Source organism: Paroedura picta, chromosome 5 (genome assembly GCF_049243985.1).
Source record: "Paroedura picta isolate Pp20150507F chromosome 5, Ppicta_v3.0, whole genome shotgun sequence".
Classification (NCBI taxonomy): Eukaryota; Metazoa; Chordata; class Lepidosauria; order Squamata; family Gekkonidae; genus Paroedura; species Paroedura picta.
The window spans coordinates 98369501-98489243 of NC_135373.1; the positions used below are offsets into that span (position 1 = coordinate 98369501).

A 119743-nucleotide genomic window follows, 5' to 3' on the forward strand; every position below is an offset into this window, starting at 1 on the left:
AGCAGAGCTTTTGATTGGTCCCTGGAGATCTGCTAGGCTGTGCAGATTAAAATAACATTCGTTTCAGTTGCAGCAGCCACCGTAGTGCTGGTTTCATTGTCACTCTTCTTTCTCAGTGTATTTTGTTTAATTACCCTTCTTCACAGAATCACAGAATCATAGGGGCCATACAGGCCATCTAGTCCAACCCCCTGCTCAACGCAGGGTCAGCCCTAAGCATCCTAAAGCATCCAAGAAAAGTGTGTATCCAACCTTTGCTTGAAGACTGCCAGTGAGGGGGAGCTCACCACCTCCTTAGGCAGCCTATTCCACTGCTGAACTACTCTGACTGTGATTTTTTTCCCCTGATATCTAGCCTATGTAGTTTAAACCCATTCTTCTCATCTGCACTTGGACTTCCTCCATGTGCAAGGCTCCACCTCCTATGGAAGCCATTTTGTAGCTGCCCCCCCCCGTGTGAAAATCCCAAGGGTGGTCACAGGCTCAAAATGGTTGAGAACCCCTGAACTAGAGGAAATATGAACTGGCTAACATATAACGTAAGAATAATATGACTTTTGAATGGTGACATTCTGCCTTCAGAAGATTCTAAGGTCATAAGTAAAAACCTTTATAACATGTTTGACTTCAATTTTAGAATGGGTTTACCCCCTCAAGTTGGTACTAAACAACCGCAGAATTTCAAAGTATCTGAAAAGCAGCTGGCATATAATGAATGGCAGAGAGGCCTCAGCATTGGCCTGAACCTACCATGCATAACAGTCCCCCACTTCCTTGGCTCTCCTGAGATGTGAGATGAGGAATTATCTTTCTCTTTCTTCTACTCGTGTATTGAATGCACTTCCTGGACATTATTCAGTGTTTCTTAACAGCACTAGCTGTGGAAATTCACAGCAGTGTTTTAGCACATTCTGTAGAAACAGGTGGTATGTGTAAACAGTTCTTGCTCCTTGCTATTGTCTCACAAGTAAGGAAGTATGCTCAGATGAATACAATTTACTTTTGAACACAGCAGAGTGCTCCAGATTACCATCTGGCTCCTCATGCGATTGCACATGTCCCACAGCAAGCTTCAAGCAGCCACTGCATGGTGATAAAGAAGAAGTTGGTTCTAATATGCCACTTTTCTCTACCAGAAGGAGTCTCAAAGTGGCTTACAATCACCTTCCCCTTCCTCTCCCCACAACAGGTAGGTGACGCTAAGAGAGCCCTGATATTACTGCTCCATCACCCAGCTGGCTGCATGTGGAGGAGCATAGAATCAAACCCAGCTCGCCAGATTAGAAGCCGGCACTTGTAACCACTACACTGCACTACAATCCCGCCTAGGGATTATTGCTTTAAGGCAATCCCAAAATGGAGAGCCTTAAAGCAAAACAGATGGAGATCACATGGCTAGAGACTGGGGAAGAACTGTGAACCTTCTTGAGGCTTGTCATGTTTGTTTGATTCTACTGTTATCCTGCATCCCTGTTTCCTGGCCTGGTGCCAACTCAAGACGGAAGTCAAATTGACATTTGATGGGGGCCAATGAGGAGCAAAGAGCCCCACCCCGATGTCACTGTCATTCTCACATTGTACCTAAGGGATGAAGCCATCGTAGAACTCTCAGTTTGTGCCCCTCTGCAAATGAAAGGAGGCCACCCTGAGTGCAAGATCCAAAATCCTGAAACCAGCACTGAGAGGGAAGAGTACAATCCAATCCTTAGCAATGGCATAATTCAGTTCCAAGGAAATTGTAGCTGACTGGAGCTACCCAAAGACACTAGCCTGGTAGTACTATTTATACAGTCATATAGTATTTGGAGGTGGAAAATGCCATCAAGTCACAGCTGACCTATGGTGACCTGTAGGGTTTTCAAGGCAAGACACATTTTGAGGTGTTTTGCCATAGCCTGGCCTCCATATCCTGACCTTGGTATTCCTTGTAGATCCCCCATGTAAAGTCTAGCTAAGGCCAACGGTACTTAGCTTCTGAGATCTGATGAGATCAGGCTAGTCTAAACTATCTAGGTCTTTAGCCTTCCAAAATCTCTGTACTATTATTTATGCATGTTCCCATTTTACACATCAAGAATGGAGACTGATATCTTCTGGCATCCTCAGGAGAGGCTGAAACACCAGTTTTCAGAGTCAGGGACTGTGAGGCCTTTTGTAGTTGCTGTTCTGCTAGGGAGGTACTCATCAATGGGATGTATTCCTTACTGAAAACCCTCTCTATCTTACACCTGCAGAGTGGAATTCTCCTGCCCTGCCCCCATCATCCTTAACTCGTTCATCTTTTAGAGAAGCCATTTTTCCATTAAAAATAAAATCATGAAAATAAGCAATGTGGCATAAAACATCCTTCATAATAGCCCATGGAAATATTGGTCTTTCATATACATGAGCCAGAAGATTTGCACTATTCTCACTCCTTTAAACAGAAATGGGTTCCATTAATTAGGTGTAGTTACAGTTCAGTCTTTCCATCTCTACCTGTGCCTCTCTTCTCCCTACCCCACTCCCAAACATACTCAGCTGTCAAATACTCCAAAAAATCTTTTCCCATGGCTTTTCCCCAATGTTTCCAAAGTGACTTATTTTTCTAGAAAGACTGAGCAAAATCCATTCACCCGTTCAGCTAGATGTGACAGAAAATGCCTTCTGCCACCTGTACAGTACAATAAGAGCCAGCCCATCTGGGACTTGGATATCTTTCTACTGAACCAAGGAAAGTAGCATAAGGACATAGACAGACAAGGGGTTTTCCCCCCACTGGTGCAAATATGAAAGGACCCTACCAATTTGAGGAGGCGTTCGCCCTGGATTTTCATTGTCTGGCTCAGATCCTAGTTCAGTCAATTATCTTCTTGCTTGTCAGGCAAGAGACATCTTTGAGGAATTGGATATGGCTTTCTAATTCAATGTGGATTATGTCTTTGTGCCCCTCCCCACTGTACTCTGGTAAGCAGACTGCAAAGAGCCTTTGACTGACGCTTCTCTTTGTTATATAATTGAAATTACTAGATCCTCTACCTAAAATGATACGTGAACATGGAAGACAAGAGTTGAATAGTCAACTAGCAGATTGTTTTCTTTCAGGGATGGGAATCCAACAGCCGTTTCCTTCCCCCAGGCTACCAAACATGGTTGGCCTCTACTTGTTAGACCATGATGATTTTGAAGAAAATGTTGTTGGTGCTCTTTCTTAAGACAATCACTGTAACACTAGAACCCATTAAGTACTAAGGGGATTGGGCCCTTTCATTTTGCTCACTTTAGAGCACAAAAATATTTTTCCAGGGGACATGAGGAAAGAAAAAGATACATCTCTGCAATCCAGCCTTAGGTGCCGGTGTGCCTCCGCAGCACAAGCATAAAGGTCAATGCGCAAACTTATGAACCTATTTGCATTCCTCTCGCTCTCTTTCCAGTCCATGCCAACTCTGATTTACCTCGAGTGACTGGAAGGGGTTTACATGACACGTTGGCAATTGCTGGATTGTAAAACTGTCTTCCAGAGGCTTCCCCACCTTCAAGAGCTTTCCATTTTATTCTGGAGCAACCCTGCTCTTGTCGTGCATGTGGCACCTCTGGAGTATTTCAGATTCTGGACTACACCACTAAACATTAAGTCAAATGTGCAGCAATAAGCACAATAAATTCCAGCTGTGAAGCGGCAGAGATGTATCTGCAGGCGAGTGGTGGCCCTGCATTTCCAGCATTAGTTATGGCAGCTGCTGTTACAAGATTCTGATCTGATCCAGGGTGTTGTAATCCCAAAGCAAATCCCAGGATGCTTTTGGGGTTGTTCTAATGCTGCATGAAAGTAATTCAGATCTTACTTATTCCCCAAAAGAGTACTTCCTGATTTCTAACTCTTTAAAATAATAATTATTGCAATAACTGAAAATGAGACTTTCTGTAGAACAAAGTGAACCACATTTTACCACACACAAGGATGGCATTTTACACTACACCTAGCCTGGTAGCTAAGCATTCCCCCTGGAAGGTCATCTCTGTGGCTGCTATTTTGTCTATTCCCTGCACAGGACAAAAAAACAAAGCACACACTGATGTCGTGGTATGAGGGAGGAAAGAAAGAAAGAAAGAAAGAAAGAAAGAAAGAAAGAAAGAAAGAAAGAAAGAAAGAAAGAAAGAAAGAAAGAAAGAAAGAAAGAAAGAAAGAAATGTTAAGAGATGAATTTGGGTCTTAAAGAAGCCCTTTCTTTCCATTGTTTTAGAAGTCAATAGCAAAAACTAATTCTTATGAATCAGACAGCTTCAAGATGTCATTCTTGATCAGTCATGACCAGTTTGAATGCCAATGTAGAGTCTATATGAATTTAGGATTCAATGTGAAGCTAAGAGTCTTCCTTTTTGTCTCATTGTGAATCGCTTTACATTGACTGAACCTCCCTCTCTCTTTTCTTGGATGCGCCCAAAGTTTGGAGAGATCGTTCAGACAGTTCATCTTCCAAACATTTCTCCTGGAAAGTGAGACTTCAGACCAGTCATTCCCAGGAAGCCTCTTAGTAATTCAGCCACTCTACCAGGAAGGCTTACTATTTTTTTTTACCTTTTATTTTAGCCCGCCCTTCCCTGAAGGCTCAGGGTAGATTACACATTTTAAAATAATACAAATTTAAAACGAATAGACATTCCCCCTGACAGAAAACAAGTGGCAGCATTCACAGGACCATCAGGAAGAATGGGAACTGCAGGCAGAGCAGCTTAAGTAGAGCTCAGGGTCTGAAATGTAGCAGATGGACAGCTCCAAGCTGGACAGCTCCCTTGCTTAGGAAAACAGCCCATGTCTTAGTTTTGGGGGTCTGTTACACAACTTCTATTGCATTGCAGGTCATGGCCACTGGGTGAATTACAGTTGGTGAACCAATTGTACGCAATAAGCTGTCAGAATACATATAACTTATGGATTTTTCTGTCCCCTGCCACGGGCCACCTGAGAGCCACTTCCGGAAATGTCCCTGCCAGATGTGCTCTCCAGGCAGAGACATTTGCTCACCCTGTCACTTCAGTTCAGGCTCCTGTTCACTAACAGCCACTGGATTCTGTTACTGACTGGGTGGGCAAGGCTTTTGCTCTCAGTAAGGGGCGGTGTCTCGATCAAATCCTTTCAAGCGCCACATGTGGTATTATCCCCTCACTGGGTCTTTTGCAAGCAAGTTGTTCAATCTCTTGTTTTTCTCTTCCTTGAGAAACTGATTGTTTAGGGGCCATTTTCACAGTTAAGTTTCCTCCAAAATAAAAACATGTGAGGTTATTTCTTGCAGCATATTTTCATTCTAGTCAAGAGCTTGTCAGCATGGCAGGCCAGGAGTGTAATTGAACTTCCCTCCTGATGTTCCTGCACGCCTTTCCTAAAGCCATCACAACATCTTGTTGCAATTATTTTTGCAATTTAATTACTTGTTGTGCTTTCTTCTCATTTGCTCTAAGCCTTTGCTCCTAAATATAATTTGTCCGTCGTTTTGTGTGAAGGTCATGTTTCCCTCCTGAAATAAATACAGGGTCTTGCCAAAATGAGGAGGCCAGTACAAAGGATATTTCTCCTCAGGCCTGTTAATTGGGGAAGGGGGGGTTCCAGGTACGCTTATTTAACTTCTCAAGAGGCCTAGAGCCCGGGGGATGTAGTGGCTAGAATGTCAGCCTAGGACAGGAGAGACTTGAGTCCAGACCTTCATGTTGTTTGAAGTTCACTGGGCAATCTTCGATCCATCCATCTCTCTCAGCTGAGCCGATCTTACGGAGTTGATGCGAGGACAAAACGGAGGCAGAGAGGGTCCTGCATGTTGCCTTGTACTCCTTGAGTGAAGGGGAGGATACAAAACATGACTGATACAGAATGAGGGTGAATACTAATTTGACTAGAGAGCAATTTGACTAAAGAGAAGAAAAGTGTCAGTCTCTGAAATTTGCATAACAATTGGTGGTAAGACAGACTAACTTCAGTTATTGAAAACGCCCTCCATTAGCCCAATTCACACTGCTTATCTCCTTCCTGTGATACAATGAAACTACCTGTTTAAGTTTCACAACCTCAATACCTTTGAAATTACCCCACCACTGATGAAAGGCAAAGTCCAAAGAGATCTCTTGTAGCTTTATTAGCTGCTTGTATATCACTTTGAATGTTACAAAAGTAGCTTGTAAATGAATCGCTGGTAGGGAAGAATTGAGTAGACATACCCTTTAATGTCACTGTAACATTATGATTATGATTGGGGAAGGAACTGGCAAACCACCCCGTATTGAGTCTGCCATGAAAAAGCTAGAGGGTGTCACCCCAAGGGTCAGACATGACCCGGTGCTTGCACAGGGGATACCTTTACCTTTACCTTTAACATTATAATATAAGGAGGACCCCTCTCACTTGCTCCTCTTTCCATCCCTAAAGCTACAGGTATGAAGTGGAGAGATGGGTAAATGTCTGTTAACTCTGTTATTTATACACTGTGTCATCTTCCTTGTTTGATGTAGGGGTTAGGAGTGAGGACTTCTAATCTGGCGAGCCAGGTTTGATTCTGTGCTCCCCCACATGCAACCAGCGGAGTGACCTTGGGCTCACCATGGTGATGATAAAGCTTTTCTGAAAGAGCAGTGATATCAGGGCTCTCTCACACTCACCCACCTCACAGGGTATCTGTTGTGGGGAGAGGAAAGGGAAGGTGACTGTAAGCCGCTTTGTGACTCCTTTGAGTAGAAAAAAGTGGCATATAAGAACCAACTCTTCCATCTTCTTCTTCTTCTTCTTCTTCTTCTTCTTCTTCTTCTTCTTCTTCTTCTTCTTCTTCTTCTTCTTCTTCTTCTTCTTCTTCTTCTTCTTCTTCTTCTTCTTCTTCTTCTTCTGCCTCCGTAAGGAAGGCATACTATAAATAACAGAAAATAAATAAATTTGCAGATGGGAGGGGATGTATGCAGTGCCCCCATTCCCTTTTCACTCTCTCACATACTTCCCAGTTGACAAGGGCACTCTCTTTCTCTGACAGAATGCAACAAGCACTGTTCATGTAACTTTAAAAAGAGATATATAGATTGGTGACTCAAGGGGAAGGCTTCAAGTGCCACAACTTTACTATAAATCTTTCAGACACAACTCAGCAGTACTAATACTGCTAGGCTGACGTTATCATTGTTGTGTTTGTGTGTTTGTGTGATTTAACGGAAAAAGCAGCTGTTCCCCTCAGAAAGGACCACATGCATGTGAAACAGCAGAAGGGATTCTTGGGTCCTCCAGTGACATGTCTGCTTGTTCCTCCCTCTCCCAAGATGTGCCCCACCTCTGTTTACAGCCTCGCATAGGTCACTTGTGCCCGTGGGAGCAGTCGCCAAGGAGCGGCTGGTGTCCCCTTGCATCTACCCTGGCCTGATGACAACTTGGCTGTTAGCCAGGACTCTGCACAGAGGACACGGAGTGTACTGGCAGAGTTGGCAAAGGTTCCATCCCAGTTTGCTTTGGGGAACTGTCAGGCAATTGTGGGGCTGGCTTTCAGGAGGAGTAAGGGCTGATTCACTCCTCCTATTCTCTCTCTCTCCCTCCCTCCCTCCCCTCCCCTTTTCTTTCTTTCCCTCTTGATGATCCCTCCCTTTCTCACTGGTGCAAAGGATTTTTTTTCCAGAAAGCACAGTGTCTCTGAGGAAGGGGGAGAGAAAGAGAGAAAGAGAGAAAGAGACTGGCTGCCTCCAGGATTCCTTTCGAGCCAAAATGGAAATGTAGTCCATGGTATTTTCAGCTCAGCTTTTCAAATGAAATTAGAATTACTTTTTAAAAAAAGGGATTGTGCGTCTTCAGCCTCCTGGAACCACAGAGGAAATTCAGAGACGGTCTTTGGACTTAGATGGTGCTGCACAGTTTTGGAATTCTCTTGTTTTTTTCTTGTTTTTAACTAACAGCTCCCATCTCACATCTTTTCCTTGTTGAGAGGGCTGGCTTTAATTGTGAGATTTACTCAGGAGAAAACAGTTTAGTGAGGAGAGGCTGAACTCCGTCTTCTCCGCTGGAAGTGGCAGATGGAGACGTGCTGCGCGTCCCACATTTCAACTGGGAAATTTTGAATCCCTCTTTTGTTGCCTTGCTGGACAAAACAAGGTTTTTTTCTGTTGTAGAAGTTAATCTCTGAAACAGGAGACCGTTTCAATGGTGAGCCAGGGTGGAATACGGATGGAACGAGGTTATATTTTTGGATTCTGTTGCCTGGTTCTGTTGGATCCAGGACAGGTTTGGACCGGAGCTCCCAAGACCCAGAAACCTAGGTTGGAAATGCAGATGCAGCTGAATGGCAATACCAGCTCAGTTCCTACCTCGGAGGATGCTGCGACGAACCCCACTGAGGCCGTTCCTGGGGGCGATCAGTGCCGTGGTTACTATGATGTTATGGGCCAGTGGGACCCTCCATTTAATTGCAATTCAGGGATCTACAAGTTCTGCTGTGGGACCTGTGGGTACCGTTTCTGCTGCCAGTTCACAACTGGGCGACTGGACCAAAGTGGCTGTTCCAATTATGGCACTCCACAATGGATCAGCATAGACCAACCACCACATCGAGTGGATGAGACCCCTGAGAATCCCACCAGGGACAAGACCAACATGATTGTATACATTATATGTGGTGTGGTGGCCATCATGGTACTGGTGGGCATCTTCACCAGGCTGGGGCTGGAGAAATCACAGAGCCCTCAGGCTGAGATGACCATATCCAGGTAAAACACCAGAAATTTATCTCCATCCCTCACCCTTTACTCCTTCTGCCCCTCCCCAAACTCTTCTTTTTTGTTCTGCAATAGATAACTGATTTGTCTTAACTGCCTCTTGTAGTTCAATTTTTCCTTCCAGATCAAAGTCTATAAAGTATGCCTGCATCTTTCTCTCCACTCGCTAGCCTCAATACTCTCCTTGCCTTCTGGTCTCAGGAAGACAAGGCAAAGGAAAGGTGATTTTAAAATATCTGGAGTGGTGAATTAAAAAATTAGGTGAATGGCTGGAAGTGGAGGTTGAAGGAAATAAAGCTTAGCAATAAATTCTTCTTGCTAGTTTTCTATAAAAGGTAGATACAGTGGATGAAACAAGCCTGAATCAATCAGTTCTGGGGCGCAACTGCATCAGGCATGTACACCATTCCTGAAAGTAAGGTTGGCAACTTAACTAGATGTTCATAGGTAAGATATGCATGATGGATATATGGTTCAGAAAGTATTTGGGTTTTCTTTCTCCCTACAGCCTGTTTTTGCAAGGAGGCATAAGAAACTTCATGGAGGTTTTTACTTGGTGCTGGGTGTCAATGAGAGGTTGTGCACACTTATGCATAAAGACTTTTGTGTGTCTTTGTGTGCATTTCACAGGATGCCATCGCACCCTTTTGCCAGCCAGAAAGTGCTCAACCAGGCAGGCTGAAAACACTGTAAAAATCAGCCCACAGAGAGAAAAAAGTTCAGAAAGGGTGCCTTTCCCCACAGCTTTGCTGCACCCAGGTGGCAGTCCTGGATGGAGAAGGTGGTTATCAAGGTATGGGAGGAGAAGACAGTGAGGATGGAAGTCAGAAGTGGCACCTTTGGAATGGTGTCTCCTCTGGGTTTACTTTCTCTGAACCACAATAAGCTCTGCCGAGTTCACTTGCCCCCTAATTGTAGTCTGTCCTGTCGTTCCCATCTGCGTATCTTGCTGGTGCACTTGCATTCTACGTTTCCCACTATGCCACCATCCAGCTCGCCTTTTAAGTTTTACTGTGCTGCTCTCTGTATTCTTTTGGATGGCATTTTGAACATAGTGGTCTTCTCCCCCACCCTCATTCTATGGCTTTGCTTTGACCCTCCCATTGGCTCTTTCTGCCACGGGGCGACATCTCCCTCTGCGGCAATCAGAGAAGGATTATGCCTCTCCATCAGAGGCAAAGTTGTGCCACTCAAGGCTATGTAGCACTTGTAGGTCACGATCAGCGGCTCCCACAACATGCTTAGCAACATGCTCAATAGTTTCATCAGTTGTTGTGGGAAGGGAATGTGGGAGCTCAAGCGTGATTAAATGGAATATGGAAGAGTTGGGAGGGAGAGCTGGGGGAAGCGGGGAGGGAAGTACGCCAGCCAGCTCTTTGTAACGCTTGTGCTTCATCTGGTCCTGTGCCGGGGTTAGGGCACAGGAGGTTCACCTGATGTTTTGTGGCAACAGTAGAGAAGAAAACATGGCACAGCCTACAGAACTGCTTGCCTAGCTGAAGAGTCTCTGTTAGTCCTTTGGCATCCAGGAAGGTGTCGAGGTGACAGTGTGTCACCCGCTGATGGGCTGAAGAAGACTGCCAAGGCATCCAGTGCAGATGGCCCTGGGACATCTCACTCAGCCTGAATCCTCTGACCAGCTGCTCCACTGACTCCTACAGAGCAGCAAACAAGCAGAAGGCAGCTGAAGAGCTCCAGCTAGGTTATAACACCAGACCCAAGGCTGTTATGTAGGGTCTCACCCTCTGCATCTCAGAAATCGCAGTGGCAGTGACCTATTTAGCATTCCACCCGCAGAAAAGGTCTCCACCAAGGGCACCCAAGTGTCCACTTGAGACACATTGAGGAAATTAGCCTAATAGGCCATTCTGCCTGTTTAGCATATACCCTTGTGCTGCAAACTGCTTTTCTAACGAAGCGTGTATGTCTTTGGATGTAACATCCCTCATGTTATTGTAGCTGGTCAAAAGGTCTCATTCCAGAAAGATGGAATCAAGTATGTTGTGAAACTGACCTCTGCGTTTCATATTAGATGCAAGGGCCCTAATTCTAGCCTGCCAGAACACCAAGTAAGATTTTCCCAGGCTTCTGTTTGCTTCTCCTGGTGATGCTGGCAATGCATAATAGTGGAGCATTTTAATTCCAGGTGAGTGATTTTGTTGTGTATCATCACAACAACATAAAACATAGTATAAAAGTAATACAAAGTATATCCGATATAAAATACAACGTTCAGATTAAAACAAAGATACCAGAGTCTTGCAATAAAACAGTGTGAGACCAACAGGAAACCCGAGGTTCTGTGAGGCTGATATATACCTGCTACACGTTTGGTGTAAAAACTTTTGCTCTCTTGGATCACAGCTTCCTAACAGCCAGAGCAAAGAATGCGGCTACATTAGTTATGGCAGGTAACAGAAATGAGGGGTCTTTAGTATTTGAAGGAAAAGTTGCTCGAACTAGACAAGTTCTAGATCTTGTCTAGAAATCTGATTCTGGTTTCTTTAAAAAGAGGGCAGTATAATACACAACGTTGTATGTCCTCTGGAACTGGAGCATCACATAAACAGAGGCATAATTCTTTCAGAATCTGAGCAAACCTTCCTGTAAGAAAGGCTGGAATCACAGCAAGGTCTGGAATCGCAAAGTGGCAAAGGCCAATCTCAGATGTTCTGAAGTGATATTAACCTGATATGGAGCTCTTTCATGATTGGTCTTAATTAATTTAAACAAAGAGGAGAAGAGTGATTTAATTACACCCTTCATATAAGAATACAGAAAAGAGACCCGTTAGATCCAAGGGTTTATCTGGTCTAGCATCCTATGTCCTGCCAGGCAGATGTTTCTAGAGAGCCCATACTAGCAGCCTGTGGAAGTATTAGCTCAGTATCAAGCACCTGAACTGTCACAGCTAGCAGTCATTCACATACAGGCAGCATCAGCATTGCTGGTGGGTGTAGTAGCTGCCAGAGTCCTGGGCTCCTGTCAGAGTTCACCGCTGCCAAACCCTGGCCATCCATCTTCCTTGATGCCTGTGTGCCTACCCTTCCCTTGTCTACTTGTAAATAAATGCTCTGTCACCCACGTTCCTGGCTGCATATGCTGCCCCGCTGAGCCAGGTAAGGGCTTGTGGCTGGTACACATCAACAACACTCCTAGTGGCCACGGCAGCAGCACTTTGAGCCACAGGCACCACCCAGGGCCCATAGTTGGGGAAAGGGAGTGCTGGTTGCATGGGTGGTTGCGACCACAGAAGGTTGGGAGACCTTGCAAGCAATCAAGGGAAGGATACACCGGTAGGTGGGAACATGCAGTTGGGGGCAAGAAGGGGGTCTGATGCTAGGCACAGGGGTCTTGAGCTCTCTTGGTGCAGGGTCCCAGGGTAAGAATATCCTCCATAAATTGTCTTGTGGTAGCGAATTCCATGAGTGTACATTTACCATGACACAATATCACTATTGTGGTGGTCCCCATAAATTTACACATACACACCACCTCTCAAGATCCCCACAGGATCCCCACAACGTTTTATTATTGTAAACTGCTCCACGCCTGTTCATGGGGAGGGTCAGTATGAAAATCAAATTATAAAAAACTCCTTTTGCTCCAGAACAGACATTTGCCTCCAACAGCAGGTATGGGTCTAACAGGATCCTGAAGCCACAAACTAGCTCCTTCAGGAGGAAGGATAACCCATCCAGAACCAGCTGACTTCTTCACTTCTCATCAGCAATACTCTCAAGATGCAGTAAGCCTCAGTCTTGTCTCAACTGTACAATTTTTCTGAGCCAGGATTTAAGGACAGGATTAGCATTTGAAACCAAAAATGCGTATGCACTGAATAGCTGGTGAAGTCTTCCCTTCCTCACCGCTTCTAGCCATGTATTATGCCTGAAGGATGCTGGAAAGCAAAGAAGGAGAAACAGATATGGGCCAGGAGCAAGAATCAGTAATAGCAAAGATTTTATCGGACAACAGTGAAGGGATCATGAGATCCCTTCTGCCGTGAGGTAATTATGTTGGAGAATGAAGGAGCGAGAATGATATCGATGAGAGATTTATGCCCTGTTCATCTTGGATATGTAAAGATTTCAGTTTGTTGCTTGAAGGTTTAGAAATGCCAACCATCCCTGCTCTACACCCAAACGTACACTCCAACCTATCCGTGCTAATGCCATGTGCACTACTTCAGTTAGCTTTATATTTACCAGGGATGTATCTCACCAGGTAAATTCAGGGTTGCCTTGGGAGAAAACAGTGAAATAATATATTGTTGTTTCTTCAGTTGGCTGTGTTAATCAAGCTAATCCCAATGGCTTGGATTACGGTAAATATAATTACATTTCTACACCGGTCCTCCTCTCGACAAGTATATTTTGGCATATCTGTCACAGAACCACGTGTCTGAGGAGGCCTGCCCAACCCTTTTAGAGAGGGTTTCACCCACTCCATCTTTTTCATCGGGGCTGTGACAAGATTTCCTAAAATGACACCAACTTTTTACAGCTAGGTTATTTTTATATATTTTTTTTTATTTTCATAAAGATAAAAATATAGAAAAAGGACAGATAATATAAATTGTTAATACAAAGAAAAATAGATTATGCTCTTCATTTGTTATACTTAAATCCCCTCTGTTAAGTGTCCCCTTTTAGTTTATCTTCTTAAATAGTTCATATAAGGGCCCCATTGTTCTTGAAACATCTCTTCTGTTTTTCCATTAACTATCAGTGTCAGTTTGGCCATCCTTGCAAGTCCGCTAGTTTGTTCAACCAGTCTCCTATCGAAGGTAATTCTTGTGTTTTCCATTTCTTGGCCAAAACTAGTCTTGCTGCCACCGTCACATAGAAGAATAAACTTTGAGCTTGGGCAGGGAGGCACTGTGGAGATATACTTAATAATATAGATTCAGCTTTCATAGGAAATCTGAGACCCCACATTTTCTGCACAATGGTGTGAACTTTTTCACATTTCCACCACATATGAAAAAAAGAACCTACTTGGTCACCACATTTCCAACATTTGTTATCACAGTTTTTAGCAATTTTAGCAATCACTTTTGGTGTCACATACCACCTGTAAACGGTAATGACTGGAGAAGGCACTGGCAAACCACCCCGTACTGAGTCTGCCATGAAAATGCTGGAGGGCGTCACCCCAAGGGTCAGACATGACTCGGTGCTTGCACAGGGGATACCTTTACCTTTACTACCTGTAAAATATTTCATACCAGTTTTCTTTAAGTATTTGACTGTTAGTATACTTAGGGATTCTAGACCATGCTAGTTCCCATTATTCTATTGTCATATTTGTCTCAATATTTTGCAACCATTTAATCATACATGGCTTAACCCGTTCCATTTCCATCTCATACCTCAATAACAATTTATATATTTGTCCCTGCAAGAGAGGCTTATCTTGAATTACTAAATTTTCAAATTCTGGTATTGAAGCCCCTGGATTTAATGGTTGCTGAAACTCTGCTTTGAATCTAAATAGTAATTGGTTGTACTCTAACCATTGAATTTCTACTTCTTTTTTCTTTATTGTTTGCATATCCTTAAACTTGCAGGTTTTAGATAATCTTTGAACTGAAGACAGGTCAGCCTTTTCTGTTGAACTTTGCCAAAGTATGCTTCAGTTGGTGATTTCAATATTGATAGTCTTTTGTTATACCTTGACCATACATTCAAAAGTCCACTGATCCAAGTATTTACGGCTAGGTTATGATCCCTTCCAGAAGGAGGAGTTGCCCCTGCAAAGGAATTTGAGGTTGGCACATTCTCTGAGTAGAGCCACAGAGCCCCAATCTCACTTGGTGCTGGGTCCTTCTGCCTGTCCCGTAATCTCTTCTCCTAGTTTTAGAGTGGTTGGGCATGTGGGTGACTTTCAGCTTGCATCATCATAACCATCTAGGGCACTTAAATAAAGGATAGTGTTTTTATTGCTAACACATAATAGATAGCAAAGAGAACAATGAATTGGGCGGGGGAAGCCTCATTAAAACCTCTTAACTTTTCTGCCAGCTCCCCAATGGTGTTACTATGCTAGAATTACTAAGTTGGGATACAATTACTTACATCTCCACTGGTAGCTTGATAGACAGAGATTTCCCCTGACATTTTCATAGGCAAACCTTTCGTTCCTTGAGAGGAACCTGGGCAAAGGGGGGGGGGGTAAGCTTTTAGACACTTCCTGTTACAGATGCAGCTTGCAACTATAAATAACTTGACATATCAAAAATGGATCAAGAAATCCTTTTCTGCCTCATATAATCTTTGAGTATGCGAATGCGTGGAGAGGGAAACAAGACTGAAATTATGTGAAACGGTTTCAGCACTGGAAATATTGTCTATTACGTGACATATTTCATAATTATAAAAATAAGTTACTATAAAACTTGCTTTAAAAAAATCCCACTTGATCCCAAAATGCCAAAATTGCAGCAAAATTGGTCTTCATGTGCATATGTGTGCAGCCATACAATGCGTGCACCATTTAAAGCACTCTGTTCTCCAATAGAGGGAGGACATGCTACAATAGGGCAAGGCCAGCATATGAAGAAGAAGAAGAAGAAGAGTTGGTTCTTATATGCCGCTTTTCCCTACCCGAAGGAGGCTCAAAGCGGCTTACAATTGCCTTCCCTTTCCTTTTCCCACAACAGACACCCTGTGGGGTGGGTGAGGCTGAGAGAGCCCTGATATCACTGCTTGGTCAAAACAGCTTTATCAGAGCCATGGCGAGCCCAAGGTCAACCAGCTGGCTGCATGTGGGGGAGTGCAGAATTGAACCTGGCATGCCAGATTAGAAGTCCACGCTCCTAACCACTACACCAAACTGGCTCTTAATATGCTACCTTTATCAGCCAAAAGACCACCGTATCTCATTTCAGTTGGTGGGCAGCCTTCTGACTGCAGGATTGGTTCCATGTTAGCCAATGGGCCTTCCTTATGGCAGGGGCATTGTCTCCCCAGTCCTCCTACACCACACTGCTGCCATATCCAGCTCCGGTTTTATGATATGTGACAACTAGGTACGTTATTGGTATGCTACATGGGAGAATGCTGGATGTTCCTGGACCCAATTGCATGAATCCACTTGCTGGGCAGAGGGAACATCTGGAAGCAGTTTGCCCCTCGAGTGTCATGCCACCAATGGTGAGGCCACGGCAGCAGGGCAGCCCTTCCACCCAGCCCCATGCAGTTACTTGACAGCATTGACTCTTACAGGAGCAAGTCACGGGAAGCACACAGAAATCTGCAGTTATGAAATGCATCAGATACACATGGGTTGTGAGGGGAGAGGGGGGGGCACGATAAACCCATGCAGTGTTAAAATGTAACTGTCCAATGTAGAATTATACAACATATACCACCAAGAGATTCCAATTGGATATAGCCTTTTTTTGAAGTAAAAACACGCTGATTGCATGGCCTATGACCAGAACAGCTTCATTCGGCCACTTGGAATTGTGCAGTGTGACAGATCTGCATGGCTGCAATTTACATTGCATTGTAGCTGCTGGTATGATGAACATCCAACATTTATATTTATGGCAGAGTTATTGCACATTGGTGGAATTCGTCCAGTAAAAAGAATTGTTTTGAATTTAGCTTCCTCTGCTCCAAATGCACAAAAAGGTGGCTGTAAATTGGGATTTTTGCCAAGCAGACACCGCCACACAATTTCTGCTTGTTCAGCCGATAGATTCTTCACAGCATAACTTCGAAGAAGCAACCTGCTTGCTGGAGCAATTGTTCCGCTTACATTTCTCTCACATTGTTTCTCTGTGCGTCTAAGTTAGCTGGATGCAGGGGAAGACAGATCTCCTGAGCCTTTAACAGTTTGGCAAAAGTGTTTGGTAAGTGTGGCTTGTCAGGCAAAGGTGCGACAAGATTCACCTGCCCAAACTCCTGCAACCTACAATTCTTAAAGATACAGAAGCTGTGACTTTCCTTGCGTGTATTTATTTTGTTATTTAAAACACTCTATGCCACTTTCCCACACAATCAGGGTTCACAGGACAGTAAACATAAAAACATTAAAACGTTTAGACAATTACAAATACAGCCAAAATGATAAAATCCAGTTAGGTGTGTAAAATGCCATCAAGTCACAGCCAATCTCAGCAAGGAGCTTTTGAGCAGCAGAGTTAGGTTTTCTGTTTTTCACTGCTTTCCTCTGCAGTCTTCCTCCCTGGTGGTCAAAGGAACTAATCCATCTTTTGTCCTTTGCTAATATAATTTCTGATCCAGAATCCAAGAGGTCTCCTTTCCAAGGAGACTGCTTAGTTTCCAAGTTCTGAGGCAATCAGGCTTTACCTGGCCAGCTTTTTGTAGTGCTGACTTCGAATCTGGCAAGCTGGGTTTGATTCTGCACTCCCCCACATGCAACCAGCTGGGTGACCTTGGGCACTGATAGAGCTATTCTGACTGAGCAGTAATATCAGGGCTCTCTCAGCCTCACCCACCCCACAGGGTGTCTGTTGTGGGGAGAGGAATGGGAAGGCGACTGTAAGCCACTTTGAGCCTCCTTCGGGTAGGGAAAAGTGGCATATAAGAACCAACTCTTCTTTTTCTTCTTCTTCTTCTTCCTGTGAGAAAAAGAAACCTTGTGAGAGTTTCTTATAGGCCGCTTTTAGAGAAAAGCGGCCTATAAGAACCAACTCTTATTATTATTCCCTCCAGGAATAGAATTAATAACACATAAACAAACAACACTAGAAGGAGGGCCAGTAACTGCTTTGCAGGTATGCCAGATGTAACAAAAAAAATCTTCACCTGTTGGCAGAAGAAGAAGAGCTGTTTTTAATATCCTCTTTTCCTCTCCCAGAAGGCATCTCAAAGCAGCTTACCATCCCCTTCCCTTCCTCTTCCCTACAACAGACACCCTGTGAGGTAGGTGAGGCTAATCTTCTGACTGGACTGCTCAGTCAGAACAGCACTATCAGGGCTGTGATGAGCCCAAGTTCACCCAGCTGGCTGCATGTGGAGGAGTGGGGAATCAAACCTGGCTTGACAAAATAGAAGCCGCCGCTCTTAACCACTACACTCCCACTGATACAGGAAGAGAGAAGAATTTTCCTGGGGAGGGAATTCCAAAACTTTGGTGCCACGACAGAGAAGGCCTTTTTTCAGATTTCTACCCATCTATCATTGGACTGTCAGAACACTGAAACAAGGCCCAAGGGATGATTGAGTAGGTAAATTTGCATGGGAGAAGACAGTCCATTAGGTATGTTAGTCCCAATCCGTATGGGGTTTAAAGGTCAATACCAGCACTTTGAATTGAGACCACAAACAAATTGGAAGTCAGTGCAGGTGGAACAAAACTGGAGTGATAATAGCCCCAATAACCCACTCTGATCACAATATTTGTTACCTTATAGTCTTCAAGAGCAGCACATTTCAATATTCAAATGTAGATGTGACCATCACAGTGGCAAGTTCCTTTTTGCCTAGAAAGAGCTGCAGCTGGCTCACCCACTAAAGCTTCAGAAAGGCACCCCTGGCCAGAGCTGCCACCTGTTTATCCTGTACCCTGTGTGTAGTGATTAATTTATTCATTCCACATTTAACATTAAACTGGGAGATCACAAAAGGAGAAGAATCAGGCAACCCAGATATGTAGGAAAAAAATACATTTTGGTAAATTAGCCAAAAAAAAAAGAAACCACAAAAGCAGACAGATAAGGACCAAATATGCTTTAGAAGAGATGAGCTTAGAAAAAGAACATGTGGAGAGTAGAAATCAGTTCAAGCCCTAAGAGTCCAGAGGATGCTGGAAGGAGGATTCTGAGAGGCAGGATTTCTAACCCCATCCCTAAAAAAAACACACACACATACAAAAACACACAATTCTTTGTAGGTGACCAGCTTGTCCTTAGCAGTTATTTTTCCCAGTTAAAATTAGGGCAAATTCAGTTTAAACTATCTACCAAAGCTCCATCCAAACCTACCCTCCTCCATACACACACACCGAAAACTGTTACTCTTTGGTGGTGGTGAAAGGAAAGTGACATCAAGTGACAGCTGACACATGGCAACCCTCAAGGGGTTTTCAAGGCAAGAGATGTCCAGAGGTGGTTCGCCATTGCCAGCCTCTGCACCCATCCAAATACTAGCCAGGGCTGATGCTGCTTAGCTTCAGAGATCAGGCAAGATTGGGCTAGCCTGGGCTATCCAGGTCAGGGAATCCTTTCAAAGGTGAGTAATTGCATTCCTAAAACAATTCACTTTGGCATAATCCTGTTAGCTACACAGGAATTATCCTGAAATGCTTGATGTGTGAATCACAGTTTATTACACTTTTTAAATGCAGGGGAAAATGCAGTTAAAATCCATTCTTGCTGGTCAGATTCACACTTCTCCGGTTTCAGAAATGACTAATCATACTCTTCCCAGGGATTTACTTTATCCCACTCCATGCTGCAGGCTAGCCTTGTCTTGTGGTCAGTATATGAATGGGAGACCACCAAGGAAGTCTGGGGTCATTACGCAGGGGGAGGCAATGGCAAACCACCTCTGAATGTCTTTTGCCTTAAACTCTACAGAGTTGCCATAATTCAGCTGCGACTAGACAATAAAAATTAAAATGCTATAGCTCTACTCCCGAGATAAGTGATGTATTGGGGAGTAGTCCTGCAATCCCCTCCGGTGCCAGAGAAAGTGGGTTAAATGCATGCTTGTTTAAGCTTCAAGGAAAACAGGGAACCGGCCAACTGACTCTTGGAATACACAGTGGTTGAGCTGTAGATCATGACTAGGTGTGTTGGCAGAGCTGGGCAAGCCAAAAGACAAAGAAGGAGAGCCAGGATTTACTTGCTACTTGGGGCCATTTGTAGAAGCCATTTGTGGTAGCATGGTAGGAGAGAACTCGAGAGATATAGCAGCCTTACAATTGACACCTATGACTGATTTTGCAGATTATCTTGCTTAAATTAATGCCCTTCTTTTACTATTGCTTTTTATCTGCCCACAAAGGAATTCCAGTTCTTATTAATAAATGTATATATACCCTTTTCCTTCTAATCTTACCCCTTCTTCCCCTTGGGAATCATTAATTGTGTATTAAAAAATCCTTGTGGATATCTGTGATTGGCAGGCAATCCAAAGACTGGATCGACCAAGCCTGGTATAAACACAAATAAACAAAAGATCTCTGTGAGTTAGCAAATATATTCTGCAAGTTGGGACTGATCTCTTGACTTAAAGCTGTCAAGGGAAGTGCTGGAAAGGAAATCTGGAATTCTAAGTGAGCCTGCCTTTGTTAGTTTCTGGCCAGTAAAACACCAGTTCTAGTTGGGAGCCCTAGCTGTACTTTACGAATACATTGAACAGAATGATAAAACCCCAGTAGTGTTTGGGGAGCAGCCTTGATTACATCTTGAACAGCTTTGCCTTAGAAGAATGTCTTGGGCTTGTCATTTGTATAAATGCCCATGGCTTGCTGTCGAGCTCTGGGGCGAATGCAGATGCCATGTCTCATCAAGCCGCCGTATGTTCTTGTTGGCACTCTGTGCCTGTCTACTTGCACCACTGACGACAGCTTGCTGGTAAATTACACCACCAGTTTCCTAACAAAAATGTAGGCAGAATCACCTTGGGATAAGTGGATTTATGAACGCTGGCAAAAGCACCTATCAGGGTCATCTAACCCTTAATAAGTGTTTGCCAATGGTAAGTTACCATCCTTTTTCTTGCTTACTCAGCTGCTGATCTAAAGCAATCAGCTATGAGACTAGTTCAACAAGGGCACATATGTCCAGAATCTATTAGCCAGTGAACTAGAGAGGCATTACAGTTCTGGATAATCAGTAAAACAATTCTTAGCCTTTGTTTGCATCTGGACCAGTTTCGATTGGACATATTGGTGCACTCTTGTGTGATTTCAACATTAAGTAAACCAACAGATCTTTGGGGGTGATTTACATTTATGCACCAGATAACACTGTATGATATAGCACATGACTATTGCAGCACCAGAATGGCTGCGGGTTCTGTCATGAGGCACTGAAGGAATGAGTGGATGTTTTTCTCAGTGCTCAGCGACAGAATATGCTTATATAAATGTGGCAAGGATTTGTGTGAAAATCTGATAAAGGCCACTTCTTCGTTATGATTAAAATGTATTTGGAGGGAGCATGTTTCATGGCAGATATATCAGAAGAGATGGACAGAATTCTTCACTGGACAGCCTGGCAAGGATTCATGTGCTACTTTGAAACTTGCTACCTCCTCACATTTTTATTTATTGTGTTTATTTTAAAATATTCAAAAATGTCTTGTTTCCCAGTATGACCATTCAGCCCGGGCTAAAGTGTCCTTTCCTTAACGTTCCTGCTTTCTCTCCCCACATTGCATCTTCACTGTCTTCTTCTGTTCTCAGGTTTAATTTCTCTTCATTCTCTGATTCCGATTGTTCCCCTTGGAAGATCTTTTCCTCGTAAAACTATATTTGCTTATGAGATGGGTGGGTAGCAGAACAATGGCTGGAAGCATTTATGTTCTTGCCTGTGCTGAGACAGGAGAAAGAGTTTACTTTCCTCAGCAAATGCTACACTTATTGTGCTTGTTTTGGCTCCTGCTCCATTTGTTTTGCCAAGCCTAATGCCTTTCTGGAGCAGCAGATAGAAAAGTAGGTTTTGGTGGGATCACAGAGGAATGGAAGAAGTAAGCAAGGAGGTCCCACATGCAACCAGCTGGGTGACCTTGGGCTTGCCACGGCGCTGATAAAGCTGTTCTGACCGAGCAGTGACATCAGGGCTCTCTCAGCCTCACCCACCTCACAGGGTGTCTGTTCTGGGGAGAGGAAAGGGAAGGCCCTTTGAGTCTCCTTCGGGTAGGGAAAAGCGGCATATAAGAACCAACTCTTCTTCTTCTTCTTCTTCTTCTATGATAAAGGAGGTAGGACTAGGAAAGTATTTCAAATATCACATTTGTCAAAAGGGGCCACATGATGAGGAGACCAATTTTATATAAATATAAGCTCCAATGAATGTATAACATTTTTCTTCAATATTTATGTAATTTCTGGAGAGAGACCAGAAGCAGCAGTTCATTAGGAGGCTCATAAATTAGTTGAGCTTTTATTTAGCACTTCAGACTCAGCAGAAGTCTTGGCTCACAGAAATGTGTATTATGCCCAAGATGTCTGTTATAAAAACCCATTCCAATTTATGGTGAAAAGTTTCCATCCACACAGGGTTCTTCATAGCAAATATTCAAAATCATTAGTCTGGCTCTCATGTTGAACTACTGGGTGTGTTTTCAGAATTTGTAGTGTCTAAATCAACGTGAGAGTTATTGCTGGTCAATTAACTGGGGCTTTTGATTTAACTGTGCATCTAGAATACAATACCAAAATGTCAAAAAATAAATCTGACATGCTTGTTCATGAGATTGTTGTACATTTCAGGTTCAAATATACTCACACTCAACTCCAACACTAATTCTTTGGGGTGGAGGATGCAATGAGAGCTATTTTAAAAAGTGCAACATCAGAATGAACGTTGGCAGGACACATTCAGGATCCAAGCCGGTGCTTCAAATATGAAATCCAGCTTGATCTTGGCCAGGCAAGATGTAATTGTAGACCTATCTCCCAACAATGAAAGGTGCTTTGTAAGAAATATCTTAATCCTTGCAGCCCTTCTGAGTATTTTTAAAAATGATACAAAAGCTTCCAAATATTGTGCTTTACCTGTACAGTTTTTGGAGATACTTACAGCACTGTCAAGTTGATGCAGTTATGAAGGCTAGTTTAGGGTTGCATTTGCCTTTTTAATGTCGTGGAGCTAGAGTGCTTAGAAATTTTCTATGAAGCTACCATATAGTAAAATGGAAAATAAATAAAATAAGGGATGCATGGCAGCCATTCACTAGATCTAAGATCTGTATGGATAACAATGCGACACCCAGTAAAGTACTGAGATTCCAACAAGTGTACACATCAAAAGAACACCATACAACATAGGCCTCGAGGCTCAGCTCCAGAACCAGCTTGCGGTGCTCCAACCAAACATTCAAAACGAAGAGCTTATAAGCACCTGTGGAGCTGTATTTCCCTCAGCAATGAAAAATGAAAACATCCCTTCTGGACCAGCAACTTCCCAAAAGGTTTTGTCGTAATGCACCTTTGATTTCAGAAATTACCCTATCAGTGCTGTCCAGTTGATTGCTGCCATGAGATTCTTTGGTCAGAAGTGAAAGAGGAAAGAAGTTGTTAAATATGTTGTTGTCAGGGAGCAGCTGTTGTACCCCCTGCTTTGCAAGGCACTGGGGTCTTGTGTTCAGAGGCAGAAGGGGGGGTGTGGCTAGCAGCAATGCCTGCATGAGGACAGGGGAGCTGTGATCAGACCAGATGGCCTCATCATGCAATGCCAAGAAGCCCGGCAGCAAAAGGTGGCAGGGATAGTAACCAGTCCCTGAACATATGGCCTGGGCTCTCAGGCAGACTGTAGCATATCTGTTCAGGGGGCAACAACACATCATGGATGGGGCTATGTGAGGAATCACAGTCTTCCAAATAAGGTCAGCCTGACTGTCCTGGGGTGGGTGCCTGAGTGGGAGACATTCACTAGGTCTAAATTCTATAGGGGTAGCAATATTAAAAGAGTTCAGAAAAATCCATAGCGGTGGGAAAAAAATAGTAATGTGACTCACTCTCAGAGCTCTCTCAGCCCCACCTACCTCATGGGGTGTCTGTTGGGAAGAAAGGGAGGGTAGGCAATTCTAAGCTGCTTTGAGACTCCTAAAGCTGGCCTCATAACTGGCAAACCTGAAAGCAAAATCGTACCACAGAAAATGATCAGACATCCCCATGGGAAGAGTAGCAGAAAAGTACATTAGGGAGTGACATCCATTTAGCTAGTCTTGTACTGTATGGATTTGATTTTAACACCCAATTAGAAGGCACTATGTCCCAAACTTGCACTTAAAGATTGTGGTGGCCTGTTTTAAAGATTTCGTTGACAAAGTGAGTAGGCTCCTGTACAAGGCTGCACTAAAGGGAGGGATTTAACAGAATAATCAAGCTATATTTACTGAGAAGAACCAAAGCACCATAAGCAGTCAAATATTCAAGCAGGCTTTTCACACTAAAGTACAAAAATATCTTCATCCAGCATCCATGTTCTTATACCATTTGCATGGAATAAGAACATAAGAGCTCTGATGGACCAGGGGTAGTCAACTGCGGGCTTCCAGATGTCCATGGACTACAATTCCCATGAGCCCATGAGAATTGTAGTCCATGGACATCTGGAAGGCTGCAGTTTGACCTACCCCTGCTGGTCCAGCATCACACACAGTGACCAACCACTTCCTTGGGAGGTTCAACAACAGGGCATTGAGATCAAGGCCTTCCCTGATGTTGCCTCCTGGCTCTGGGGTTCAAAGGTTTATTGTCTCTGAATGTGGACGTTCCCTCCCAGTTACCATGCCATTGATAGACTTATCATCCATGAATCTATCTAATCCCCCTCATTATTATTATTATTATTATTATTATTATTATTATTATTATTATTATTATTATTATTATTATTATTATTATTATTAAGGCAGGCTTAATCCCCACCTCTATCATCCCCATTCCCCTACCGTTTGTGGTAGTTTTCATGAGTCTCAGCTCACTTCTTCAGATATGCAGATTGAATGTCCTATCTATCTTCTTGGGGAGTGGAGTTGTTTCAGAAGCTGAATGACAATAGCCGTTGTGATTGGATTAGGTGTGAAATGCAGAGGGGTACTAGGCATGGAGAAATCAGTACAGGTAATGGGGGAGGGCTTTGTGTCTGAAGTACATTTCTGGATTAGATTGGAAGGGAGAGAGAAGACATGAGGCAGAGAAGGAAGCATGTAAGAACAAACAGAAAAGAAAGATTTCATTGTCTGGAATAGCCTCCTTTGTCTCTTCTATAAAATAAGCCAAGGCCAGGCATTGTAGTACTGTGACTGGATTAAGATATTTTAGAATAATAGTTACAAATCTCACTGTGCCAGAGTCATCTCTGTAGGTTTGCCCATTTGCGCCATGGCTGCACTTTTCCATGGCCCAACTAGCCAATCAGGACATTCCATGATTAACAATGAATCATGCAAGCCCAGTCCATTCCTTTCAGTTTCCTCTGCCTTGAATACACACCCTCAGACTGTGATTCAGACCTGGATGGGCCTGACCTTTCTAAGATCTTCAGATATGCAGGCTGCTCACAAGCTGAAAAGGGGTAACAATTGGGGTCACAAAATGATCATGACAACCATGCTTTGCTACAGGACATTTCAACAAGAATTTCTGGATGATATTTCAGTGTCCCCTCAGTGTTTTCCTGCACCATTAAGAGTAGACTAAAAATTATCATTTATAGTACTAGAACTTTGAAATTTACATCATGTGCATAATCTTAACTACCACTGACTAAAGATACAAAAAGATCATTGCTAAGGTGCATAGATTCAGTTTTGGCAGTGCTGTTAAACTTACCGAGAGACTGACAGTACAAGTTTAACATGATAGATTTGATTCCTGAACAAGATTATTTTATTCAAATTGAAGATTTTCAAAATCTGAATTCTTCAGGATCAGTGCCATGGGGCGCAGATGGAGCCTCAGGCACGGCATGTCCCTGTATCCTTAACACAACATAAGACCGATCACTGTGCTTATGAAATGTATTCCCATTATAAAATCCCCTCAGCTCAGACAGTTTCTGCAAGTTTTTGAAAAGATTCATTTTATTTAAAGCAGTTTTATACAGCTTTTCTTGAAACTCTAAGTACCAGAAATGATACCATTCCCTTTATCATTAGGGGATTTAGGATGAATCATAGCTAAGTGGTTCACCACCTGAAGCCTACAGTTCCAGGGAAGGTTACCTGCAAAATCTTATATATTTTATATTTATATAAATCTTTATATTTATTTTATTATTAAGGGGCCAAGGGACCAAGCCCTATGATGATAGGTTGAGGGACTTGGGAATGTTCAGCCTGGAGAAAAGGAGGTTGAGAGGGGACATGATAGCCCTCTTTAAGTATTTGAAAGGTTGTCACTTGGAGGAGGGCAGGATGCTGTTTCCGTTGGCTGCAGAGGAAATGACACACAGTAATGGGTTTAAACTTCAAGTACAACGATATAGGCTAGATATCAGGAAAAAAATTTCACAGTCAGAGTGGTTCAGCAGTGGAATAGGCTGCCTAAGGAGGTGGTGAGCTCCCCCTCACTGGCAGTCTTCAAGCAAAGGTTGGATACACACATTTCTTGGATGCTTTAGGATGTTTTGGGCTGATCCTGCGTTCAGCAGGGGGTTGGACTAGATGGCCTCTATGGCCCCTTCCAACTCTATGATTCTATGATTCTATTTAATTTTTATGCTGCTGCTCCCAGACCAGCTGGCCTGGCTTTGTTTGGAGGCCACTGAGTTCTGTCTTGGTAATTCACAGCATTCCTTGTAGAGAAGTTGTGACTATCACTGCAGAAATTTTGATGTTTCTAGATACATAAATAATGCTTAGGATACTTATGGGGAAAGTCTAGTTCTACCTCCCACATTTTTGATACCCTGAAAGTCTTTAAACTCCTACATCCTAAATCTGTTTACTTGGAAGCAAGCCCTCCTGAGATTGGTGGACATATGCCCAAGTAAATGGCCACAATTGAGGCATTATTATTCATTAAATGGCTCCATTAACTCATATATAGGTCTTAAGTATATTTATATGAAAATAATTTCCCTTTGTGTCAGCTTAGACCTGCCACCTTAACAAACATACTGTGAAGATACAGCTGAGTAGTGGCAATAGTCCTCCATCTCAGGGAAGAACCTACACTCATCAAGGCAGAACTAGGTGGTGCTGTCCCTCCATCACATTAATGAAAGTTAATTTCCTTCTTGTCTCTTTGTATCTGTCCTAGTATTGCAGGTTGTGTGCAAGTTGGCCAGACAGTTGCCCCAGGGGATGGGCCTGATTGGCCAGTTGAGCAATGTCAATTAGAGAAGCTCCAACTAGCCTAAGAAGACGTTCACAGCATGTGGGAGAGGCACCATGCTAGGGAATAATGCCATTATGTATTTAATACCTCCAGAAAGAGAGCTGGGTTGCACTAAGTGCTATACAAACACAGTACGTAATCGATATGCAGCACCCCAATGATGCAAACAGGAAAAGACAAAGGAATGAGGGCCAATTCAGTGTGTGGACCAGGAGCACAGTAATTGTAGAGAGATGGATATTTTATTTGATACAGCACTTCAGCCAGATGAATTGTTTGGCAATATATAATGGAAAAACACAAGCATTCTCTATAAGCAGAATGAACAAAATTAATTACAGCTCAAAATTTAAAATTGAGAGTTAAAAATTTTGAAATATAGTAATAAGACTCTTCTGCATCACCATTAGTGTAATTTTAACTTTCACGAATGCCATATGCATGAGCACAATATTTGGGGGAGGATAATTGTAGATATATTTTACAATATTTTTATGCTCTCTATCTAGAAAACCTGTTTGGGGAGGCATACGAGTATGTGTTTAAGTAGGATGAAATATTTCACGATCATTGGGCTCATGGTGAAGGGACTACTCAGTGGTTTGGATCCAGACTAGAAATTTCTATGAGGGCAGGCTGAAATGTTCTCTTAAATCCTGTTCCCTGATCTCAAATGGCAGCTCTTTCCACCAAGCTGGGGGCATGGCTGAAAAGGCCAGACATATGTCTTTGGGGTCAGAGATTACCAACAAATTGGCACTTGAAGAACAGATGTTCTCCAGAAGACATTTTGGGAGAGACAGTCCCTCAAATACACAGGACCCAGACTGCATAGGGCTTCAAGGTCAGTAGTGCCAAAACATCAGACCTGGTCTGGAACTCAACCATCAACCAATGTAACTGTTGGAGGACAGATCATACATGCGTCCTCCAAGGGGTCTGCATGAGGACCCAAGCATCAGCTGCAGGTCAGGTAATACATAGAACGAGTTACAGTAATCCCATATGGATCACTGTAGTCAAGTCTTCCAGGACAAGATAGGGCTCTAGTAGCTTCACCTGGCACAGATGGTAGAATGCTGGGTGCCTTTACCTTTTTTCTTCATGGAGACAGAAGCATCAAAGATTACCCCTAGTTCCTAATGGTGTGCAAAGTTGTCAGTTACAGATCATCAAGGCAGGCAGAGTGCTTTTCCTTTCCTGGTCCCTTCTTTCCCAGCCACAGGTCCTACATCTTGGAGGGATGAAGCTTCAGAGGGCTCTTTCAGGGGCACCCAGTCAGGCCCTCCAGACACCTGGCCAACAAAACTGGCTAGAACCATTTACACATCAAAATTAAACTAGACATTTGTCCATGCTTGGATGGAAATAAACTTGCTGAATATGCAGCAATGGCAAAATTAATAACCCATTTGAGAAACAGATCTATTATGAAATTTGAGGAGAGATGGAATGTGCATTATGTGTATTATGCTAGCAGGAGACAAACTTAAAGTGTGATAATCTCATATACTAATGTATTGTAATTTAATAGAAGTAGAATTTAGATCTGTTCAAAATGCAATATCTCAAATACAAATGGATTCTCTAGAGATATATAACGGACTTTCTTTTACATAATGATATATTAATCTATTAAAGGTTCTAATGAATATGTCGAACTGGTGAAAATATGTTATATTGAATACGTAGTAGATGAAATCAGTGTTGTAGTCAAAACAGATTAGTTATAAAGTTTCTAACTTAAAATTTAAATGATGGGTACAATTGTATCTCAACAGAAATAAGAAATATCTTATAGATACTATCTTAAATATTATAATGAAGGGGATGAAAGGAAAAATATTCTGTGTCCTATATATTATTAAGTACTTCATGTATGTCTTTGACAAACCTAATTATGTTGCATAATACTTTTTTCCTTTTTTATCTTTACTGTACCCCCACTGTTTTCTTAAAATTAAAAAGAGGGGAGGAGGGAAATGATCCCTCCCACTCATCTACAAGCATCATCTGAAGTGGTTGTTAGAAACTTACCACTGCTCATTTATCCCCAACACGGCAACCATGGGTACCATAATGCCCACCACTGTTTCTTGGCATCCACTTACTCCCTGAACCTTTGAGGAAAATCTAAAGGTTCTTGGATGGGGGGGGGGGCAGGCTGAGGGAGGATCAGGTCTCTCCCTGCCTTTGGAATGACTAGCAGAATGCTGAGTTCATTGCAGGTAGCTTCAACACAACCATGAATGTCTTCTTGGCTCAGCCATTAGACGCACAGGCTTTGGCAACCTCTCCCTGTAGCTGCCTAGGGAACATGTTCTATTTTCAATAAACTTTTCTCGCTTCATGAATATCAGTTTGCTTTGGAAACTGAAGCAAAACAAAGAGGTTATTGTGATCCCAACAGCAGCCATTTTTGATTATCTGCCCCTGTGGCGGAACCGGCCTGCTTCTGCCTCGCAGGCCCAGTTCCGTCCTCACCCACCCCCTGATCCGGCCGGTTGCCAACTCCAGGTGAGTGGTAAAACGAACTCTCTGGGTTAAATGAACTCGCTGCCACCACCTGGCTAAAGTATAGGTCCGAAGCTGGGGGAGCCAGGACCCCTAGCACTTTGTCTTTGGGGCTTTGGGCTGGTGGTCTTAGGCTGCTGATCATCAGGAAAGGAACCTGCTCTGGGAACTGGGAACTGACTGTAGAGTTTTCTTGTGTGTGTGTGTGTTGTCCTCTGACTAGACAGATATTCAGCCAAGACATAACAATGATGATGAGACTCAGTTAATTCCATTCCTTACCTCAGCCAACCTGTGAATGTATTGGGAGACAGCAAACTCAAATTCTACCTCTTGAATCCAGCAACCCCCACATGGCTTAGTGAAGTCACAGCCCAATCCATACATTCAAATGAGCAAAAGTGTATGCCTCCTTAGGAAGACCTCACAGATACAGCTTCATCCAACCTGACCTTTAACAGGAGCAGGAAACTGTCCTTCAACAAACATAAAATAGTACGGTTGAAAGCTTAACCCACAACCATTAAAAAAAACCATGAAGCAAAGACAGCTCTCTATCATGAGAGTACAGCTATAAGGAGACAGCAAATTAGTAGTAAATTAGTAAACTAGCTAAATCAATGGGGCCCCTTCAGGTTTCACTAGCACACCCCTTGTCTGATGACTGAGGGAGGGAAGGAGGGGGGATCTTGTCATTTTAGTAATTTTTGGATTAATGCTGTTTTAGGGTTGGTTTTTACGGGGATATTTTTACATGTAACCCACCTTAAGTCCCAGGAGGAAGGTGGGCTATAAATTGAATTAATAATAATAGCAAAAAAAGGTAAAGGTAAAGGTATCCCCTGTGCAAGTACCAGGTAATGCCTGACCCTTGGGGTGACGCCCTCTAGCGTTTTCATGGCAGACTCAATACGGGGTGGTTTGCCAGTGCCTTCCCCAGTCATTACCGTTTACCCCCCAACAAGCTGGGTACTCATTTTACCGACCTCGGAAGGATGGAAGGCTGAGTCAACCTTGAGCCGGCTGCTGGGATTGAACTCCAAGCCCCATGGGTAGAGCTTCAGACTGCATGTCTGCTGCCTTACCACTCTGCGCCACAAGAGGCTCTTTAATAGTAGCAATAATAACAACAACAACAACATTGAAGGTTCTGACTTTCAGGACTGCTTCACTCACCATAATAATTTGTGTTGGGGAATGTCTCTTTCCCTAAGGAATCACAGTCCAAGAAGCTAATGCCATTGCCTGAGTTTGCTTCTCTGATAAATGCTATGAAGACCAAGCTATCTGTTGTAACCAAACGCCGGAATAGCACCATTATTAGAGTAAATGCCTTGTCCAAGGAGCTCTTGCGAATGGGGGAGGGCTCCTAGCACTGCAAATGCAAATCTGAAACTTATTACAGATGTTTCTTACATACTCTGCCCCACCCCCTCAGCCAATGCAGTATTCCCTGTGGTCTTCATAGCTATATGCATTCCCATTTTAACACTTGACTATTCTGCACAAGAGCCTCTTGTGGTGCAGAGTGGTAAGGCGGAAGACATGCTATCTGAAGCTCTGCCCATGAGGCTGGGAGTTCAATCCCAGCAGCCGGCTCAAGGTTGACTCAGCCTTCCATCCTTCCGAGGTCGGTAAAATGAGTACCCAGCTTGCTGGGGGGTAAACGGTAATGACTGGGGAAGGCACTGGCAAACCACCCCGTATTGAGTCTGCCATGAAAACGCTGGAGGGCGTCACCCCAAGGGTCAGGCATGACCTGGTGCTTGCACAGGGGATACCTTTACCTTTACCTTTTATTCTGCAACTAACCTGCCTTTAATTTTTAGCAAGAAGAGAAAAGGGCTGTTTTTGATATCTCCAGTTAAAACAGCAGGCTAGCAAAGGTCTCTGCCTGAAAACTTTATGCACATCTGCAGGTCACAGACTTCAGTACTAACACCCACTTAGTCTTTTGGGAGATTCGTCCTGAGAGTGTGTTCACAACAGAGATGGCAGCCTCTTAACCATTGGTCAGTTCAAAGGGGTTGATGCTCAAAGGTCCTTGAACTATCCTAGGTTGAGAATGTTTAGGTCATCATCACAACTTGTTGAGCCAACAACTTTTGTCTAAAACTGTAGACCAAACTGTGAGAGTTAATTCAGGAGGAAGATGAAAACTACATCATGGACACACATAGTAGTACCAGCCCAACTGGCAAACACACATGAAACCTGAACAGATGAGCAAGTATATTCAATCTAAGCATTCCCTTACTATGTTCAACTTTGTAGGATAGCGCTAAAGTGGTAAATTCAAAAGCAGTGGCATGATATCCTGGCTGTATACTGTTGATATACCCACTTTTTCCCCATCTAGGAATGCAATTGTCACTTGGAGTCCTGATAAAATCCCTTTTCCAATTCTGCCCAAGTAGCAAATCCAGCTCAAGGCCAAAATCTGACGATTAAGTGCCTGTCCTGCCTTTGCATGCCAAACGTCTATGTCAGTGTCACAACAGCACAGGCTATGGGGCAAGGAGCTATGACACAAGTCTTCTTTGATATTACAGGCATCATCCAATAAATGCCGCTGGGAAATGTGCTATCCCATTCCACTGATTCTGATGAACATGGAAAGAATCCTATTTTCTTAGCAGCAAGACTTTGTCATCTGAGCATTAAGAAAGTCATCTGAATGCTTCCTCAAGCCCACGTAACAAATGAGCAGCGACTGCGCATGCGTTGTGTTTTAACCTGAATGTCTAGAAATGGGAAGGGACACAAATGGCAAAAAAGTGATGACAGCAATGGAAGGTGGCTGCCATTACTTGCCACGGGGTTGTTTAATTGTCCTTCATATCTCTTTCTAGAACCCTCACCGATCTGCTGAAGCAGCCAGGTCATGGCACATCTGATCTCTTGCCTGATGGCCACATTGGCAGTGTGCAGGTCCAGATTGGCGATGGGCTTTCTCGGGGATCTCCCAGGAATAGCAAAGGTGAGCCCCGCTTTCCTCTGCGCTGAAGACAACAGAGAGGATCTTGGAGACAATTCATAACTCATTTGCTGGAGCAATGCTAATTCTTGAATGGCTACCCACCCCCCCACTAAGGGTTGCCAACCTCCAGGTGGCAACTGGAGATCTTCTGCTATGAAAATTGACCTCCAGACAACCAAGATCAGTTCCCCCTTAAGAAAAAAATGGCTGATTTGGAGGGTGGCCTCTGTGGACCCTGCTGAGGTCCCCTGCCAGGCTCCACCCCAAAAAGCCCAGGCATTTCCCAATCCAGAGGGGGCAACCCTACAGCCATAACAAATAAATGAGAGCATCTGAAAACGCCACTAAGGGCAAAGTGGTATCTTTGAAGGGGCATCAACCAAAAATGCTGCACGTGCTGAAGATTTCCCTGCCACCTGCCTGTTAAGGATGGAGGAGCACTCGTGACAATTAGGATCCTGCTAGGGATGCCAGGTTCCAGGTGGGACCAGGGGATCCCCCAGTTTTATAGCTCATCACCAGACTACAGAGAAAGTCCCCCTGGAGAAAATTGATGCTTTGGAGGATGAGCTCTTCAGCATTGTACTCTGCTGAGGCTCTTGTCCTCCCAGGGCTCTATTCCTCAATCTCCAGGAGTTCCCCAACCTAGACCTGGAAACCCTCTCCCCCTCATCCCTTGCCACTGGCCAGGGTGACCCGGAAACCCCTGGTCCTCTCCACAGCAGTATTGCCCTCAAATGGGATTTGGGCCCCTCGCATGCAAGAATGGGAATTCATGTGCTCCCTCTTGAGATTCCAGAAGAAGTTAGATCAATCGCATTCTGTCAGCCACTGTTTTGCAAAGCTGACATGATGGGAATAGTTTGTCTAAATCAGTGGGATATTTTGAAATATGTTTAAAATGAAACATATATAAATGGGTATAGTTTCCTATGCCCCTTCCATTTCTGCAGCACTTGAGCAGGAGGTTCTGGGATTTCCCTGCAGAGATGCAGCTAGTCATGTTGATGAGTGACCTCTGGCAAGGTCAGTCCCATTGTGACAATAATATCAGCATAGGAGTGGGAAGGGCAGATCTCACACACACACACACACACACACACACAATCTGACTCCAACCCTTTTGTGCCCAAACCTTCCACCTTGCCAGTCAGCAGGGGGGTGGGCAAGGGGCCATCTCTGCTCTATTTTATCCTCTGCAGGATGGGGGGGGGGGAGAGAGAGAGAGATTTGCAGCTGCTTCTCCTGTTTCCTTTGTGCTGTGACTCAGTTCTGCCTTGGGCAGAGAGACTGTGCTGTCTCCTCCTCTCTCGTTTGCCCATGAAGACACTTGTCCCAATTTAAATACAGACTGTCTCTTCTCTCTCCCTCCCCTCCATCACCTTTAAACATTGTTTAACGCAAGTGAGAGCTGATGAGTGTCGCTTGCTTGGGGCCCTGGAGAATGAAAGCAGAGCTGTAAGCACATGGGAACCTTGTGCCACTATTATTATTATTATTATTATTATTATTATTATTATTATTATTATTATTATTATTATTTTATTTTATTTTATTTTATTTTATTTTATTTTATTTTATTTTATTTTATTTTATTTTATTTTATTTTATTTTATTTTATTTTATTTTATTTTATTTATTTATTTATTTATTTACTTCTAATGCACTAGTGCCCCAAACTCCTAATTGGGGCTGGGAGAGCTTATTGCAAAGGCACACGCCTTGACTCTAGAAGGTTTACTGTCTGCAGAGATTGACAGGGGGGGGCAGGGGAAGAGCTAAAACAGAGCTTCATAACTGGGTAAAGCACTGGCTTCTTAGGCACACTTTCCTCCTCTTTTCTAAATGCAATGGCAAGTTTCTATGTGGACAGGATGCTGAAATGTGTTTGCCTGTCCATCTGACCATCTGGTCATACAGATGCTCAAGACAGATGACAAAACAAAAGAACAGCAATAAATCTAAAACAAAGCATCGCAACTTTTTACAATTGAAGTCACACTAGGCATAGCATTTGAGAAACAGTCACAGATAAAAAGGTCCTCACAAACAGCAATCTCCCTCACTTTCCAAAAGCTTTTATACAATAAGAAAAATTTTTCGTTGTTTCCAGAAACTGAGAATTACCCACTATTAGCAGCTTTGGCTTATTCAACAGTCCGTCCTTACCCTCAAGGACCAGCTTAGGACCTTTTTCCCTTCACTGATTCCTGTAAACTAGTATATAGATGGCCTGAGGCTGCTTCCACAGGGTTTTCTTCTTCACCTTGATTGCCAGACTGGAGTGCCTTTTTAAAAAGTTGCCATGACATCATGCTGTAATTGGCCAGTCTGCATTTACTTTGTTTTTTTCTTTATGGATCCTGCTAAATTCAGATCGATTTGAACTCAGGTCTTCCTCTATTCCCCCGCCCCCCAACTGTTCTGCACTCAATTGGGAAGTGAAGGGGAGGCGAGCGGGGAGGGAAGGGGAGGGGAGCCAAGCACAGTCACTTTAAGACAAGCCTTGCAACTGGGAACCATTGTCTTTGAACTGACACCCTGGCCAATCAGGGAGGACTGCTTTGCTACAGCATTGGAAGGATGAGGCAGTAAGTTAATTTGCAAAAAAGCAGAGATCTGCACATTTACTCATGGCAGTTTTTGAACTATTGAGGCTTATATCCACTCCAGAATATTGTGGGGAAAAGATAGGGTCACCATGAATCAATCATGCATATATGCAGAGGGAAAATTTAAAGCACCCAAAACCAAAATGGAAATCGAATTCAGTGTAGACTGCAGGAATTTAGTTGATCTGGGAGTGGGTAAAAAGCCCCATGCACCCAGGTTTCTCCCATCTGCAATACACTGATTCCCAAACTTGCTCTTTTCTGATCTTTGTGGAAAGAATGTTGTTCAGGTACATTTGTACATTGGTATATAAATCTTTGCCCTGAGAAGATCCTGCCCATATCTGCCATTTCCCTGCTATCAGCTGTTCATCGGTGCCATTTCCCCAATGATTCCCCCCTACCATGCTGAAGGGTTTATTCAGGATATTTTCAGGACTTAAAAGAATCCCTAATTGCAATAACACTATATAACATCTATTGCTACATCTACCTTGAATCTTTAAAGAACTGTTAGAGCAGTATATTGCATGTCTGAAGAACAAAAAAAAGATGTGGGCAGTTGCCACAGCAGCCATGAGAGCAATATAGAGTTGATAATGAGCAGGTGTGAAGGGGAAACTCGGGGGGGGGGGGTTCAAGTGTACAGAAATCTCCCACATGGGGAAGCTCCATTGCCAATTAGCATGACTCTGCGTTTTCAGTGTCTATGAAAGCAATGCAGAGAATCCTCATCATGTGGAAGCAGCTTGAGTCTTTGCATGTTCTTCTCTAGCCACTTCCTGTAGATCTTGAGAAGCACAGGGGTCACAAATGAACTTTGTGGAGCTCACAGGACAAGTCTCATAGTACAGAGCAGTGCTGGTTACTAGTCGGCATTGGGTGGGGCACTTTTTCTTTTTGAGCAATCTGGGTCCAAGATGGTGGTAACAGCAGCAGCCCCTACTCCAGTCAATGGGGGGGGGGGGAGATGCAGATGTTGTCAATGACTCCCCTTTCAACAACCATTGTCATATGCCTGTTGTCCCATTATGGTATGTTCAAAGCACACTATTTGAACAATAATATTTTGGTATTTCTCTGGCATATAATGAATTTTAAAATTTTGTTTTCTTGCTAATTGTGGTCATGATCTTTGTAGGGAAGAGTTTACCCTCCATCACATACTTGACAGAAATGGTGGGTTATATGGATGGAAATGCCAGAGACTGGGTGGCAAGAATTTGCAAGAAAAGCAAGTGGCAGAAGGCTGGTGGAGATCTTACTCTACACATGCCCAAACCACACTGTAGCCTACAGACATGCGCAACACTCCTCAGAATCCTCCCTGGAGGGACACCACAACAATCCAAGTCATCGAGCCATGCTTAAGAGCACAGTCGCTCAGGGGCTTCCCTTTCCCAACCAGCAATGCCTCCAGTCTCCCTCTCCTCACACTGAACACAACAGGCACAAGCCTGGTGCTCAGTTTGCCCCTTCACTGAGGACAGGTGGAAGGTCCGTTTCAAGGAACTGTTCCTAAAGGCATGTTTATGCTACTGAGTCATATCAGGTTCATCCGTCATGTATTCTGTAAAGTGGTATTAGAGTTGCTACCAGCAAGATGCGGAAGTAGTCTAAGGTGGGATGCAGGGTTTTCATGACAATTACAAAGGATTTGTTTTTCCCAGATCTCCATGCCAGCTGCATGGATGAAGTGCTATCTCCTGCCAACGTACCTGCCACAGATTGTCCCTCTGTGACTTTCAGCTTGCTGATGTTTCTCCTAATCCAGTTTGGTGTAGTGCGGACTTCTAATCTGGCATGCCAGGTTTGATTTTGCACTCCCCCACATACAACCAGCTGGGTGACCTTAGGCTCACCATGGCATTGATCAAGCTGTTCTGACCGAGCAGTGATATCAGGGCTCTCTCAGCCTCACCCACCCCACAGGGTGTCTGTTGTGGGGAGAGGAATGGGAAGGCGACTGTAAGCCGCTTTGAGACTCTTTTGGATAGAGAAAAGTTGCCTATAAGAATGAACTCTTCTTCTTCTTCTAATCCTCCATTCCTTCTGCTCAGTAGCAGTCTTTGATGTAACGCTGCTTGCTGACCCTTCTCCCAACTACAATACTGCCATTTTGAAACTGACCATAAATGATAAAAAACAAAATGCCTCTAAACATATAAATGCCCTTCTTGGGGAAAGTAGACTATTTGTTTTTATCAAGGTGGGACCGAGCTTCTTTGACAGAGTGACCAGTAGGGTATAAGATATAAACAGTTGAGAACCACTGCTCTAAAATTAGGGGAAGGGGCATATCTTTTAATGAGCCCAGGCTTTAATCAGAAAACAGAGTTGCACTTACTTGTAAGTGTTGCTCATTGAGAATATTCCATGCAGGCAGAGGTGGGACAACACAGGTGCCTCAAAGGTCAAGTAGCCATTGCAGAGAGCCTAAGAAATGTGGCTGATGACATATGAGTGTTATTCTAGAAGAAAAAACATACCTGCTATTTAGAAACCACTAAGATCCAAACCCAATAAATATAACTCAACAGCCAAATAATCATAACAGACAAAACATCCCTGTTGTTAATCAGAGGACGAAACCAAACATGTTTCAACATCTTCAACGGCACAGAAAGTTGCATCTTGATCTTTTGGTATATTGGTTAGGCAGTAATGTTGTAACACATTTGGTCTCTTGTCCCATGACTGACTATAGGAGTGTGGCAATCTAAAGGGCTGAGACAAATAAACAAAACAAAAAAAACAGTATGGTTTCGAATGCTGTGCATATAAAAGAGTAGGATAAATATTGAATTATACATTGGAAAGTGTTAAAATGTCATTTAAAAGCCACATTCTTATGGTTCTCCATATAAGTGCCCATGCATAATATACAGATGAATGTCCAAACATATAAATACAGGTTTAAAGGTACAATTTTTATCCTAATACAAGAACCAAGCACTTTTGAACTAAAAGCCTCCCTCAGTGGTAAAGTTCAAACTGAGCACTCCACACAATAATAAACAGATATACATATAACACATCATATGCACAATGGACCTAAAACTCTTCAGATAACAAGTGGATCTTACTCACAATATCATGTTCACCCGTAGAGTAAATCTGCTGGTTTTCTGCATACCTGGACACTCCATTTGAGCTTGGAGTATTATAAAAGAAGAAGTAGAAGTATACCCCACTTTTCACTACCCAAAGAAGTCTCAAAGTGGCTTGCAATCACCTTCCCTTCATCTCCCCACCAAGACACCCTGTGAGATAGGGGCTGAAAGAGCTCTGAGAGAAACTGCTCTGTACGAACAGCTGAAACAGAACTGTGACTAGCTCAAGGTCACCCAGCTGGCTGCATGTAGAGGAGTGGAGAATAAAACCCAGTTTGCCAGATTAGAAGCTACCCCTCTTAACCACAATACCACAATGACTCTCAGCAATCTTGTGGATCGGGCCTAAGCAGATTCACGGGCATATGAAATATTGCATATTTAGGAGAGTTGCCTGTTTCAAATCTTAAACTTATTCCACGGGTTACTTCTACTGAGGAAGGCTTTTAGCCTTTTTTGTTTTTAAATGACATTTTCAACACTTTCTAATGTATAATTTTAAAAGCATTCTTTATGTTAGCCCTGTGTTCTTCATCATATTCTTTTTTTCTTTTTCTTTTTCTTTTGTCTCAACCTTCTGGGTTACCTGTCTTGTACAGGGTTCTTTGCTTTTCCTCTTTTTGTGTTGCACTTGAGTACAGGAATGTTCCAGATGTTATGACTATTTTGGGATATTTTTGCCATGTTTTATTTGAGTTGAATCTTAATGGGTTTCTGATTTCTAATTGGTTTCTTTTCTTTCAGCATTTTTTCATTTCCTTGGCCTTTTTCTTGTTGCTTTGTTTTGCTTTTGGGGGCTGGTTGCCAGTTCAAAATCTCCCCTTCTTTCTATGCTTTCTTAATTCTGTTCCTGCTTCCTCTTTATGCTTTCAGACAAGAATCATCTGAACAATGCTATGATTAATCCTGCTACTGCCCCACAGATTGGACTGCCGAATCCGCACAACAACTGGTTGCAAATGGCCAGCAGCACGATGCCGCACAAGGCCCCCGACTATGCCAAGTATGCGACGCTCAAGGCTGTCGGTAGGTGCCACTAGACCGGATGCCGTCCTATGCTCTTGGATTGCACCAAAGGCTCACATGCCTCAAAATTCTCTGCTCCCTTCCCCCACATACCCCTTTCTGGCACAAAACATGACGTCATCCCATTGTTGCTAACCTCCCACTCTGCTGAGTAGTAGGTATTATGATTTCACTAATCCCACAGGGGTAGGGAGAAAGTGGGAAGGAAATGGGACAGCACTGATTATAAGAATGGGGGACACAGCCAGAAGGGGTAAAGATGCAGGTGTTTGGGAAGGAATAAGGCACAAATGGAGGGCACCGTAGTTTGCCTCTTCCCACGGGGGGGCTGAGTACACAACTGGCTATAAAAATAACCTTTGCATGGATAAGTTGCCCTTTAACACATATTACTCATCACCCTTTTACGCACTATGGGAGTGGATTTTTCCACAGTTGTTTCAAAGAGAATGACATTTTGCATTTAAAAGAATTCAATGACAGGTTACTGACACAGGGCTCAGCTGTAGCTGAATAGATGGAGGCCCACATTATCTAGTTTATGGTCATCAGGAGAAGTATACCTTTAAAGCAACCTTAAGGGCTGTTCTTTATCTTTCTACAACCAGAAGGCTTTGTATTATGTCAGGGAGCCATATTTTCATTACACTTACGTGTGATTCAGCAAAAGAAGATAAGACCCTTGCTGGATCAGACCCACTTAGTCCAGCAACAGGGCACAGCAGCTGAGGCCTTCCCCTGGTGTTGCCTCGTGGCTCCTGGTATTCCGAGGTTTATTGACTCTGCCTGTGGAGATTCTGTGTAGTCGCCACTGATGGATCTGTCCTCCCAGCATTTATACTTATGGCTCTCGCTACATCCTCTGGTAGCCAGTTTCACATTTTAGTCATTCCTTGTGCAAAGATATACACAGAAGAGGAAGGGCGGGGATGCTGTTGCTGGCCCCATTATCGTGTTCACTGCTCTTTGCATTTAGTGTCTCACCCATGCAGAGGTCTACCCACATCCAACTCCACATGCAAAGGACGTGCAAGTTGTGCTCAGGAAAAAATGAAGACAAGGCACAATAGAAGACCTTCCTCGTCCTTTTCTCTGTTCTCCATTATATAAGCAATTTGGGGGATCATCCTTAATCTGTTCTCCATTATATAAACAGTTTGGGGGATCATCCTTAATTGGGTATCTTTGACATAATTGAGAAAATCAAGTGTCCTGTTAGCAGGTGGGAGAAACTGCCTGAGTTTCACTATCTGTAGCAGCATATCATATTCTGCCCCGTTTCCCATATTCCCTTCTAGAAAGTGCTCCTGAAGAATTCTACAAGCACTTCCCCATGGTGGACATGCCACCCTCAGGGACTCTGTCCTTCCCGCCCTTGACACTGCGCCAGAAAGACATCCCACCCCTCCAAGACGGCTGCGCGATGATCGGCTTGGCAACACCGGGGCAGAAGGCCAAAGTGATGAAAACCAACACCCACACTCTAGCAGGCAGCCCAGCCTTCAAAAACGGCTGGGAGCACAGCCATCCTGACCACCGTCGACAGGCCTACACCACCAAGCGTCAGTTCAGCACCGAGAAGCTGCCTGAGGTATTCGGCCAGACACCCACCCACTACGGCCAGCAACAACGATCCTTTCCCACCAACAGCAAGACTGAGGTCACTGTCTAGAACAGAGATGCTTTTGGTTCTTGTATTTTCCCCATTACTTTGAAATATTCTAGCAGCCTGGGAGGTGGGGACATTCTTGCCAAACTAGAACACCTGTTGTTGACATATCAGAGTAATTCCCCACTGGCCCTGCTAGGTTTTGTGAGAGGGCAAGGGGAAGTGTAAAGAAAGAAGAGTGGCCAGCAGTACTACTGAGCCATCTGTGGCTCCCGCCAGAACTTTTCGACTTGGTGAAGCCCTCTGTTTTCTGTGTCCTGACAGAACCTGGTCAGCATGCATGGTAAAACCGGCATGCATGTCGCTCTGTGATTTGATGCACGCCCGCTGTTTCCCGTTCACCTCTTCATTATATCACATATTCAGACCCAAATGGTCAGTGACAACAAGAAACCTAAGGGACCCCCATGGTTGCAATAATAGGAGAAATAAATATGTTTTTGCCCTGCCCTGCCATCCCAGGAAGGAGGACCAGCAGTGCTGAGACACAGGACAGGACAAACTCTTGCAATAATTAACCAACCACAACATTGTGTTTGCATATTTGCCTAGTATTACATTCCTTCTTTATTGTGCTTAAGTACATGCAAAAAAAAAAAGTGGCCAGAGGGGGAATAACCTAACACTCAAAGTAGAACCACAGTGTACAACAAAGAGTTGTCAAGGGCTGGAAGAAAACTATAACAGTTTCCTTCATTTTTTGCTTGATTCTTGTCCTTCTCCTGCAGACGTTCTGGTTTAAGGCCCATTTGTTATTGTGTCTTCTTGCATACAAATATTCTGTGCCGCTGGCATGTTTGTCTTCCTCTGGTCACCGAGCACTGAGAGAAAGTTTGAACATTGTTCCATAGGGATGCTTCCCTCAAGTGTGAAAAGGCTTGTGCTTAATGCCTGGCATGAAGACCCTGGAGGACTGCCTTTGTTGGTGAGGGGGGGGGGAGAATATAAATTGGATTTGTACATCTCATTTGTTACCTACTCCATGGAGGCTTCTTGTAATAACTTGAGCTACAAGTTGAAAAGCCAACTTAATACAGAATTGGTCTAATATCAAAGTATCCAGTGTGTATTTGTATGTGAGGATAAATCAGCAAAAGATCATTATATAGAGGGAAATAGGCACACTGGCTCTTCATTAGCTCTCTGGTGATCTGTCTCTCTTTTGAAGCTTTGTTCAAAAGCAGCTAGGAACTGAGACAGCATGCCGTCATCATGGTTAAGAGCTGAGGATTCCAGTCTGGAGAACCCGGACTGCCTCCACAGGAAGCCTGCTGGGTGACCTTGGCCCGGTCACAGTTCTCTCTCAGCCCCACCTACCTCACAGAGTGCCCGACTGTTGTGGGGAGAGGAAGGGAAGGCGATTGTAAACTGCTTTGAGACTCCTGAAGGTAGAGAAAAGCTGGGTATAAATATTGGGTCAAATGTTAAAAAAATAATCAATTGTCTTGGAAGAACAGAAGCTTTATGCGGTATCCTCAGTCCTCCATGTTTTCCTGTTAAGGGAAATACACTGTTCTAACAAATTACAAAGATGTAACAATTAGAGAAGCCATAGTTTGGGGGGAAGGGAATAATTAAAATCCAGAAACAGCATTTGAAGGGTTAAGCCTCCCCTCTCCAATGCTATGACCCTGATCTGATTCATCCCACACAGCAGATTTAGACTTTGGAGATCCTGATCATGGATCTCTTGTATAGGATTTTAGTTTAGACTTTCTTTTATATCAGTCCTTTCAACAGCATAAAACCCCTGCATTAGCAAGTTTGGACCAAAGCTCAGTTGATGGAAGGAACAGTTTGGTGCAGTGCGAATAACCTCTCAAGAGAACAGGGATCAAGGTAGGATTATCAATTTGGGTTTCAGAAATTACTGAAGTTTTGGGATGCTGCTTGGAGAGAGTAGAGTTTGAGGATTGGTGGGACCTTAGCAAGGTATAATGTCAGGGCTGTTCCGCACACAATAAATTTGGCGTGATACTTACCCATTGAAGACGCTATATTCCAGGCACTCTGCATGACATCCCCCAAAAGTGGATTCACCAACCTAAAAAGTGCTTTTCCCCAGCGGACAACCAGCGCACTACACAGCAAAGAAATATATGGAGGCAAAGAAGCGCTATCTTCGCCTCCAATGTCCCTCACACAGGCCTCCCTCTCCCTTCTCCCAGGGATGGGATTTTTTTTAAGTGAACTGCCTGGAGCAACAAGCCTGCAGGCAAAGCCAAAAAAAGCATGCAGGCAAAGCTAAAAATATTTTTTCCCAGAGTTGTCACACAAAGCATGTTTCTCTAAAGTTCCTCTCCAAAATCAGGAATGAGATTAATTTTTAAATAAAGACTCGTGATTCCATAAGGGGTGGCATTATAAAAAGCACTATGCACATAGGTGTTTAAATGGAGAACTATTAATTTAAAAAAATGGCAGGCATTGCAGGACCTTTAAAAAAAGGAGAAAGAGACTGGCTGCCTGGCTTGATTGACAGGCGAAGAGAGTCATGGATAAATCATGCTGCTCTCTTCCACCATTTCCAGCAGCGCTTGTAGAGGGTAAGAAATGGGAAAAGGCGGCAGACTACAGCGAGATGGCAAGGAGGTAAGGAATAGCCAGAAGTGCGATAATATTTAGCGCTATGCCATTCAGTGGGCATAATACTATTTTTTACAATGTGTGCAAATGTCCCCAGAGTCCACCCTCCAATGCAACCATTTTCTCCAGGGAAATTGATTTCTGTAATCTGGAAAGCAGTTGTAATACTAGATCTCCAGGCCTTACTTGGAAGTTGGCAACCATAGATCAGGGCCCCACAAGAATCTTACAGTAGCGTGTAAAAATTGGCTTAAAGGCAGTGTAAATTCCTAATTCCGTCTGATCAGTCATAACTGCTATTGCAGTTACAGTTTTCCAAAATTGAGAGGCAGCAAAAGGATTTTGCCTTCACAAAAAACACTGGCACGATCAGAAGAGAAACAAAGAACTTGTGCAGATGCCCAGAGCAGGTTGGCCTCATTCTAGCATCTTAGGCAGAGAATCCCACAGGAGTATTAATCTTTAATAGCAGAACAGGAACAGGCCCTCCAAACAAAAACTCTCTGCCAACCTGATTTTGCTTCTAGAAAAGAGTGTGTGGGAGGAAGGAGAGGGGAGAAGGGTGGGGCAACAGGCCAATTTGAAGACAGTTCAGTTCCAGAAGCGCGGAGCAGAGATTCCTCCCCCTTCCGTGGAAATGCATCCATAGGGCGGGGAGAGGGGGGGTCACAAGTCTCACTGGGCCGACACACCAGCTTTCATTCTCCTCAGATTTTGTAGGTTGGGTGAACTAATTGGAGGTAAGCAGCGAGCATTCTACTTTGTTTATTACTCATTTAATTGGCCCATGCTGCAAATGAGTAGCAATACCTCGTCACAGAGTTCAAGTCAATGAGCTAAACCCTTACTGCACTGGGAAGATGGGGGCAGATGAAGGAACCTTCTAGGATTACAACGAGTTTCTCTGCAATATGCAGCTAAACATACCTACCAATGGTTAGTATAGTCTCTAAAACACATCCATAACACTGAGCCATATGGAAGGGCAACATAAAAATCCAATCTAATAATAAAAATGTTTTCTTCACTAAACCATCTCTTGGTGCCCTTTAGATTGACTTCTCACAAACTGTTCCTCCTTCTGGGCTCTCCTACTTCCATTTTTCTTCTACTGTTGTTTGGATGCGCCTTGCTTTAAAACATGCTTACATGCACACTAATCCCGAGAGAATTTCTCGAAAAAGGGAAAACAGAAGCCCGTTATTGATTGTGCTCTCTTTGGATGGTGTGAGCTCTCAACTTGACAGTTTAAAAGAATTCCTTCAGACTTTCGTTTTGGGGATTTTGGGCTTAGGAGCAAATATTCCATGCTCAGTACGTGTGTATAGTTTAAACCAGGGGTAGTCAACCTGTGGTCCTCCAGATGTTCATGGACTACAATTCCCATGAGCCCCTGCCAGCAAATGCTGGCAGGGGCTCATGGGAATTGTAGTCCACGAACATCTGGAGGACCACAGGTTGACTACTCCTGGTTTAAACGGTTCAAAGAACACTGAAAATGAAGGCTTGCATCAAGGGCTATTAGCACAGGTGGAGAGATGCAGCTTTAGAAATATCCCACCTCCAAAGAAAGCCCTAGTTGAGGATTTTTAGGGCACATATTGATGATTCCAGTTCAAGTGTTCTGAAAATCTAAATTAACCTCTGCAAAGCGCACCAGTTGGGGGGGGGGGGGGCTAAAACTTTGCACAGCTGCTATTGCCCTCTGCTGGCCGCTAGGAAAATAAAATGCAAACAGTATGCAAATTGATTTTTATTTCTTGACTTTATTTATAGCCCACCTTAGTCCATACCCCAGTGCAGGGTAAATCAATGCAATCAGTAAAGGCTTACAGAAACCTGGAAAAAGGCATTAAAGTACACAGCAGTGTATAAAATGGGATTACAGAAAATGGTATTACATAAGGACAAAGCAACAGAAGTAGGATAATACATAAAGCAAAAAGATATGCATAGTATATACAGTTCACAGTCCCCTTTTAAAAGCGCCTTTGTCATATTATAGCCTTATTATCCTTCATACAAATGCCTTTCAGAACAATTCCACTTTACATAGTTCACAGAAAGGAGTGTGGGAGGCTTCCTGTCTATCTCAGGTAGGCCATTCCTCAAGGCAGAGGCCAAAACACAGAATGCACATGCCCAGGAGGCAGGTGTTGATCTTACCCACTAAAGGGATGGCACCCACAGAAGGCCCTGCTCTTTGCATCTGAACATGGGCATTTTACTATCGCCATTTTACTGTTGTATGCTTACTGTTAGCTTGAATACTTTGGTGCCTAAATTATTCCCTTTAAATACAGCTTTCTCATTTTCCCGCACTCTGCTTGGAGTCTCAGTATTCTGGGAAAGAAGAAACACAAGACTCAAATAGTGACTGTATGTGGTCATTTGTGAATAGAAGAAAGAATGAAATTTGGACTTACCTGTGATTTCTTCTCCACAGCAATGCTGGAGCAGAGGAAGTCTTGACTTATACTTCTGCTTGATCAACAGGCAGGGTCCTTGCAGCATTCCCACACAAAAAGGGCAATTTACAGACCATATCCAGCTGCCAGACCATGAATGGATGATGTTTGGGTCACTTTCTACCAATGATAGACCTGAAGTGAGCCTTCCTCTTAGGACCCAGAAGAGGCAAATTCTAAAATCTTTTTAAAACCTCACAGGCCTTTTCTGCGGTGACTAAAAATTTTGCAGCAGCACCCATAAAGCTCTGAGGAATCTCTTTACTTTTACATTAAAACCTCCTGATTCAGGTGCAGTGCCAAATGTGCTCCCTATGTGCCACGCAAACCCCAAGAAGGCGCAATTTCCCCCCCCCCTCCTCTGGGAGGAAATTTGCACTAACCTAAAGTGGAAACTCAAAAGTTACACTGGCTCCCTCTACCGTTTCCTGCCTCAAAATGATGATGTTTGAGATCCGACCAATACTGTGTCTCTGCCTGCTCTCCTGCACTCCCCACTGTATTTTTTTAAAAGTTGAACATGATTACAACATAGTTCGAAAGTAACACAATCATGACACCCTGCCTCCCCATCTCCCCCTCCAGCAAAATTAAACATTCAACAGGATATTCTTTGTCACCTTCTTGAAGGGAAATGGAGCCATGGTCAGTTTCAGGCAGGGAAGCTATGAACATTAATTTCATCCAGCAGCCTCCTGCAGCTTTCCCCGAGTACAGGGGGGGGGAAGCTTCAGTGGTCCCCAACCTTTTTATCACCGAGGACCGGTCAACACTTGACAATTTTACTGAGGCCCGGGGGTAGTCTTTTGCCAAGGGACATCGCCGCTGCCACCTGAGCCCCTGCTCCACTTGCTTTCAGGCCGACGCCCCTGATTTCCCGCCAGCCGCTGGGGGGCACTGCCAGCAGCAGCTGTGCAGGGCCATGCCGAGGGGAAGTCCCAGTCATGGTGGCTGCTGGAGAGCACCAAAAGTGAGCGGCAGAGAGGCAGGACAGCCCGAGGCAGCAGCCGGGGAGGAGAACGAGGAGGAGCCGCAGCCCAGTACCAACTGATCTACAGACCGGTCCTGGTCCCCGGTCCAGGGGTTGGGGACCACTGCTTTACAACACAGGAGTGTCCTAACGTAATGACTAGGTTTGAAAAGAAACAGTAACATGCTGTGTATGGGGGCAAGGGGGGGGGAGGAAATTGACAAGACAGGATGCTTGCCTAAGTGGTACAAGCAGGCATTTTTCCCAAACTGTCTTTTTAATTTGCATTGCTCCTGAGAAGGTTTGGAGGGGTGGGGGGAATGACCCACACAGTATGAAAAACAGGAGCACTTGGGCACTTTTCCCATGGGAGGGAGGGAGAGGTTGGTGATGAGAGCAAGACATGAGAACAAGTGGGGGTTATGCCATTACGTTATTGTACAAGCTTGGATTTTTGTTTTTGAGGGAAGAGAGATGAAGCAAAAGCCAGGAACGCCTACTCCCCTGACCGAAGCATAAAACGCAAGCTGCAATCCCAGGCACAAAATCAGGGTTGGCATCCAGAAGTCAATGCAGAAGAACTTTACAGCAAACAACAACTGCAGAAAAGGCCACAGTGTTCAAGTGCTTTAGCATGACTTCTGTTCTTTGTTGTTAGCACTGAAAACTCCCAAGAATGGCAAACTAGCTGTGAGAAAGAAACAGTCACAGGGAAGGTTCGCAGTCGACACTATAGTGGGTGAACTGAGCAGGAAGGCACAGGCTTTCGTCATCTGGCATGCTCAGTCTATGACGTAACCCTGCAGGGGGCAGAGGTTTCCAAACCAAGTTCTAGAAGTTTCTACATCCTAGTTCTGCACCAACAATATTTGGAATATCACCAACCTAATGTTCAGATCTTTAGAAAAAAAGAAATGGAGGAGGCATTCAAAGGAGAAAGTGTTTCCCCATACAGGAAAAGCCAAAGCAGCTGAAGCTTCTTAATTTAGAAGACAGACTACTAAAAGAAACATGATAAAGTATTCTAGACAGATAAAGTATTTCTTCATATAATACAACTATCTTGAGAAATTCTCTGCTACGATGAGGGGGCAGCATCTCTCTCAACAAGAGCTGCTGCAGGACCACAGGGGAAGGCTTAAGGACTGCCCTTCTTGTGGGTATCTAAGAGCCCCCTGGTTAGCCACTGGGGCACAAGGGATACCTTTAATCTGACTACAGCAGACATCCTGAGTATGCCCAAACACCAATGATGATGCCGGGATAAAACCTCAAGTGCTTACTATTGCCTTAGAATACCATGGAACTCTCATTTTGCTTTAACACCATAACACCTGGAAAGCACATATTGTATATGTTTTAGATAGTCATCCCTTAAACCCAAACACGTATTTGAAGGAAGCTTCATTAATGAGAATATGCGACTCTGTGTACTATTTGTCTTTATTAGCTAGCAGTCACACAATCATCCCCAGGACAAGATGCACAACCGGAACATACACTGTCGCCAGTCACATCATCTTACAACACAGTATCCATTTGCCTAATTTTATTGGGATAAATAGACACTTTTCACATCATATATCATATATATATATTAAAAAAATACACTATGTACATAAAAACATAGGGATAGATTGAGAGACAACAGACCCATAAATAAACAATGTATATAAAAAAAGCATGTGAGGAATGCAACTTACATAGTCGGGGACAGGGGGAGAAAACAGAAATGCCAAAAATAGGTGGAAAGTCAGTCCTGGCATAGTTACTGTGTGGAGGTCCCATCTACACAAAAGCTGTCTGTGTCATTCCACAAGTTCAGTCCTGCCCTCAGAGACTTTTTTCTCATGCTTAACTGTGCCCTTGAGTGTAACGCCCAACCTTGGCTGCAGCACTAGCTCCTAACTGTCAGCACAAATGGCTCACTTAAAATGTTGGAACCATGAGATGACCACAGGATTCCACAAGATTGTTGGGAGAGGTGTTCAGAGATGTATTACCTTTATCTGTAAATGTAGAAAGTTAACACTACAGGTTAATTGCTTGAAGGTCTTAAAGACAGAGAAGTTTTCAAGCGCCAGAGATGGTAATGGCAGGTATCCACAATCATCTACCCGTGGTCTTTGCCAACCCCTCATTACTGTAAGCCCAAAAGGATCTGCATTGCCGGTACAGAGCCAGCCAAATCTCCCTGTGCTAGGAGGTACCTTTACACTGAGGTAGTTTCTGTTACCCTTCTCATTTGGTGCAACTCTTTCTGGGCAAAGCTACTATGGGGAAGTGCCCTCAGATAACGAGATGGTACTCCGATCTCCTACACGACGACAAGGTTGCCTAGCAAGTGTGTGCTGTGCTGAACTGCCTTTGTATTTACCAAGGCACAGCTTTTATTATGGCAGATGCAGAGTTTACAGGTGAAGGGTCTAATATTATCTATAATCATAGCTCAATGAAGTTGAAGGAGACAAACCCACTTTGTCAACTGGTTGTTAACAACGTAACATCCAATAAGCCAATGAAACGTTCACTTTCACTGTGAGCTTCTGAGCACAGAACAAGGCAGAAGATATAAATGGAATGTTCTACGCATACACCCACACACTGATACAAAGAATTTTCATTCAAGAAAATACACATCTTTGTTCCAAAATATTCGGGACTACTGACAAAAGACAATTTGCCACAGCTGTGACGAGACAACAGAAGTTAACATTTTATTAAGGTATTAGACTCAGGGTCACTCTATGAATGGAATTTCAAAATCTGACATCCTATGATATGCATTTTAGGATGCAAGACATTTATATGAACTGAAAGTTATTGGCTGGAGGCTTGCAGGGAAAAGTTTAATTGTGAGTTCTATTTTCACCAGTTTCCAGCTGGTTATACAAGAGATGGGCAGCAGCAAACAGAAGAAAATCAAGATCCAATACAATAGGCAGATCCATAGGTATTCCGAGAGGGGGGGGAAGCATTCCCAGGTTTAGGCCTCAGGTGCTTTTGTTCTCAAAAACAGAGTTATGACTATTGATTTGGAAAGAAAAATGAGACAAACAGTAAGGATACCGAAAGTGTAATAGCCAAGGGGAGACAAAAAGGGTTTGTGGGACTCTGACACCATACAATGCAGAAGCTGTTTTCTTACAAACTGTTCTCTCAACAAGAGGCACATCTACAACCATTGTATTTTCTCCCAAGCCATGTTATACATATAAAACCACCTTTAAAGTTTAACTGTTACAGCTTCCCCCAACACATCCTGGGTAATGACAAAACAGAGCTACGTTCACTTAGGGTAATAATGCAAGGAGCGGTCCCAGTCGGTCTTTGATGGCTGTGTCCTAAACACACTTACATGGAAGAAAACACCATGGAAATTAATCTGCGAGAAAGGGATTCCCAGTAGATTTTTTTAAAATTTAGACCATATTTTGCCTTCTCCTTTCCATTACCCAGGAGGCAGCACACAAAAAGAAGGCTCAATCCCTAGGCTAGTGATAGTGTTGCAGACCAACAGGAGGCAGAGAGACACACAAAGTGAGGCTTAAGAGGCAGGAGATTAAAAAAAACCCTAACTGTTATCCCGATAGCTTGTAAAACCACAAAACATTGCTATAAAACTCCCAAATTGCATAAAAACTGTGATTTACTTCTCCAAGAGAGCCAGCACAGCCACCCAATGCCCTCCAAGGAACATGGAATCTATAGAAAGGCTTTGATTATTTAAAAAAAATATCCCAGGGAGGACCAGAAAAAGTTACCATAGCCAGATCCTCTGGGCCTGTCTCAGCACAATGTGACCCACAGAACAAGAGCCGTCCCAGATGCTGGAAAAGTGTTTAGGAAACCACTTTGCAGCCTCCACAGCACCTGCTTCCCAAATAGGTTCTGGACATAAATTGTTATGTGAAAAGGCAGAAAAACAAACTTCCTGAACCCAGCCCTCCTTAAATAGGAACGGGGTGTTCTTCTATTCTGAGGCACTGTAGGCTCCTTATCAGGGACAAAAACCACTCTCCAACTACTATTATTGTGCCTGGAGGACTTCACTAGCCATAAAAAGGTAGTTTACTCCAAGACCCTACTGTGTCTAGCATAATGAAAGTTCCATGGCCCTAACCTAGAACAGTGTTCAAAAGGGAAGGAGAGTGTATAAAGGGGCAGGAATCCAATTCCATGGGAAGCTGCAACATGCCCCTCTTTCTGCCGGGGTTAAGAGGCGGCAATGGCTGTCCCTCCGCTCAGCTTCACAATCATCTGCTGACAGTCATTGCAGGATCGCTTGTCCCCAACCTTCTCCAGAGTACGGGCTGCTTCCGCCAACAGAACAGCTCGCTGGCCGGGGGATGACAGAAAGGAGAGGGGCAGGTGGCGGCAGGCCAAAAGGATTGCTGTTGCTCGCTCTCTCTGACCAGGAAGAGCATCCAGTTCACCTAGGTGTGAAAAGAAGAGACATTACAATAAAGGCCCAGCATTGATGATATCCCAGTTAATGCACACAAGTAAATGATAAATGTGTGCAGACTCTGCAGTCTGCTGTGCAGTGCAATGCCACTGAGTGTAGGGATGAAAGGACACACACAACACAGGTATCTGGAGGGAAAGGGAATCTTCTGCCTGTCTCTCTCCTCTGGGGCTTCTCCGGACCCAGGCTTTATTCAGTACATTTTGTTTACACACTAGCCTTCGTTCCACACTGACCAGTGCTATGCCATAACTTAAATCCCTGCAGACGCCAGAGTTTCGCTCACGTATGCAAGGCTAGCAGTCAGTATCGGGGTGTGCTCTGTTATTCCATTCAGCTCCCATCAACTGAGTGCCAGAAAATAACCAACACAGTCCTCTGAAGCTCTAGGCTATCATGTATTCTGCAGGCGGGGATGCCCAAGCTGAGACCTGGCCAGCAGCCCAGAATTAGCAGCCTTGTCCTGATCAACAGTGCTGACACTTCCACAGGTGGGCAAGGCCAACCCTCTCCATTCTAAGCCTTCCTTTCTATAAAATTAGCAACCTCAAATGTCAGAGAGCAAGTCTCTTTTATGCCATGACTACTCATTACTTGTAACACATTAAATTCTTATTTTGTTTATTAAGCCCTTATATTTGCAGCCCTGACTGCGCCTGTGTATTTTCAATATTTTAAGCCCAGCTTCCCAAAACCCACGGTTTAACAACAGATTTTTAAAAACCCTCCTGGCAACTAAATCTCCCTCACACAGAAACCAAACTAGAAGAGCCAGCAAATCCATGCCCCTGGCCACAATTCAAGTAAATCCATCTGCCTGCCTTGGGCCCAACACTACTCCTTCACGCAGGTCTAAACGCCCTTCTGGAGTGGTTCACTTTGGAAGCTCTCCAGAAAGCCAGGAAGGCAGAATGTTCTACCAGGCTGTTCCAGAGTAGAGGCAGCAGCCAAACCAAAGCTATCTGTGTTAGGGCTGCAGCCAATTACACTGAATCAAGGGAGGGCACAGAGAGAGGGAGCATCTAGCACCCAGCCAAGGTATTGACTACTGTGGATGCAGTTTATTGACCACCCAGCTATTCAGCCAGCCCTTTCTCAGTTTCCTCTCGTTGCATTTAGATCTGTCCCTGAATCAACAAAGCATGAAAGACATTTTTTTTTTGGGGGGGGGGTTAACTTTTGAAGTACTTGATAATTTAAAACAAGTTTTAACTTCGCACAGTTGCATATTTTTAATTCTTAGCCTGTGAGAGAGAGTCTTCTCATTTACTTCCATTTGCAAACAAACTATGCCAGTTAAGTGTTACTGCACAAGGTGCACAAAACTCAGCAAGACCTTTATTGCAAAACTGAAATTTGCAGGATCACAGCAGCTCTGCTAAGGTAAACTGAGGAAGCTTAACCACTGCTTTGCAGCATAACAATGTCTGCTATGCTCCAGATCACATCTCTCTTTAGAAATGCGGTTCTTAATAAATCTCCCACCACATCACCATCGCACAGTTTAGAACAGGGGTAGTCAAACCTGTTGTCCTCCAGACGTTCATGGACTACAATTCCCATGAGCCCCTGCCAGCAAACGCTGGCAGGGGCTCATGGGAATTGTAGTCCATGGACATCTGGAGGGCTACAGGTTGACTACCCCTGGTTTAGAGGACAGCTCTCTATGACTGCTGCAGGCGCAAAGCAATACAACTGATCCTAGCTTTTAAAACTCAGCTTTCATGGCTGGACAAGAAGGAAAAGAGCTTTCTGACCTTGCTTGCTGCTCTGAGGGGTTCGACGCCTGAGACTATGCTCCAGCAGCTGATGAGTTCGTGTGGGGCTGGCCCCTGCCATCAAGCGCACAGTGGCCTCATGCAAGAACACCTGAAAGGAAAGGAAACGCATCAGGCAACGTAAAACAACACAACAAATTCCTATTACTTTAATCCAAAATGTAAACATACAGATAAAATTAAATCCACTGCAAAGTTAATGGCTCTACATGTTTTTCGAGTGTGGTGTTTTTTTACTTTTGGCACATTTTATTACTCTGGATTATGGTAGAATGGTAACTGTGGTCTCATATAATCTAAGGTTTGCCTTTTATCTGAGTATTTATTCCACTTCTGCATGTGACATACAAAGCAGTAAATCAACAGTAAACGGCTATTACAGGCTACAATCACTCTGCATATCACACCTAATCAATCATGCCTGCTCTTGTCAATCTGAAATCATTCCATTTTCCAATATATAGGACAGATCACCTCACATTCTGGCTGTATCTGAAGTGAGCAGTGACTTACAAAAGCTGTTAATCTTTAAGGCGCTACTGACTCTTGCTCTTTTCTACATCTATTACAAACACACTGCTAAAGATTCTATACAAAACAACCCCTAGGACATTTGTTCCTTCGGCCCAAAATGGAACATCAGGACTCAAGGGGCAGCTACAGCTTCTACTTCCTTGAGAAACTGCAGCCACTATTTCCTAAGGGATAGTCCGTACAAGAAACATGGGCCTTACCGTTCGATAAGCAGGCCTAAAACTATGGGCCAGTTTTCGCAGGCTGCCAAGATCACGCTGGAACCCAGTAAGCTCAGAGGCAGAAGCATGGTAGGTCTCCCCCACAGCCTGGCTGGTGTTCGTCTGCTTCTGCCACAGAGTGGTACGGAGAGACAGCAGCAGGTCACAGGCCAGTAGCTGGATCATCTGCAAAGAGACAACCCCAGTCACTGACAAGGGCACTGAAATATTCCACTGCCCCCAATGGCAGTTGTCTAATGCTCCTTCGACTCACTCACAAGCACTTACTACCAAGTATTTTAAGGACAGAACTCAGGCTGCTGAAAATTAGCAAGTTGAAAGTTTTGTGACCAAATGTACTTCCCTCTCAGAAGGCAAACAGCAACCAACACTACGAGTGGATCAGTCAATATTCAATCAGTTGATAAAATTGTGTAAGACTTCCCCCCAAAAAATTCTTGGCGATTTTATTTAATATGCATACAAGGAGTTGAAACAGATTCTCTAATAAGAATAAACTTCCAAGGTGAGTCAGAGACTTGTAATTCTGAAGATTTTTTCCTATTTATCCCTGAAATTAATTCAAGAATATTTGTCATGTGTTACGATTACCTAATAAAATAAACACTGCATAACTTTCCAGCCAGAAACTAATTACCAAGTGACTTAAGTGTGAATGTAGACCTATCCTTTAATAGTTTATGAACATTTTCACACAAGTGAAATAATTCTGAGACCTGATATTAATTTGAATATGAATTTAGTGTGCCCTCCAGTGGCAGAAAAGTATGTATGCTAAAGGAAGGAAAGAAATTTAATCAACTTACTTGGTTCATTTCAAACCACAAGTAATAAGCAAACTGGTTAGCAGCCATAGTGGATTTCTTTGCTTTCCCCCTGCCATACATGGTTTTGTCTTATTTCTATGAGCAATCACAAAATAGCTGCTCTCTGACTGCAACAATGGGCTCTCTGGTTTTTGCAAGTTAATCCATAAAGAAATCCTGCCTTTAGAACAGGGGTAGTCAAACTGCCAGCAAATGTAGTGCATGGACATCTGAGGGCCGCAGTTTGACTACCCCTGCTTTAGAAGATAACTGGCCTTCTGATTCCTTCCTATTTTAACTTTAATTAATGGTTCTTGCTATTATATCATCCAGACTGTACTGTTTAAATTCAGGCATATCCAAGTGATCCCACCTGAGTTGCAGAGGTGAGGTGAGCCTCTGTATTGCACTGCGGAAACATTGCACGAGTACCACCAGAACATGCAATGCAACTACAATGCACAACAGCCACCACCCAGCAAAGATGAACAGCAGTGATGAACTCCACACCACATAATGGGAGATCATGGAAAGCCCGTGCTACACCTTATTTTGCAATGCTAAGGCACAAAGGGCTAGTGTGCAGAGACTGCTCCCATCCACAGGAGACTAGACAAAGCACTTGGGAGGCCTTATCAAGAAGACAAGGAACTGAAGAGTGAGAATATGAGGGATGAACAAAGCCAATGCAATAGAAATGGATGCGCTTCTCAAGCACTAAGGGAACGCTGCAATTTCAGCCACCTGCAAGGGGGGCAAGGGAAAAAATCTTGTCCTTCTCCACCTGTCAGTTATGAAAAATAAGGGTAGCTGCTGCTTCATTCCCAAAGGAAACTGATATTGGACAACGAACAGAGATATCCAATTCATACAGCAAATGGCTCTTACACTGCTGAGGCCTGTGCTTGAGACTCCACTGCTCATGTTGAGGCTATTCCAAAGATGGGTGCTGGCTCTCTCACAGTGACCAAAGGAGCTCTGCTGCCCATCCGCCTTACTTGACAGGGAAGCATTCATGGCTTTGCACACATGGAAGACAGCTTTCACAAGGGCACTCCTAAGGAAGGAAGGAAGAAAAGAGGCATAGCCAGGAAGAAGATCAACATGAATGTTGGGAACAAAGAGACAGCACCTCCCACTCCTTTATCCTATCAGGATTATCACAAAGACTTAAAAATACCCTGAATGAACCCACAGTGAAATTACCATCTTCGGCCCTCTCTCAAAAAACTCCCTAATGCCACCTAAACATGGGGTAGGGCATCTATTTGGTATAAACTAAAGGATGGAAAGAGAAAGTTCTGCTGTTTTGGCCACTATCATAAATCACCAATGTATTTCAGTGCAAAGTGACAGCGATAAGGGCAACCGTCTCTCAAGATCTCATAACATGGATCAGCAAGCATGCAATCAGCACAAGGACCTCTGCATCCATCACTCCACGGAGTGTTACCTGGTGCTTTAAGGTCATACAACACTGAAAAATTCCAGCTTAGTTTGCAGGCATGTGACAGGACTACATTTAGAGCCACGGAAGGAAGCCGCATCAAACGAAGCTACACCACCTCTTTATGACCTGTTAAAAATAAGTGCTTGGCACAAAGAACTCTGCATGTGTCTGGCCATTCATATCCAGCAAGGCAAAATTGTAAATATAAACTCCACACACTCAGTCATCTCCAGACATTTAGGAAGGCGCTCCACATTGGTGAACTGTGATCTCACAGCCGCATCATCACCCCTGAGCCAGCTGACTGTCATGGTGATGGATGCTGACCACCACCTGCAGACCACATCAGGCCCTAGGGATACAAAAACAAAAGCAAGGCAGTCTTAGGGACCAGTTATTCATTTTAAATTAAAGGAGCTTTAGGGGAGGGAGTTTACACCAAAGTAGGCGTTAAAGGAAGTGACCGATTCTTTCTGTCTCCTAAATTGCCACCCTCAGTAACCCATGCAGCGCCCTTGTAAACTTTCACATGGATCTGATACCTCAAGAGATGGGTATCTGGAAATAATGGTTGGGGAAAGGTTTCAAGATACACTATTCGTCCCCTCTCCAAAAACTTGTCTTAAAAGAGAAAATTGAAACAAACAGCATTGGGGCTCAGTGACACACATGTGCCGTAATGAGCATTTAGCCCATCAGACACAGACAATATGCCAAGCCAAACCAGAATCTAAGGAGCCGTGATAATGTACATGCTTGTAATGTTGCAATTTGCTACTGTTCTGCCTTATCTGGCAGATTCCTGAAGCAGGAATAGCAAGAAAGCTTACTGACATGAACACCCTTACCCAAAGCAACAGCGATGACCATAGCAGGGTCTGATCACTAGAGAGACCTGAGTCTTTCAAAGGTTAGGAAATCAGTTTGGAAGAACTAGCAAAGGCAGGAGGGTTAGCAAACTAAGGCAACCATATAATAATACCACTGGGTGCTGCTCATCTCTCAGGACCCAAAACTGTGATAAGGAGCAGGTGTAGGATCTGGTCAACAGGATCGAGAAGCAATTGTGCAGAGAAGGGAAAACAAAATATTGCTCAGAGCATGAAGGCAAGATGGCAGGGTGTGCTGGGCTGGAAGCCACTTTTTAAATGAGGTTATCTTGAAGCACATCAGAAAATTATCCTCTGGAACTGAACAACAAAGGAAGGCATCTATTGAACCAAAGGCTGGGTGACCAGCTGTTGGAAAAGGTGAAAATAAGAGTCGTGGCCAAGCAACTCTCTTCTATCCTGCTTCAGTAACAAAGAAGGGACAGACATCATGTTTGTGAACAGAGTCCCTAATCAAATTTTACAAGACATATCAAACTTTTGGTTCAAGAACCACCTCCCACAACATATTCTATAAGACCTTTGGCTTTTCTGCACTTGTCATTGTGCCCACAGTGCAGCAGGATTTTTTCCCTTCTTCTTCACTCATGTTTTGCTCTCTGTAGTGGTTACTTTGATATTTAATCGCTATATCTCTGATTTATCTCTGTGCACTTTCAGAGTTCTTGGGAATAAGCCAGTGATACAGTGATGAAACATCAAAGCAACTACTAGAGGGATCAAGCAAGGAAATAACATATGTGGAAAAGCCCCTTCAGGTGGCACATGATTAGAGCATTCTATTTTATCCAAAAAGACAGTTCCCATTAACACCCTGTCTCCACAGACATTAAAATCTGCTGAACTATTAGCCAAAAGGTCTAAATAGTCCCCCTACAAATCCCCGCCCAACTGTTTCTCAGATTTAATAACGTATGAAGTAGGCCCACATTGAAAGACACCTGAAGGACAAAATCTGACTCTCTGCACTACACCCAAGAGGCCTCTCATTGGAAATAACCCCTGCTCATTCCACTTTTGAACTGCCATGAGAACTCTTAAACAGTATTACCTGTGAGCTCTTTCAAACAAAAATGGCTATAATTCTGATAGCACCTAGCAAGTAGCACAGCAATTTATTATAAAACAGGAGCCACATGTTCCCCACACCTTACATTCCTGCTGAAATTATAATGTGTGCCATATTGTAAACCTGAGAATCGAGATCATGGGAAATGTTTTTGTTTTATAAATATGGAGCACTAATTGATCCAAGACACAAGGACAAAGCTGATCCAAGACACAAGAAACTTACCCGGGGCAGACCTCAATACAGAATTCCCTGTGAAAGGCGGCGTGCCACTTCCTAAAGAGTCCATGAAGGAGCCAAGTAACTTCAGGTATTCCAAAGCATTAGCAAATTCACTACAAGCAGAAGACATACATTTGCTAATAAATCCAGCACCACGCTCTACAGTAGATAATAAATCCAGCACCACACTCTACTCGATCTCGATACCTGCAGATTTCACTGGCTAGGGGATAACAGTTTGCAGCAAGCCCTCTTTGCTTCCAGAACTTTTAAAATAGCCATGTGTGGCAGATCCCTATAGTCAAGAGACCAAAGGGAACTCTATAAAGGCTAGAAATCCCTGCTGGGAGGGGGCACTCCAGAAGGAGCAGGGGGGAGTGGCCTAGGCGGGTGCTAAAAGGAGGGAATTCTAAGGGCTGTGAGTCAGTGTGAAGCAGTGTGGAGAGAGGCTGGCACTGAGAAAGAGGGTGAGGCCTCGTATCTGAAGAGGAATCTGAGATGGAGGTTTGGAGACGGGGATGATATTAGAGATCCTCTGGGCCAAACCAGGTCATGTGTCTTGGGAAGACAGGAGAGCATGACTGCCTCAAGATCCAAAAGAAATACAAGCTACTCTGTGGGGTAGCTAAACTACCTTGCTGCTCACGAAGATCCTGGTATTGGATAGAAACCCATAATACTTAAAGATTAAATTGTATAGGGAAACTGCTCTGGAACACATCCAAGCAATACTGCAGACAGGTATGACCACATTGCCTATATCACATCATGAATGGCATCAAGCTCAGGGTTGTTTCACTTGTTCCACAACACACTACTCTTCCCTAAGGAACTGGAACCTATACTGCAATTGGGGATGGGCACAAACTGGCTCACAAACTCAAGTTCATAATTAATTCTGACCACTTCATGGTTCACAAAGTGAAGTTTATGGCAAATCAACTGGTGAGAACTTTCCACAAACTTTCGTAGGTCATGAATACAGTTCCAGACAGACTACCTCTACTCAATATAAATGTCCACATAACTTCAAAGCAATGCAAATGTTTTTGGTCTGCTCTGGTTCGGCCTCACTTGGAGTACTGTGTTCAGTTTTGGGCACCCCAGTTGAAGAGGGATATAGACAAACTGGAGCATGTCCAGAGGAGGGCAACAAAGATGGTGAAGGGTTTGGAAACCAAGACATATGAGGAAAGGCTGGGGGAGTGTGGTCTGTTTAGCCTGGAGAGGAGACGACTGAGAGGGGATCTGATAACCATCTTCAAAAGCTGCCATGTAGAAGATGGAGCAGAGTTGTTCTCTCTTGCCCCGGAGTGACGGACTAGAACCAATGGTATAAAATTAATTCACAAGAAATTCTGTCTAAGCACCTGGAAGAAGTTCCTGACAGTTAGAGCAGTTTTTCAGTGGAACAGGCTTTCTCAGGCGGTGGTGGGTTCTCCATCTTTGGAAATTTTTAAACAGAGGCTAGATAGCCATCTGACAGAGAAGCTGATTCTGTGAAAGCTTAAGGGGGTGGCAGGTTACAGTGGATGAGTGATAGGGTTGTGAGTGTCCTGCATAGTGCAGGGGGTTGGACTAGATGACCCAGGAGGTCCCTTCTAACTCTGTTATTCTATGATTCTATTATTCAAATAGGGGGAACTTGGAAGGTATGTAGAAGAGAATCTGAGGGAGGTCCCCTATCATTTTAATGTCTCTAGCTTGCACAGGATCCATTATATACCCTCCAGAACCTGCTCAAAATGACCACCTGTCATTTCCTCAGAAAGCACTTTCTTGGGGACACCTTCTTTGGGTGGCTGTAAATCAGACCCTGTAAATCCAATTGTCACCAAACTTGGAGGGAAGAGTCGGAGATCCCCTGAGAATTTGGTGTGTCTAGCACACCAAGGAACTGTTCTACTGGGTCATTAACTTATGTGTTAGGCCCCTAAAAGTTCAAGATGCTTCTGAGTTCACAAATGGAACACACCACAAATTACAAACCAAACCACATTTTCCTGGCGTGTGCCCATCTCTAAACTACAATCTTTTCTCCAATGCTGGACCCACAGAAACCAGCAGAGCAGAAAAAATATCCAGAATCTATGGCTCAATCCTGAGAAACGTGTCAGTAGGACAGGGCAGTGGCTTACCAGGGCTCTTCATCATCTTGGCCTGCAGGCCCCTTGGGGACAGGAGGTTTCACAAGGGATTCAACAGCTCTCTCCAGCAGGTTCTCACAGAATGCTTGGTGCACCTGTGCAATGGGATCAGCTGCAGATGACAGAACAATCAGCTTTTCCTCCACAACCCCCCAAACTAGAGAGAACATAAGAAGGTATGTTAAGTCTGAGAAAAGCTCTCAAGAAACGTACATCAGGAAATGTCAAATGTCTTGTTTAAAGATCGTTCTCTATCTTCTCAAAGGATATAAATCGTAAGGCCTTTTGCAATGCTAACAAAACTTCCTAGTAAAACACTATGCTAGTTCTTTGTTTTCAAGCAGGAATGTGCATAAAGTTGACTGCAGAGATGTGCACACAGGCAGCAGGGCTGCACAATATATATGCAAGCTCTTTAAAGAGAAGATCAAAGATAATGCATTCACAAACCCACTCTGGATCTCACCTGAATTCCTCTGTGCACAGTAGAGACTCTCCTTGGTGGCAGCTTTCACTGTCCAGCTCCGCTCTACAAAAAACTTTTGTCCCAATGGATGACACAGCCAGCGCAAGGAGTCAGGGATGGCACTGCGTTCAGAACTGCATAAGCTCTGAGCCTGACTTAGGAAATAACTCTGGGAAGAAAGCAACAGCCATGACAAGAATACTGCTGTGGGAAGTCATTTAAGTGGATAATTCAAAAACAATCTGTATACCGCTCCGCAGTATGAATAAAAGGCTAAGGGGGGTGGGGGTGGGCTGAGTCAGGGATCAAAAATGCGGATTGGCCCCTTGGTCCCGCCCAGACGACACATGGGCCAATCGGAAGGCGCAAAGCGCCTTCCAATTGGCCCCTCCACCATTTGCCACAGTCGGGAGCCGCACAGCGGCTCCCGACCCGCCCACACCCCACGGAACATGGCAGGTAGCTCCGAGGGCTGCGTGGAAGCCGGCCGACCGCTGGGGAGGGGACTGGCCACCGGCCACTTCCCACGGGCCTAGTAGTATTCATAAAGCTATTCACCATGTTAAGAGGCACTTCTATTTAAAAAACAGTGTCAAAAGCTTAAATTTGTCATAGTATTTCTTCTATTCCAACTGTTCTCGAAGGTGCTGAGAAAAGAACTTACTGCCAAAAAGCCCAGCTTGCCACCACAGCGAGTCTTCAGGCCAACTGCAGCAGTCAAGTGAATCTCTGCCAATGTGCTTGCTGGAATCTTCTCCTCAGCACATTCCGCCAGATTAACAGCACACAGTGCCATGTGCAATCCTGAGTAGGCTGAGCTGGATGGAAGCTTACCTGCATCAAAAGAACAAGGAAGGGGGAAAAGATGAGTAATCTCCTTTACTGTGTTATATCATACCCCTGTATCATGCCCCGGCTCTTGCTGTGCAAACCATGTACAGAAAGGCATCTGCTACACAGAACCTGCATTCAGAACCATAATCCAGTTTTTGAACTTATTATGCCAAGAAGCATCCAAGACCTGTATATCAGGCCCTCTCATCCAAACCTGGTGGGAAATTAAGCTCCATTTCACCACACACATCATCCAAGAAGAGTATGCTGCAGGCTTCCGTATTTTAAGTGATCACTTGAACAGAAAGCAAACAGGCAATCTGAGAGGGCAACACCAGAAGCCCACACCCTCCTCCCCCTTACCGGTTATATGAAGTTGATGGAGCTTATGATATGCTAGAGCTGCATCACGCGCACTTGTCTTGGCTTCATCCTCAAAACCCACGGGGGCCTCAGTCGTTCGCCTCTGCCGTGATGTCCTTTTCAGCAACCACCGCACCAATCCCAGCTTTTGGAGACTGTAGCGGATCACATTCCAGGACAGGCCACAGGCCAAATCCAAGCGAGAGGCAGGCAGTGCTCGGCCCAGGGCAGACAGGCATATCTGCAAATTTGATGCAGCAGCAGCAAAGTCTCCCTAGAGAGGAAATAACCAGAACATTTGGAAGGTTCATCTACCTTTTTCATCACATTAAGAAAATCTCATCAGGAGTAATTTCTTTCCAACATGAAGCGAAGTGGCTGTGGCTCACTGGTAGACAAGGTTGCTAGTGCCAGGGTGGGAAATGCTAGGAGATTTGGGGTTGGCGCCAAAGAAGGGTGGGGAGTAGAAGGACTTCAATAAGGGTAGCTTGGTGTAGTGATTAGGAGTGCGGACTGCTAATCTTGCAACCCAGGTTTGATTCTGCGCTCCCCCACATGCAGCCAGCTGAGTGACATTGGGCTCGCCAATGCACTGAGAAAGTTGTTCTGTCCAAGCAGTGATATCAGGGCTCTCTCAGCCTCACCTACCTCACTGGGAACCTCTTGTGGGGAAAGGAAAGGGATGGTGATTGTAAGCCGCTTTGAGACTCCTGGTAGAGAAAAGCACCATATGAAAACCAACTCCTCCTCCTCCTCCTTCTTCCAAATAGTCATTTTCTCCAGGTGCACTGATTTGTCGCCTGGAGATCAGCTGTAATGGGGGAGATCTCCAGCCACCAGTGGTTGGCAACCCTAATGGAAGAGCACCTGCCTCACATACAGACAGTCTCAGGTTCAAGCCCCATCATTTCCTGTAAAAGGCTCAGGTGGTAGGTGATGTCAAAGATCTACACCTGGACAGTTGATGCCAATCTGAATGGACAATACCAACCTTGATGGACCAACAGTCTAATTCAGTATAAGGCAGCTTCATAAGTTCAAAGGTAAGCTTAAAAAACTGATAGAGATCTGCCCAGTCTGATCACTTCATTTTCACTGCAGAATCCAACAATATTCCAAAAGCATTACAAACTAATTCTGTTTTAAAGATATGGAACAGAGGCCAAGTCCAAGTGACAGGTTCCAATCAGGTTGTAAGAGATTACACATTTATTAGGGAAAAGTGGTTGTCCCCAAAAAGAAAGGAGATCCAAGAAAAAATGTTGCATAAAAAAGGAGTAGGTTGAGACCAGGGAGGGTGACCAAAGAACTATACTTAAGGGGAACTGATAATTCTCCTGTCTCCACTGATGCAACTAATCTGATCTCCACCGTCTATTACTTAATAATTATTCCAGCAGTGGGGTAACTAGATGTGGTAACAATGCATGGCACCTCCGGAGTACTGGCATTCAAACTGGTCTGTTTGTGCTTCTTTGGCTATGTCTTATATCATTCCAGAACGTTAACTGTGGAGAGATCGAGATGTTGTCTTTTGAAGAACAGAACTGCCTTACTTTGGCCAGGTCCAAGTCTGCCTGTTTCCGGTGTCTCCAAAAGGTCACAGAGGAACGAGAGTGCAGCCGAGTCACTGGCTCTCCATGCACTAGCAGTTTTATGAATACACTCAGGACAATAATGCCATTGACAAGCCACAGAATCAGAGTAGGCATCATCCAGCCAAACCAGCCACCAGCACCTAGTGCACAGGGGAGAGGTAGAAGCACCAAGAGAAGTGTACATTAGAGAACAAATGACACAAGTGACACTGAATGTCTAAAGATGGAGGACCGGGGGTGATGAGAAATGCAAAATTGCCACACTTCACGAAAACAAGTGGAAGGCCACTAACAACCATTCCCCTCCTCCTCCCTTATATTACCTCTTTTAAGCCCAGAGCCCAAAATGGACTACCATTGTTAAAATTAGTGTGGATTTCCCTTCTTATTCTGGTCTGCTTGACATTTGAGTGTTTTTCTCTGCATCCTCAGGCAGAACAACAAAACATGCAGGGGATGCTCATTTAGAAGGCGACAAACATAGTAGGCTAGGCAATAAGAAGACAGTACGCTGAGAGTTATGATAAAGATGTTGCCAGAATACAATATAACTCTAAAATGGCTCAGATGAAGATTGCTCAGATTGCTTAAGATCCATACAACTAACTCACTGTAAAGCCAAGTTGTTCTTTTAAGAACTCAATTGTAAGCCCCTCTAAATTGCAGATGTATGAAAAGAAATTAAAAGAACACTCTCATCAAGCCCACAACAAATTATAAGGCTTAACAGAAGGCTATGACAAAGATCTAATTACTGGGGCACGCAGAATAAAAAGGGCCTTCTCAACACCCCACTGTAAAATATACTGTGTTGTGCCTGTCACCCTAGCGGTCCTTTCATGGGTACTCAAAAGTCATTTTCCACTATTGTGTTTAAATTCTATTGGACACCCAAAAATCCAAGCAAACAACACTGGAGATTCAGGCAAGTACGTCAACATACTTCAGACAGTACCTGAACCTATTGTCAGCATGCTCCTCCCAGAGCCATGATGCACAGGACTGTCAGAATCAGCTGTCCTTTGGCCTTCTAGAAGTGAAGTTAGAGGGTTGAAGGACAGGCAGAGGAATGTGAGAGCACAAAGTAGCATCCGTGAACGGTCAACCATTCCAAGGGCAACAGGCGGAGAGTCAGGTTCATCCTTAACCTAAATTGTTAAGAGTAAGGGACAGGGAGTGAGAACATTTGAGAAAAAGAAGAGAAGCCTGACACATGCTATGAGAGCACTGAAGGCAACGCAAATCTGCCCAATCAGTACTGCTCTGCCCTGAATGCCCATATTAATGGAGAAGGGCCTGGTGAGCTGTAGGTCTCAGACTTTGGAATTTCCTGCTCTAGGAAAAGCATCTCCTGCTGCCCCTTACTTCTGGAGGTCTGTTAAAACTCTTACTCAAGACAATATTTTGTGGTTGACTGAAAATGATTGTCTCCTATGTGGTTTGCTCCCTTGCTCTTTTTAATGTTGATTACTAGTTTTTCTGGTTGATTATTGTTCTACTATGGCTATTAATTTCCACTGTGTGTATATTAGCACTATTTTTGTTTTTTTATGTTTGTTTTATTAGTGTTTAAACCTTTTATTCGTAGGCTATTTTGAGCACTATTGTAGTTTAAAGGCAGCATAGAAACTGCATGAATAAATTATCCTCAGACCCACTATGGTTTTAAATAGTGAATTCAAAATAGTATAAAAATCCTTCCTGCAGTGCTTCTGTACTTTAATTTTACAGATGCATCCCTAGTGGTAATAGAGCGGGAACACAATACAATACAGAATTGCTCTGTTAAATTTCACAACATAAAATTGGTTTTATTTCTATTCCACTACATGGATGAATTTATAATGTCATATTTTAACAAGATTGCCACCCACATTTAATTTTCTACCTGAGTTGATCTCTGATGCCATGACTGAATACCTTCCTAAGTGATAACCAGCTAGCATGTGAGCCAGTGTTACTACTGAGCGTGCAGTAAGCCTCTAAACTTCACACACAGTAACTGTTCATTCTCTTGTTATACAAGATAAAATGGGAGTGGGGAAAAAAATGGCCAGGTAAGCTCGCCCTCTTTTAAAATTAAAATGGCTGTGGATCAAGGTTTTTTAAATCAGATCTTGGTATAGGACTTGGCAGAACAAGAGGTTGTGACAGTGTCATGAACTGATTTTATCTCAGACTTCTGGCTCTTGCATTTTCTACAAGCGCAGTCCACTATGACATTTTAATGTCAAATACACAAATACGTTTCCTCAGCTAGTATTTACTCCAATTTCTAACCTCTAGCGACTAGCAACCTCTATATCCACTTTTCCCCAAAGGCCGCTTTAGGAATATTAACTACCTTTGCATCATCCAGCAAGGGGCTTCCTGGCTCTGAATCAATAGAATAAGGAGAAAATCCCGCTTGTGACCCTGAATCAGATGCTGGAGGGGACATCAGCAGAGCATGTTGGTTGAAGTCATCCATCTTCAGGTCCACATCATTGTCTACCAGACTGCTGAGGTCAAAACCCTTCAATAGCTCTGTAAAGACCATAGATTGCCAAGATTAACTATTTGCAGTCATAATGCTTCTTACTATTCCAGCCCTTCTACCTTTATGCTCTCCTCTGCTCAGTTTTACATTTGCCTACAGAAAAGACAATTAACAAATTACAGAAAATAGCACAAAAGGACAATAAAGCACATAAAGAATGATCTGCTCAATGCCTGTTCCAAGCACTTACTGTTCTTCTGGTTAGCCAATTTCAGGACCATGTTCTCCTGCCGCAGCTTGTGGTTGACTTGTTGTAGGTACTTAATATAGTCTATGGCCTTCCTCAGAACCCCCGACTTGTGCATCTACCAAGAATTTAAGCATGTAAGAAAGCACATCACCAACAAACGCTAATATAGCAAAACAGCCAAGACTCCAAAATCTGAGGAAAATGCCCCAAAAATTAATTTCAAAAATGTCTGTCATGCAATGCAGGACTTCAAAATTCTGTGTTTCCCTAGAATACCTGATGAGCTGGAATCATTTGCCTACCGATGAGGTTGCCAACTAAAGAGTGGGCATAGAATTACAACTATCTTCCTGCCACTAAATCATTAGGGAACTCTTACCTTGGCATCCGTTCCCATGACTAAATCCTTCAGTTCAATAATCTTGTCATTGATGGATGATCGATACCGCTTCTCAATAATGTTATGTGTTGTTCGTCTCTCGCCTTCCTTTGGTGGTTCTGGCTGTTTGGCACCACCAGGCACCTGCTTGATGGGCATCTTCTCTTGCCCCCCCATCATCATGGGCATTGTGGTCAAGATGGTCCCATTGCTACCAACTAAAGTCTAAAAATATAACAATGACCATTAGAGAGATCAATTTTATCATTCAACCGCAAAAGAATCCAAGCCAATTCTGAGATTAAAACAATGTTTTATATCCTCAAATAAAGGGATTTGTGGTACAATTATTCTTAGTATAAGTATCCATAATTTAGCAGTAGAGCACCTATTTTGCACTTTAAGTCCCAGAATCAAACCTCAGCATCTCCTAGTTAAAGAATCTGGCTGCAAAGCTGCGAAAGCCCGAGGCCTTAGAAAGCTGGTGCCAGTCAGAGTGTACATATTTTTCTATGGATTTTACTAAGCAAAGCAATGATCCATAATTACTGTACAGTTTTTTCTCTCTTTTTTAATTTACCACCTTTAGATTTTAGGTACACTTTTAACCAGAAAGAAAAAAGGAGATAATATCACAGGTCCACATTCCTGTCTTAAAAGATCCACAGTTATATACCATGGAGCTTCAGTTCTCCAGACAGCCAAGACAGAGAAAAGTATCTATTTAGCCTTCATGGAACAACAACATGTACACAGTCTGTTGAAGTCATGGACCTACTATGTAGCCAGTGTGCAAACTGCTTAGCTTCTCTCTTCTCACTCTAAAGATATGTTTTCCAGTGAGTCACAGTGAAGAAAATTAATGAGTTTCGTGTGTGTGTGTATTGTTGTTGTTAGGTGCAAAGTCATGTCCGACCCATAAAAAAAATCCCCTGGTTTTGATAGCCATTTTTGCCACTGCATGACCTTCTCACCAGAACCGGCATATGCACTGTAATTCTCACATTCCTTTTTAAAAGTCTGCTGTGTAAATGAGCGTAAAGCGGCCCTAAATTAAGAGGAAGAATCAGGAGAAATACAAGGGGTGCCATAGTACCTGCAGAGCTGTTGTCTGAATAGGAGTCGTCAGTGCTGTGAGGGCTGGATTTTGAACAGCAGTCATTACTGGACTGCCATCAGCTTTCAATGTTGTTAAAACCAGTGAGTCTGTTTTGATGATCTGTGGCTGGACAAGGACCTGGAAAAGGACACAGTGGAAGTTTAGTGGAGCAAAGAAAGTGAACACAGAAATGCTCTGCTTCCACAAGTGGAAAGCTCTTTCTTAACAGATGTGTTCCGACTGTGTTAAGTTTCACTATGCAAATAAAGCCTATAGCTGCTATTGTAATGCCTAAGCCTCCATGCTCCTCCTTTCTGCATGCATGAAGTCAATTCTAGACTTGGAATAAAGAGATGTAAACAATGCACACATCTCAGAAAATTCAGATGGCAACACCATAACACAAAAGTACTTACTGGAACCTGCTGGACTTGAGGGGCAGCTACCGTCTGGACTGTGGCTGGGGTTAGTGTCTGGATGGTTCCATTGGCAGCCTGCGTGAGGACCCTTTGGGCCTGCACCGTTTGCACCTGCTGCTGGATGGTGACCGGCTGAACTTGAGAGGAAGTCACTAAGCTCTGTACTTGTGGTTGCAGCACTAGAAGAAAAACAGGAAGAATCAATAGCCTACACAGGCACATATGGAACAGGCATGGCTCGCATTTACACAGTAAGCCACAATTGCTGAAGATTCATTCCCTCACAGTGGTCTACTAGACACATAACCTGCCAGAGATTCCCCCCTACATGTCTCTTTCCTTTGTAGGATCATATCTGGCAAAGGCATTTTATGAAAAATTACAAACTGCAAGCAAGAGATTCATGGGTCAAAAAGCCTTTGGTCTACACTGCTTACTTGAAGAAGCTCTTTATGATGCCACCATTAGCTTGGAGACTTGGAATGGTACTTAATTCTATTAAGAAAACAGCATAAGAAGTCGGGTCCAAACCCTGTTAAAGCTTTAGCAGAGAAATGTCTCCACTTAATGGTGCAAGATCTGGTATTGCAGATGTCACACTTGTCATTTAGAAAGTAGGAAGATAATGTCACAATGCAGGAAAGGATGTAATCACAACACTGAGTTGTTAGTAGAACTAAGAATAAGCAGATCTGTGTCTCAGTGATGAGGCAAGCAAAAATACTGTGTCGGATATGATATGCTTTGTGCAGTTTGCAGATAAATTTGTGTAGCAATATAACCAGGGGAAGTGGGACATACAAAATTTTGTCTTAGTGAGAAATATATGATGCTCCTCAGTGACAGAAGCCCCTGTCAAAAAGGATGCACACAGGGGTTGGAAAGCCCCATTGTGAGGTAGGTAAATTAGCACAGACCTCCAATCACAGTATCAGGGAGCTGATCTCCATTAGTAACTTAAGGCATAACTAGAGTGTAATGCATGATGTTGTGGAGTATCTGCAATAAAGATAAATGTGTGCATAGTGTTACAGACAAAAATAGTGGTGTGACCAATCGATTTTGAAGAACACCAAGGGTCACTGGGAAACACAAGCCCACAGCAGGGACTCCACAATATAAGAAGGAGACCTCTAAGATGATAGCCATTTACAGAGGGTCACAGTCAAAGGAAGCCTTCTGAAATAAAACCAGTGCTGAGACCACTGGAAAGATGCATATTATGTCCGTTTCAGAAAGAAAGAGATTGTGCACCTGGGCACCTTCTGAAATGGAAAATATATACCAAAATAGCAAATCCTGGTATGGTGTCACAAAGATATCTAGAAACACCAGAAAATGAAGTAGTGGAAGCCCAACAAGAGGTGACAATCTTGAAAAAATGACTGCCTAAAGACTAAGAAAGGAATATTCAGTCAGGTTCCCCAGGAAAGGAACAATAACCACCCATTGAAAGAGCTGGGGGGGACAATATAGTAGCTTCACATGGGCCCTCTTAAAGGCTGTCCGCTTGTAAAACAGCCAAGGCAAATATTGGAATCATACTAATGGAAGCTTCCAACAGGAATGGAAGAGAGCCTGACTACAGGAAACGTTGAGAGATCAATAGCCCAGGCTTTGCCTCTTCAGGTTCACACTTCAATACACAAGAATAATTTGAATTTGCAGTTTTTCCAATCCCATGTGTATCACCAGTCTGAATAATGCAATTATGGGAGACAGGCAGCCCCCCCCCTTAGGGACTAGGTGGGGAAGATCTTGGGTCTAAGCCCGACACAAGTGCAAAAAAGTAGACCTGAGTACAAGACAGCAGTCCAGTGAATAATAGTCTCTTTTAGAGTAAATCTCCCTGGAAGAGTGGCAAAGGAGTGTGCAAGAGCCTTTGTTTACCAGAGAATCTTTCAGTAGGAGATGGCAGCATGTTACACGGGGAAAAACATGTAGTCAGTCTTTCAACATAACAGTATGTGAAGGAGGGTAAGAAGAGACAACTCAGGGAACTGAGAGCAAATCTGTTCATCTGTAGCTTCTCTGAGGACTTGTTTGTTTTTAACCACTAATTCCTAGCATGGACTAGTGCAGTGTAAGCAACCTGATCCAGATGAGAGGCGTATAGGTTGTGAGATACAAATTAGAATCATATAGTTGGAATGGACTTCAGGGTCATCAAGTCCAACCCCCTGCAGAATGCAGGAAATTCACAACCACCTGCCCACCACAGTGACCCCAATTCCATGGCCAGATGATGCCCCCAAGAAACCCAGAACCCCTGGCCAGTCTGGCCTGGAAGAAATTCACCTTCTGATCCCAAAGTGGCAATCACATTTCCCTGGGCATGCAAGAAAAGGCCACAAGAGCCAAGCACCGATACAATCCCTTCTGCCCACCCACTTACAATCTGCCTAAATTAAAACGCCCATAATAACCTGTTGTTTCACAATATAAAAGGAGAGCGCAGCAGGGGAATTCTGCTTCCTACTGGGTAATGTTTACAGCATTTATACTCTGAAAGGTCAAATTAGAGCTGAAGTGCTATTTAATCCGTAGGCCATCAAGAACAATAGAGATAACCAGTGGTATCCAGCATATATTTGCCAAAGGATTATCAGAAAGACTGTAACATCACCTAGTAATGATTACAGCTTGCACATCAGCAAGTTTTCAGACAAGATGGCTTCTTCTATATCCAGCCCAATGCTCCAACCACTATAATACATTGGTCTTTGCTACAAACAGTGTCACGTAACAGTGAGTCCTGCAGGGTTATCATTGGTATAAGTAGTCTGTTGTCTCCCAACAGACTAATAACTAGAAACAGGAAAAGCTCCACCCACTTCAGTCATTCTCTAAAACGACAGGTGTTGAAGAGGTCGAAACAAGCCAGGTAAAATGCTGAATACTCTTATTACTAAGAGCCAAGGGGAATTGGGAGGCTCTGTGAACCTATGCCAAGGGAAAGATCCCTTCAATCAGGCCCTTTAAAAAGGACTTCATTAGGCCACAAGTTTCAGTTCTGAATGAAGCCAGAGAGGGAGATTGTTTCTCTCCATCAGGTGTTGTCTACCAGGCCATACTTCCACTTTGAGGGAAAGGAGAATCGCAATCATAGGTTTGAACACAGCTTCTTCCCTCTGCCAGGAAGGAGCAAAGTTCTTCCCTAAAAGTAGAAGGGAAAGAAACTGGTAATCACACAGTTACGGCTAATTTCCTCCCTTGCTCCCAGGGATGGGGTGGGGGGTGAGAGCAGCTCTCCACAGAAGGGGAATGAGCTTTTTTTTTTTTTTTAATAAAGCAGACATGCAGCCGAGACCCCAGAAAAGCATTTCTGATTCCAAAGCTCTCAATTCCAGACCCCAGAGCAGAGGGGGGAACGTGCTTTCTTAAAATTCAAGCAGGCATGGAGCTTGAAACTGCTTCTGCTCTATCCATATATGCTTAATCCTTAGGGGAAAAAACAGAATGTTTCCTTAAATGTAATTCCTTCTTCACTAAAATGAATACTGATGACAAAAAGGAAAACTTTTGAGAGAAAGAATTCTCCTTAGCCTGCAGAATGGGGGGGGGGGGGGAGACCAGCAATGAAGATCCTTTCTCCATGGTGGCAAAACGGGGTTTTATTGTTGTGGAAATTTTATGTTGTAACTCGCCACGAGCTGGCATGCCGAAAATGGCGGGTAAGAAACATAAATATAATAAATAATAATAATAAATAATGATGATAATGAGATCTGAGGGGGTAGCACCCCTCTTCCTAGTCATGTGATGGTTTGGGCAGGAAGACACCAGAACGAGGAGGGGTTCTTCTAGTCTACAGAAATCGTTTCCATGGCAGGCCTGCAATTGTGCAGTCTCTATATGTGTCTGCACAGAAGCCATGGAGATGAACTCATCTTCCTGATCTTGGATATGGTATCCCAAGTTCTTCCTTTTGCAAATGCCAAGGTTCTTGAATCTACCTACCAAATTCATATTTATGTAATCACATTTGCTAATATAGATGCTCTATTAATTTTGTGTGTGTTTGTATAAAGTTCTCATATGTCTGTTAACTCTTATATTTGTGAGCTAATTTGCTGCCATTCATAGGTTTTATCAACTGCTTTTATTCAATCTCAGTTATGCTTACTGCCCAGTTACTTATGAATCTTGCCTCGAGTTAGCCATTCTTGTCAATTCATCGCCCACTCTCTCTCTACTTATCTGTAAGGCTTGAGGAAAACTGCTTCAATGTCTCTGAGGAAGTGCGTATATATCCAAAAGATTATACCCAGAATTAATCTTGGAGCCACTGGACTCAAACCTTGTTCTACTGTTTCAGACCAACAGACCCACCTAGTTCTCTGTATTTCACATAATTGCCTTCAAAAGGTTCCTACATACAGTGCCCATTATTTTGGGATCCTGTGCCCCTACCTTGGAAACTGGTTGCTGCATTTTGATAAATTACAGGCTGCTGAATGAACCGTGTCTGAGGAGCAGAGCTGAAAGTTGGTGTTATCATGACTGTCTGCTGCTGGAGTCGAGGCTGGACCTGAGGACGAGGCTGAAGAGGGGGTGCAGCCCTTTGCAGGGCTGGTGTTGCAGCAGCCGACTGGGACACTTTCACTTGCACTGTTTGAAGCTGAGGAGAAGCTGCATTAGGCGGGAAAGACTGAAGCTGTCCCTGGCTGAAGGTCCTCTGTGATGAGACATCTGCTACTCCATTTCCGTTACATGCACTGTTGTTCTGGAAGGTGCCACACAACTGTTCAGAAAACAGATCCGGAAACTCTCCAACCTGGTTGCTGACAAACTGCAGCATCTCTACAAAAACACATTGAAAAGAAAACACAGATTTCAAATGCTATACATGTCAATACTCACAGATTGATGGAAATGGTTTCAAAGACCCCCGGAATACAAATGTATGTATTTTATAGGAATGCCAGAAGCACATAATACATATTGGAGCAAAAAAATAATGGCAGAGGAAAGTCATACAGGGACTTCCACAGTATTGACACTGAAATGAGAAAGAGTAATAGTAACAGTAACAAGATATCCTTTTTCCTCTAGAGCAAAATGTCATATGGTAGCTAAGAGTACTAATGAGTACTCATTAGTAACCCCGCCACCCTTATGTTTAGGGCACAGAAATAGCTTGAAGAAAAACTAAAGGTGCTAAGGGCAAGAAAAATATTTGCAAGTATGCTGGTAATCCCATTCTACAATGCTCAAAATCTAACATGCGTTTTTTAAAAAACTGGGGACCAGCATGTTTTCAATCATACATTCAGCTGTGCATGCACTGAATGTAACATGAGATTTACTCTATAAATAGAGCTCTTGTACATGCAGACATCATTAAGGAACCAAACTCAGAATCCCATGGAGGCAATTAAACAGAAATTCTATATTCTTTTGACATATCTCTTCTATTGGACTCCTGGTTTTGTTCTCTTCCTTTACTTTTTAGCTCTTCCTAACTACAGGTGTGATCATCCAGGGAGAAATATTTTAAAACTCTGGGGGAGATGGGTTGGGTTTGGGACTTTTATTTTTTCAATATTTCCAATATAAAAATTTGAAAAATTTGGGGAGCTCTGAAAAACCTCCTAAGGAACATTTTTTCTCATTTTGTCCTACAATGCATTTTTTGTTCTGCTCTGGATTACCAGGCGAGCCTGATCACATCAGACCTTGGAAGCCATGCAGGGTCAAGCCTTGGTTAGTACTTGGATGGGAGGCTACTCTGCAGAGGCAGGCAGTGGCAAACCACTTCTGCCCATTTCTTGCTTTGAAAACCCTACAAAGTTGCCCATCACAAAGCATTTCACTAATTTCAAATATACAGCATGAAAAGTTCTGACAAATTTTCCAGTTTTTCCAGTAGAAAAACAGATGTTTGGGGAACAATGTAAAATCCCTCTTATTCTGTAGAGATATATTTTGGCTTAAATATAATGGTAATGCAGTATTATTTAGTGCTTTCAATCTTTCAGAGTTCAAAAACAAATCATGCTGACAGTGCTACCTATTGGATCATTTAGAGTGTTTCTGTCCCCAAAATACGTTTGTTTACTGCAGAATATGTTCTTAGCTTCTCAGATGGCTGTTAAATATAGATGTGCTCTATTAGCATACAGTTCAGCACATGTATTTCATGTTCTGGATATATTTGTAATTTTTCTCATATAACATTAAGATATTTATATTTTCAAATTTCATAAATATGCCAAACAGTAAAATTTAATATGCTAACTTTAAATGTAATATGCTAACACATTTTAGATCATTCAAGAAATTTAGATTTGACATGAAAGTAAGTTCCTTCCCCCATCAAAGGAAAATAAACAAATTTTTCCCCTGTGGTTTCAAAATTTACATACACTGAGCTCTGTCTAGTAAGCAGTATTCTGTACTATTTTTTTTAAAGCTTGACAACTTTCCTTATCTAGTTTCTATGTACATCAAGACATGTTTTCCACTGCTGAACCATCTACTCTAGTCCTCTTCCTAGAGTCTCAAAACAAACAGGAAATAGAAATTTAAACAATATAAGGAAAGTAATTAGGATGCACCAGATTAGGATCTGAGAGATCCAGATTAAAAGCTTTTCTCACACATGAAACCCAGATAGACCAGTCATTATCTCTCAGCCTAGCACACCTCATGCAGCTGCAAGGATTAAATGGGAATTAAAAGGAACAATATACAAATTTAATTTGTGGGTATAAAAAAATCTTATGTTTCAAATATTGTACTTGCTCCTATGAGAATTCAGTACAGACTTCCAACAAAACCCCCTCCTTCTAATCTAAAAACCCACAATGCTGCTTTAGAATCTGGCAGAAAAACTGCCTATAATAAACTAGCCCACTGTGCACAGCAATAGTAAACAAATGGTTTCTTCGTCAAAATTACTAGCAGGATTTTGCGGAACAGATCTCCTTGCATACGCCAGTTACTCATTCTCACTACAGCCACTCCAGTCATGTTGTGTCCATAAGGGTTCCCCTGCCGCAACTGGGAACGGTAGGGAATGATCTGCTTCATGAACTGCTTCCCCAACTCTTCAAAGGAAGCTAATGTATTGGGCAGAAAGAGAAAAGCATATATGATACGGCTCCCAGGATATGGCTGAAGAGCTACAGAAACTTGAAGATAGGAAGGTTGGGGGGGGGGGGCAAATCCAGCCTGTTACCCAAGCTCCCTTAGGAACCTCTTTTAAACATAGTTGCCAATTCTAGCTTTTGGAAATTCCTGGATATTTAGGAATGGAGCCTAGGGAGGGTAGAATTTGGGAAGTGAGGACCACAACAGAATATAATTCCAGACTGTTCATTCTCCAAAGGTGCTATCTTCTCCAGGGAAACTGATCTCTGAAGTCTAGAGGAGATTTGCAGTTCTGGAAGATCTCCAGATCACGCCTGAAGGCTGACAACCCTATTCTCTGTTTAGGAAATAATATTTAAGGTTAAAAAAAACAAAGACAGGACAACTACAAAAATTTGCAGGCATAAATAGCATAGCATTAAATATGGAAACAGATATACAGATTAAGAACAGCAAAAAGTCTGATGAGCCATCTCCCTTCTAAAAACCTATTTCCATATCACAGAATAACTACATCAAAATGCCCTCTTGGTTTAACAATATTGCATAACAAAGGAGGTTGCCTACAGGTGAGAACTCAATGATGACTCTCTTGGGAGAGTGGGTGGAATGAGGCACAATTAGCAAGAAGTGTCCTGGGCAACTTTGTTTAGAATGCCTGAAGAATATAAAAACTGCAGCAATTCGCATTTATTAGAGCTTGTTAATAAAGTCATCTGAGACCTCTGAACAATTAAAATAGTTACAACAACACTGCACTATCTGTTCCACATAATATATTCCTGGTAAGGCCTTGGAGGAGGAGCCTGTCTCACGGCTTAAGTGCCACTCAGTGCTTAACACCCATTCAGGGCGGCTGTCCCGCCCCTGAGTGCCTCCTCCTCCAACCAGCTTGACTGTCTGTCCAGCAGCCAGCCAATCACCTTCCGCCCCGCACCCCTGACCACCCCCCTCCTCTTTCCACTTCCCTCCAAGGCCCAGAGGCTGCAGAACCCAATTGCTCCTGCAGGTGATTTCCCTTCCTGGGGGCCTCCAGCCTTTCCAGGTCCTCGGGGGAGGGAGGGGCCATCCACAGAGTTCTTACGCCCCACTCCTCCAATCTAGTACCTGTTGTATTCCTGAATGCAATGGGCTTGGTCCCTAGCCATATATATCTCGCTAATATGCAGCAGTAGTCGTCAACCCACGCTTTGGGATTCTCAGCTGGATATTATAGCCTCTTCTGGAAGATCATAAGCACCTACTGAACTGTATTTGGAAGGGCTGTTTTCTGGGATAAACTGCTGCACAGATAGTAAGGTCTGTAAAGACTAAAGACCACCAATATAGAAGACAGAGATATTCCTAAGAGCACACAGACAATCCCAATAGCAATAAGTGTAGATACACAATGGTGGAACACCTTTATGAGCTCCATTTGCTAAGCATTTCTCTTTTCCTGTTTGAGCGCCTACCAAGCCATAAGCCCTTGGGTGAAAATTGAATACTAAGAGTCAGAGGACTCTTTGCCTGTGGCTGGCAGCACAGACCTTTGGAAGAACCAGCATACAATTCTAGGACCAGCACAAAACGCCTGCTGTTTTCTGGTTTATATGTATACTAGAAATTAAGCCCGCTGTAGAAGAAAGACAGCGGGTGCTAGAGTAGGGGAGGCAGACTGTAGGCAAAGAAGGAAGAAGAGGAAAGGAGGTATGGAAGGGAGAAAGAAGGGCAAGGGGTGGTTGAAAGGATGGGTAGAAGGTAGAAAGAAAGGAAGTAAAGGAGAAAGACAGGAAGCAAGTGAGAGGGAGAGACAGGAAGGAGATGGAGAAATAGAGGAAGTCAGGAAGTAAGAAGGAAGAAAGGAAGGCAGGCAGAGAGGCATTTGAAATGGGAGGGGACGGGGGGATGTAGGGGAGGAATCGCGGGGGGGGCGATTCGGGAGGGGGAGGTGGCGAGGGAAGTAGAGAGGAGTGTGTGCGTGAGTGTGTGCGGTGGGGGAAGGGGTGGGAGAGCACGGTGGGTGTGTGCGTGTCTGTGGGGGCGGGGAAGCGGCGGCGGCACAATAGGGGGGCGGCCAGGGGGGTTTTGTGTGTGCGTGTCTGTGGGGGCAGGGAAGCAGCTGTGGTGCGATAATGCAGGGCAGCCAGGGGGGTTAGCTGGTGTGTGTGTGTGTGTGTGCGTGTCTGTGGGGGCGTGGAAACGGCGGCAGTGCGATCGTGTGTGGGGGGCGGCAAGGGGGTTTGTGTGTGTGTGTCTCTCTCTGTGGGGGCGGGGAAGCGGCAGCGGCACAATAGGGGGGCGGCCAGGGGGGGTTAGCTGGTGTATGTGTGTGTGTGTGTGTGTGTGTGTGTGTCTGTGTCTGTGGGGGTGTGGAAACGGCGGCGGTGCAATGGGGGGCGGCCAGGGTGTGTGTGTGTATGTCTCTGTGGGGGCGGGGGAGCGGCGGCAGTGCGATCGTGTGGAGGGGCAGCCAGGGGAGTTTGTGTGTGTGTGCGCGCGTGTGTCTCTGTGGGGGCGGAGAAGCGGCGGCGGCGCGATGGGGGCGGCGGCCAGGGGGGTTGTGTGTGTGTGTCTGGGCGAGCGGAAGCCAGAGGGAGTACTCACCGTCGGGGAAGGCTGCTACTCCTTGTGTGCAGTGAGTCCATGGCCGGACAAGGCGAGGCTGTGCCAAGCAGTCAATGGGGAGCCAGGCTTTGCGCAACTCCCCATTGGCCGCTTGGCCCTGGAGTGACACTCAGAGAGCCCACCGAGTTTTTATCCCGGACAAACCCCGCTCTTTCTCCTCCCCCTTAGGGCTTACTCTTTTATTTATTCCGCTCCACAGGAGCGGTTAAAGATTCTTTCCTGGCAGGGGAGACTGCATTGAGTCCATCTAAGAGCAAAGCAAGGTACAAATACATTTTTGAAAGGTCAAAGGACTGAAAAATTATTGCCTGATAACTTTGAAGAGCTACCACACAGTGAACAGTACTGGGCAACAGGATGAACCACTGTCCTAAATATTTAAGATAGCTCCTCATAGTTCACTTTATCAACTTCATTTTCAGGAAGGAATGCGCTCAGCCCAACTTCCCTACTCCATCCTTCAATATTGCTGCTATGGAAAAAAATATGGCAGCTGACAAAGAGAACTGATAAGAGACAGAAAGCAAGCTGCAGAACTGGATCAACTCCTTCTGACCTACAAAAAAAAAAGCCTAGAAACCACTCTCACTCACTTTCCCACTCTGATCAATCTATAGCTAAGAACCAACTCAAAGTGTCTTTTTTTGCAGTCAAGAGACTTTTTAAAAGTATTTAAGTATACATAATCAGAGATTATGCATATTTACAATTTATATATAATATATATGTTGTTGTTAGGTGCAAAGTTGTGTCTGACCCATCACGACCCCATGGACAATGATCCTCCAGGCCTTCTTGTCCTCTACCATCTCTCGAAGTCTATTTAAATTTCCACCAATTGCTTCAGTGACTCCATCCAGCCACCTCATTCTCTGTCGTCCCCTTCTTCTTTTGCCCTCAATCGTTCCCAGCATTAGGCTCTTCTCCAGGGAGTCCTTCCTTCTCATGAGGTGGCCAAAGTATTTGAGTTGCATCTTCAGGATCTGGCCTTCTAAGGAGCCGTCAGGGCTGATCTCCTCTAGGACTAACCGGTTTGTTCGCCTTGCAGTCCAAGGGACTCCCAAGAATCTTCTCCAGCACCAGAGTTCAAAAGCCTCAATTCTTTGACGCTCGGCCTTCCTTATGGTCCAACTTTCACAGCCATACATTGCAACTGGGAAGACCATAGCCTTGACTAGACGCACTTTCGTTGGCAGGGTGATGTCTCTGCTTTTTATGATGCTGTCTAGATTTGCCATAGCTTTCCTCCCCAGGAGCAAGCGTCTTAATTTCTTTGCTGCAGTCCCCATCTGCAGTGATCTTGGAGCCCAGGAAAATAAAATCTGTCACTACCTCCATTTCTTCCCCATCTATTTGCCAGGAATTGAGAGGACTGGATGCCATGATCTTAGTTTTCTTGATGTTGAGTTTCAAGCCAACTTTTGTACTCTCCTCCTTCACCCGCATCAAAAGGCTCTTTAGTTCCTCTTCACTTTCTGCCATTAGAGTATCATCTGCATATCTTTGTTGATATTTCTCCCTGCAATCTTGATCCCAATCTTAATGAGCTATGTTCACATACTGTCTCTTCCTTTCCTGTTAAATAGTAAATTGAATAAAGTAATATAATCTGAAGCTATTCAACATTTGCAGGACAGAAGGCAATTAGTTGCTAGGGTGCCATTTGGTCCTCCTCTAGCTGCAGTTCATGAGCTCCCTTACACAGACTTATACCATCTGTGAACTCGAGCAACTGAGTGAGCAGCACACAAACATTTCCTATATTCCCACAGAGTGTTCAAACTCTTGTGTGAGCCATCAGTCATGCATGTGGATGAGAGCAAAAACAAAAACAATTCTATGGAAACTAGCTGTAATCTATTACCACAGCATCATGGTGTTCCATAAAGAGACAACTCCAGGCTTTAGCTGACGCCCCAATCTACCCCAGGATTCACCTGACCTACGCCGCCCATGAAAATATTGATTCAGATAAGACCCAAAGCTGGCCTTCTCTGAGTGTGGATTTTACATGAGATGAAACAAGTGCAACAGATATGTGCAACAGCCTTCTCAGCTGTGGTCTACAAGACTGGAGTCCACAGACCACCAGAAACCAGCCCAGCCCTCCCACTGATGGCCTTCCAGAAGTCAGTAAAGACTTCCTAAAGTGGCTGCTGTCTAAATCCCTAGAGCAGTGGTTCTCAACCTTCCTAATGCCGCAACCCTTTAATACAGTTCCTCATGTTTTAGTGACCCCCAACCATAAAATTATGCAAGTGTTCTTTCACAGAAATTAAACCAAAACTGACAAATGGCATGAACATCCATTGTTCATAATTGTATATAAATTGGTTATACATTGGATCTAAATTGGCAGGCATCATCATGAGAAGCGGCAACAGTAGTGGTGCCCCCCCCCCCAACCAGCCTATCTGCTCGCCCTGCCACAATGCCTGTGAAAGGGTTGTTCGACCCCAGGTTGAGAACCACTGCCCTAGAGGCTGTTTCCATACCAGGCTTTTTATTCTATAGCTTTTTATTAGCACTATTACTGCTGGGAGTTTATATATGAAATGTTCTCAAGTTCTTATGGATTTAGTTTACCAAATTATTTTTCTGCCGCCACATAGCTCTGTAATTGTTTTGTTGCTTCTTTTAATATTTTTAATGCTGCAACTTGTACACTATCCTGCGTATCTTGTAACTGGAATGGATAGAGAGGTAAGCAAGCAAGTGCAAAGGAAAAATAATCTCTCTTATGCAGACAACCTGTTCTCTGATGGATGGGATCATCTCTCAAAACATAATTAAAACCACCCTACAATTTAAATCAGTACGCTCTAGCCCTTCCTTATGGACAATTGTTTGGAAATATGTACCATTCCTCTCTTCTGAGAGCCAGCTTGGTGTAGCAGTTAAGAGCAGAGGCCGCTGGTCTGGAAAGCCAAGTTTGATTCCCCAGCTGGGTGACCTTTGGGCAGTCAGTGTTCTCTCAGAGCTCTCTCAGCTTCACCTACCTCATAGGGTGTCTGCCATGGGGAGAGGAAGGGTAGGCAATTGTAAGCTGCTTTGAGATTCCTTTGGGTAGTAAAAAGGGGGTTACAAGTAACAGCACTACTTCTTTAACTAACCATTTCTCTCTTTTCCAAAGACTATCTTGGGACTGAAAAGGTCTAAGACTGCAGAATTTATAAAAATCTAAGTATGTCTAGAATTCAATGCATTTTCTCAACTATGGGCATGAACTAATGCCTAAATATTTGATATTGTATCACAGAAATATGAATTATTTTTTCAGATATCATCTATTTTTCGTCTCCAAATCACCTGCAGCTTATGCACAGTGCTCCCTGTGTGCGTGAGCGGCCACTCATTAACACAGGAAGCCCCACTCAGCAGCACTCTGGAGCATGCAGGACTGCACTGCCCATTTTAAGATAACAGCAGTTATATTATGCTCAGGATGGGAACTGCTCCAATCAATGGGAGTGACATTAAAAGGAACCTTGTTTATGCCTAGTTTTTCCCAAACCTAGTACCCTAAAAATTGCCACAACATTACAACCAGGCTTATCCAGGGCCTAGAAATGCAACTCTATTATTAAACCATTCTCTTGTGTTGCTCTGTCGGCCGTATTAGATGTGATCAGCCACAAGTTACTGGCCCACTGCCTTGCTGGGGCTGGGATTCTGGGAACAGCCCTTCAATGGCTGTGTTCCTTTCTCCAGGACCACAGAGGGTGGCAGTGGGGGAGACATTATCGCACCCTATCGGCTCAAAGAGTACCACAAGGAGTGGTACTATCCTCCACATTATTTAACATCATGTGCCCTCTAGGACAGCTGGTCCAGAGTTACGGGCTGGGTTGCCATCAATATGCAGATGACACCCAGGTCTATCTCCGCATGGTATGAATAAGTATGAAGTGACCTTCCAAGAATATGATTTAAAAAATTAATTGGTAAAAGCAGGCAGAGAAAAGTAAGAGTGAAACGGAAAGAAATTCGCTCCAACCCAGAATGTGAATGGAAACACTTCAGACAAGGAATATTTCCCAAGACTGGCTACTGCTATGATTGTTCATAGAATCATAGAGTTGGGAGGCACCTCATGGGTCATCTAGTCCAACCCCCAATGTTCTCAATGTAGCTCTCATTCCAGGAATCAGGAGCACCCTTGCAAAGTTTCAGGCCTTCCATGCAATGTGCTCGACCCTCTTCTTACTCATCCACACAATTGACTAAAGTGTGAGTCCTCATTACATGGTAGTCCTAGGGAGAAAAGGCTCCACCTAGTTGCCCACAGAAATATGAAGCTGCCATACTGAACCACACGACATGCTTATACAACACAATGCAGCAATATCTACTCCATTAAGCAGTCTCATTCCAAGTTTCCAAGCAAGGGGTTTTTCCCAGAGCCACTGAAAGTTATATTTTCATTTGGAGATTCCATGATCTCAATCTCGGCTCTCCTGTACAACAAGCATGTACTCTATTCTGAACTATGGTCCCTTCTGAGGCTCCTATTTGTACACTACAGCACCAAAACAGGAGAACGGGAGCCTAGAATCTGAACAAGCTTGTCTGTGAAAACCAACAGCCCTAATGACAGATTGCAAAAAAAAAAAACGTAGAAAAATACAAGCAAATTTCTTAAGTAGTTTTAAACAATATTGATAATAGAAAAAATCTTAAATTACAAATCCATAATCCAAAATTTTTATAAAGACTCCTTCACATTCAAGGATAATATTTTACTAGTTAGATTAAGTCCTGCCTGGGATGGCCCAGTCTAGCTCAATCTCACTGTATCTCAGAAGCTAAACAGGTTTGGTCCTGGTTAATACTTGAACAGGAGACCACCCAAGAATTCCAAGGTACCTATGCAGAGGAAGGCAATGGCAAATGCACCTTTGTTCATCTATTGCCATAAACTGGCTGAAACTTGATGGCACTTTACACACAGAGACAAATACACACGGATTGAAGTTTAAATCCAGTGGAACCTCTAAGATCAACAAAGTTTAATTCTGGGTATAAACTCAAAATTAATTTTTGTTGGTCTTAAAGGTGCTACTGAACACAAACTTTGTTCTGTTGCTTCAGACCAACACAGCTACCCACTGGATCTACACAGATTAAAAATACTGGTTGAACACTGGTTCCTCACAAGAAGTGTTACATAAAAGCCACGTTCACTCTCTCGCTCATGCACATAAGTGAAACGCCCCGCTTCCGAGCCATCCTGAATGAAGCAGGAAAAGGATCCTACGAATATTCTTTATAGAATACTTTGCTGACTGCAGTACAAAGGTATCATAGGACGGGGTGCTCAATGACTGGTAATCTATTGTCACTCAACTGAACCTCGGGGAAAGGGGGGGAAACCAGTATCAGTGCTAATTCTCCAGCCAGTACCACCCCAATCAATTTCAGGAGAGAGCAGTTGAGTTGCTAGCGAGTTTGGCTGATGTGGAAAACAGCTTCCAATGTTCAAGTTAGAATCATACTCCAGCTGAACACAGTCTCAGGATTTTTCTGGCCTGCATCTGATGGGATAACTGCAATATAAGACCTTTCTGCAATCTTCGGTGCTACTGAACAGGCAGCACTACTTTTAATCCCTGAAAGTGTATTTATTAAAGTTTATTTACTGTGAGAACCTTACTTTGGAAATCTGCAGCTTATCTTTTGTGTGTGTGTGGAAGACAACAGAGCTGAGGAATACTTCCCTCTCAGAAAAAGAAAATATGGCATACAAGCTTAAGGCAAAAAGGTTGGAGACTGCCTTTCAATTATTATTTTTACATAAATGAACTAATTCATTTATGTAATTATTTTTACATAAGTGAAATGATGTTTGTTTCCCAACTGCTATGTCTGCAGTTTTGATTTTTTAATTCCATTTAACGCAAAAGTTAGCTGTTGAACATTTTGAAGTTTGTTTCATGTTCTGAGCTTTTTATGAATTGGGCTATGAGTCAAAATCAATAAGACTGCAATAAGGCTTGGTTAGGTCCACTTATTTCCAAATATGTTTATGAACAGAGTGCCAGGTGGTGTTGATCAAATCAAGGCATGGATCTCACTTGGTGAGACGTCATTTGGAATCCTCTGTACAGTTCTGGCCACTGTGTCTCCGGAAAGACAAATACAGAGGCAACCAAGATTACTAGGGGTTGCAGCTCCTTCCCTAAGAAGAGAGGCTGACGAGTCTGGGAGTTTTCAGTTTAGAAAAGGGATGATGACTAGGGGGGAGAATCCCACATGATAAAGGCATATAATATTATGCATGAGGTACAAAGAGTTGACAAAGAGAAATTGTTCTCCCTCTCCCAAAATACTAGAATTCAAGGGCATCCAATTAAGCTGATGGGCAGTAGGTTCAGGACAGACAAAAGGAAAAACTACTTCACAGAGAGATTAAAATGTAGAATTAACTGCCAGAGATGTAGTGAGAATTAGATAGATTCATGGAGAATAAGTCTGTCCAAGGCTACATGGTGACTGAGGAGAACCTCCACATACAGAGGCACTAAACCTCTGAATCCCAGAGCCAGGAGGCAACATTAGGGAAGGCCTCAACCTCAATGCTCCTCTTTCAGCCAACCAGAAGAACTGGCTGGCCACTGCATGAGCAGGGATGCTGGACTAGATGGACTATTGGTCTGATCCAACAGAGCTGTTCTTATGAGTCAAAAATTATGAGCAGCAGCCAGCAACTCTATCCAGCGGAAACCAAGGAACAAAACCCAGCTCTCATGTTACATATGCATCATACCTGAGGCACGCCTCAACTTGGTGGCTACCGTGTCCAAAAGAGCAGGTCACCCACACAGACCCTCCAAATGACAAACTTTAAGAAGGCACAACTAACTACAATCCCCCTTCTTCGGCAAGCCTGTCATTCAAAGGATAAATGTGTCCAGCATAGGGCACATTCCTCTTTTATACCACCCTTCCCAGCCATGTATGAACACATGTAGACTTGCACAAAATGCCTGACTTTACCTCGCGTCAAACCTGGTACGCATGTGGATAGACACGAGAGTGAAGATTTCCAGGCATATCAATAAATAATCAAAAGAGGCAGATCACATCCCCAGCTGCCATGTGCCTTCAACATGGGAGGGAAGAGGGGCCGGTCCCCTGTGTCCTGTGAGCGGGGGAAGCAGCTTGTGAGTGTCTCACTCCCACGACCATGAGCTGACTCCGGGGGGAATGGAGCGAGAGCGGGAGAGCGCGCCGTCTCCTCGCCCCCCGAGCGACACCTGCTGCCACAGTCCGCCCCGCTCCGTGGCGGCGTCCAGGCCAGCCAGGCGGCCTAGTCCCGGGGTGGGGTGGGGGTCGCCCCCGCCCTGCCTCTTCTCCCCTCTCTCTCCGCCGCGGGCCAGGTGCGCGCCTCAGCTCCCCGGCACCCACTCACCGTCGATGTCGCCCAGGGTGAGCTCGTCCCCGAGCTCCGTCAGGGTCTCCATGGTCTCCATGCTGCTCAGCTCGCCGGTCTCCATCCCTAGCGAGGCGCGCCCGGCTCCGCCACGGCCGGCCAGCGACTCAGCCAGGCTGTCAGAGGGAGCGGCCGCGGCGACACCCAGCGGCGCCTTAACCCTTCCGCGGCCAGGCGGCGGCGGCGGCGAGGCTGGAGTCAGGCGAGGCTCCCAGCGCCCGCGGCCCCTGGCGCCGCCATCTTGAGCTGCCGCCTCTCGCCCCGCCCGCCCACCTGAGGGGAACCACAGCGGCGCGCTTCCCTCGCCTTGTTGTCAATGAGACCAGGTCCCCGCCGGCCAATCGGCGCGCAGAGCGGCTCATGGTGTGATGGCGCGTCAGCGATCAGCAGCTGTCATTAGCATGCCGGGCAAGCTCGGCCGGCCTCTTTCCCTTCCCTTCCCTGCTTTGGATAGGCAAGAGGAGGCGGGGACGAGATGCATTATTCAGGCCCGGGAACCGCTGCAAGGGGAAGGGCGCCGAAGCCTCAGCGAAAGTGGGGAGCTGGAAGGGGCTCTCGGGGTCATGCTGGTCCCGCCCATCGCTTCGAAGGACGGTGCAAATCAGGCTGCCCAAGCGCTTTTGTGGCCGCCTGACACCGGCTGAGGACAGGAGCGGCGCGCTTGACCCGCGGGGGGGGGGGGAGGCAGGGCGATGTCGGCTGCGGCAAGAACGCGCCCGTGATCTCATCTGGCGCTCCCCTCTATTTGCCAGCCCTGTCGTGGGTCAGGAAGGGTGCTTCAGGCGGGGTACAGCTCAACCCCTCTTGCCATGCGCGGCGCCACAGTTCCGAATCGGTCACCGCACAAGTAAGAATCGTGTGAAAACCAGCGACTTTGTGATTCCGAAGTTACAAAGAGCAAAATCGGGTAACTGAGGATACAGTTGCCGCCACAGGACAGTCTGGCACCCAAGATTTCTTCCGCCCACGTTGCACCTGGCTGCATATCCCTATCTCCTGATGCCTATCTCAACCCGTTGTGTTGAGTTGTCTTGTTCTCTTTTTAAAAATTACAAGGGAGCATGCCCTTTCCTATCAGCCCCACTGCCGATACAACTGGGTGTGTGTGTGTGGGGGGGGGTGTTCTGAGCTGCCTCCTTAAACTTCCTGCTAGGAGATGACTCCCATTTTTTAGATCTTCCACACACCTACACGTCTGTTATATAACCACTTACTCAGGAGTCACTTTTCTGGCTCTTTAAGCAACATGTTTATTCACAGAAAGCCTAAGCCTTTCCCTTTTTGCCGTATGATTCTCGAGATTGTTTTAATATCTTGCTAACAGCAGCTTCCCATGTTAACTTTGTTTTTCATGGCTGTGTTTCATCTTCCTGGCTCAGAAGAAGGGAAAGTAATTCTGATAAGGCAGGCGCAGTTTTTCCTGTGTGCCTAAAACATGATATCACCCTGAGTTTGCTTTGGTGAGGTTACAGAAAATTTGGCTATGAAAACAGCTCATAACCTTTTTATCCTGCCAATAACGATGAACCAGGGATTATATGTTTATCTAGAAGGTTAAATCCCACAATGACATTTTATCTGATACTACTAACTTTTCACTGATTTCTTGTTTACTTTCACCACTGCTTGTCAATCAGCTACCCAAGTAAACATGACACTCCCAGATTTCAAAAGAGAGGACACTGCAACATTCAACAGGGATTGGAAGTTATACCTGGAGCATGCTAAAATTCTCAGCTGTTTCCAAAAATGAATGGCAACACTCCAGCAAGCACAGTTGGAATGAGCTTCTTGGACTCATTTGCATAAGAATTAACAATAGTTAGAAAATTAATTGCGGTCTGTTACTTTTAAAGATTTATTACATGAATTGCATAGTGTGATTGCTCTAATCTGGATAGCTCAGTCTGGCTGGATTTTGTCAGAAGCTAAGCATGGATGGGAAGTCCAATGTAATGTCTGATTAACTTCTCTTACCTTGAAATTCCCACATGTTACAGGGAAGGGGGAGAATGATTGAGGGCCAATGGCTTTTATCTTGGACTCTATATTTATTTTATTTAGATTTTTATACCACTGTCTTGGGGCAGTATGTGACAAAGGATGACACTGGCTACAATAATATCAATATTCATATAAAATTTGCAAAGTTAAAATACTGACTCTCAGCAACGATATTTGTTACATTCTTGTCTACTGGTAATACAAGGTAGGAAGATGTATAGGTGGGGGGTATTGAAGATAAGAATCCACTATTGTATGTACTTTTTGTGGGCCTCAACCATAGGATCATCGTAAATCAGCTATGACAATGGCAAAAGGCAAGGGGAGGGAAATAATGATCAAGGACCAATGGTTTTTATCTTGTTTAACATCTTTATGCACCATCTGGCCCAGCTGGTTCAGGCTTAGGTGACATCAATATGCAGATGACACCCAGTTCTACCCCCTGATGGATGGCCACCCAGACTCTGCCAGATGTTTGGAAGCAGTGACAGGGTGGATCAAGCAGAATCTCCTGAAGCTCAACTCTTCAAAGATGGATGTTCTGTGTCTGGGTAAGAAGGGACCTAGCGAGGAAGCACATATGCCCTGATTGGATAGAATGCAGCTTTTGGTTGCAGGCTCAGCAAGATATCTGGGTGTGACCTTTGATGCCTCCTTATCACTGAAGGCACAGGTCATGAAAGTAGCACAACAGGCACTCTTTCATCTTCACTAGCCCAAACTACTAGCTTCCTACTTGGCCCTGGAACACCTTGCCACAATTATCTATGCAACAGTCACCTCTAGGCTAGACTTCTGTAACTCGCTCTATGCAGGCCTACCTTTATCCTTGCTCTGGAAACTGCAACTGGTCCAGAATGCAGTGGCTAGTCCTCATGGGAACATCTTGGAGGGCCTATATCTGGCCGGTACTCTGGCAACTGCACTGGCTCCCAGTTGAATTCTGGATCAAGTTTAAGGTTCTGGTACCTCCTCACAAGGCCATTTGTGGTCCAGGTCCTTTGTATCTGAGAGCTCACTTCTCTGTCTATACCCCCCATCCAGAGAGTGCTTTGTTCTGCTAACCCCAATCAGCTGGTGGTTCCTGGCACAAGGGCTAGAATGTTTTCTGTTTTGGCCCCTACGTGGTAGAATTAGTTCCCTGAACAGATCTGGGCCCTAATGGAGCTGGGACAGTTCCACAGGACCTGTAAGACAGAGTTAAAATAATCATATCTACCTTGCTTCCCCTACTGAAAACATCCCTGACTGATGACTAGTTCTGAGTGATCAAATTACAATCTTACAACCAGGATTGTTTATATTCAATCCATCTATATGTTGATGGTTTTTAAAATCTTTATGCAGGCTGTTTATATGTTTTATAATTTTAGTTTTAAATTGTTTTAATGGTGTTGTTTTTTATAAGGTTAAATGAACCAGTTTGCTGGGAGGGTGGTATAGATATTAAATAAATAATTCTGGGAGATGTCCAGGGCCCCACCTAGAGGTTGGAAACCCAATTTCATTCCAGCCTGTGTGCCCACTGCTGCAATTCCTTCTGATCTTTTTTCTCCCTCCTGTAATGTAGGGCAATAAACTAATTTTGAATCCATCTAGGGATGTATGTGTCACAGGGTTTGAGAGAAAGATGAAAAGATCACCCACAGGCTATGTCGAAAGGACAAAAGAAAGCATGCACCCATTGAAAAGCTACGTCTGCCCTACATGTTTTCCTTTATGAAGACTGGGTATCCTTCTAGGGGCAGAAATGTATCTTCAATTTAAGAGCTGTGTTTGATTTAAAGCTCCAGCATGCCCACACAGGCTTTAAACGCATTTTACTCATTCTAAAAAAATATATATTTCATTGGATTTTCCCCATTTATTTCCAGAATTTTCTGTTTTCTTTGGAAATTAAAAAAGGCCTCAGAAAAAATTCATCCCCCCCCCATTTTTCTGGGGCCCAACCCCAGGTCTTTACATCTCTGTTCTAGATCATTTTGAAACTATTTCTGGAGACTGCTGAGTACTTTGCTCAGAGCAAGCTTGTTCTAATGTTTCCACCTCTCCAAAGATGCTGTGTTTGAATACACTCTGTTCACAAACAACCAAGAAATATCAGAGAACTTCCTGATCTGACTCCAGGAACCACTACCAAAGCTAAAAGGACAACAGTTCTGAAAACATTTTCCACATTCCCATGGCAGTTTTATACTATCAAATTTAGGCACTGCCTTCACTGAACATACAGTTTCAATGATGCTTCCAGACAACTATGTAATCAATCCTCCAGTTCTTTCCTTGTTATGGTCTCATATTTTCTAGAATCTGATTTCATGTAATTCTGGGGTCCTCGTAGGGAATAGAAGTACAATCTCTGAGGTGTATAGATAGTCTCCTGTGAAACTATTTACCATGTTCTCAGAATCTCATGGGTTTTGGTGAATGTTGGAAAGTGCTGTTCTGGTTTTCACAGCTTCTAAACTCTCTGAACTGACAGCATTTTTATTATTTTTGAAATTAGTGTTTTTGAATGATAATTGGCTGAAGCTGGTTTAAACTGAAACAATTATGGAGGTACACGTCTTCCACCAATGCTGGATTAGATGATCCAGTAGGGCTCTTCTTATATTCAAGTGTCTGTAAGTACAGTTTACTAATTAGGGAAGCAGATTCATGATCAAGACAGAACAAAGCATTTGTGGATGAAAAAATCCAGAAGGTAAATTTCAAAAATGCAATATCCACCAATCTGTGGATCCACCTCTGTGATTCTACATGCTGCTACTGCCAGAACGATGATTTAATTGTGGAAACGAATAGTGGAACTACCTGTAATTATGCACTCAAGCCGCTCATGATTAAATAACACATACTGTAGCTTCTTTCAAATTTCAGTTTTATTCAAGAAAAGCAGAGTCCAATTCCACTGTAAGGACATTTCTGAAAACAAATCGAGCATAACTGGCTGTCCGGTTAGAAAATAAGTGTCTTCCCCTTCCCTGCCACTAAACCAGCCTGGAGGCAGCAAACCATTCTACAGTATCCCATGGAAATAAACCCTCCTTTCCCATTCAAAATAATCCTTCACTGGCAAGAACAAGTTACATTGCAGAATTGTCCAATTTAATCAAGGTTGGAGAGAAATTCCCCCCAAACCATCCTTAATTGATGCAATTAGCACACCAAGTTCTAGCGATTCATGACATCCAGGAGACATCATCACTAGGTGAAATACAGTACTCTGCTGAGCTATTCAGTGACAGCAAGAATAAGAACTGTTGGTGTGAATCAATCCAAGTCCTGAACAAAAGCTACTTTTTGTGCCAAACTACATTTAGTGGTTTTGTGCTGAATGCCCACTCTGTGCCTGCATGTGAAGCCTTAATTTGATTCACCAGTGTCTAAATCTGGTTTGAAAAGAGAATATTGCCCATGAACCCTGACAAGGTCAGCTGACCTGTACTAAAAAAAACAACAATAAAACTGGAATCTGAAACAAAACAATCTTGACTCCAGGTACAAGTCTCCATGGAATGCTTAAAAAGATCAAGGGGGAGAAGGTAGCTTGTTCCTGTGGAGCAATAAGGCAATAGACTTGTAAAAGAGACCCCCATCATTTTTTTCACTGATCAAGTGATGAAGGATATTCTCATGGCAAGGTTTTTAGCCCTGGAAGAGGAGGTGAAAAGCTGGAAAAAGGCCAAAGTCACACTATCAGGCTTTCTGCTTTTTCCCAATGTCAGAATACTAGTATTCATGTAAGCATTTCAAAACAATGGCCAATACCACTTATCAAAACTACCAAAAACAGAAGGAAGAGAATCTAGTAGAAAGCAACAAGCAACCAGTCAAAAGACAGCAGGGTCCATTCTTTAACCACTGAACTACAGCAACTGAGGAAAACTCCTAGTAAGTTAAAATAGCAAATGCTCTCTGATTTGCTTTGTGTCTCACATACAGAGACAACAGGCTCCCCCCCTTGCTATAAGGAAGGGGAATGAAATCATTCTCTGTAATCTTGATAATGGTTTTCCATTGTGTATTATGATAATACTGTTTATTACAAAGTTGTGAGTACTAGCAGCTGTGTTGAGACCTAATAGCAGCAGAACTGGTTCATACAGACCCACAGGCTAAAAGCACGTGATTGCAGTGTTTTATTCCCTTGAACAAGAGCAGGATGCCCATTTTCTCAAATAAATTAACATTTCCCCCCTTTCCAGGTTTATAGGTCTTGTGAGAAGATGTCATTGGTCAAGGAAGGCTTTGATAATAGACTTCATAGAACCAGGAATAGTCTGAAGAAAGACACTAAAAAAAACAGCACCTCTCCGATGTTTCTCTGTTACATTCAAAAGGATGAGAGTTAAATAGAGCAAGTAAGAATTCCTAAAGAATGTGCATTTCTAACAGAATTCTTAACTTCCTCTGGTAATTCTGCTACCCAGAGAAACACCTGGTGTAGCTACACAAGTCACACTGCCCTTCTGACTGCACAGTAATACACAACATTCTGTGTTATGAACTGCAGAAATGGCACGTACCATAAATTCCTTGCTCCCCACACCCCTCCCCAAAGCATTCTTAGCATTACAGACTGGTAAAGCCAGAGGGAACAAAGATAAACAGAGACACTGAAAATGGTCCCTGACAAACCTGTACATTCCAGTTACTCTGAAAAATTCTTCCACCAAGGAAGTATGTGCTCAAAGACCAACCCCTCCATGTGGGTGTGTCTTGAGGCTAAATTCTGTAGTTGCCAAAGCAGCTGTCAAAATTAGAAACCTCCAAAATCTGATAGACAAAATCATCAACTTTCTTGGCATTTTCCTGAGGTCACAAGGGGGCTGGGAGGTTCCTCTTCTGGCTGCTCTGGCTCCTGCCAGGACGGGTCACAGAGAAAAAGGCAGGCAAGCAGCATTATAGCTCAGACTGTGAGCGTGAGATACGCGGCCCCTTGCGGATCTCCTTCCGTTTCTCCTCTTTTTTCCGTCGCTTCTCTTCCTCCCGGAGAGCCTTCTGGAATGTGTCTGCACTGGGGAAAAACTGAGAACAAGAAGGAATGAACTCAACCATGGGGAGCATTTTTTCTGCACAAGTTCTGCACAAAGTTACTGTCACCTGAACTGTTTAGCTCCACAATTCTTGTGACTTTCAGGAGGCACAAATCTGGCACCACACCTGCACAGGAAAATACCTCTTGCTCTCCTCATGGGCAATTTCAGCTCCATACCAGAATAGAAACTCACCAACAGAGAGACTTGCCAGGATTCACACTGAAAGGCCTTCTATACAGTCATACTATGCTTTTTTGCCCCACCTACTGGACTGGGAGAAAGGGAAATAGTCATGTCCCGCTGCTTGCTACCCACAAGGCTTGGGGGTCAGGTACTTTGTTCTTATAACAAGGCTAGAAGATGATTAGCAGTTTCCAAACTTATCTTTATGCACAATGTCTTGGTCTGAATTTACTTCTATTATAACCTGTTGACAGATACGGCTGGACTTTGAACCCCTGCTGAATTCAGTTCAAAGCTAAAGCATTCCCAACAGACTTGGTCAAGTATCTGCTTTAAGTCCTGCTCTAGTTAATTTATACCAATTGCCTCAGTCTTTTTCAATCTTTTAATCATTAAGTAACCCCTGAAATATTCTTCAGGCTTCAAGTAACTCTGGAAGTGATGTTAGCAGACCACGCCCCCTGGAAGTGACATGGATAAGGAGGATTTAATTTTAATTTAATTGATATCAGCTGTTCTGGTGGCTAGAAAAAAAAATCCAGACCCTGGCAGCAGGTATGAGCTAGGCCCCTGTTCCCACCCACCCCCAAGCCCTGAAGCTGCCCAAGCCAATCATGGACATTTTGGGAGGGTGCCAGTCAACCTGCCCAAATAAGAAAAAAAAAACAGTTAATTTTTAAATCTTTTAAAAATATTTTGGAAAAATTAATCCCCCCCCCCCCCCCGCAACTGGCATAACCCCAGTTGGGAAATGCTGGTCTAACTGCTCATATATTAGGAAACCTTTCCAAATACTCAATCAAAATGTAGCTTCCTGAAAATTAAGCCCATTAGATATAGTCCTACCTTCTGGAGAAGCAGAGAACAAAGTCTTTGCCTTCTTCCAGGTAACAACCATGACCACCATGTCTCCTCCAGACTAAACATACCACAACTCCTTCAATCTTTTCTTATGAGACTTGTTTCCAGAACCCTGACCCATCTTTGTTGTCTTTCTCTGAACCCACCCCTGTTTGTCTACATCTTTCTTAATTAGTGGTATCCAGAACTGGGCACAATACTGATGAGGGCTGCCTAGCAAGGAATTAAGTGGAGCTATTGCTCTGCATGAACTAGGCAATGCTTCTATTAATACAAAACTGCATGGACCTTTTGCATAGCTATATCACAACTGCTGACCCATGCTCAGTTTGTGATCAACTGCAGTCCCAAAATCTTTTTCACACCTCCTATTGCAAAGCTGATTGCCCCCTTCGTCTGTACCTGTATATTTGATGATTTTTGCCTTAAATAGGAATTAATAAAGAAAACAACTTTGATGTCATGGAAATGTAAAATAAATAGCACCATGCATCTCTCCCAAGTGACCACTCTATTATTCTCATCCTAGGAACATTGCTGAAGGACCTCAGGGAAAAGAAGAAGAAGAGTTGGTTCTTATATGCCGCTTTTCCCTACCTGAAGGAGGCTCAAAGCGGCTTACAGTCACCTTCCCATTCCTCTAAAATTGCCTCTACGTGGAAAGGAGCCACTCAACAGAGAGTGTGGAATAGAATATCACTTAGGATTCTGCCATCAGCTTTATTCTGTCACAGAGCAGCTGCATAACCCTGGCCAAATACCTCAGCCACTTCTCTGTCAGAGGATGATACATTACACTCCCTTATCTCAAAGGTGCCTAACAGCACAAATGCTAAGTAGTTGAATGCTATCAAAACTGGGTTCCTGCAGCTACCTGGCAGAGACTGAAAGCAGCGTATGTATTGCAGTCTTTGCCAAAACACAGCATGCAGTCACCGATCCAGTAAGAAGATAAATTGAACTGGGCAACTGAGAGCAGCTGCTGCTGAGATGATCCTGTGAAGCTATGCTGAGTGCACAGAGACTTCCCGTATGCAGCTGCAACATTGGATCATCACATCGAAAGGGAAACTGGCATAGGTTGTAGTCACAAAACTTCCCTGTTGCAGGTTCCTCTTTGGGAGGCAACAAACTCACACCACCAACGAAACATGGAAGGGAACATGCATTTAGCTGGTTGCACAGGGTCAGTACAATTGGTTGGATCCAGTGTGGCGTTTTCCAAGGGCACAAAGACTTCTGGCCCCCGATGATCCTGACACCCACTCCCACAGCAATCTGAAATGCCTCTTCTTCCTCAGGAACACTATTTTGGGAGGGAGGAGGGGGAAGTTGGGGAAGTCATGTTTTGAAGGTGAAGAACCTTGAACCTGTAGAAATGTTGTGCCAGATCCAGCCCACTGGAAGCTACTACCTGCTGAACAGGAATTTCTACTTATCTGTCACCAAGCAGTGCTGTCACTCCTCCTGCACTCTCAAGCAACATTTCTTGCCCAAAGCTAGGTAAATCGGAAAAACAAAAATGGAGTAACAGTCTGAACTTTGTGGTCTTACTTCCGAATGGTCTGTTTTAAAAGGATTCCGGTAGTCTGGAGACTTCTCACTAATCCCCAGTTCCTGAGCCATCTGCAGAAGAAAGTACACCAAAAATAACAAATATCAATTTCATTCCCATTTACGCAATCCTCTGCTTCCCAGGCCCTTAATCCTTTCAGTTTCCTACAGTCCTGATTTAGTGCTATAGGGCAAACCCCCAAAATGTGGGAAACACTACCCCCTCCCTCTAAACAAAGGTTTTGCAAGATCCTGTGTGTGTGGGGGGGGGGGGTGTACTCATGCTACTCACATACTCGCCAGATGAATAGATCAGGGGTAGTCAAACTGTGGTCCTCCAGATGTCCATGGACTACAATTCCATGGACATCTGGAGGACCACAGTTTAACTACTCCTGGAATAGATTATCAGGAATAAGCACATGGCATCTCAATTCATCACCCATAGAACAGGTCAGATTTTACAAATATCTGGGAGTACTATTCCAATCAAATGGCCATAGAAACTCCCATATATCATATATTTCCTCAAATGCCCAGAGAAGCTCAGGTGCCATTCAGAAATTCTTCCGGCACAAAGGTGGGCGTACTGTTCCCGTAGCCCTTAAGCTGTTCAAGGCAAAACCTCTAGCACAGATGATGTATGGGAACCCATTGTGTATAAATGCAAATATTTCCAACCTAGAAAAGACCCAGGCTAAAATTTTAAGATCCCTGCTTCATGTACCAACCAGGAATGTATTCTGTCCAGACCAGAATATGGATATGTATGTCCATGTACTGGTTAAAATTGCTTTTTTCCACAAAGGGTTTGCTTTACCTAATGATGTCTGAATCATTGGTTGTGCTGTGGATATCCACTCTTGAGAAAAAAACTTTGCTCATATGGTCTATCCAAACAGTTAATACTGTCTCTGGGTTTCAACCAAGCAAAGGAAACGATAAAACAAAGAATCCTAGCTATCCATCGTCAACAGGATTTCAATCAAGTAAAAAATCCACTTTTTCCAATGCCTCCACTTAATAATTTGAGGCCATTACCTTATTTATCTAATCTTATTTTCCCAGAACACAGGAGATCATTTACACTCTTACGATATAACATGCTCCCATCCACTTTTAGGGAACGCTTATTCAAAAAAATACCCATCTGTGATCGTTTATGCCAGTGGTCCCCAACCTGCGCGGCCCGATGCCCTGCCGGTCCCCAGCCTCAGAAAGGTTGGGGACCACTGGTTTATGCATCTGCCAGGATGGGAGCACTGAGACATATGAACATGTATTACTCCAATGTAGGCTATGCAATCAATTCAGGGGAGAACTTATATTTTAGTTATCAATGATTCTTTTATCTTGTTAATGCCAGATGTTTTTATGTATCTTGTAATTTGACTACTGGTCTAGTACCGTAATAATAAAGACTTGACTTGGGATAAGCACAGGCTATATCCACAGGCTTCAGGCATTTGTATGAAGGGTATTTGAACAAATCCAATTGTGCATTGCTGCCACTAAGGTAACTTCATGCACAATTAAATTCTTACAAGACAATTTTCCTGGATGCCTTAACAAGTGACCCTTGTGTGGATTGATCATGTATGCCAATTACACTTGCATGTTTTTCACTGCCTATGAATTCAGTGCATTCATAACAAGAAGAGGTGTACACACAATGAGAAGTTTTGGTCACAGTACAGCTCACATCTATGTAAAAGATTGCATGTTACAGATATGTAGGTATTATATTTATTCCTACATTAAAACTTTTTTTTCCCATATAGGATTTTAAAAATTCTGGAAGAAGCCCTTTAGAGTTTTCTCCTCCTACAGATATTCCTTTGCCCAATTTCTCCATGGCAGGATCTGTGCTTACTTGTCATTCCTGCTTGTCACCCTATCCTAACAAAGAAAAGAGAGACAAAAGAATGCAAGCAACCACATGGCCTTACCAGTCCAAGTACATGCAAGTGAGGACCTTGATCAAATACGCCTGTCTGGTTGCAGAAGCCAATTCCCCAGCGGATCAGGTTGTTCCAGTTGGAGTTGCGATCAAAGTAATGGTGCACTATCTTAGGAAAACGCAGGACTACATCCCCAAAGAAAGCCGTGTTCTCTACCACATGGGAATATGCTAAGGGAAAAAGTCAATGCAGCAGAAATCAGTAAGCAATCTTACTCATTTCCTCACTGGTAGACATCAGATGAGTTCCTTGCCTCCTGAACCCCAAGTTACAGTGCAGATCACTTACCCCTTAAAGTGCTTTAATCTTTTTTTCCTCTTCAGAATTGATTAAATAATATTCCTCATTCGTTATGCTTTTAGAGGGGAGCAGGAGCATTTGCTAAACTAATATTAGCGAAGGTGGTCACTTCCCCATGAGCTATTCAGCTTGAATGCTATTGGGAAGCAGGTTTCTTCCCCACAGTATCATGGTGCTTTCATGCACCACTTCATTTTTTCCTCCATTTGTCGGCAGTCCTTCCCAATCTTGTTTTGCTGCAATGTTTTAGGAAATATGGCAGCAAAACATGGCTGGCTATTATGTGGACAATGTAGGCTCTTCCCACATAACCTCCATTTTCCCTTCCCCAGTCCAAACGGCAGCCATCCCCCCAGCGCTGATCACACTGCCCAAGGGGTTTTTGGCAATTAGTATACCGATAGACCATTATATCAGCATATCAAACAAATTTGAGGAGGAAATCCCTCTCATGGCAACTAGGGAAGGGAGAATGTGGAGAATCCCTCTATCTGGAAACTTCTGTATTTCATCGGTGGCAGCAGCAATAAAAGAAAAAGGTCACCTGGTGGAAAGGTTCTGTGAGCACGCAGAACTTAACTACTCTAGGTAAAACAACCCCAAGTAACAGAGTGTAATGTTGTATACACAACATCTGAAAAGATCAGTCTTAGTGATACTCACATACATGCTCACATCCCAAACGAGTGACTTAAAAGTTACAGGAAAACCATGGGTCACAAATTTGGCTGGAAACGAACAGAGTGCGTTATTCAAATACCCCCACCCCTCCATTTCATCTCTTTGTTGAAAATAACACAGGCATAGCACTGGTTTCAAGAATTAAAATTTCTTCTTGCATTATAGGAGAAATTGAATGCAAGCAGCTACAGTCTACATTTGTCTCTGACCCAGAAATGATATTCAGAGGTCTCTCTCTGCCCATTCACCACAGGCATGGATGACTAAATATGGGGTGGGGAAACAGCAGGAGAAGGAAAGCACATAGACTGCTTTCCACCTTCCAACTAAAAGAAAAAACTGCTTCAATTAACATAAAAATGAAGATCCTTTAAAAAAAAATCTGTATGATCCCAAGCACACTACACAAGTGACATAAAAGCAGGCAGATTAACGTCCTGCACAAAATAAGTGGCATATTTGTTTCTTTACCATCCTGGGACCAGAAACACTAAATGGGTGATGGGAAGCAAAAGTCATTACCACCACCGTAAATGCAGCTGTTGCTACTCCTAATGGTCCTGTAACTCCGCATCTCTCTGCCCTGGCAGACACAAACTCTCTTTCCTTTCCAGACAACATTTTTTTAAAGTCTCTTAAGAGTTTTTGGAGAAGGGGAGGCTTTACAGAGCCACTGTTTGGGGGACTTGTTAATTTTTAATGAGTTCGTACCCCTTCTTTAAAGGCTTTCATGGGTAAATCTGCACAAGAGTTTAGTGACTGTGAAACATGGACTTGCCTAGTTATTGCTTATTTTTACCACTTCAGTCTCAGCCCACAAATCTGTTTGTTTTCTTCAGAGACTTATATAGTTATACATGTGGCGTGAAATGCTGCCATTCCAGTGGCACGCATCAGGTAGATTTTCTATCAGAATCCCAAACCCCAGGGGATCAGACTCAAGCAGCCCACAACCTCCCCATTCAACAACACTAGCCTCATCCAATAGCATTAACTTCCCATTGTATACACAAGAGGAACAGCCAGATTCTGTTCTGCTTCATGCACCATATGCTATGCAGCATCACTTTGGCTCCCTTCCCATCCCGAGACCTTTACAAATATCAGAAATGATGACACATAAGAACAGAAGCGACAGAGGTGGCAGAGGAGAAGTAGCCAAAATGGCAAGGGAGTTGTAACGCAATCATCACTCAGAAACACAGGCGTAAGGGATACAGAATGCTGGAAGGGGAATCTAGGCTTCAGAAGTCAAAAAGCTCCCACCATCCTTCAGCTTCTCGTCCTGAGGGAATGGCCCATCTGGCGGGACATCTGCTGCAATAAGTATTGCTCGTGAGTCTTCAAGTACCTGCACATTGCAACAGAAAACAATTCCAGCTTATTCCTGCTCCTGCCAAAAGCACACTCCTTCCCCTCGCCTCCAGTGCCAACAAAAGCCCCTTTGCAACATCCCCCCAACTCCAACACTCCTCTCCTGCTTTTTGCAAATAGATGCCCAGCTATTGACACTGTTAAACAAGAGAATAAGAAGATGGGCTTGTTGATTAAGCAGTTAGGAGACATAGAAAACTGGCAAATGAAAGCAGCCTTGATTACCTTCTTCATGTGATGTAAAGGTTATCGTAACACAATACAATCAAAGTTCCAGATATGCTGGCATGATATGGCTCTTAACTCACAAGCCTGAGTCACGTTTCAATTGCCAATAACTTATTTACTTGCTTACAAGTGTTTTTGAGGCCACCCAGCCACCCAATATTAGCCAAAAACAAAAAACACATTGTGTAGTTTCAGAAAAGGTAGCGCGCATATCCACACTCTGACACTTTTAGGGAATGGCACTCTCCTTTATTAAACTGACAATGTGTCTCCGACATACTATTATGCATAGGCTGCATTGATCAGATGGCAGCCATGGTGCATTTTTAGGAGTCCCTACAGTATTGTAAAGCCCGCACCATCCTCCAGAACACATATTCCACAGTGAGGAATTGCTAGCTAGCAGACTCTCAAGGGGTGCCATTTCCCTACTTTACCATTACCAACCCATATATAAGAGGGCTGTGTGCCGAAAGCATTAGGTGCTAAATTTGCTCTCTATCAAATTCTTGGAACCACCCTGACCCATCAGCTCTCCAGTCCACACAGCAGTGTTTTTGAAGCTATGCAGTAAGCATTGAGCAGCAAACACCCTGTGCTCAGTTGTGTTAAGGCTGACCTTGAACAAACCCTTGAGCATGATATCTATGATTTTGTACTGCTGGTTAACATCGTTGAGTTCAATGAGGTTCTTCAACGCATTCATCTGGTCTTTGCGCTTCACTTCAAACAGTTTCTTATCTGCAGCCGAGTTAAGGATGCATGCATGGGAGAATGTTTAAGATGTTGACCTGCTCCAACTCTAACCCATCAACCCAACGCTATTGCCTTCTTTTAATAATTTTTTTTTGAAAAACAACGATAAAAATACAGAAAAGAAAAAAAATTACATATCATAAGTGTATGTTTTACCATTGCCACATACTCAATAGTGCATATTTTTGCCATTTCTACATACTAATACTGTTGGCAAATGGGTAATATAACAAAAATACAAAAGAAAGGACTTTTATATATCTTATAATAGAAAAATAAAAGGGTTCCTCCTCAGTACCCAATTCCTTATACACATATACTCAACACATTACATTTAGAACTGATTCTCATTCTGTGTCAATACAATTCTATATAGTATTTTAGAATTCTCATTTACCATCACTGTATATTTGGCTAGCTTATTTTCCCATAAGAGCCTCTTGTGGCGCAGAGTGGTAAGGCAGCCGTCTAAAAGCTTTGCCCATAAGGCTGGGAGTTCAATCCCAGCAGCCGGCTCAAGGTTGACTCAGCCTTCCATCCTTCCGAGGTCGGTAAAATGAGTACCCAGCTTGCTGGGGGGTAAACGGTCATGACTGGGGAAGGCACTGGCAAACCACCCCGTATTGAGTCTGCCATGAAAACGCTAGAGGGCGTCACCCCAAGGGTCAGACATGACTCGGTGCTTGCACAGGGGATACCTTTACCTTTACCTTATTTTCCCATTCTTCTAAGCACAGCCAAGTGTCTAGATTCCATTTTGTTGTGCAGGTAATTTTAGGCATTGCCACCATGTATTTGAATATCTCTTCCAAAAATGTTTGCAAATTGTTACGCAACATGCCTAGTATTCTTGGCTTCCATGGGGAATTTAAACTTTAATATATTCTGCATTTCTCCATGCATTTCCTTCCAATATTTTTGCTTTTTTACACATCCACCACATATGGAAGGAAGTTCCCTCTATGTCTTGACATTTCCAACATTTTCCTTTGTAGTTTTTGGGGGTCGGGGGGCCCTCCATGGCAAGTTGTGGCGGGAGCGTCCGGGTCGGGCGGCGGCAACAGTAGAGGTAGGGTTGCTGGCGGCGGCAGATGGCGGTGCTGCCAGCTGGCGGCCGCGCAGGCTGGGGCCGAAGTAACTGGCCGCCAGTGGAGGCGGCGACGGCGACGATACTGCAGGCGCCAGTGCTGGGGCGGCTGGTCCCCAACAGTGGGAAAGCGGGCGGGCTCACACTGGGCATGGCCACCCCCGAGCCGTTGATGGGGGTCATGCGCAGTTGGCGGGCCAGAGGAGAGTGGGCGCGGCGTGGTGGCCGGAAGTGGCGGCCAGCAACGGAGGAGGCGGCGCAGGTCGGGCAGCGGCCTCCGGCACGTCCCGGCCCTCCGCAGGCCGGTCGGAGCACAGACGGGGGGCCAGCGGGCTGGAACTGAGGGAGCGGGCCGGCTGAGTGCTGGAACTCGTAACCACACGGCTGGGGTGCTGGGAAAGGCGTCGGGCCACTCCAAGGAGAGGCGGCTGTCGGCAAAAGCCACCTCACCGGTGGCCAGGGTGACCTCTCCCCTCTTCTCCACCCCGGCCCTTCCCGAATGCAACGGGTCCATCTTGGGCGGGCGGGGGGAGGCGGCCAGGTCCATCGCCGGAATGGAGGCAGGTGGCGGCATGCAGGCGGATCGGGAGGAGGTTATCGGCGGAGCGGCTGGGAGAAGGCGGAGTGGTTTCACCGGACCCAGGAGGATGGATGTCGGCTCTCCTGGCTGCAAGAGCGGCCGGGAGAAGGAGGAGTACGGCGGCCAGAGGACTCACAGCGTCGGCTGTGAGTGCAGTCTGCGCGGTGAGTCTCCGGCTGGGGGAAGCAGCCGGGAGAAGCAGCCAATGGGGAGCCGCGCTTTGCGCGGCTCCCCATTGGCTGGTTGGGCCTGGATTGGACCCTCCGAGTTTTTATCCCGGACAGGGCCCACCTTAACTCCTCCCAGACAGCCCTTACTCCTTTATTTAATCCGCTCCGCAGGATATATAAAAGATAATATCTATTATGATTTCTGTCACCTTCTTCCCCTTCCTTAAAGATGACAGGAACTCCAAAAACAACCCTGGCTCTTCTGAGCAAGCTGCAAACAACTGAACAAGATCTTTTCTCTCTTACTCCAACCAGTGTTCACTGGCAACACAATCTTTACTTGACATGGTACCTACACATGACAGGGTATGTGCAGACGTCCTGGCTTAACATCAAAAGGTATATGTACTTGAGGAGTTCAGAAAATGCTAGCTGTTTGCAGCTTATTTCCTTATGCAATTTGTATTCACAGTGCTGTCCTCCTGACAGCCAAACTAGACAACTTCCCAACTATCTTCTTCTTTATAAGTTACCCTTCACTAAATACTGCACATATACTCCCTAAAAAAGGCTAACCCCTCCCCCAGAGCATTTTGGGTTAGGAAAACAATGGGAGGGTTCAGTCTTCTCCTCCCCTTGGGCAGTGGTCCCAATATGGTTCTCAGCTTATCAAAGTAATTGTTTCCAGTATGAGAATTCAGCACAGACAAATGCTCTGCTAAGTGTTCATGCTACCAATGAAAATTGGAAGCCATAAAACAAATAAACCAAAGCCAACTTCAGCTCCTATATTAATTTGAAGGAAGAAAACAGAATATTACTTTTTAATTTTGCAATACTTTTTCTAAAGAATAACATCTAGGGAATCTCCCAAGGTTTTTGCTGCATGCAATCTAGATTTAGAAATAGTCCCAGATTGATTTTACAAGTAGTGGTTGTAAGAGAAGGTAGTCTTGCTTTGCTGGCAAAATCTAAATGGCTGTACAACGAAGTACTATAAAGTTTCAGTACAAACAACTGATGACTGTAAAATAGGTTTCATCTGGCAACTTCCAATTTAAGAAGATGCCTAGAGGTCTGTAAAACATACTTGCTCCTTTTCACAGAACAATATGAAGTGTCATATACCTGAATGAAGTAGTTGCATTTCTAGATAATTGCGTAGCTTTTTCCAACAGCCTAGAAAAATAAAAAAATTAACTGCTATATTATGGGTTACAACTGGTCAGAACTTCACAGTAAGTGGGTAAAACAGGTTTATCATGACAAACATAGGTGCACAAGTTTCTATAATAAATATAATCCTATATAATTTATTCATGCCTCAATTACCGAAAATCTGTGTGTACAGACAATAAATCCGTGCATAAATATAAATCTACATCTTCCAAATCTAATCTAGTTTATTCTCACTTCCTCCTCCACTGATCATAAGGATACTGTAGTCAATAACACCCACCCCCGCCCTTATATCTCACAATCAAAAATCAAAATTCAACCATCAGGGAAAGGATACAGATTTCTAATCCTGGATCTGGATTTTGCTTCTCAGCTGTGATGCTTCTGGATAATATCAGCATAAAAAGAAAAGTGCAAGCTTGGAAATAATCCATTGTTGAAGTCCTAGAATAGAGAAAGAAAGAAGGAAAGGAAAAATATGCTGATTATTTTCATGAATGAGAATACCTACTTATGTGCCCTGAGCACCAAACCTTGATGAAGTAGACTACAAGTAAAATGTAATGGCTCTGTGGCTATCCAGTGCTCCTTTTCATCACAAGGAGTTTGAGGAAAGGGGGGGGGGTTATGTTTTGTTAATACGAAATGCAGAAACCTCTCTGGGCAAGAATTCCAAGCTGGGTCTTGTGACATCTGTCAGAAGAAATCTGTATCCATCCCTATGCATACACATCAAGCAAGGCAATTCTAACATTCTTCAGTAGTTTGTGTGTTCAAATAAGCCACCACAAAATGAATGCCAGTTCTGTTGTTATGAAAGGGCAAGAAAAATTCATCTCTATTAACTCTCCATAGTGTTCATAATTTTATAAACTTCCATCTGGCCTTATCATTTAGCTTTGTGTACAACTTCTTTCTGTAGTGAACACTCTGCTGATGGAAACCTGTGCTTGGACTTCAAAAATCTATTTGTGAGTATCTATTTGTAGACAGATGAGGTTTTTTAGTCCTGTTCCAGCTTTATGATTCAATTTTAAACGATGACAATATCCTCTATGTTCTGGGAGGACAGCTCTAACCAATGAGCTGCCAAAATATCATTGTCCTAGAACTCAAACCCAACCCCCTTCCTTGGGGATTACTTTTTTCTATTTTTTTTAAGAAAGCAAGTATGTAAATCAGCAAGCAACTACAAATGGATGGAATCATGAACTGCTAGTTACAAAAAATCCTAAAAACTTGATGTTGCCATCTAGAAATTTGTATCCCCCCCCAAGTTATGCAAAGGTTTGGAGCCTTGGGCAGAGATTCTAACATATAATCAAAAGAAAAATCAGTCCTCAGCTGCAGTAGAAGAAACACCCTCTCTTCTGCTGAGGCACTAAAGCAAATTGTGAAACAGATGGAACTGGATAGTGAGAGAAGATCTGTTGGTCTATTGGGAGCCTTTGGTCTAGACTGTGAAGTGAATGTTAAACATGGATTATGCTCCCCATAAAACGTTTCCAATGAGGAAATGAGTCCTTTATAGTTCCTTATTCTATCAAGAACAAAGCAAGAAGTGGCAACTGAAAATGACACAAAGGATAAAAAATATAGATGTAGATGTATAAAATTAGTTTTAAGGACAGCAAAGATCATTTGGAAGGCAGTTTTATATTGAATGCTCTTTAAATTACAGGAATTTGTTCCTAATTTTCCCTTTTAGGGAAGATTATATTTGCTGAAAAAGCCTCTTGTGGTGCAGGGTGGTAAGGCAGCCGACATGCTGTCTGAAGCTCTGACCATGATGCTGGGAGTTCGATCTCAGCAGCCGGCTCAAGGTTGACTCAGCCTTCCATCCTTTCGAAGTTGGTAAAATGAGTACCCAGCTTGCTGGGGGATAAACGGTAATGACTGGGGAAGGCACTGGCAAACCAACCCATATCGAGTCTGTCAAGAAAATGCTAGAGGGCATCACCCCAAGGGTCAGACGTGACTTGGTGCTTGCACAGGGGATACCTTTACCTTTATATTTGTTGAAATGATATGAAGATGTCCAAGAGTTCTTATTTCTTCTAGTTTTGGGGAAAGTAGACCACTGCTTTTTGTAGTTCATATATATCCTAGAGCCAGTTATCCAATAGCCAGTTTCAAGGATCAAGGTCTATTCCTGGAAAGAATACTGGACTAAGTGAACCTTGGTTTCATCTAACAAAATACTTACATTCATAAGCAAATGTGTATGTGCAAAGCAGAGGATCAGGGGCAAAATTCCAGCATAACTTCCATATATATGTAAGCTGACTTAACTGTTATACCCTCAAAACAATTAAGTGAGCCCAATTATACACTCTTGCTCTACAAATGTATCACATATCTCAGGGAATCAAGCAACAACAGGAAGTAGATGATACAGAACTGAACTTATGTCAGAGAGGAAGTAGTTATGCTGCTAGGTGGGGCAACAGCTTCATAAGAAGAGATGAAAAGAACCTTGATCCAGGAATTCCCAAATACAAAAAGAGGCATGCATACATATTTCTCTTGAAAAGGAAGCCATACTCCTCCCTCACTTTTTAAAATATACTTTTTATTGTTATTTTATAGAGATATATACAAAAAGAAAGAAGTTAATATTGATTACAATATATCCCCCTCCCTCCTCCTCCCACAGTCCTTGTATCCTGCTTGTGGCATCACTTGGCGAGTTAGTCCAAACAAAAGCGGCATTGCTCCTAAAATTCTTCGATTGGCTTTTTATTAACTGTAGATGTTAGTTTTGCCATTTTTGCTAGATCGGCTAGTTTATCCAGCCACAGTTCAATAGTTGGTATCTCCGGAGATTTCTAATTCTTGGCCAGGACTAGTCTTGCCACCGTGGTAGCATAGAAAAACAAATTCCTGGCATGGGAGGGAAGTAAATCTGGACACAAACTTAACATATTTTCAGCTCTCATAGGAAACTTAGTACTAAACATCTCCTCTAAAACAACATGTACTTTTGCCCAGAATCTATTAACTTTCTCACATCTCTATCACATATGATAAAAGGACCCTACTTTTTCCTGACATTTCCAACATCTGTTATTATAACCTTTACCCAGCTTTGCAATTACTTTGGGTGTTCCATACCATCTATAAAATCTTATACCAGTTCCTTCTTAGTAATTGACTATTTATTAATTTAGGTACTTTTATCCATACATTCCCATATTTCCATTGTAAAATTAGTTCCAATATTCTACATCCATTTGATCATGCACACCTTTACCTGTTCTGCTTCAGTTTCATATTTTAGTAACAGTTTCCATACTTGACCTTGTAAGTATAGTTTGACTTGAGTTAAGATATTCTCAAATTCCGGAAGCAGAGCATCCACACGTCTAGTAAATTCTGACTTAAATCTAGAAAACAGTTGGTTAAACTCGAACCACTGGATTTCCACTCATTCCATTTTTAGTGTTTGAATATCTTTAAATTCTCCTGTTACAGATAACAAGTCCTTATATTTCAGACAGGTTATTCTCTTTTGCTGAGATTTCGTAAAGTAAACTTCAACCAGGGATTTCATTAAGAAAGTGAGGGCGAAAGTCTGCTACTGTCTCTGAGTCATATATTCATCAAGCCAGATGACCACTGATTAAGGTTTGTTTTTTCTTCCCTTTCTGTTTAGGCGAGGGCCAAAGAATACTGTGGAATCCTTCCTCAAAGCCAGTGGTTCTCAACCTCCCTCAAGCCGCGACCCTTTAATACAGTTCCTCATATTGTGGTGACCCCCAACCATAAAATTATGCAAGTGTTCTTTTACAGAAATTAAACCGAAACTGACCAATGGCGTGAAGATGCATTGTATATAAATAGGGTTTTTTTTTTCTGGGAGTTCTCAGTTCAGTTCTGCCTCTTGTCCCACCATGCCCATCTTGCTCTTTTCCGCTGCTCCAGACAGATGCTCTCTCTTGATCTACCCCACAAAGCTGTTGTGTGGATGGCGCCGCCCCCCCCCGCCAAGCTGCTTGCCCTGTCCTGTGAAAGGGTTGTTCGACCCCCAAAGGAGTCCCGACTCCCAGGTTGAGAACCGCTGCTCTAAGCCCACCTTCTCCTCCTCCATCACTTTAATGGCTCTTCCAGTGAGAATCAGATATAAATCATAATTGCTAAACTTAATTTATTTGGCTGTATTACATACATGTAAGGCCCAGAAAAATGTAATGGGAACTACAAAAGCCTAAAGCAACAGCAAAATGTACACCACGCATAAACAAATCCAAGGCTGAATGCTGCTGGACTTTATCCACAGAAGTTACAATAGTTTTTATACTGATCTCAAGGACAGAGTCCAAACAAATACAGATGAACATTTCTCATCAGAGCATTCAGATACATTAGGACATTCAGATTGTATAAAGACACTTAGTTGGTTTGAAAAGAAAGTTTTGAGCAACCAAGTCTGTCTTGCTCCTCTTACTCTACAAATGATAACTCTAAAGACCAAACATGGTTAGGCTTAAGGTACTTTTTTGCAACCTAGCAAGGAATTATATTATAAAATTCTGCCCGGCTGTTCTAATTATGATCAAGAAGAGCAGAAAGATGAAAGAAATGTATTGAAACTAGCCCATATTTAATTTGCTTATTTGTTTGCCTTCTATACTGCCCTCACTTGGCATCTCGGGGCAGTATACATGGAACATGGAAAAAAGAAAATACTAGTTGTCTGATACTGGAGAAACAAGATGACTACAGGAATTAACTGATTCACAAGGCATGGAACACTGCCAAAAATGACGGAACTGACGGGTTACATAAAAGGCTTGCAAAAGCAAGCATTGCCTTGAATGACTTCCACAGAACTTCCATACAGATTTTACATTTGCTGAAAAGCTGTTTATAATTCTTGTGAACAAACTGAATATACTTTGGAACGTCTGGCCTAGTACTGTTGTTATTGATCTTTCCCTTCATGTCCTAACTCTGGATTGCTGGATTATTTTCTCCAAAGTGTTCCCTGTGTTTATTTATCTCTTTTAGTGTTCTTTCAGAAATCATAACAATAAAGTCTACTTTCAAGACAATCAAATCTTACATCATCCCAAATTATGATGAATTCATTTGAGGGGTTTTAACTCATATTATCTTTCAAGAGGTAACAGCTGATAGAAAAATTCCATATACAGGATGAAAATCTAAAGTCTACATTTCTTTTGCTTTCTTTCTTTCTTTTTTCTTTTTCTTTTCTTTTTTTGGCAAGGCCATCAAGTCACAGCCAACTAGTGACTACTCTGTAGGGATGTCAAGGCAACATTCAACGGTGGTTTGCCATTGCTTGGCTCTGAAGCATGACCCTGGTATTCTTTGGTAGTCTCCCATCCAAATACTGACCAAGGCTGACCCTGCTTAGCTTCTAAGATTTGACAAGTTCAGGCTTGTGCTCACAATTGGAACAACACACAGAAGATTAGCATGACAAGTTCAGGCTAGCCAGGGCTAGCCAACTCAGGACTGCACTTCCTTAAAGGTAAAGATGTCCCCTATGCAAGCACCGAGACACATCTGACCCTTGGGGTGACACCCTCTAGCGTTTTCTTGGCAGACTCAGTACGGGGTGGTTTGCCAGTGCCTTCCCCAGTCATTACCGGTTTACCCCCCAGCAAACTGGGTCCTCATTTTACCGACCTCGGAAGGATGGAAGGCTGAGTCGACCTTGATCCGGCTGCTAGTATCAAACTGCCAGACTCATGGGCAGAGCTTCAGACAGCACGTCGGCTGCCTTACGACCCTGCACCACAAGAAGCTCCTGCACTTCCTTAGGGGGCTAGAAACAAGAACTATTGTAAACAAGAACTTCAACCCCTAGTGGCTACCAAAAGAGAACAGGAAAGATATCACAAAATATGCCTACCTAGATTTACATCATGAAATAAACATGGTATGGAAATTGCAGTACCATTTTGCTACTATATCGACCCATTTGTTCCCATTTGTGGCCCTTAAGACTACACAGAAAATCTATGCTAAGCCTGCCCTAGCTAAACACAAAAGACGATACAGATACCATTATGGCACCAGACAAGCTCTGCGAGAGAAGCTAATGGAAACCAAAGCAGCCTGGTGCTCTCAACTAGATGGTTAGCCTGTCACGGTTCTCTAGTTCTCAAACTGTCTTATGGATTTTTGACCTTTATATGTACAAAATAAAGAGAAAAGTCATTGTTTTTTCATTTCACTGTCACAGTTTCATTTCACTGTTATACTACCTGCACCAATAAGGCTTCCCCCAAATCTCATAATCACAAATACATCAACAGTGTAGGTGGGGAATTGGTTTTCAAGAGAACTGTTGAGTTGGTTAGATTAAAAGCAAATAAAGCACAAATCCCAATACTGTTTAAACTACTGATCATTCTTTTTTGAGGATAAAGATGAATTTTAATAATATAAATTTTAAGTAAATTGCTGCCCACAGCTACCGACTGCTTGCAGTAGATCTTGAATGTGTACTATAAAACTGGTACACAGATTTGTACTAGCCTGAGACAAAATGTATTAAAGATATAACAAATTCCTGTATGTTTTCCAAAGTAGGGTAATTAGTATTTCTTTACATTATTTATAGCCCAGTTCCCTCATTTGGAGACAAGGCAGATTACACAGAGTAACGGATGGGATGTTCAATAAACAATACAGTAGGATTAAGGTTGTAGAACCAACCAGAATTTTAAAACCAGAATGGAAGCAAAGCATAAGCATTAGCATGACACATTAAACAATGCAAATTTCCATAGCAGAGTCCTAGTTTCAGTAGTACCACAAACACACAGTTATTACATTCAGATTTACATGGGGAATTAGTGAGCATATTTGTGCAGAAAACCAGGAACTTCTACCTGAAGAGGTAGTTGTGAATACTGAGTTTTCAATAGGGAAAGGATTTATTATTATTTATTTATTCACATTTATATACCGCCCTCTCTGAAGGCTCAGGGCGGTTTACACAGAACTGAGAACTATACAAAGAACCATACATATAAATAACTGTAGCATTAATAATACTAACTGATAACAGGGTAACAGAACAACATTAAACAGTAATAATACAACAGGTCCAGCAACAGAATGCCTTGATGGATTTTTGGGGGTGGGGAGAGGGAAGGACAGGGGCCCTGCAGATGTTGTTGGTTGTGCCTGGTCTCAACCAAATGCCTGGTGGAAAAGCTCCCTTTTGCAGGCCCCGAAGAACTGTTTTAGCTCCATTAGGGCCCTGATCTCCTCTGGGAAGACAGAGACCTGATTTTAAAGGAATAGAGAGTTTATTCAGGGAGTTGATACAATGGTGTGCAGGAGGTTACCCTAAACAAATACTAGCAATACTAAATCAAAACACATATTCCTTATCCTAATTATTATGACAACAACCTAACATTAAGTAGTTACTGCAAATAAGTGAAGTTACTATTTGAGCTAAAGGTGTAAATGTGTTTTTTAAATATTTGGAGGGAGGAGAGGAAGAGATTACCTGTCCTATTCTGCATAGAAATGAGATGGAAGAACAATGGATCCAGTGTATGTGCTGACAGTCAGTTGCAGTTCCTGGGGCATCCAGGATCAAATTCCAATTACTGGCTCTAAAGCCAGTCCAAATATACTGTTTTGACCCATAGCATAAAATGGAGTCTTTTCAAGAAGTAGAGTTGGTTTTTATACCCCTCTTTTCACTACCCAAAGGAGTCTCAAAGCAACTGATAGTCGCCTTCCCTTCTTCTCCCCACAAAAGACACCTTGTGAGGCAGATAGGGCTTAGAGAGCTCTGACAGAACTGCTCTGTGAAAACATCTCTAACAGAACTGTGACTAGCCTAAGGTCACCCAGCTGGCTTCATGTGGAGGAGTGGGAAATCAAACCCAATTCTCCAGATTAGAGGTTACTGCTCTTAACTACTATGCCAAGCAAAAGATAATGGGTTTAAGGAATACTTGAGCGTATCAGGAGAAAACTATAGAACTGACAAAATGGCACCAGGGAAAGGCAACAAGAAGAGAAGTTATTGATTTAATTATAATTCAAGGTTACAAAATCATATATTCAGCAGACGTTTTGGGGACAAAAGGACAATTTGAATCATCAGAGGGTATGGATTGTCACAGGGTGCCTAACATTTGAATTGTGTTAATGGTCAGTGACTGAACATGATGCAAAAAATACTTTATCTTCTAGTCTGGTGTGGCTTGACTGTTGTTGTACTGGTGTCACTCCCTGATTTGAACCAGAAAGCCTTCCTTGGAGCCATTTGCTGTGGACGGCTCAAGATCCTCAGCTGTGAGACACAATACACAGCAGTTGCTCCCCTTATTCGTTGTGTCTCTAGTAGGACTTGCTCAAGATATTAGGTATGCAGTGCATATAGTCAGGCAGGGAGAGAGGGGTGTGCAGATAAGTGGGGATGGCAGCATCAACAAGCTACACACAGAAGTATTGATCACAGTCCATAATAATTTTTCCAAGTAACTTTGTGAATCATTTAGTACAGTTCAAAAGCATTGCCTGAGTAGAAAAGCCTCCTTAAACAATTCAGTTTTGCATCATATGCGAAAAGCCAGGGGAGTGGGAGCCTTCCTGACCTCTTAGGCAGGTGATTTCATCAGGCAAGGGGTCACAATGGGGGAGGTATGTGCTTGGGCAGTTGTTGATTTTGCAGGTTGGCATCTGCAAAAGACCCTGGCTCAGATGAGTGAAGCTCCTGCAGAGATGCATGGGAGGAGAGCCGGTCTTGCAAATATGAGGACCCAAGACAATGAAGGGCTTTGAATGCAATAGACAATATTTAAATTGAGCCTAATGGGCAGCCAGTAGAGCGGCTATAACATTGGAGTAATACACATGAGCTATCTGCCTCTCAATAATAGTCTAGCCACAGCATTCAACTCCAGCTGGAGTTTCTGAACTGATGTTGAGGGAATACCAATGTACAGTGCATTACAATTGCCTAGTAGAGTGGATCCAAGTGCCCTGATTAGATCTACCTTACCAGCTTGGTTGAGTTTTTTTGCAGCTGCACTAACTTACTTCAACAATAACACTGGGTAAGTATAAACCTCAAGGCTCTTAATTTCATCAGCAATGGTCAGCTGAACTCCACCAAACGGGGAGAGTGTAACTTCCTTCAAGGTATTCACCTTCTCAATCACCATTACCTCTTTCTCTTCAAGGTTCAGTTTTAATTTGTTCACTATTAGCCAATTTACCACAGCAGCCAGGTTGTTATTTGGGATCTCTACTGCATCACCAGGGGATTTGGATAATAAGGATATATATAGCTGGGTATCATCCTCATACTGAAGACCAAAGCTACATGCTATTTGTCCCACGGGCCTTATGTACAGACTGAAAAGGATTGCAGCTTGAGCAACTCCACAGGATAAGTCCCACACTGATAACAAATGGTCTTCCACTGCAACCTTTTGGGTTTGATCTGTTAAAACTGATTTGACCCAGTTCAGCATTCATCTCTGGTACCTACTTCTGCCTCCATGCACCTTAACAAGATAGTATGATCTACTATATCAAAAGCTGCAGATAAGTCCACCAAGAGCTACAAGTCTTTGCCCGACATCAAATTGAAAGTGCTTAGAGCAGTTGAGTTATTCAAGAAGACTTGGAGTTGGTTGGTTTCTGCTCTCTCATTTAGTAAGAAAAGGACAGGTAACTGGTCACATTCATTTTCTATAGGAAATGTTTTTAAAACAGCAGACCTCTTTGAGTGGCCAAGGGAAGATGCCCTGAATTAATGACAGATTTATAAGATACTGACGGTTTATTGATGTGGTTTTAACATTACTTTAGCAGATAGGATGGGAAAGGACCCAGAGTGTAAGAAGCGGACTTCATCAACCCCAGGATCTTGTGGACATCCATCACAGAAACTGGGACAGAATGATCCACAAATAGACCAGGCAGTGTATGACGGTGGTCCCCAACCACCGAGCCATGGCCCGGTGCCGGGCCACGAAGGCCCTGGCACTGGGCCGCAGCTCCCTCTCCCCGTCCCCCCGCATTAAGAAACTTACCAGGCCGCAAGCTTGTGGCCCAGCAAGCTTCTTACTGTGGGAGGGGGGGGAAGCAGGGCTGCGCATGCGTGGCCAAAAATGCGCATGCGTTTTGCCGGTCCCCAACCTCAAAAAGGTTGGGGACCACTGGTGTATGAGTCCCATCTTCTGGTGTGCCAAAACTGGGATGGTTTGTGAACTAGCTGATGCTACGGTAGCAGACTAATAACATTTCTTTGCTGTCATGACTGCTGCTTCACAGGTCTTCCAATGGGCTCTATAGCATAATCTATCAGATTCAGTATGGGTTTGCTGCCAGCTTCGTCCTAGACATCTCCCAGACTTCTTCAGGTCACAGAGTCCTGTAGTAGTGAACCAGGGGGAAGGATTACACTCCAGGGGCAGGCATGGTTGTAGAAGGGCAACTGTGTTAATAGCTTCAAAGAACTTCACATTTCACATTATGCTGGAATAATTTGTTTTTAAATCTCTAAAGGACAACTGGACTTCTGCTTTAAAAGCTTATATGAGTGGAGAGCCAGAAAAGTGTTTCATTTAGCAATCCTGAAACCCTCTCTGGAGCTGAGAGGGTAAAATCCAACATATTGATATTACCTAAGTGACATTCTAAAATGCTCTGATGATGAGCTACCATTTGCATTCTGCTGTTCTCACAATCCCAGCAGCAAAACTCACACAGGTAGGACATAAAGATGTCAGAATGTAAGTGATGAAAAATTAGAGAAAGCACCACTGAACGGTCTTATCTTGCAGTCTGTTTTCCAACCCAAATGTGAGGAATATAAGAAAAGCCAAGAAGGAAGAAAAATAACTCCTCAGTATTTCTTTGGGAGACATGTGCTAAGTACTCCCTAAAGATATGATAACATGTACCTGGGGATTGGGAGCATATGCAAGAGCAAGGCTTTTCAACTGTATAAAGGCTTAATATCTGATTACAGCAGTAGCAACATCTTTCACAAGAATAGTTTGCTCCCCACACTGGGTAAGATGTGAAGCTATTTGAGAATTAGAGCAGACTGCAAGATTACCTAGGCCTTTATTTTCCAAGCATGATTGTCAAACATTAAAGTCAGTCATTGCAAGAAGGCTTATGACTTCCGCTTTTCTGCAGGATCCAGCAATAAGCTCCTGTAGCGTCAGCCAGGCTATGGTGCATTTGCACAGCTCATAATCCCAAAGGGTGAAGAGACAACTGTTTTGTAGGCATATTAGAAATATGACAGGGAAAAAAAATTGGTTTGGCTTTAGTGCAAATCGATACAAGCCAACACAAATAAATACATTCTTGCAATGTTTCAAAAGATAACTTTGGTAAGTTTCCGACAAGAAAGAAATTTATCGCTACAGGGCAATCCATTAGAATGCCTACCCTGTTCGCCAGCAGACTGATGAGACTCTGAACTCTTAGTCATTCTTGAGACTGGAACAGAACATACCACAACTCTTAAGTGCCCTGGAGACCATCATTACTGAACCAAAGCTTTTTGTCCATTATACCTTCATCTCATAATATTCTGATACCAAGGCTCTTACACTAGACATTTGATGCCACAGACAAATCCCATTGGCTCTGCAGAAATGAGATACCAGGCAGAATAGAAGCAGTTGCTGGACAATAACGACATTAAGAGACAGAAGGTGAGACCAGATGACAGTTCAGTGGTTGGTTCTTTTACAAATCATCATGGAACCACTGTGCTTACAAGTTTCATTTGTCCCTTAAGGCAAAGCTTCAGGGACAAGGAAAATGTGCAGCAGAGATCTGGAGGCACATGGGCCAGTTCCATTATTACTAAGAATATTGCATACTACTGTCTTGAACAGAAACTCCCTGGGCAATCTACTGACAGAATAATGATGAGCAAGGCTTCAACCCTGTATTTACTTACTCAGCACTAAGCTCCACTGAATATACTGGGATATACCCTGATACAAAGGAACAGAATATACTCCCTTCTTCCCAAGCCCTCTCAATTTAGCTGCTGTCACAATTGCTACGTATTTTTGTCTCATGGTGGTATTGAATTTCAGTAAATATAATAGTTGTGTTTTTGGGTAACATAGGCACAGCCCCCCAGCTGGTCTAGGTTTATGACAGCAGCTAAATTGAGAGGGCTTGGGAAGAGGGGGTATATTCTGTTCCTTTGTATAATCATTGAATTGCTACGTATTTTCCCCATATAGGAACTACTAGGATGGGGTGCCTCTGAGGTTTCTGATGCAAGACAGATTCCTGCTACAAAACTCTCTATACAATGAGAATCCCTAGCCTTGATACCCATGTCAGAGATGATGACGACAGTTAAGCAGTTATTCGTAGTCAAATTTACTTCTCATAAAAATAATTATATTCTTAATGTCTTATCTCCAGGTAAATGTAACCAAGCATCCTAAAGCGAAGTGACGTAACTGCTTCACCCCTGCTTATTTAACACCCAGATCAATCATTTGCCCTCAAAAATAACATTAGTTGCCCTCCTTTAGTCTTGCCTGGAATTAGGTAGGAAGGTACTGGTGAAAATGGATGCGTAATAAGCAGACCTCCATCACAGAAAAAGGCACTTATTGCCAAAAAAAAAATGAACAGCAAGACATAAATGCACATCACAGTGCAGTCTAAAACACAATTACATCCTTCCAAGTCCACTAAAATCAATGAGCTCAGAAGGATGCAGTTCTGCATAGGATTGTGCCATGGTTCTTCTAAAGACATAAATTGGTGCACAAGTAGGTGCACAACTTCCAGGAGATGACTGGAGATCTCCCACTGTTACAATTCATTTCCAAAGATCAATTCACCTGACCACTTTGGGTGGTGGACTCTGTAGTCCCTCCCCCAAACCCCACCTTCCCTAAGCCCCACCCCTAATTCTCTATACATTTCCCAAGCCTGAACTGGCAACCCTACCTACTAAGCACAAGACAGCCAATGTGGTGTCGGGTTAGAGCACCCAACTAAAGCTACAAAGGTCACTGGATGAATGCCCTTGGGCCAGTCATTCTCTGCCCTAGCCTACCCCACTCACAGAGGTCCTTTAACATGAAGTGGTGGTGGGAATTATCACACATATTGCCCAGCACACTTTAAGAAGAAGAAGAAGAGTTGGTTCTTATATGCCGCTTTTCTCTCCCCAAAGGAGTCTCAAAGCGGCTTACAGTCGCCTTCCCATTCCTCTCCTCACAACAGACACCCTGTGGGGTGGGTGAGGCTGAGAGAGCCCTGATATCACTGCTCGGTCAGAACAGTTTTATCAGTGCCGTGGGGAGCCCAAGGTCACCCAGATGGTTGCATGTGGGGGAGCGCAGAATCGAACCTGGCATGCCACACTGGAAGTCCGCACTCCTAACCACTACACCAAACTGGCTCTCTTAAGGGGAAGCATTAAGTTTTAAAAAGCAATATGAATGATCTGGTATGACAGCACCTGCCCACCCCCAACCTCCATGTTTAGTGGCACTCAACTGCGATAGCTGCATCAATGTGTTCCAAATGGTATGTCTTTTTGTGCCCTCAGTTATTAAGGAAGGCTTTGCTTTTCTCAGGACAAGCCAGATACTCTCAATTTCCCCCTTCCCCGTGACACTGGAAGTCTTTATAAGTCACTTTCCCTCCCCGAACATAGCGGGGAGTCTAACCCCCCCCTTTTCTCTCGCCCCGTACTTTTGTCCTCCTTGAACCCCCAAAAACAAGCTGCTCGGGGCGGGTCGTTCAAAACGAGCGGCCGTCAGGGGCTGCCCGGCCCCAAGCTGCCAGGGGGCACCCACCGAGGCGCAGGAAAGGCAGCCGGCGCCGAAGTTGAACTCACTGCCCGCCCCTCGGAGAGCCACCGGGTCTCCCCGCGCGAACGTCCCTCCCCCCCCCCCGGGCCTGGCCCTCCCACAGCGTCGCCGACCCCCTTCCAGCCATGCCCATTTGCTGCTGCGGCTGCTTTTGTGCCGCGCAGCCAACGGCGGGCAAACTACGAAGCAGTTGGGCTGCTTACCCTGCAGTTCAGGCGCTCGACGCTGAAGCCTCTGGTTCAGTCAAGCGCCCGCCGAGGAGGAGAAAGGCGGAGCATTGGGAGGGAGGGAGGGAGGGGCGCGGGACACCGACCAGCCTGCCCAGAAGACCCCTGGAAAGCCGCAGCCTCCCCTGCGGAGAAGGCAGCCAGAGCCGCCAGCCCCCGGCACGAGAGTTCACTGTGGCGCGGCTGCCATGCCGCGCGGCTCTCCCTTTTCCCGGCCGCTTTCTCCGGCTGACTGGCTGGCCCTACAGCTAGCAAACCAGCATGCACCGCACCGACGTGTCACTTCCTCGAGGGGCTTCCCGGCACTCCCTGCTTTGTAGTTTACACCGCCGCTTTTCGCTGTCTTGCTGCTGAAATTCGGGCACCCTGGAAATCAGAAAGGGTCGCTCGGAAGGACGTGCCGAGACTTAATTGGCCGCAGCCTCTGCCTTGGGGTTGGGATTTGCACTCGCGTTGTCGAATTCCCCAGCCCTCCTCTCCGATGGAGCATGTCTAGCGTCGGGCTGCCCAGGTGCTTTGAAAGAAACATGCGGTTTTAAAGCAGAGATAAGATTACTTTCAAAGCGGCAGCAGGCTGAGCAGTAGGGGATCTTACAATCTTAAATCCAGGCCAGCCTGTGGTGCCTGCGGCTGCTCACCAATCAGTACAATACAAGCCATTTTTAAAGACATCAGTATAATCTAGGCTGACCACGTTTGAGCGCAGGCCAGCAGCAATACAGCAAGCGCTCCGGCTGCCAACTGGGTTGAGAAATTCCTGAAGATTCAAGGGTGGAGCTTAGGGGAGGCGTGGTTTCGCGTGGGAAGGGACCTCAACTGGGTATGATGGCAAAGAAACTGCACTATCCAAAGCAGGCGTGTTCTCCAAGGGAACCCGATCTCTGTCTGTTGTCAAATGAACTGTAATTCCAGGAAATCTCCAGATTAGACATGGGAGCTGCCCAGATACTGGAAACCATGGGTGAGAAAGGACAGCAAACAAATACCTTATGCCTAGTGCTAAAAAGACAACCGGGAAAATGGCTGCCGGTCTTCCTCCAGGTGAGGTTCACTAAATCGAGCATAACATTAAGAGGCCCTTTCCCTGGTCATAGCCAGCCCTCTGTAGCTTATCTGTTTGGGTTGAAACCACCATGTGCGGTCTGCAGATTGCCTGGAATTTTAAACTGGTCTACAGACATCAGTTCCCCTGGAGAAAATGGCTGATTTGGAGGGCTGCTAAGGCCTCTCCTCTCCCCAACCCCCCAGCTTCATTCCCATGTCCAAGAATTTAGCAACGTGCAGTTGGCAACCCATGCAACAGAGGAGGAGTTGGCAATGCAGGGGGTCCCTTGATTCCAATCTACTGTGACAGTGACTTCTCATCTATCAATTCCATAATACACACTTAAAACACAGATCCACATCCGCCTTTATGTGTGAAAGACTACAAAGTCATAGCAATAATTGACATTTCAGAATATTCTTCTGTCATAAGATCAGGAGTTAAAGCAAACAAAGCTCACAATTTAGCATTGCATGGCAAAATCGTAATGTTCTGTTTAGCTGATTTTTTTAATGGATTACTTAAAAACTAGTAAGAGGATATATGTGTAAATCAGAGTACACAATAATGACTTTGTAACTTGCAGAATACTCAGACTGCTTCCGCATCCCATGTTGCTCTTCTTATTGCAGATACACAGTATTTTCTGTGACAAACCCTTGCTTCCCATTTTCCCCCTCCCATCCAGACACTGAGTGTAGTAGGGAAAGCATAATTGGGACTAGCAGTATACATACATTTTTTTAAAGACTGGCAAAGCATGTGACAAGGGAGAAATAGTTATAAAGCAATACTGAAAAAGTGGGGTCAATTGTGGAGAGTTGGAAATTCACACCATCCCATATGCATGGTAACTGCACCTGTTTTGCATAGAATCCTTCCTGAAAAACTTGGTGCATGCAGCAAGGAGGATGAGAATTAATTTTAAATGTATATATTGCTGTTTTTTCTGGCGACCAAAGAAGTTTTAAAGATGTATTTGAAAGCACAATAAGTGGAATAAATATACAGGTGACAACAGAAATCAGAACAAAATTTAAAAGCCAACACATTTGATCACCAAACATCCAACAGGATTTTAGTAGGTTGTTTCACTTCTGAAAAGTTAGATAAGAAATTACTCTTCCATACAAAATAGCCATGGCTTCACTGCCTAAATTCACACCAGGTGTATCAATAAACCACCAGAACACCTAGGTGTTTCAAACTAAGATTGAACAGTGGCCCTTTCTGGGTAGAGAAATTCCTTCAGGGACCCATTAAAGGCTTTAAACATTAGAGCCTTGAGTAAAGATCAAGAGTAAACTAGCGGCGATTTGGAGGGGAAAAGGAGTGAGCCGCGACAGCTGAGACAAAGGGGGACCTTGAATTTACCATCCTCCCCCTTTAAGATCCTTCGGCTGGCTGGAACTGAGTCTCTTCTGCCTGAACT

At 43.7% G+C, this 119743-nt stretch overlaps 3 protein-coding genes and 1 long non-coding RNA gene across 5 annotated transcripts; 1 reads left to right on the top strand and 3 right to left on the bottom strand.

Moving 5' to 3' along the window:
• Positions 1-7531: 7531 nt before the first annotated feature.
• Positions 7532-40629, top strand: SHISA8 (shisa family member 8). Its single transcript, XM_077339353.1, has 4 exons — positions 7532-8703; positions 32073-32200; positions 38799-38951; positions 40250-40629. Exons 1-4 carry the CDS (start codon positions 8141-8143, stop codon positions 40621-40623), a joined length of 1218 nt encoding a protein of 405 aa, XP_077195468.1. The 5' UTR covers positions 7532-8140; the 3' UTR covers positions 40624-40629.
• Positions 27519-37488, bottom strand: LOC143838275 (uncharacterized). Its single transcript, XR_013231318.1, has 3 exons — positions 37160-37488; positions 29503-29696; positions 27519-28001 (listed from the first exon to the last, which is right to left on the bottom strand). It is a non-coding gene; the product is annotated as an uncharacterized LOC143838275 (long non-coding RNA).
• A 7440-nt stretch (positions 40630-48069) lies between the features above and the next one.
• Positions 48070-85669, bottom strand: SREBF2 (sterol regulatory element binding transcription factor 2). The gene is made up of 19 exons (XM_077339354.1): positions 85230-85669; positions 72530-72919; positions 68114-68295; positions 67695-67835; positions 66599-66823; positions 66220-66334; positions 65835-66016; positions 64446-64638; positions 63449-63630; positions 61893-62166; positions 61360-61529; positions 60696-60864; positions 60221-60341; positions 58086-58195; positions 56121-56253; positions 55340-55508; positions 53625-53810; positions 52870-52981; positions 48070-51080 (listed from the first exon to the last, which is right to left on the bottom strand). Exons 1-19 carry the CDS (start codon positions 85312-85314, stop codon positions 50860-50862), a joined length of 3360 nt encoding a protein of 1119 aa, XP_077195469.1. The 5' UTR covers positions 85315-85669; the 3' UTR covers positions 48070-50859.
• A 4452-nt stretch (positions 85670-90121) lies between these two features.
• CCDC134 (coiled-coil domain containing 134) lies at positions 90122-117582 on the bottom strand. Of its 2 annotated transcripts, XM_077339356.1 has the most exons (8): positions 117243-117582; positions 105221-105365; positions 103551-103657; positions 100061-100182; positions 99106-99190; positions 96847-97028; positions 94898-94969; positions 90122-92288 (listed from the first exon to the last, which is right to left on the bottom strand). In XM_077339356.1, the coding sequence occupies exons 3-8, from the start codon at positions 103645-103647 to the stop codon at positions 92163-92165; spliced, it is 684 nt and encodes a 227-aa protein (XP_077195471.1). In that variant the 5' UTR covers positions 103648-103657; positions 105221-105365; positions 117243-117582; the 3' UTR covers positions 90122-92162. The 2 variants fall into 2 exon arrangements, with proteins under 2 accessions (XP_077195471.1, XP_077195470.1); XM_077339355.1 differs by lacking the exon at positions 105221-105365 and having other exon boundaries at positions 117243-117580.
• Positions 117583-119743: the final 2161 nt, after the last annotated feature.

What these genes read in the sequence shown, in the direction of transcription:
- SHISA8 (XM_077339353.1), top strand. Translation starts at nt 8,141, where the DNA reads ATGGTGAGCCAGGGTGGAATACGGATGGAACGAGGTTATATTTTTGGA. An exon ending in ATCTCCCAGGAATAGCAAAG is followed by an intron (nt 32,201 to 38,798) that starts GTGAGCCCCGCT and finishes TTATGCTTTCAG; the next exon opens with ACAAGAATCATCTGAACAAT. An exon ending in TGCGACGCTCAAGGCTGTCG is followed by an intron (nt 38,952 to 40,249) that starts GTAGGTGCCACT and finishes ATTCCCTTCTAG; the next exon opens with AAAGTGCTCCTGAAGAATTC.
- SREBF2 (XM_077339354.1), bottom strand. Translation starts at nt 85,314, where the DNA reads ATGGAGACCGGCGAGCTGAGCAGCATGGAGACCATGGAGACCCTGACG. An exon ending in CTCAAGTCCAGCAGGTTCCA is followed by an intron (nt 67,836 to 68,113) that starts GTAAGTACTTTT and finishes GTCCTTTTCCAG; the next exon opens with GTCCTTGTCCAGCCACAGAT. An exon ending in CTGTGCACAGAGGAATTCAG is followed by an intron (nt 60,342 to 60,695) that starts GTGAGATCCAGA and finishes TGTCATCTGCAG; the next exon opens with CTGATCCCATTGCACAGGTG.
- CCDC134 (XM_077339356.1), bottom strand. Translation starts at nt 103,647, where the DNA reads ATGGATTATTTCCAAGCTTGCACTTTTCTTTTTATGCTGATATTATCC. An exon ending in TGCTCAAGGGTTTGTTCAAG is followed by an intron (nt 99,191 to 100,060) that starts GTCAGCCTTAAC and finishes TGCAATGTGCAG; the next exon opens with GTACTTGAAGACTCACGAGC. An exon ending in GGACGAGAAGCTGAAGGATG is followed by an intron (nt 97,029 to 99,105) that starts GTGGGAGCTTTT and finishes TTTTTCCCTTAG; the next exon opens with CATATTCCCATGTGGTAGAG.